The following is a 144,179-nucleotide window of genomic DNA, read 5'->3' as shown; positions in this document are numbered from 1 at the left end:
CATACAGTTTTACTCTCCACACTACCTTATTTCATAATACAAGGCTCACAATTATTTGAATTTTTAATGGATCGATCTGTGTTAATATTATCTTTAAACTGATATCGTCGAATCGTACAATATATGCAATAGATTTATTTAAAAACAATTTTTATCACACTATAACCTTTATATTGTTACGAGTATAGTATTTGTCAAATTTAAGTTCCACATCGTATATCTAAGTGCCTTATATTATCAATCATAGGAATTAGGAATTCTGAAATGTGACATAGTGATAAAATGATATAATTATTGATTTGGCCTTTCATGAATTGATAATCTATTGTAGTATGTACCTTGAATGGATTTAACCAATGTGCGAAGCTAGAGTCGGTTATATGAACATGACATTATGAATATAAAATTTGAAATATCGTCCCTATAAGGAAATTATGTTTGAGGAAAGTGTATAAAGGTTTTGGTTGACAATTACTTCTACTGCTTTTTTTCACCTCGTAACTATTGTATGTTTCTATATGGACTACTTTCATGTTTTTATATGTCAACCAAACAATTTCATTTATTTTCCACTTCTTATAAACAGCTCAAAATCATTACCATCAATTATAGTTACTTTTGTGTATAAATCTATATCAATCAAAATTTTACTTACTAAATTAAGTTGGATATGTATCAAGGACTTACAAAACCCAACATGTTTAAACCTACCATAACAACAATGCAATGTGGTTTCTAGATTGAATCTTAATCTGATTTCATAACCATTAGCCAACAAGCATGTAATAACTTATACGAAGTAATTTTAACATAAAATAGCACGTCTATTATACACTTAAGTGTCAATCACATTTTTTATACATGGACACACTACACACATGATAGCAATGTAAATGGATATAATTTTACACATGCGTGTCTATGTGTGTAACAAAAATTGCACAATCTCAAACAATTCAAGGTCGTTCTACTCCATGAATCCACATCACAATTAGGGCCTGTTCTTCTTGACTGAACTCAGCCTGAACTGAATATTTTATAAGAGAAGGAAATTAGGAGCTGAACGCAACTGAACTGAATTGAACTGAGCTGAACTGAATTTCGACATAAGAGAACATGGCCTTACTCTGTATTCAATATGCACATAACTACTAAGCACTTGTAAAAAGCTCCAATCTATATATGCTCACAAAAACAAGTTTAGAAAGAAGCAACTCAATAGAAAATAAATTTAAAGAAGATTTTGTTCTATTGGAATTGCAACTGGGATAAGAAAGAAATGGAGACAAAAGGGAGAAGAATATAATTGAACTATTAGTAAAAAAAAACAATAATAAAAATAGAAATCTAGAGAAAATAAAAAGTTGTGGCTGAAAATTGTCTATCAAATTTTATAATTTTATTTTTGTATGCCCACTCAACTCAAGTAGTACTAACCACCTATTCTCTTTCTTCTTCTTCAACCTTTGCTCTGAACAACCAACATTTTCTCTCTCCTCCCATGTGGAATGACCTGTGACTCTATTGCTTTCCATGTTTTTATACCCTAAAATCATGGAACTATAATTTCACCTTCCCCAAAATTATCTTGATTGAGAAATTTTTCAATCATTAAACCCACAAAAAAATTAAAAACACCCACATAATTTAATGCCCTTTTAAACTTACCATAAATACCAAAGATCTTCAAATTTGCTGATTGATTAATTGCTTCATACCCCATCTTCCTTTCCTTTTTTAGAGGATAAAAAATAGTGGATATTATTATGTTTATGCTTATCAATTGAGGAAAAATTGCTGAAATTCCCAAAAATATAAAGATAAAATAATGGATGGGTGTAGTATAGTTTGGTTTAGAAGGGATCTGAGGGTAGAAGATAATCCAGCACTAGCAGCAGGAGTTAGAGCAGGTGCAGTAATTTGTGTGTTCATCTGGGCACCTGAAGAAGAAGGTCATTATTATCCAGGAAGAGTTTCAAGGTGGTGGCTAAAACATAGTTTAGCTCAGCTTGATTCTTCATTAAGAAGTCTTGGTACTTGTCTTATTACCAAGAGATCTACTGATAGTGTTTTCTCTCTCCTTGAGATTCTTAAGTCTACTGGTGCATCACAGCTATTTTTCAATCATTTATATGGTAAACTTTTTGTAAAATAATTAAAATTATTCTTTTTGGAATTTTTGATGTTTTTTATTGTTATTGGTTGATTCTGACATGTGGGTTTTGTTGGGTTTTTTTTTTAATTGATTGATGTTGTTTTATGATTGTTTATGTTGGATTATCAATGTTTTTAGATTTGTTTATTGATTTTGGTACTTGGGTTTTGTCTACTTTACTGTAGTTTATGATGCTTGTAAGGGTTTTGATTTACTATATGTAGTTTGATTCACAGCTTTTTATTAATTTTATCTGAGTGAGTATGTAAAATTGGTAATGAAGTATTTTTTGCTGAAGTGGGGTTATGTATTTGAGTGATTGTGTTAACTATTTTTGTGGATTGTGATGATGCATCATTTACTCTTTATAATCTGGGTAAGACTGACTTTAGAGAAATTATTTTGTTGCTAAAGGAGGAAAACCTGTCTAGTTGTACCTCACACATACTAATCTTAGTAAGTACCTGAAGGTTGGAGGAAATGAAAGCCAAAAGTAGAAAGAAATCGCCCCGCTTAGGTTCAGGATGATGAATTTGTCCCTAGAGAATGTAGTGTGTCATATATGTGAATGATGTGTATGCCTTCTTGCTCAAGCTACTGCTGTCTCAATTGTGGTAGCTGAGTTTACAGTTGCCCTTTATGGTGGCTTTCAAAGCTATTTTGTGTCAAAAAATTTGTTTTAGTGTTTCTTATATTTTGATTGAAATATGTATCTTATGTAAAGATTACAACTTTATCAAGGCTAACTTGGGGGTGAGTAAACTTCCACATCACCTCTTCCAATCTACTCTTTTTCAGCAACTTACTCACTTCAGTATATTACTGAAGTTAGCAACTTCACATGATCATATTTGTTTGAGTTTGACTGTGACCTTGTGATGTGATGTTGTATTGTTGTTGCTCCTTTATTTTGTAGTCTGATTCTCTGACTGGCTCAACTAATAGTATTTTCCCTTTATAATTTTTGTCTGTGAAATTTCAGATCCTCTGTCACTTGTTAGAGATCACCGTGCAAAGGAAGTTTTAACAGCACACGGTATATCTGTGCGGTCCTTCAACGCAGATTTGCTGTATGAACCATGGGAAGTTGTCGACGAGAGGGGCCAGCCATTTAATACCTTTACTTCTTTCTGGGAAAGATGCCTTAGCATGCCTTTTGATCCTGAGGCTCCACTTCTTCCACCTAAAAGGATAGTCTCTGGTTAGTAGTCCTTAAAGAACATCCCACTTTTTGGAATAATCATTTTTGAAAGGTGATTTTTCGTAATATTTTCATGCCTGCCTTTCAGGAGATGTTTCAAAGTGTCCATCAGACACACTGGTGTTTGAAGATGATTCAGAGAGGGGAAGTAATGCCTTACTTGCTAGAGCATGGTCACCTGGCTGGAGCAATGCAGATAAGGCTCTAACTACTTTCGTCAATGGACCTTTAATTGAATACTCAAAGAATCGAAGAAAGGCTGATAGTGCTACAACCTCCTTTCTCTCTCCTCATTTGCATTTCGGAGAGGTCAGCGTACGAAAGGTCTTCCACCTTGTTCGCATCAAGCAAGTCTCATGGGCAAATGAAGGGAACACAGCAGGTGATGAAAGCTGCAATGTGTTTCTCAAATCTATTGGTTTGAGGGAATATTCAAGATATATGAGCTTTAACCATCCATATAGCCACGAGAGGCCTTTACTTGGGCACCTCAAGTTTTTCCCTTGGGTTGTGGACGAAGGCTATTTTAAGGCATGGAGACAAGGTAGAACAGGCTATCCTTTGGTTGATGCTGGCATGAGAGAACTATGGGCTACTGGTTGGCTACATGATAGAATAAGGGTTGTTGTCTCTAGCTTCTTTGTGAAGGTTCTGCAACTTCCATGGAGATGGGGCATGAAATACTTTTGGGATACCCTTTTGGATGCAGACCTTGAAAGCGATGCCCTTGGCTGGCAATATATTACGGGTACTCTCCCTGATGGACGTGAGGTTGACAGAATAGATAATCCTCAGGTATTTGTAATACCACCAATTTGATCGTATAGCTACATATACTATAGAGAAGAGAAAACATGTTACTTTCATTTCATCAAAATAAATACCTGAAAGATAAGTATTTTTCTGATGACTAAAGTAAGAGAAGTTATCATCCTTCTTATTGCCGACAAATTTCACCCAGCATGGAAGACAATAATGTGAAGGAAGGATGTGCTCTCTCCTTTTGTTCCCAATAATTTTACATGTGTTGTTTATGCTGAAATTTTGTAAGCATTATGAAAGTTTCTAGACTGAGAGCTTACAGAAAACAAACCAAGAAATGTTCTGTGCTTCTTCTCTGTATTGATCTCTCTGTTTTTTCTTGGTTTTTTTTGTAGTTTGAAGGCTACAAATTTGATCCTAATGGAGAATATGTAAGACGGTGGCTCCCTGAACTTGCAAGGCTGCCAACTGAATGGATTCATCACCCTTGGAATGCTCCAGAATCTGTACTACAAGCTGCAGGGGTAGAGCTGGGATCAAATTACCCTCTTCCCATTGTAGGAATAGATGCTGCAAAAGTAAGACTCGAAGAAGCACTTACAAGTATGTGGGAGCAAGAAGCAGCTTACAGGGCTGCTATTGAGAATGGGACAGAGGAAGGGCTTGGTGATTCTGCCGAATATGCTCCTATTGAATTTCCTCAAGATTTACGGATGGATATTGATCGAGACCCTGTTAGGAATAATAACCAAATTGACATTAACCGACGTCATGAGGACCAGATGGTCCCTAGCATCACCTCGACCTTGTTCAGGGTTGATGATTATGAAACTTCTTCAGATGTTCAGCAACATTCAGTGGGAGATGGGAGGGCAGAGGTTCCAAGAAATGTGAATGCAAATCAAGTGCAAGTGAGAGAGCCACCAAACCAAGGAGTTACTCCAGCTCCTAGAAGAAATAATGTCACTCCACAACGTCAGGTAAACATCACATTTGGACTGCAGAATATAGAAATAGAGCAGTCTACAGCTGAATCATCAAGTACTACTGGTGGTAGTCGAAGTAGTGGGGTGGTTCCTGTTTGGTCTCCCTCAAGCTCTACATTTGCAGATCAATATATTAATGATGATGCGACAATGGGACCTGGCTCCTCATTCCTGCAGAGGCACCCACAATCTCATGAACTGGTGAATTGGAGACGCCTTTCTCAAACTGGGTAAGGCCTTAACTTTGAATTCTAGGATATTGTCACAACCACTGTAAATGTTGGTGGTGTATCTTATTCTGGACTTTCTGGTGTTTTGAGCACTAATATGACCTTTCAGTAGAATCCTGTTTCTTAAAGTGAATCATTTGGAAATTAAGGCATAGCCAAAATTTTGAAATTAAGTAACATTATGCTACATTTGTATGAAAACAGCTCCCGAAATAAATTGTTATGGACAAATGGACTCAAGTCATACATGTATCTTATAGTATGAAAAATGTATCAGACCTTCCCCATCTATTCCAGACTATGATTATTGCCCTGTGAGAAATTAGACCCCATCTGCGTAGCATGTTTATATGCTGATATGTTGCCGATGATTTTTTAAATACCAATCTAGCAAAAGGGAATTTAACAATTTGGTGTGGAAGTAGGTGATCAATATTCATTCAAACCTGTTGGACAGATCTTAATAATCATGCTTTTGCCTTATCTGTATATAGGACAATGCCGGAAAACAAACATGGAAAACAGTAATGGAATATAGAGATTAGGAGAAGGTTGTTGAGGTTTTAGTTACTTTGAATTATTGCATGTGATTACTAATTTGCTGTATAAAAACTCTTCTGAAATACTCTGTTATTGACAGTTGAGATGATTTTGGGGAGAGCATCCGAAGATAAGAACATTGTATATCCTGATACCAAGGCAAGTCATATGGGAGCGAGGACTTGTTATATTTATGTACATCCCGTGTATTTGCTGAAAGCAGACATCATTGTCCTGATGCTGTGACATTCAAAAGCTCGATTGATATAAGTAGCTCTGCTTGTGCCATTTTGGCTAATTAATACCAGCAGCTCTGCTTGTGCCATTCTGGCTTGTACCATTATAGTGTGTAGTTTTGCTGTATAGTTGTAGTGTTCTCGCAGGGGAAAGAGAAGAGTTGTCGTAGGGATTTGTAGCCTCGAATAATCCCAGGCTTGTCCATTTTCTTTCTGTGAAATATACTCCTATTTGCTACTACTGTCAATAATAGCTCTTGGTTCTGCATCTTACTCATCTTGTGCAGCATCACTTCAGATGCTGGGTTTTCCAATTGCTCTCAAGGACATTAACAAAACATGTCAATGATTTAAGCTTTAACATCCTTGTATGCTTTTAAAACCTTTACACTCCGAATGATGATAATGTATGCTTTTAAAACCTTTACACTCCGATAAAACACGTACATTTGCAAGGAAGCAATGACATTGTCTATTACACTCCGATAAAACACGTACATTTGCAAGGAAGCAATGACATTGTCTATGGTGATGCAACTCTATATCAAGTGTCACCTAAGTAAATGAAAATTATATGGGACATACAAAATTACAAATATTGTATCGAACTCATTAAAATTACCGCTTTTTATTACTTTCTACGTAACAGGCCTTAGGTGTAGATGAAGTGAATTGGCTCTAGTAAAAAAAGAGGAAAACATTTGCAAGTTCTTAATGTGTCTTTAGCTTAAACCTTTAAAATTATCTACAAGATATAATTATAGTTCCTCATACACATAAACAGAAGTGTAAAGGAAAGTTTTGTTTCACACAGACTCAATCAATATAATCTCTTGCTAATTAAGGACATGCTCTATGTTTAACAAACTTGGAAATTTGAAATTAAGGACAAATTTTGGAGAAACCAGATTTCCTAAGTAGTTTATTTTTTCAGTTCTTCCTTGTAGATCTTCAACTTTTCAAAAAATGACTTATTTTTTTCAATAATCTCGTTAAATAAGATCTTAAATCATATGAATTAGGAATTTAGGATTATTGATTTTGACTAACATAAAAGAACATAAATAGCATGTTTTCCGAGTTATTTGAATTTATTTTATGCTTCTAACCCGTGCAACATATATAAAGATAAAGAGATTAGCACCAATTAGACCATAATCGTGCTTTGACTAACTTGAGATAGGGTTTGTACTTGCAGAAGTTTCAGGGAAGCATCATTGATTGGCTATTCAGAATAAATTCTGGATAACTTTAGGAGCACTTGTGAACCAATACCACTGCTTTCTCACTAAGCAATGTAATTCATCCTTACTATTTTTAGAATGTGGACATTGACCCAAGTGGTATGACAATGAAAATGATGCAACAATGCATGTAATATGTTACCTCTTATTTATGCAACTTCCAAGCTAACCAATAAGTATCTTACCATACCGCATACGCGGAGTTTTATTTTGACTTTTGACATTATTCATCTAATTTACTTTAAAATTTGACCATCATTTGTTATTTATACATAATGACAAACATAATTATGTTGAATTTTGCTAGATGCATGTCTATTATTTTTTCAATTGCGACAGATCGATCATATTTAGGGGTTGTTTGGTTGACAAAATAAAATGGGAAGTGAAATTTATGGGATTTTGTAATTTGGGTATTTGTTTGGTTGACACAAAAAAAGCAAAAATGGGAGAAATGAAATTCATGAGAATTTCCACTTCTCACAAAATGTAGGAAGTAAATTACCTAGCTCCTCCTTGGTCATTCAAAATACATGGGAATTCCAAATTCAAGTAAAAAAATCCGAGAAATAATTTTCCATGAAATACAACTTCCTATAGGAATTTATTTCCCTTGTCAACTAAACAAGACTTTAGTGTTAAAGTTACGCGTCAACAAACGTAATAACCATATAACATGTCAGATCAAAATAGAACAAATTAAAAAACACAGAGTGAATAAAATGATTGACATTGGATAGTTTGTTTAGCGTGGACGGTCGACAACTTGAGCCGCCTGAGAAAAGCTAACCTTAGTCTAACAAATTGTTAAGTTGTCTTCAAAGACTTTTATAATGTTTGATATGAGCACTCCAAAAGCAATCTTTTAAATATCTGCTGTTTTTAGGGTACCATGTTTGATAATGATTGCAAATCAAATCTGCAATTCTACATTTCGTCCATAAGTTTCATGGTCGGTTGGTCAATATGAATCTATAAATGTGATTATTTATGAAAAACTTGTAATCCGTAGTACGTACTTACTTTAGCTCTATGTCGACTATATGATGTTACTTGTTAGATTATTTGTACCATATCGAATTGTCAAAAAAAAAATATATCACTATTGAAGGAAATAGCGATGAAAACTATTTGGAACGAGTGACGTAATGTTGTCGTGAAATTAAGTATAACACTTTGAAATGTATGGCATTATACTCCCTCCGTTTTTTTTAATATTTGCTCCATTTTTTCATGTGCGGAGTTTTAAGAGAAATTAGAGATTGTAATAAAATATGGAGATAGTGGGGTTAGTAGAAGGTAAATTGGAGGAGAGAGAATCTAATGGTAATAAAATATATAAGTACTAGTTAAGAGAAATGAATTTAATATTGTAAAAGCATTCTAAATAAGGAAATAGAAAAGGTATTAAAAAACGGTCGGAAATAGATAGTAGAGCAAGAATTTAAAAACAGAGGGAGTAAATAATAACTATGTCGGTTACTATCATTAGGACTTGTTCACATTTAATTTACTGAACTGAATTGAACTGAACTGGTTGGAGCTGAACTGAAATGAATTGAGCTGAAATGAATATTTTATGAGGGAGGGAAATTAGGAGCTGAACTGAACTGAACTGAAATTAAATAAATATGAACAGACCCTTAATAAATTATACTCATCTATCATTGGCAAATGGCAATATGTTTATTATACACCTAAGTGTACCATGTATTAAAAGACAATATACCTATACTCATTTGCTCATTTGGGGTTCTTAATTGAGAAAAAGAATAGTCTTAAATACACTGCGTACCTTACAATCATCTGTATAATGAATTTTTTTTTTTTTTTTTTTGAAGACATCTTTATAATGAAAATTACTATCACTAGTGATAGAAAATATTGTTGTGACAATGGTATATGCAATAGAATATATGCTTCCAAATGCTTATTAATCTTGAAACGTATTCTTTAAGGTGACAAGAACAAAGGCTAATCATGTTTAGTACTAATGATTAATAACATGTCATTATGTCAATGATGAAGCATGAATACGTTGAGTTGAGATTTCAGACCTAAAGCTATTGCATAAATATGTTGAATTCAAAGTTAAGAACAATAATGAAGAACCATTTACATTTACATGTGTAAAATTAAGAGTTGAGAACAATGATAAATGCTCGACTTAATTAGCTATACAACTCTACAAAATGTTACACTACCTGCCTAAAAAAACAACTTTTGATTTCTCAGCTATTTTTTTTATAGCAAAAATAATTCATTAAGGGCTTGTTTGGCATCGTTTTCTGTTTTCTGTTTTCTGTTTTTTTGAAAACAAAAAACCAAAAACAGGAAACAAGAAAAAGGTGTTGTCACTTTTCTGTTGTCAGTTTTCAAAATTATCATGATTTAAATAAGTTAGACTAATTTTTGTTTAATTATATGACTTATATCATATGAGTTTGAAAACCAAAAAACCAAAAAACAGAAAACCACAACAATGCCAAACGAACTCTTAATTAAAAGTTTACAATAGATTTTCAACGTTAACAAATACATAAAATATTGAATCAAATAAATTTTACTTCAAAACAACTATGATCGTCGAGTAGGTCTTGCACTGTGGAGCATCTTTCGCTTATATCGCTAGAAAATATAGCCTTGTTGGAGAGACAATTTAACGATCCATTGTAGTCGTGAGAATGTTTTCCTTCTGATTCATCTGTGTGCATTCGAAAACTTGATAACTTTTTCACCTACGAAATCATTTCACGACAATTCATTAAATCTAATATCACGGATTCAAAACCAGAAATTTTCTCCCTTGAAAAGAGGAGATAAACCTTGTCTTCAAAGGAGGTCGAAAAAACCTTGTATTTCGAAGGAGATCGAAAACCGGAAACCCTTTATTTCGAGGGATAAAAGTTCCTCCCAAAAGGAAGAAGCATTATTATAAACCTAAAAACTTTAAAGAAACAAGGATTGAGGCGTTCCACCGGTTAAAACTGATGGAAGCCCCTTCAAAATTCAACAATGGAGGCTAAGGTTTTGGAGAGAGGAGAGAAATAAATAAACTTTGTATGAGGCACGAACAATCCCACTTTGATTTCTCAGCTATCTCGATTATCTATGTTATCAAACATTATTTTCAATCTAACAACACTCTTATTTTCAATTATAGACAATATTCAATTTTTTATTTTAATAAATTCTTTCCCCATAATATAACTTAAGTACTCCCTCTGTTTTTTTTTATGCATCAGTTTGACCGGCACATTTACCGAGACGTTACTTTGACCATAATATCTTTAATTGTGCATTAATAAAAATTGTAACAAAATTATATTATGAAACTAGACATTATGACAAATCTAATGATATAATATATAATAACATCTATTTATTTTTTAGAGGTGAAAAAATTAAGTCAACCACACTATGTGAATAGTGCAATTATTAAAGTGATGTATATAAAAAAAACGGAGGGAGTACTTAACTAATTAAATTAGTTGACATCCACACATGACTAGAGCTGTCAATTCGGGTAAACGAGTCAGGTTCGAGTCGGTTTAGTGTGAGTCGGGTCATCTCGGGTCAGGTCAATACGGGTTAATGTCATAGTATATGCGGGTCGAGTTCGGGTTGATTCATGCTTGAGTCGGGTCACGTCTTATCGGGTTTGGGTTGGGTTTAGGTCAGGTTAGTAAAAGGTCGGGTTACATTCGGGGCAGGTGAAAAATAGGTCGGGTTAAATTCGGGTCTTTACGGGTTTAAACGAGTTAGGGTCTTTCTCGGGTTTGAGTCGGGTTTGGTTCAAGTCAATTATTTACAGGTTATAATGAGGTCGAGTTATTTTCGGGGTCGAGTCGGGTTCGGTTCAAGTCAATAATTTGCGGATTATAATCAAGTCGGGTCATTCTAGGGTTCGAGTTGGGTTCGGTTCAAGTCAATAATTTACGGGTTATAATCAAGTCGGGTCGTTTTCAAGTCAATAATATCAAGCTTTTTTTTAGTTATTTCATATGGCACAATGCCCATCTTGAATTTTAATTTCATAGAAAACCATATGTCACATTTCTCAATTGTTTCGTCCCTGAAATTTGTCCCTAAAAGCATGTTGTGAAACTAATCTCTTAAAATTCAAAAGTGAAATATTGAAGGAATAGAGTTAGGATTCAATTTCCGTTCCAATACCAATATGAGATAACGCCCTATACATATTGATTCAATAACAAGTTAGATTGAATTTGGGTCGGGTCAATAACAAGTCGGGTTGATTCGGGTCGGGTTTGTAAAAGTCGGGTTGAAATTCGAGTCGCAGGTCGGGTTAAATTCGGTTCGGGTTAGGAACAGATTGGGTTGAATACGGGTCGGGTTAGGAACAGGTTGGGTTGAATTCGGGTTTTAACGGGTTAAAACGGGTCTGGGTCAATTTCGGTTCAGGTCGAGTTTGGTTCAGTTTAATAATTAACGGGTTACATTTGGGTCGGGTCGTCTCAAGGTCGGTTAATGTTCGGGTTCAAGTCTCAAATACTTGGGTCAACTCGAGTCTAGGGTTGGTTTCAGGTCGGGTTCGGGTAGAGATGGAAATGGATCGGGTTCGGGGCGGGTGGAGCATCACCCGCATCCATCACCCCCACCCGATCCATCCACCACCCGGTATAACATCCACCCGAATCCATCCATCCATCACCCACGGGTGAAACGGGTGGATCGGGTGAAAATCGGATGTATAATATGAGCATTTTAGATTAAAAATTAGTATATAACATTTAGTGCAATAAACTCATAATTCACAGACATCTAAATTCCAATACCTAAATTAGCAGCAAATTTACAACAACAATTAATTAAACAAGCAGCACCCTAAACTAAAGCAGCCAATTAACAAAAAAGCAGAAGAAATTCGTGAAAAAAAAAATCTGAAATTTGTGAAAATTATGATTCATATATATCAACCCTAAAAACAAGCAAAAAATTCGAATTAATTTCGAATTAACAATGTCGAAATTAGCAACAACAATTACAACAATTCAACAACATATATAATTTAATTTGAATGAACAAAACCCTAAAAACCCTTTAAAAATTCGTATATAATTGGAGACGTGGAGTCGCTGCTACCGTGGAATTGCTGCTAGAGTTGGAGACGTGGAGTTGCTGCTATCGCCGTGTTCCTTGTTGCAGAGGCGCCACCATGAGAGAGAGGCAAGAGAGAGAGAGGTAAGAGAGAGCTCTGGTGGTTTTTGTTTGTAAGGTTAGGGTTTAGAACATTAGCTTAGGAATAAAAATACTGACTTAGGATATTAGCAAAGAATGGAACGCTGCTTTCAGTTGGGCCTAGCCCATTATAAAGATTTTAGAAATTGAAAAAAAGGTTTTTTTTTTTTTTTTTTAATTTCGGGTGATGGGTCGGGTTAACGGATCGGGTGATGGGTGAAAATTTTCCACCCGCATCCGTTAGTCCATCACCCGCCTATCATCCGTTTAAACCGGGTGTTTCACCCATCCAATAAGACGGGTGGAGCGGATGAGCGGGTGATCCACTGGATATTTCCATCTTTAGGTTCAGGTCACCATTTTTTTCGGGTTCAGACGGGTTGGTTAATAGATCGGTTTAGGGTCGGTATTTTAGGTCGAGTCAGCTTTTGACAGCTCTACACATGACCACACAGTTAGGGGTGTACAAAAACTGGCCCGGACCTGAAAACCGACCTGAACCGGACCTGTAGATTCAGGTCCGGTCCTGGTCCTTGAAATTCAAGGATTCCGGGTTTCAGGTCCGGTCCGGGTAAAACCCGAAAATTTCAGGTCCGGACCTGAAACCGGTAAAACTACTTTTTTTTATTTAATAGGTCCATAAACGGGTCCAAACAGGTCCAATCAGGTCTAAACAGGTCCATAACAGGTCTATAACAGGTCTAAACAGGTCCAAACAGGTCTAAACAGGTCTAAACAGGTCAACACTTTCATATTATTTAAAAAAAAATCAAAAAAATAATAATCAAGTCTATTCAGGTCCAAACCCGGACATGACCTGATTTTTCAGGTCTGGACCGGAACCGGATCTGTTGATTCAGGTCCGGTCTCCGGTCCTTAAAAATCAAGGATTCAGGTCCCGGTCCATTCAGGTCCGGGTCATGTCCGGTCCGGTTTTGGACCGGTATACAGCCCTACACACAGTAATTCGCTACGAGTTATGGCGCGGCCTACAAAGTACAAAGTCCAAAACAAGTTTCCTTCGAAACGGGTAATCCCGGGGTAAGGATATATGCAAGTAATAAAAAAGAAAGCGATATGCGTAGAAGAGTCAAAAAACACAGTCATCTCAAATTTCATATTTGTGTTTGGGTATAATAAGATAGCAAACCAAAAAGTCAACACGGAATAAGTCGTACTACTTCCTTTCCTTCCTTCAATACTACTACGCACCTTCCCATTTTCCATTTCCTTTTCATTTTTTACATTTTCTGTTTTCTTCGTCTTCAATCCCTAAATCCTTCCAATTTTAAAATATAAATTCATTATTTATACTTAAATTCCTTGTTAAAATAATAAATAATAAAATATAAATTCCTTGTTTTCCTTCTCTTTCTCTCTCTTAAGGCGGTTATAAAAGTTGAGCACACGCTTGTAAACAACTCCTCTCCGTCGTCGTCATCATCGCCGCCGTCTCCGCCGCCGCTTCCACCTCCGTTCATTCTTTTGCTTGCTTTTATTTTTCCGGTAATATTTGTTTTCCTTTTTTATTTTACTAAAATCTTCTCAAATTTGATGAATAATTGGTTGACTTTGATTTTTGATTTTTTTTGTTTTTGTTAGGATCGTCAAATAATTTCAATGGACCGGCTTTGTTGTTTTAATTCTTCTGAGGTAATTCTTTTTTTTCTAGTTGTTAATTAAATTTTTTCATGTTAATAACGATTGATTAATTTGAATTTTACTGGTAAATTATTTTGATTTTTTGATTAATTTTGTGTTGATAGATTATTTAAAGTGAAATTTGTATGATAATTAGTGTTTTAGGGCTTAGGTTTAATTGGAATGCAGCAGAAGTGTTATTCTGGTAAAGCGATAGAGCTGATTTTTGAGTTTGAATAATGGTGTCACTTTTTTATTGGTCCTTATAATTTGGAAACCAGCTATTAAAATTGAAAAAAGTTCGAAGAAAAAAAAAAAAAAAAAAGTTGATTTTATCCTGATTTTCTGCTATTATTGGGCACCTTTTTACGTTGGAAAACTGAAAAATAGCTGGTTTACTTTCTTTTAATTTTGATATGGAAATCATGTTTGCTAGAAAGTTTGCCGATAAAAATACAATTACGACTCTGTATTTTTTTCGTCTCTTAATACTTGACAGTTGACACTGTGTCTCTTAATATGTCGATGCACAAAATTGACCATCATTCCTCGTTTTTGTCTTTTTCATCGTGCTATTTAGAATGATCCATATGCAAAGGAAATTTAATAATTCCTCTATAAATAATAAAAACATACCCAAGTGAGATTTTGTTTGGTTCGTTCTGAAGTAGATTCACAATAACAATTTTTTATAATATGTATTTAAATATGAATCGAGTGTTTGAAAAATGCGAAAAACTAAATAAACTATAAAAGGACGATTCAAAAGAAACAAAGGGATAAGTATAAAGTTGTTATATTGAAAAAAACTTTGAGCCTAAAACAATGTGATCATGTAGTCATGTATGAATTAGATTGGATAGTAAAAAAGTCAAGTGTTCCAAGTATTAAGAGACAAATAAAGTAAATTATTCCATAATTAAATATTTATTTTGACAGGAAAGGGATTTATGATTAATAATCAGCTACATGACATTTACTGTGATAATTGTTGCATATATTGCTTGTGTTCAGTGATAATGATACAGATATATTCTTGGCTTTGCCTTTTTTTAGATTAGTGGGCAACAGATTTCATGCACTTCAGGAAAAGGAAGAAGCACTCAAGGTCAAATTACATTCGGATACAGTCTCGTTAAGGGAAAAGCTGACCATCCTATGGAAGATTATCATGTTGCAAAGTTTGTAACAATGCAAGAGCATGAGCTTGGACTGTTTGCTATATTTGATGGCCATTTGGGAGATGCTGTACCTGCCTACCTTCAGAAAAATCTGTTTCGCAATATCTTCAAGGAGGTTTGTTGGTTGGTTTTTAATTTACTCCGTAATAAACTTGAATAAGTTATACTCCTTACATTCATAAATAATAGGCCTCATTTGACTTAAATTATCATTGGTGGTATATCTGTTAATATTTAGACTGAGATATGATGTGAAAATCATTACATTAGATTTATCTAAAGACAATTAAAAAGTTTGCTGTGATTGTCAAAGTTGATATGACTTCAAAAATTACATGTGGCCTATTTTGTTGAGGATGGAGGTAGTATTGTTTAATTCATCTAATTCCTTGCAAAGATGATCACATTTTTCTTGACAATTTTTCCTACTCATTGTTTCTTAGGAAGAGTTTTGGGTTGACCCTGGAAGATCAATTCCAAAGGCCTATGAGAAAACCGATGAAGATATTCTGTCTCAAACTACTGACATTGCCCGAGGCGGCTCCACAGCAGTTACTGCTATTCTTATTAACGGTAAAAGGTTATGGGTTGCTAATTTGGGAGATTCTCGGGCAGTTATCTCAAGAGGGGGTCAGGCTCTGCAAATGACTGTTGATCATGAGCCTAACACAGACAGAGCGACCATTGAGGGCAAGGGAGGATTTGTCTCAAATATGCCAGGTTACTAGTCCTTCCTTTTCTTTTTCCCCCATTTTCTTTGCCATCAATAATTATTTCCAATTGATAAGAGAGGTACTACCATAACTCCTTAAGGCTCTTAGCTTAAAAAAAAAACATGTACTCCCTGTTTGATCTTTTTCTCCCATTTTTGGAAGTTGGTTGAGATGAATAAGAATAAACATGTACAATAGAAGCTTGAAAGGTTTAAATAACAAAATTGTATTCTTGCAGAGTGTAAGAATGAAAGCATGATACTTAACAAGGCAGGTCATTAACACTAATTTTACGCTGTCATTGGGGACTCTTTAGCTTAGGAACTTAGCTTGATCATTTCCTTAAAATGGATTATTGGCTTGGTAAACTCTCCTGCTTCCAATATTCTGTTGTCTACTTAGTTCTCTGCTGTATTCATCCTGTTTAAGTTGATCCACAACAGTATTAAGTAATTGGGTTGTAAATAGCTAGTTTGTATTATCTTTGTATCATTCAAAATTCCATGATATATACTCACTGAAGTCCTAACTAGGTTTAGCCTCTAGTGACCCATTGATGTGCTATAAATTGTACATTTGTCACTTACAGAATGCGCTTTCCTCACCAGAATTGCCCATGCTGCTGTATGGTAATCTTATATACGTAGTATTTGTTTTATGTCAGTTCTTGGTAGAAACATTTCCTCATTATTTTTAAGTAGTTTAAATAGTGAAAAAGACCAGAGTGTATATGAGTTAATAAGGGATCTTTATGAGTAGCAGTTAACATCCTTCATAGATATTTGTATATCAATTACTTGGCTTAATGTATTTCCTTTCTGTTTGTATATTAGGAGATGTTCCTAGAGTAAATGGTCAGCTAGCAGTTTCTCGTGCTTTTGGGGACAAGAGCCTTAAGTCGCATCTCCGTTCAGACCCAGATGTACAAGATATAACTATTGATATCAATGCCGATCTCCTAATTCTTGCCAGTGATGGTCTATGGAAGGTGATTTCTAGATATTAGTACTGTTATTTGCTTTGTACTTCTTTTAGTAAAAAAATCCGTATCCAGGCCTCTTTGGAACTCGACTTATTTCAATTCGAGCCAAATTTGGTCCAATTGTGGGGAAAAGAGCTTTCCTTTTAATGATGTTTGCAGTCCTAGACAATCTAATGCTCAAGGTTGAGACCTTTGGATTAGCTGGAACATCTCCAATGGTGCATTTTTGTTTATTACTGTTATTCCGTTCTTGAGAAAATTGTTGTAACTGCTATTTCGTGCAGGTAATGTCTAATCAAGAGGCCGTAGACATTGCAAAAAAGATAAAAGATCCACAAAAGGCGGCAAAACAGTTAGCATCTGAAGCATTGAAGAGAGATAGCAAAGATGACATATCTTGTATTGTAGTAAGATTTCGGTGATAGAATCCTCTCTCACAAGGTCCTTTAGTAAGCTGAATTACAGGTGCTAGCTGCTATATTGCTCACAGCTTTGATTGATATCTGCAAAGATCGGGGGAACGCTTACTTGTTTGTAGACATTGATTTTTGGTGAAAAAAAAATACCCTTTCCCCTGAAGGAAAAAAGAAGTTTGAGATTGATGCATATAAATTTATTCTTTTGCCAGAATGTGTTATTCTGTCATGTATAATTTGATTTATTAATAACTGGAGGAATGTGGGTGTTAGGTACTGTTCTGTGTGGTTTTAAGAATATGGAGCAATTTCTTTCTTTCTTTCTTTGTTAAAGATGATTATTTAAGTGGATTAATGTTGTCATTGTCCAATTAGAAAGACATATTGCACTGTACAGATGTAATGGTGATTTGATTTCTATTAGTGATAATCTATGTTGACTATGTATATTGAACATCAACTTTCTTTGCCAATTACCTTGTCTCTATTCTATTGAGTGAGGATTGGGATAGGCTTCTTTTGCGTTACATCCAATAAATTGGGATTTTCTCCAATAACTAGACGTTCTGCTTATATAGGGATTATGAAATTATTTTTCGCGGTCAATCCAAAAACTAAATACAGGCAAGTAGATGGACTAATTTTTCTTTCCTGTGCAGACCGAGTTGAAGGCGGTAGATTGCCTGGTTCATCCACTAACCAACATAAAAATAGGGTGGGGTATCAATGTACTAGGATGGCCGGTGAAGTATCGCCCACAAATTTAGACATTGTGGTGAGTGGCCTTAAATGTCATAAGTTGAAATGTGGAAAAACAAGTATGGGGGAAGTTGGCAGCAGTAGCTTTTGACAATTTTTATTTTTAGTAATAGCTTTTGACAATTTGTTTTCATGGAGTTCTACAAATGATAGGACAAGTATTGGGTAATGCAGTGTGCAAGCAATCTTGTCTAAGTTTGTGTGTAGTTTGAAATTTTTTGGATGAAAGAGTGTGAGGTGCATAGACAAAAGAGTGTAATACACAAAACTTCATATGGGATGTAATTAGGTTGTTAAAGGGGCAAAGGGTTCATAGTTTCATTTAAAGAAAAACATTTTTGTTGAATTTGCTAAAATGATCTTTCAAAAAACTGAATTATTAATTCATAATGTGATAGGATTAAGTAGATTAATCTTATACTCTTCTTTACTCATGGATTGGAGAAAGAAGAACAAATCGATGTCACATGGATCAAGTGTGTGACAAATCCATGTGGTAGCTAATCTATATAATCACAAAGACACTACTACCCAAAAATTATCGAGAGCTTGTACACTTGATTGGCAGGCATCATCTTTGAGATCTATGCAAGTAAGCTTATGGGGATTTACTTTGTTCAAATTTAATCTATATAATTTTATCTTGGTAAGGTTTTGTCGTTTTGAGTGTAACAAACTAACGATCTCTATACTAATTGTTATCTCATTAGGCCATTAGGATGATTCTTGAGAAATTGGAACGTCATTTAATGTGATAAGAGTTACCCCCAATGTTATATAGTTGAATATGTTCAAGAGGAAGTCTAAAATCTAAATGCAAGCAATGTGTCTTTCAAATTTCAAAAACATGGAGTAGGCAAAGAGTATTTTAGTGGGCGACATACTTCTTTAGGTGGCTTCTATAACAGAGATATTTGCAGTTTTGCACCCTTTTATTGCAATGAACAAATTAGAGTAGTTTTATGCCCAATACCCATTTGATGTACCACACAAGTTATATGATGTATTGAGGTGAATTTTCTCTATTCATCCATCTCTACATAAACTACACTTTTTAATAAAGATACAGCTGAATTTTGCATCACAAATGCAGTGGTACGTGTATCTATGTTGAGTTGTTGACATGTTCTATATTCACAATATCACAGATTCACAGTATACCTCCACAGCTCTTATAACTAAGTATATATATATATATATATATATATATATATATATATATATATATATATATATATATATATATTATATATATATATATATATATATATATATATATATATATTATATATATATATATAATATATATATATATTATATATATATATATATATATATATATATATATATATATATATATATATATATATATATATATATTATATATATATATATATATATTTTAAAGGAAATTATGATGATTTAACTTTGATTAACATACTAAGTTTGATCGTAAATTTTTACTAATACAAGTATATGAGTATATCATAACAAACATCATTATGCAAAATATTATTGAACTTTTTAATTTTTTGAAAGAACTTGTAAAATTTTATTACTAATACATAAATAGCTATATCGATGTCCAAAGTTAATTTATTAACAACATAAAAATCAAATTGTTATAGAGAGCAAATATTAAGGAAATAATGAACCAACTGGTTAAGGGCTTTTTGCTCCTTATCCAAGGTCTCGGGTTCGAGCCTTGGGTATGGAAAAAATCCCAGCTAGGATGGATGCTACCTATCGAGGTACCCATGTAAACTCCCACGGGAGATTAGTCCACTCGCCAAAGGCAGTGAGAACTCCTCGTAGTAGTACCAAAAAATAAAAATCTATATCTTGGACCATCTTCCTTGAGGAAGTATAAATGGAGTGTTGTGAGACATGGTGAAATGTCTCACAGCTATTAAAATAACATAAAAGTATAAGGAAGAGAGAGAAAGGAGGAGAGAGATCGGAAGAGTGAAAAAGATGATTGGGGCCCCACTAAAACTTTTCAGACATGTATCACGTGCAAAAACGAACAAAAATTTATGGGAACCAGAACCAATACCATTGAGTTTATATTTTGTTCCACTAAAACTCCAGTGAGCTTTATGAAATACCACTGAGTTTATCTTTTGTACCACTGAGAGTGTATTTTGTATCCTGAAACTCCAGTGATATTATTTGATAACTCAATGAGACAACTTTAAATTGACACCTGAAATGCGTACATTACCCTTGGGAGACATGACTTTATTGTCTCACAACCTTCCGTTTAGAAGCCCTCATCTTCCTTTACTTCACCCCTTAAAGAACATAATTAATGAGCTGGGCCTCTGAAGGAAATGAGCCAGCCTGTGAATTCAACAAAAAAGGCTAAATGAATTCATAAGGTGGGCTTTATCCTTCATAAACCCTAAACTGTTTAGGGTTTAAGCTGGCAAATATTTGAAAGTAGTATATAATCCAATCCTCAAACATATTATTCTTCACTGCATTCAGCAGCTCAACACAATTTGGTAAGTTAATTTTTTTCTTCTCAACTTTCAATCAATCATAATTTCTCTATTACTAGTATTTGAATTTTTTTAGACTTTAAAATTAGAAGAAATGCCTTCCCTTTCGGCTGCAAGTTGTGAGATCTTCAGATCGATTTCTTGTAATGCTTTGTTCTGGAGGCATATATTTAATTTCTCCAATTTTTGAGGGTTTTATTTGTCCTAATTTGAATTTTCTTACTTCAAATTTGGACTCCCTCCTTTTGGTATATTGTATCAAATTCCTGATTTTATTAATTTGATTGATTGTGAATAGTTAGATTAAGGATGGTTTGATCGCATTGATGACTATTGAAAAATCAAGCTCAACAGACCGGAAAACAGGTTTATCCTGTGTGTGTCGATTTTACTTTACTGAGCGATCTTACCATTTTTTTTGTTTTATTTTTTCATTTTTTTTCAGTATTTTGGGATTGAGCACTGGTTTTTTTGGGAGTTCTGTTTAAATTTTGAGCTTTGGTATTTAATGTATTGAGTGAAAAAGTTCAATTTCTAAATTAAAATTATAAAGCGAACACCTGTGAACTTTAGATAGCACCAAATTCCTTGAAAAGACCAAATGAGAAATTATGGCCACTCTTTTGAGATAAGCTGATAAGACTTCGCTTGCTTAAGACTTGTTCTCATTGACTGAACTTAGCTGAGCTGAAATGAACCGAATTGAAATAAATATTTTATAAGAAAATGAAATTAGGAGCTGAATTGAGCTGAACTGAATTTCTACGTAAGAGAAAATATTAAGTGCTCATAATATTCGAATAATCGCATGTGAAGAGGGTCTTCTAATGTTTTTAATGGACGATGAATACCTAACCTAAAATCATTGAATGAAATCAACGTTAACACTAGTCTTGAACTCATGAGTCACGGCTCGTTAGTCGTGACTCGTGAGCTAAACCTCTATGGATGTTATTTTGTGGGGCTGCACCCAATGGACAAACATTATAAGGTTCATTCATTAAGCCCAAAATGACAATCATTTCTAACCCAACAACTTTAGGGATTTTTTGAAAATGGTTGAAATTTTTTATCACTATATAGGCCTATTAGGTTTTTGCAAATGAAAGGCAATGAGAATAGCTCTGCACATAAATTGGTATGGAATTCTATGTTCATTTTTATGGTAACGGTAGATGTAATTTATCCCATTGTGATTGACAAATTTTCTCAGCTATCACACATTAGAAGGGTGGTAATGACCGTACTGTGGTATTGGTCTATTGGATGATAATGAATTCAGAAAAACACATACTTGGGATATTACCAAAGACAGTATGAGATACTTTACTAATGAGGTTACAGTTAACTCTATTACCATTTTTACTGCTCGTAATTAGCTATATAGTGGGCAGATACAAGAAAACTTACTAATTATTTCATATGACCTAATGTCGATTAATGATCGGGACATCTCAAAATTTGGTCAATCGGATAATTAAGTCAGATAAAACAAATTAAGTTCAAATCATATCAAATAGAAAAAACAAAATCAAATCCAATTGAACAAGTCAAAATGAAGTGAACTAAATAGAACTTTAATCAACTACGGAGTATATTATATACTTCGTATATAGAGAGAGAGAGCACTTCATTCCTAGTCTATTCTTTCACTTTGTCAGTTTTCTGAGTCCCATTCTGCTATCCGGTCCCCAAATCCCAATCGCTGCTTTCGTATGAGCAAACATAAGCAGAGTAGTCGTATATAACAAGGTGGCAAGGTCCTAGTGGTATCCAGAACCTTTACTTCTTCTCAAATCTTCTAGACTTGGCCTTTTTAAATGGAAATTGAAAAAAGGGATTTTGTGCTAAGAAAATCTTTTACAAGTATCATACTTTGAAAATGACCATTTGCTCTTTTCAAGGATTTGCATTAATATATTCTTTTATGTGTTCTTTGAACCTGACTTTCACTTATTAGAATTTAATTTATCTTATTTAAATTTATTTTTATGATTTAATTTTTTTTAGAATTTATAATTTAAAGTTAAGTGACATAAGGTGAATAGAACAAACTCTTATTATAAGGATGAATTAAGAAGTAGTATTAATCATGATGCACAATTTTGTTAGCATGTTTCAAACAACTAATTAGTGGCTAGAACTAGAATGAATTAGCCAAAGACATAGGTAATACGTATTACTATAATTTGTGTCTTTTTTTTATAGACATATGTCATGCCATGTACTTAATCGTAGATAATTTTCTTAGAAAGTTGAAATTAGGTTGAATCTCTAATGTTACAACCATGTCATAAAGATGACACTTAGATGTGGCTTCTATTCAAATTCTATTTGCATATTATTAAAAACATTTTCAAGTCATTATTACGGCGTATTCAGAATCAAGTCTCAATGTTAATCTAATGTATTCGCGTTCTCATTCAAATGATGCAATTGTATGTAGGTTATTTGCCTTTTAGGTTATTACGAATTACTTTCTTCGTTTAAAAAAAAAGCAAACTAGACTAAGGGCATGTTCCGATTTACTGAAAACAACTGAATTGAACTGATTGAGGCTTAACTCAACTGACTAGAGTTGAAATGAATTATTTATGAGAGAAGGAAATTAGGAATTGAATTGAAATAAACTAATTGGAGCTGAGCTGAATTGAAATTAAGCTGAACAGAACATACCCTAAATATATGAGAGATTTTTAGACAAAATATTAAAATTTTTATAAAATAAAGAGATTGTTTAATTGCAATAGTTTGACAAAAAAAATTAATATTAGAACACTGTCTAATCTCTTTAATTGTATTTATGTTTCTCATGCTAAGAGAGCCGGCAAAACTGTTGCCCTTAGTGTCTAGATGGGAGACAAATGGTAGCTACAATTTAAATTGTATGAACTCGATCTTTCTCCCTAGTATTACAACTTTGGTTGACCTTAATCTTTAATACTACCTCTGTTACATATTATTTACAACGATTAGACATTTTCCCTTCCTACTTTATCGTTGCAAATATTATATAACGGAGGTAATATATTGCTGGCTCATAATAAAAATAAAATAAAAAACATATTATTCCATACATAATTACTCATAACACGTTAAAAGGTAAACGTTCTCATATTTCAATTCTCAAACCTTTATGTCATTTCAATAACAACAAAATAAAAATATAATCTTTTTGTTACTTGTTAACTTTCCTAACAAAAGCTACAAAAACATCATTTATTTTTCCTGACCATTCCCCTTACTTTGTTAAGTTAATTCCCACCTTATGTTCCTCTCTCAAACTAAACACATAACAAAATGACCCGGTGTTTTAGCTTCTCCTATCTAAGAGACCGGTGCTACCGCTACACCTTCAACAACTCGGGCCTACGGTCCACCACCACGGACCTCGGCGACGGCACCGTTATGCATTGTTGGGCCCCCAAAGCCCCCCAACAGTCCAAGCCCAACTTACTCCTCATCCATGGGTTCGGAGCTAATGCAATGTGGCAATGGGGTGACTTAGTAGGCCACATGACCCCCCACTTCAACGTCTACGTACCTGACCTCCTCTTCTTTGGAGAGTCATACACGAGTCGGCCAGAAAGAGCCGACTCGTTTCAAGCTCAATGCTTGATGAGGCTCATGGAGGCTCATTCTGTGAAGGGAAGGTTGAGCTTGGTGGGTTTAAGCTATGGCGGATTCGTGGCGTATAGCATGGCAGCTCAGTTTAAAGAGGTTGTTGAAAGAGTTGTGATATGTTGTGCTGCGGTTTGTATGGAGGAAAAAGATTTGATTGAAGGGAAGTTTAAGGTTAAGGATTTGGAAGCTGCTGCTGATATTTTGTTGCCTCAGACTCCGGAGAAGTTGAAGGAGCTTATGAGTTTTACTATGATTAAGCCTCCTAAGATTGTTCCTAATTGCTTTCTCAATGATTTTATTCATGTAAGTTTAATTTGGACCTACCCTTTTTATTTTATTTTTTATATGATCAATATTGCTCTGTTTTTTCTAGTATGATGATCAATGTTATTCTTAGTGTTTGGGTGATTTTGTTAAGGTTAGCTTGATGATTTGGTTTGGAATATAGTCGGAATTATTAATATTTAAGAGTAGAGTTCCTTAAAGATTAAGTACTTGGTTATATTCCTTAATGAGTATGCCAGAGCACTTATTGTGACTGATCTTTGTACATTTATGCACTCGGGTGTACCTAAAATTTTGATCTAATGCCTGGTGTGTCATGTGTGTATGTGTGTCTTATGGGCACTAGTGGAAGCGCAACAGGTGATCTTGGGTGTATATTATAAATTCATAAATGCAAGTTTTCTTGGAATAACAATGTTTTATTGATTCATATGGGATTGTGGTTGATTCATACTGTAAGCACATACATGAAGTCTTCATGAAGCTAGGTTGGAGGTTTGGTAATTGGTAGACACATGATATGACATAGTAGATCTAATAATAGTGTATTGTAAATTGTGAGGTCAAGATTTTTATTTGAACTAAAAATGCTGTTGAACTTACTTCACATGATTTACAAATTCAGTTGATCTAACTCTTTTATAATTGGAACATGTTAGAGTTACATTGAAACTAATCTTGTAGAAACTTTTTACATTTGGCAGTTATGTAATACTATATGCGAAATCTAATGGTTAAAGTTTCACACTGGAGAAGATAGTAGATTAACTTTTGCTAAGTATAGAATATACGGAGGTGGTAGTTAGTTTCTAATGTTGTTAGCTTGAATTTGAGTAATTACATTGGAGATATATTCTGGAAATTTCTGGTTATTTTGAACTTTATCTAAAGTGACAAGGGCACTTTCTTGGCAGGCCATGTGTACAGATCATTGTCAAGAGAAAAGGGAATTAATCCGGGCTATTCCAAAAGATCGAAAGATCTCCGAAATTCCTAAAATCACTCAGGTTTACTAACTACTCCTGTACTATTTATGTCCAGATTTAGTTGTCACGTTATTAGTTCAGGTTATGCTACCAATGTGATAATTTATTTCAGATAGAGTTACTTTTCTTTTCTTTTCATTGGATTAGTTCGTGTTGACATGAATATAAAATTATTAAACGCCTAATTTAAATATTAAATGGTTGAATTATTTTGGGGAACATGCAGCCTACATTGGTAATATGGGGAGATCAGGATCAGGTATTCCCAGTGGAATTTGCTTACAGGTTAAAAAGGTACGTATACATCAGTACCAAATTGTTTAGCTTAAATCATTTGCTCTGTATTTTAACAGAGGAATAATATATGATCTTCTTAGCTAAATATGGTTTCTCAATATACAGTCATCTGGGAGACAATGCTCAGCTAGTGGTTCTAAAGAAAGCCGGGCACGGTTTCAACGTCGAGAGACCTAAGGAGTTCTACAAGCACTTGAAGGCTTTCTTGATCGGTTCCCAAACTTCTCAACATAATCACTCCATTAGCAATGGCAAATGAACACAAAATTCAATAATTGATCGGCTATCGCCTACTGGAGTTCCCATTGATAAGTTGTTAGTATTTAACTGATAAATTACATTCTTAATTGTGATGCATTAACACAAACACTAGGCCATTGCCAAGATTATTAGTATCACCAATTCATTGTTGTTATAGACCATATATATAGCTGGAATATAGGATGTTCCGAGACAATCTATGAATCCTCTTGTAATAATTTTGTACATACTTCTATAATTACGCCTACATATAAAGTTTCTAACTTAAGTTGCTAATACTTTATTTTATTTGTGTCCAGCGCAAAGCAAGTAGCTTAATGTAAACATATACTGTACCAATGATACCTTATTTGAATTTTCTTATCATTATTAAGAATGTGTTTTATCTACCTAATTTTTACTAAATACTAATCTAAATTTAATTAAGGGTCTGTTCTGATTTACTGAACTGAATTGATTGGAGCTGAACTGAACTGAACATAAAAGAGTTGAAATAAATATTTTATGAGAGAAGAAAATTAAGAGCTGAATTGAACTAAACTGAACTGATTGGAGCTGAGCTGAAGTGAAATTAAGCTGAAGAGAACAAGCCCCAAGTAAACTAAACGGAAATTCATCTAAAATTATTAGACTTTGTTAAAAGCTAGTGGTTGTAAATTAAACTTGGTTGGCCATATGTTTGGTTTATCAGATTTTATGTGAAATTATTTAATCTAAACTTATTTTGTTTGAAACTCTAATTCTTTTATATGAATATTTTTTTTTAAAACTTATTTTTTATCTATATATCTAAACTTTTTTTTCAAGATAAAACAAATTAAATAAGATGAAATTAACAAACCCTTAATAAGTACCCTTATAAGAAATCACCGAAAATTTTCTACCTTGAAATTATCATTTAATCAAAACTGACACATTTCTTTTCATCTAAACTAGAGGGAGTAAAATATCGAGGAGATGAATTCATTGGAGTTTATGGGAAATGTTCATGATTCCAGTTTCCGATTCTATACTTTGTATTTAGTGCCAAGTCTTCGGGTCAACCACCTAATTATCAAAAGGTCTATTTCTCATCCTCGATTTAAGAAACCAAGTTCTTTGGGGGAATGATCTAGATCATCTGCAAGTAGCTAGGTGGTTTGTGTGGGCGTAAAGCGTAGTCAAGAGCCTAGTGTGGACTTTAAGTACTCCAATTTGCTTGAATAAAGTTCGCTCGCTAGTGTCTTCGAGGTTTAACCCTAAAAAAAAATTAAAACAATAAAACATTTGAAAAAAAAAATTGTGAACGTGCCCACTTTCATTTACTCTAAATTACTAGCATAGAAAAGGCGCGAAGTTGAGAAAATGTACACTATAATTCGTCTCTCATCTTCCTTACGCCTAATCCCCAATTTTGCAATTCCCCCAAAACCCTAGCCTGAAAATTCCCAATTAAACTACCAGCGAGCCATTGACTGATCTGGTATTGATTCTCTCCTTTTTTGCATTACATGTTGCTAACTTTATTTAATAATTATGTTTAATTATCTATTAATTTCTTAGTGTGTTGAAATTGGACAGTTATAATGTATTTAATTTCAAGTAAACAATTCTTCAAAATGTAATCACTTTCATAGATTATAAATCACATTTTTTTTAGGATATGATTTCTCGTAATTTAGATTATTTGTTGTTTCAGTGAGTTTGTTTCAGGAATGAATACTGGGGTTGAAGATCTTTCACAATTTGATTTGTCAGATGAGGTTTTTTACTTTCTTCTTTTATAATTAAAATCAACCCTTTAATTCTATTTGCCCTAAATTGATGAATAACAATTCAATTTCTCTGTTAATTTTTTTTTTTTTTTATTATGTATGTTCTGTATTTTTTGGGGGTTTTGTAGGAAAAGGATAGGCTTGTTGCTGAGGTGATTCGTTACATTCTTTTTAAAACTCACCAAAGCTCGGGTTGCCCGATTAAAAGGGAGGAACTTACTCAAATTGTTACCAAGAATTATCGGCAGCGAGCCCTTCCTGCTGCTGTTATTGATAAGGCCAAAGAGAAGCTTGCTGGCATATTTGGTTATGATTTGAAGGAGCTTCAACGTACTCGTCCTCTGGCCAAAAATCAAACTCGTTCTTCGCAAAATAGTGAGTGTCGAATTAGCTTTGTTTGAAGTTGTTTTTATTCGTGTTAGTATGTTTAGTGGATTTTTCAATTGCATGTCAGAATGGATGCTTTTGACAAGTTAACTAGAAATTTGATCAATTTTAGTTGTTTAGGAAAAGATAGGAGAACTTGGTGGTTAATAGATTTCTATCTATATGTTTGATTTCGTAGATTGCTCTTGATCTCTTGTAAATAGTAAATAACCCCTTCAGATTTAACAACAGAATCATCCTTGTTTTGGAAAGTGGAATTTTTTTGTTTCTATGGTGTGAATCTCTCTTTCGTAAGAGTTGTAGTTAAAACTGTGTTAGAGAAGTTTTAAAGTAGGTCCTTTAGATTTATCGACATTAAGTACATCCGTTATTATGGGATTAAGGCTTTGATGATTGAACTTCATCCGTTATTAGGATCACTTACCCTAACCTTTGAGGTCTCACTGTGAAACAAACAATCTTGTGCAAGACTTGCTTAAAGGTTTACATTAGCAGCATCATCCTCTTTCATTCTTTTTTTTTTTCCATATTTTGTGTGTGTGTGTGTGTGTGTGTGTGTGTGTGTGTGTGTGTTTTTTTTTTCCCTGGGTGCTTTTTACTGAATATCTACCTTATTTGTTGAAGGTGCTGCTGATATGAGATCGTATATTGTCATAAGTCAACTGCCTGCTAATGTATATCAGAAGCATGTTGAGGATAATTCTACAGCACATCTGACAGGATTCACGTTTGTAATTGTCAGTGTCGTACACCTTGCTGGAGGAAAAATCTCAGAAGGTTTGCCGTGTTTTTACTGCTTGCAAGCTCTTGTACTACTATGTTCTGTTTATGATGCAATATTGGGGCATTTTTATCCAATACCTTTACCCAAACTTCAGAACTTGCCACTATTAGAATCCTTAGAGATTTATCGCTCCCCAATTTATTTATTTTTTCCTTCTATACTGGCTGTTTATTTCATAAATTTTAAATTTTCAGAGAATCTGTGGCATCACATGAGACGAATGGGACTGCAAGAAGCTGATGAAAATCATCCAGCCCTTGGAAATGTCAAGCTCTCACTGGAGGCACTTGTACAACAGAGGTTGGCATTTGCTCGATTCTGGAAGAAGAAAAATGTGTAACTTTGTTTCTGCAGGGTGGAATGCCTTATAGCCCTCATTCATTGGTTTTTTTTTTTTTTTTTTTTTATTTTTTTTTTTTATAAATCTTCTTATTCTTATTTTTAGGTATCTTCAAAAGGATAAAGTTAGCGGTCCTGAAGGAACCACTATTATGTATGAGCTTGCTGAGAGAGCATTAGATGGTGAAGTTAGCCAGAAAATTAAAGACTATATATCACAGGTACACCCTAGTCAACTGGCAGCAAAGTGTTCCTTAATGTACTATAAATGTTGTGCTTTACTTTTTTTTTTTTTTTTTCCCCTGGTCCTTACTGGACATTCCCCAATGAAATCTATGTGATCCTCATCTTAGCTTTCTGATATTGTCTGATACCATATGAAGTATCTGGATAGGTCATCTGGATTTCTTGCATCTTGACTGTAGTATAATATGTAAATGTGTATTTTTTTTTTTTTTTTAACAGTTGTCTACTTGTCTTATTGCCATCATCTTGAATATCCAACATCTTGTACCCCAATTCATGTTAGATATCTCTTGGCACATTGTGCTCTCCAAACTGCCTGACAAATATTGTTCTCTTTGATGTTAGATTGTAAATAGGGATCTTGGGACCGTTGAAGTTGATGATTAGTGAACATACAAATTATGTTTAGGTATGCCTGATACTACCTTTTATTTTCGATTTTATGTGTTCTTTACTTTTGCAGCCCCTGTTTACACAATCATCTTCTTTACGCAGTCATTTCCCATTACATCTTCTCAGAATTAGTTTATTGGAGACTGATCGGCACTTTTGTGCATGCAGAATTGGACAGGCTCAGGCAGAAATGCTGCTAGAAAATGTGGATTATGTAATTTCAATGGTCAGGCGGAGGAAAATAGGATCTTTTTGTGATGAAGACTCCTGTATTTATAGAATTCCTGGGACTTTTGTCTTATGAATCGATTCTAGTATTGCATTTTAGATGAAATTCTAAACCATCTCCTTAACCATGTAACCTTTTCATGTCCACGTTTGTCTATGGATGTTTCAGCCTGCCTGTACATTTAATGAATGAGAGTTGTTAAGTTCATTTTCTCGCTCCAATTTTACCTTTTACTTCCGCATATTTTGCATCCTTCCAGAATGGCGGATAACCCATTCCAAGTTTTTGGAAAATTTGAGATGAGCAAGCCTCTTTACTTGTAATAAAATCTACATTTTGCAAGCTGTCTGAAGTAGTTTGAGATAAGCAGTTTGTTATGTGCCAGCTCCACTCCAGACAGTTGAAGTAGGTTAGCGTGATTGGGGTGGTTGCAAGCTTACAACTTGCAAGTAGGTAGGCAGAGGTGCTTTAAAAAAGTGCGAGGCTGAAGATGGAACAGCAATTCTTTGCACTCATAAAATCTCAATTAAGTACATAGATGACTTGCATTTAATAGAATGCAGCTGCAAGGTTTAAAATCTTAATAGCATCAAAGTTGAAGGATGACCATAGAATTGGTACGAAAGGCCTAACGGAGAGACGGAGAGTGCATGTCAGATTAACATCAAAATTAGCAGCAACTACTTGTGATAGTAGCAACTCAAAATCATCAGGTTAATAGAGAAAATTGGAGATACAACATAATACTTTTACAATACAGGAATTGACACTCTGTATTTGTGTTGAACTATTCACATATGGGGTATGCCACTTCTTATCCTTAATCTCCAATTATGTCATTACAATGGAACACGGATAAAGAAGACTTCCTACATCTTTCAATGAGAAGGCTCCCAAATAAGAACTCCCATCACCCTCAAGGTTACTCTGCTTTGCGAACCACTAGGGGAATCAAAATACAAATTTAAAAACAAAAAAGAAAACTGGGATGGACTGAACATCTTATTGGCTAGCACTTATTGTCGCACCTCTGCTGGTGCTCGCATCACCAATGGCAACTGCAGAAGCGAGTGACTTTGATGCCCATGCCCTTGCCCTTGCATTTATAGCACCTTCTTGAAAATTGGTTCCCTTGCAAGGATCCCTCATGAAATTGAACAATTGCTTTGTTCTATTTAGGAATCGCATAGGGTGCTCCCATAAAGGCCTTATCCTCACATGTTGCACGTGTCTTCTCCAAGTAGAACGAGCAATTTCAAGTAAACACGGGAATATGAGATACATCAACCTCAAAAGCACAAATGTGGTGGCTAAAGCCAGATATGTTTCTTGCCGAAGAAGGTTCTCAGGAGATCTTGCCCATGAGAAAGGGCAATTTTCTGGCTCAATGTTTTCATTACTTGCATGATTAGATAAATCTTCAATTTTCTCCAGCGGTAACCGGTCCCTAGGATCACTTTTAATTCCTGCAAAAAAGATGTACGGAGTACCATAATTATAAAGCATCCATTCATTTTATGTAGTCCTCAGATGTCCATATCTTCATAAATTAGTCCATTTATCAGTTGTGTGAAATTGATCAAGAAACAATGCCAACCAATATACAGAACAATGATGAATCCATTATGGGGTTTTCTCCCGTTTAACCTTCAGTGTTTCCTTATTGCTACTTTTTTTCTGTTGAAAACGTCCACATTAATCCTTTTTCTTTTTATTCTTTCACAGACATCACAGTCAAAATTATTACAATAGTGTTATCTTGGACTTAGAACAGATAATTGTCATCACCCTGACATCAGATTGGGCACAAATCATAAAACAGGGGATTTGCGGATAATTTGAGATATAGATTCCAACACAAACAGATCCAAAGCTTGTTATTTAAAAAAAAAAATAAGTATAATGCAACATGAGGACCCGAGTCAAGATAAGATATTAGGTAAAGTAATTTTAGCAGCATTGGAAAAAGAACCTTACCAGTGACATCACTATAGAAAGCGACAAGTGAACCGAGACTACGAGAACCACGATAACGAACACGCATGGTGGAGTTCAGAAGAAAAAGGGTAGGAAAGCCATGAACTCCATATTTTGACAGTATGCTGCACAAAAGTTGTCATTGCTAGATTGGTTACACAAGTTGCAAATAATCTTTTAATGTTAAAAACATGAAGCCTTGATTTGAGTCCAAACCTTGGTCTAATGGATGATTCTTCAATCGCAAAATGAGGAATAGATGGATACAAGGAAGAGAGAGTTGAAAAGCTTGGCCTGAAGTTCCTTGAGAATGGGCACCAAGAAGCATAAAACAAAACAGCTACATAGTCTTGATTGAGACTGTACACCAAATGCAGTGCCTTCTGCAATGAAACTTCATCTCCCTGAAAATACAAAAGAAAGAAAGTGGTTTTAGATATAGTGAAGGTAGCCAATAAGCAATTCACATATAGTAATGCTAAATAAACTCTATATCCGGTGATAAAAAATATTTCATCAGTTAAGGGCAAAACTAGTTGAACAGCCCTAATGCATGCAAGGGTCATGCTACAGCACCTGACCCTACTCAATACTCATATCCAATCACAAGCAATAGCCTGCTTAAAAGATGGTATGGAAAGGTATTATATGGCAATTGAAGAGCCTTCAGCAGATTGTATCAGCAAAACTGATTTAGATAGCATCAGCAACTTAATATGCAAATAAAAATTAACCCTATTAGTAAACCAAATGAGATAAACATCTGTAATGTCACAATCACCCAGCCTACCCTTAAGAATACTACCCATTGAGGCCTCCCAAGCCAGGCCAACAGAGAATTTACAGAATACTAAACAAGGAAAAAAGACATGATGTACATACAACAACCTTTTAAGGGAACACGTAATAAACAAGCAAAAGATACCAAAAATTATTATAGCAAAGGAGATATCTTTGTGCAAGCAATCACAGACCACAGTACAGCTGTAAACAACAGGATCTCACTCATGACCTACATCACCAGACAATCAAGCAAGAAAGAAACCAGGGCAGAGGTTAGGTGGCATTCCGTTCTGTATTAAGGAAATTAAAGGCACTACCCTGTATTCCGGAAACTTTATTTAGGAACATGAATTGTAAGTTCTCACAGACATGCAATAAAAAAAATTGATAGCAGAAGTGCACAGGAGAAATTGATGGAGCCTTCATTAATTTAGAGCTATGTCAGACATCCAAATTTCCCACTCAAATCAAAGCAGTGTAATTATACTGTAAAAAAGACCACAAATGGAAGATGAGTAATTACACCATCATAGTGCATGAGCACACAACAATACTACACCACTAGTCTGCTAAAAGAAACAGCCAACGCACCCTTGTGGAAAGTTTCCTAAATCAATTAGTCGATAATTTTCTCTATATGTTCTTATCAAAAGAAAACGCACTGTTTCTTAACAGTTGCATAAGCAGATAATCTATCAGATCATGATAAGATGACATATGCATTCAGTGACTTCAGTCCTTCATACTCCATGTATACGTCATTTCCAGCATCTTCCTTGTTCCATAATCACCCTTACACTCTAAACTAAAAGAGAGAGTGGGGGAAAAGGGGCAAAGAATACCCTTTCTATTCTTAAACATTTTCCATGTGTATAGAGCCATTACCTCAAAATGTAAAAACTCTAAATCCTCCAAATCCTTAATATGTTAGTCTCGCTAGAAGTCCTCACTTATTCCACTCTTTAGCGATTAAAAACATCAGCATACACAACCTTATGCTTTACACAGGAGATAGGCCTTTCATTTCCCTGCTTTTCAAGCAAAAGACATACAAGTCTAACTACGGACAACATGTTTGGAGCATCAAACCCTCAAACCAAAAACTTACCTACTAGGAGAAAATCCTATAACAATGGATGGGCCAAATTCAAAAACTTCACATATTCTCATATATATAATTTATGCATAAATCTTTCAGCTTGTAGCACATATGTGGTTGGTTATCCAACAAGCTAGAGTTACAAAATTTCAATTAGCTCTGCTTCAAGTCCAGAACTATAAGTCATTCATTTAATTTGGATCCGGGTCATTCAAATAACTAACATGAAACAGGACCAAAAAAATATGACCTTCATCACTTACCGACAAAACCCATATCATTAGTCAACCTTAAAATTTGCTAAAAACAGTGTGTTCAAAACCCAATGGCAAGAAAATAATCATACATAATCATCAATTTCAAATTTTGCAAGAAAAAGATATCCCCAAATTAAAAAGAATAATACTTTTATTATACCAATACAGATAAACAAGATTAAGGTTAAAATTAATGAAAGACGAAAATTAAAAAAATTAAAAAGTTACCTCAATAACAGCAATATTGTAGGAATGATGAAGATCGCAAATTGAATCAGGAAACCCTAAGATCGCATCAGTAATCGAGGCGGCAGGACAATAACCCAGCTCAGAAACCCTAGCTGAGTCGCCATAAACCACCCCGCCGAAAACCAAAACAACTAAAAAAACACCCCAAAACCTCTTCATCCTTTAATTGATCATTCAGCCCTTAATAAATCCCTAATTATAATTTTCCCCCAAAAATAAGAACCCTAATTTAGGAACCTATCTGTCTCAAAATTAATCAATACATGAAACCCAGAAATTAAAACCCAAAAAAAATAAGGGAAGAATGAAAGATGAGAGAATTAGGGTTCGAAAACCCAGAATAAAAAAAGAAAAATTTATTAAAAGAAAACAAAAGAATAAAAAAAAAAAAGGGGAAAAGATTGAAAGGAAGAATTAATGGAGGAAATGAAATGTTTGGGAAAAGAAGAATAAGGGAAAATGATTCCAACAAATCCAAAAAATCCTTTTAGGAAACGAAAGATTTGGGGTTCTAAGAATAAAAAATTTGGGGATTTTTGGGAAATTATAGTTGGGTTGGGTTGTTTGGTTCACAATGGTTCAAAACTCTGTCATCTTATTAATTTTCTCTCTCTTCAAGATGTTGGAGTTGAGTTGTATGACCTACTGAATACTGATGATAATGCTTTTCAGTAATTATCTAAAGTCTTCCTAGCTGATTTTTACGGCTGTTTAGTGACACTATTAATTACACAAGTGCAATTTCATAAAATAAATTTATAAATGCTCAAGAAAAATTGAGTGAGGATTTTGATTTTCATGTTGATTAATCTATTGTTAAACAAGTGCAACATTAATTCGGGAGGACAAACCTGTATGTTTGGCTTATATGTTTTGACTTTATACACTTGATTTAACATATTTTGTTATTTATACGTAAGCAAAAAAATGTATGGTCATACTTATATTCTAATCAAATACAAGTCCCCTATAAAATTATGGAGTAGCGTACTAGCGTGTCTTTAAAATATAGATGAATTCTAATCATTATCCCACAACAAAAAAAATCTCGTTTTTCATGGGCACATTTGCCAATACGTTAGGTTTTTTTTAAATATAGTTCATTTTGACCAATAAAGTGGTAACACATGGACCCTTAGTTCGATAACAGGCCGAAATAGAGGAAGGGGTGGTGATACCTACTGGTTTTGCATTTTGGGGGTGATATTTTTTAATTTCGTAAGAAAATAGGGTGGTTGATTAGAAAAGTGTGTATTTCCTAAGGAGATATAGTGATGCAATTAATTGTGATAACCATAAAAACAAAAGAGTGTTGGTTAAACTAAAATGGCAGTAATGCTCAATTCATCTATATTTCTATTAAGAGAAGATCACATGATTATTCTTAAGAAATACAGAGTAGTTTAAAGGCTTACATGCACACAAGTACACAACTACACAGGCGAACTATATCCATTACCTGAAACTAATGAGCTATACAAACTTTATCACTAAATCAAGCCATGCTTGACACATTATCAAGTACTTGCACTTCATTTCTCTAAACGTAAAAATTAATTAAGTACTTGCACTTCATATATTTTCTTGGTTCCATCAACGATACTTCTATATACTTTTACGGTAAAATCTTACTTTTTAATAGATAGTGTATCTTCATCAATATTTCAGTTAATCAAAAATACCTAAAACTACTAAGATTATGCACTCAATCAACATATCTTTCATAACAACCTAGTTAAAAAAAAAGAAAATTTGTTCAGAAAAATCTTTTAAAGTGACCTTTTTGTTTACAAAAACCTTTTAAAAAATCTTTGGCCAGGAGAAACTAGTTTTAAAATTTTTTTTGTTCAAGACAGCCAAGTCCCACTTTCCGACGTTGACTGCCCTAATTCCGGCGTTGGCCACGAGTTTTCCCACATGACTTCTAATTTCCTAATGACACCCCCTTTTTCCTAATCCACTCTCTCTTCCCTCCAATCAAACCCCCAATTAAACACTCTCTCTCCTACTCTCTCCTCTCCTTCTCTGTATTCTATTTCTTCTCTTTCTGTGCTTTGTGTTTTGACGCCATTGTTGGAGTGTAGTAATTCGAAGCAATAGAAAGCTTTTCCACCAATTTTCGACTAGAGGTAAGTGTTTAATTTGTCCATCTTTGAGTTTTTCGATACTTGAGTGGAAATTAGGGTTTTCCCCCCTTTTTTATGTTTTTCAATTATGCATCAATTATGGTTGCAGGAGGTGTTATGAGGTGTGAGTGTGGCATCGAATTTGACGCTGTATGCTTCGGTTTGTCCTTACACATGGCAGAGCAAAAGAAAAAACTTTGAATGCTTTGTTTAAAGAAACAAATTAAAGAATTGATTTTTAAGAGCAAACTTACAGTTTTGGTTGGTGAAAATTCAATGTCGCGGCTTCAATTCCTCATTGATGATGTTGCAACCATGGCAGAGAAGAATTATGGCCTCGATGCTTGTTCACAAAGAGAATACAGAAAAGGAGAAAAAGAGAGTAGGAGAGAGAGTGTTTAATTGGGGGTTTAATTGGAGGGAAGAGAGAATGTGGGAAAATACGCGGTCAACGCGGAAATAGATCAGTCAACGTCGGAAAGTGGGACTTGGTTGTCTTGAACAAAAAAAGGTCACTTTAAAAGGTTTTTCTGAACAAATTTTCCTAAAAGGGGGGGGGGGGAGTCAATAATTCCAATTATAATCTATATATTGTGAAATAAATGTCTTTAATATCTTTATATATCTCTTAGCCTCACCTATTAGATTAATTGAAAACAAAACCGAAATTTAGACTTGTTATTCTAAATTGTTCAAATAAGTGATAATTAAATCTACCAGTCGAGAAGACCTAGCAATGTGCTCTCCTATCACTGCAAGGACTAAACTAGCAATGTATTTTGCTCCACTTCGTCTCCAAATTCTCTTCTACTTTTGGCTTTATTTATTTTAAAGTGAGAGAATCACCGTAAAAGTAGGAAAATAAACATTTAGAGACAGAGGAAAAAATAATTATGAATTGGAAAAAATTACGTGTATGAAGAACATGCATCAAAGATCAAACTAAATGAAACACAAGCTTTGTTGCTAAAATTGCTTTCGAGGTATGTAGAATTTTAAACAATCAAACCAGAGAATGGAGAATGGAGAATGGAATGATCTTTGTTAAAGTATAATTATATGGCATTGAAATTTGAAAGTCCTCACAACGCATTCATTATAAGCAACGACCGTTTTTAAATTATTTATTTTTCGATATCTCTTCTGTCATACCAAAACCCTATATGCCATATCAATGCACAAATTCATAAAATCTTTATTCAACTTCTATGTTTTCTTCCACATTAAAATATAGTGAAACAAAATTCCAAGATATTTATTTACTTCTTTTTTTTTTTTTTTTTTTTAACACAAGATATTTAGTTTTTCAATATACTTGTATTATATGGAGTATGATTTAGGGTCAAATGAGAAGGTCCTTAAAATGAGAAGGATTTTATGTGCATAATTTTTGTATTGAATGTGCATTTTTTTCGAACTAAGGGCCTGTTCATATTTACTGAATTGAGCTGAACTGAACTGAACTGAACTGATTGAAGCTGAATTGAACTGAACTGAACTGATTGGAATTGAATTGAACTGAACTGAACTGAATTGAGCTGAAATGAATATTTTATGTGAGAGGGAAATTAAGAGCTGAACTGAACTGAACTGAATTGAACTGATTGGAACTGAACTGAACTGATTGGAACTGAACTGAACTGAAATTAAGTAAATGTGAACAGGCCCTAAATGTGCAAAAAAAAAAATTGACAGGAATTTAATGTGCATAAATTTTTAACAAAATGTGCACATTGTCTGATTTTCCAGAAAATCCAAATTTTTTGTTAGTTCGAAAATCAATTTTGCACATTTGGTGAAAAAATTATGCACATTTAGTAAAAAAAAACTTTTGCACATTTCTTCCTTCTCATTCTTCTCATTTTAAGATCCTTCTCATTGGATCCCAACCCTATGGAGTATATCCTTATCTTTTATTTAAGATTAATAATGCACATGGACAACATATAAAATTATGGTTAGATATATAGCTGTTAAAAACTGACCCGACCCGAGAACTCAACCTGTACCGGCAATGATCTGAACCCAACCTGTACCCGGACAATGGGGTGACACTAGTGAACCCGACCTAAACCTGACCATATGTTAACCGACAACCGATTTGATCCAATACTTTTTTACCTGAACCTGAACCTACTCCTGACCTGACAGTAATCGTCAACCGATTTAATCCGACCCAACAACAATCTAAACCCGAACTAGTACCCGACCCAATTAGAACCTGTACCCGAGTCATGGAAGGTTTAATAAAATTTATATGCCTTTTATTCAACTTATATACTGGTACAAATATGTAAAACCCACAATCCGATTCAGCTTGTATACCTTTTGTTCTATATTACTCATATATAGGTTTAATAAAATCTTGATAAAGCTGATCAAATTATGGAAGGTGTAATTATATAGGTTCAACTTGAGCACATCAATATTTATTGGAATTGAACTTGAACCAAAACTCAACTCACACTAACTCGAACCCGAATGTACCATCTATTAACCCACTCAAACCTGACTCACACACAACCCGAACCTGAAATTGAATATGCTCTCTTTGGCCCGAATTGAACCTGACATATATCTGAAAAGGTGAACGATCCAGAATAAACTCAACTGAAATTGACCCGACCTGAACTTGAACCTGATATGAGGCTAGATTGACCCGACATAACAAGATCCTAATTTAACCCGAGACATGATTCGACCCAACCCAAATCTGACTTGAATATCTGAATCGACAACTCAACTATAATACATGAAATCGGAGCGATTTAGGAGGTGTCAAGAGCTGGTGTTGGAATTTCACGAAACAGTATCCCGGAATCATATAATATTGTGTGGACCCATATATGACCATTAATATCCGACGACGTAATAAAGGCCCCGTGAAAGCTTATAGCCAATGCAAGAGGCATGTACGAAAACGGGTAAATTGACCATTTAAAGGTAAATTGGATGGTTTCACCCACCCAATTAAACTCTCGGAAGGTATTAGGGACCATGGTAAACATCTTGTCAATTTTTATTTCCGGCGAAAAAAAGTTAAAAAATTACAAAATTAAAGGCTATATATAATCCACAGTTTTTGAGGAATTTTTGAGGTTTCGGAGCCCGGTAGCGAAAAGTGTTGAGACCCTTAAGCTGTCAAAAACTGACCCAACCTTAAATGACAATGATTTGAACCCAGCCTGTACTCGAACAATGGGGTGGATTATAGCCTTCAATTTTGCCACTTTTCGCAACCGGGCCCCAAAACCTCGAAATTTCCTTAAAAAGAGTGGATTAACCTTCAATTTTGTAATTTTTTGACCTATTTTCACCCGGAATTAAAAATTGCCGAAATTTTACCATGGTGCCTAATCTCTCCAAGAGTCCAATTAGGTCACTGGAACCATTTAACATGCCCTTAAACGGCCATTTTACCCGTTCACAATTTGAAGTGATTTGGTAAACTCAAGCCTCCCACGGACGTTTATGACAACATATAATAATCATATGTGGTTTCAAACGGAATTATATGACCCCGAGATGTATACCTTAGGGTCTCAAGAATTTAGGCCTCCGGGCCTCGAAACCTCAAAATTTTCTCAAAAAGCGTGGATTAGCCTTCAATTTTGTAATTTTTTGACATTTTTTTTACCCGGAACTAAAAATTGCCAAGATGTTTACCATGGTCCCTAATACCCTCCGGGACTACAATTGGGTCAGTGGAACCATCCAATATGCCCTTAAACAGTTATTTTACCTGTTCACAACTTGTAGTGATTTCGTAAACTCAAGCTACCACGGACGTTTATGACAACATATAATGATCATATATGGTTTCAAACGGCATTATATGACCCCGAGATGTATCCCTTAAGGTTTCAAGGCTTTTTGCCACCGTGCCCCGAAACCTCAAAATTTACTCAAAAAGCGTGGATGATAGCCTTCAATTTTGTAATTTTTGACCTTTTTCGCCCAAAAATAAAAATTACAAAGATGTTTACTATCCCTAATATCCACTGGGAATCCAATTGGGTCAGTGGAACCATCCAATATGCTCTTAAACGGTCATTTTACTCGTTTACAACTTGCAGTGATTTCGTCAACTCGAGCCTACCACAGATGTTTATCACAACATATAGTGATCATATATGGTTTCAAACGCCATTATATATCCTCAAGATGTATCCCTTAGGGTCTCATGACTTTTCGCCACCGGCCCCTAAACCTCAAAATTTCCTTAAAAACCGCGGATTATAGCCTTCAATTTTGTAATTTTTTGACCTTTTTGCGCCCGAAAATAAAAATTTCCGAGATGTTTACCATGGTCCCTAATATTCTCCGGTAGTCAAATTGGGTCGGTTGAACCGTCCAATATGCCCTTAAACATTCATTTTACCCGTTCACAACTTGTAGTGATTTTGTAAACTCAAGCCTACCACGGACGTTTATGACAATATATAATGATCATATGTGGTTTCAAAAGAAATTATATGACCCCGAGATATATCCCCTAGGGTCTCAACACTTTTCGCCACCGGGTAAGGTAACTTGGAAATTTCCTCAAAAAACGTGGATTATAGCCTTCAATTTTGTAATTTTTTGACTTTTTTTTCGCCCGGAAATAAAAATTGCCGAAATATTTACCATTGTCCTTGATATTCTCCGGGAGTCAAATTGAGTCGGTGGAACCATCCAATGTGCCCTTAAATGGTCATTTTACTCGTTCACAACTTGCGGTGATTTCGTAAACTCAAGCCTACCGCGGATGTTTATCACAAAATATAATGATCATATATGGTTTCAAACGGCATTATATGTCTCCAAGATGTATCCCTTATGGTCTCAAGACTTTTCGCCATATGCCCCTAAACCTCAAAATTTCCTTAAAACCGCAGATTATAGACTTCAATTTTGTAATTTTTTAACCTTTTTTCGCATAGAAACAAAAATTACGAAGATGTTTACCATAGTCCCTATTACCCACCGAGAGTTTAATTGGGTCGGTGGAACAATCCAATATGCCCTTAAACGGTCATTTTACTCGTTTACAACTTGAAGTAATTTCGTCAACCCAAGCCTACCACGGACGTTTATGACAACATATAGTGATCATATGTGGTATTAAACGACATTATATGATCACGAGATGTACCCGGGCCCCGAAACCTCAAAATTTCATCAAAAAGCGTGGATTATAGACTTCAATTTTGTAATTTTTTTGACCTTATTTTTCGCCCAGAAATAAAAATTCTCGAGATAATTACCATGGTCCCTAATACCCTCCGAGAGTCCAATTGGGTCGGTTGAAACATCCAATATGCCCTTAAACGGAAATTTACCTGTTCACAACTTGTAGTGATTTCGTAAATTGAAGCCTATCACGTACGTTTACGACAACATAAAACAATCATATATGGTTTCAAACGGCATTAAATGACACTGAGATATATTCCTTAAGGTCTCAACTCTTTTCGCCACTGAACCCGAAAACCTCAAAATTTCCTAAAAAACCGTGGATTATAGCCTTTGATTTTTAATTTTTTGAGCATTTTTTTGCCCGAAAATAAAAATTGCCGAGATGTTTACCATGGTCCCTAACGGGAGTCCAATTAGGTAAGTGGAAACATCCAATATGCCCTAAAACGGTCATTTTACCCGTTCACAACTTGTAGTGATTTCGTAAACTCAAACCTACCACGGACGTTTATGACAACATATAATGAGCATATATGGTTTCAAACGGCATTATATGACACCGAGATATATCCCCTAGGATCTCAACACTTTCGCCACCGGGCCCCGTAACCTCAAAATTTCTACAAAAAGCGTGGATAATAGCCTTCAATTTAGTAATTTTTTGACCTTTTTTTCGCCCGGAAATAAAAATTGCCGAGATGGTTTACCATGGTTCCCTGATATCCTCCGGGAGTCAAATTGGGTCGGTGGAACCAACCAATATTCCCTTAAACGATCATTTTACTCGTTCACAATTTGTGGTGATTTCGTAAGCTCAAGCCTACCACGGATGTTTATCACAAAATATAATGATCATATATGGTTTCAAATGGCATTATATGTCCTCAAAATTTCCTTAAAAAGCGCGGATTATAGATCTCAATTTTTTAATTTTTTGACCTTTTTTCGCCCGCTAATAAAAATTACGAAGATGTTTACCATAGTCCCGAATACCCACCGGAGTCTAATTGGGTCGGTAGAACCGTCCAATATACCCTTAAACGGTCATTTTACTCATTTACAACTTGCAGTGATTTCGTCAACTCAAGCCTACCACTGAAGTTTATCACAACATATAATGATTATATATGGTTTCAAATGGCATTATATGTCCTCGAGATGTATCCCTTAAGGTCTCAAAGCTTTTCACTACCGGGACCCAAAACCTCAATTTTTCCTCAAAAACCGTGGATTATAGCCTTCAATTTTGTAATTTTTTGACCTTTTTTGCCATGCAATAAAAATTTCCGAGATATTTACCATAGTCCCTATTACCCACCGGGAGTCCAATTGGGTCGGTGGAACCATCCAATATGCCCTTAAACGGTCATTTTACCCGTTCACAACTTGAAGTGATTTCGTAAACTCAAACCTACCACGGACGTTTATGAAAAACATATAATGATCATATATGGTTTCAGACGGAATTAAATGACCCCGAGATGTATCCCTTAGAGTCTCAAGGCTTTTCGCCACCGGGCCCCGAAACCTCAAAATTCTTCAAAAAGCGTGGATTATAGCCTTCAATTTTGTAATTATTTGACCTTTTTTAACCCGGAAATAAAAATTGACGAGATGTTTGCCATGGCCCCCTTATCTCCTCCGGGAGTCAAATTGTGTTGGTGGAACCATCCAATATGCTCTTAAACGGTCATTTTACCCGTTCCTAACTTGAAGTGATTTCGTAAATTCAAGCCTACTACGGACGTTTATGAAAACATATAATGATCGTATGTGGTTTCAAAAGAAATTATATGACCCCGAGATTATCCTCTAGGGTCTCAACACTTTTCGCCACCGGGTCATGTAACTTCAAAATTTCCTCAAAAAGCGTGGATTATAGCCTTCAATTTTGTAATTTTTTGACCTTTTTTCGCCCGGAAATAAAAATTGACGAGATGTTTACCATGACCCTAAATATCCTCCATGAGTCAAATTGTGTCGGTGGAACCATCCAATATGCCCTTAAACATTCATTTTACCCGTTCACAGATTTCATAAACTCAAGCCTACCACGGACGTTTATAAAAACATATAATGATCATATGTCGTTTCAAACGGAATTATATGACCCCGAGATGTATCCCTTAGGGTCTCAAGGCTTTTCGCCACCGGGCCCAAAAAACTCAAAATTTCTTAAAAAGCGTGGATTATAGCCTTCAATTTTGTAATTTTTTGACCTTTTTTCGCCTGGAAATAAAAATTGACAAGATGTTTGCCATGACCCCTAATATCCTCCGAGAGTCAAATTGTGTCAGTGGAACCAACCAATATGTCCTTAAATGGTCATTTTACCCATTCACAACTTACTGTGATTTCGTAAACTCAAACTTACCACGGACGTTTATCACAACATATAATGATCATATATGGTTTCAAACGGCATTATATGACCCCGAGATGTATCACTTTGGGTTTCAAGGTTTTGCACCACCGGGCCCCGAACCTCAAATTTTCCTCAAAAAGCGTGGATTATAGCCTTCAATTTTGTAATTTTTTGACATTTTTTTCGCCCGAAAATAAAAATTTCTGAGATGTTTACCATGGAACCTAATACCCTCCGGGAGTTCAATTGGGTCGGTGGAAGCATCCAATATGCCCTTAAACGGTCATTTTACCCGTTCACAACTTGTAGTGATTTCGTAAACTAAAGCCTATCATGTACGTTTATGACAACATATAATTATCATATATGGTTTCAAATAGCATTTTATGACACCGAGATATATTTTTTAGGGTCTCAACACTTTTCGCCACCGGATCCCAAAACCTCAAAATTTTATAAAAAAGCGTTGATTATATAGCCTTCGATTTTGTAACTTTTTGACTTTTTTTTCGCCCGGAAATAAAATTTGGGTCGGTGGAACCATCCAATATTCCCTTAAACGATCATTTTACCCGGTTTATGACAATATATAATGATCACATATGGTTTCAAACGACATTATATGACCCCGCGATCTATCCCCTTGGGTCTCAACACTTTTTGCCACTAGTCCTGAACTCTCAAAATTTCCTCAAAAAGTGTGGATTATAGCTAGAGCTGTCAAAAACTAACCCAACCCGAGAACCCGACCTTAACGGACAAAGATCTGAACCCAACCCGTACTTGAAAAATGGGGTGAAACTAGTGACCTATAATCAGACTTGAACCTTACCTGATCTTAACCAAAAACCCATTTGATCCAACACTTTATTACCTAAACCCGAATCTGCCCCCGACCCGATAGTAATCGTCAACCGATTTAATCCGGGCCGAAAATAATCCGAACCTGAACTAGTACCCGACCCAATTAAAACCTGAACTAGTAATCGTCATGGAAGGTTTAATAAAATTTTATATAGCTTTTAATCAGCTTATATACTGGTATAATTCTGTAAACTCTCAATCCGATTTAATAAAATCTTTTGTTCAGCTTATATAACTTTTGTTCTCTATTATTCGTACATAGGTTTAATAAAATCTTGATGATGCTTGATCAAATTATGGAAGGCGTAATTATATATTTCAACTTGGCCACATCGATATTTATTAGAATTGAACTTGAACCAGAACCCAACTCAAACACTAACCTGAACATGAATGTACCATCTTGTTAACCCATCCAAACCCGACTCAACACAACCCGAAACTGAAATTAAACCCGATCTGATTTTAACTCGAATTGAACCCGACCTATATCCGAAAAGGTGAACGGCCCGTTATAACTTGAACTAAAATTGACCTGACCAGAACCTAATCCTGATCTGAAGCTAGATTGACCCGACATAACCTGATCCTGATTTAACCCGAAACCTAATTTGACCCGACCCAAACCCGACTTGAATACTCGAATTGACAGCTCTAGTTAGATATTATAGAATTGAATGGTTTATAGCATTGGTCCGTACTATTTTAAAGTTGCAAGTAATTTTGTTATAGGAGAAACAAATTCGCTTAAACAATTGACATTAGAGAGATCAATCACATACACATTAAAATGAATGATAGGAAATGACTAAGGCTAAAAAAATATTTTACATGTTGAGATTGTTTCATTAATTTATAACGAGACATTAAAAGATAGGGTACATTTTATTTGTCTAGTTACCACTAATATGACATTAAAATCAAGGTCTTACTGATTTGTCTCAACTAGTGATTCAAGTATATCAAAGTTTTATGATTTCTACTAATACTTAAGTGCACGATCAAAACTAGGCACAAGTTCATAGAAGGAAGTAGACAAGTAGTATACAATCTCACACCGTTTTTGCCACATAATGTACTTTTTAATTGAAGCAAAAATTTCGACTTAGAAAAATCAGAAATGGAAAACAAACCAATTTTGAAGTTTTTGTCACATAATATTCAAGGTATGAATGTAAAATGGTCAATTAAAATAAATATTGGATTGCTGATTAAATTCATTAATACTTAATGTACTAATCATGTCATAGATTACCCAAGTAATCACTGATTGATGATTATTTATATTCTAGTTCTTCTAAAAAAAGGTTGGTAGCATCAAGATATATTAGGTGGCCCATCAATTTTATTAAAAAATAATTGAGCATAATTAATAAGTTGTGAACTTATTATTTGTTCTCTGCTTTGTCCTTTCAATATTCGTTTTCACCTATAGCAACCCCACCCAAAAAAAATACTAAGTAATAGTAATAAAAATATATAAAAAAAAAAAAAAAAAAAAAAAAAAAACGAGGGCGAATATGAATATATTATCATCTCTAGAGAGTACACTCTCCATTTAAAGTTGAAAACCCTATATAATAACGAATCATACTACCTAATCCAAACAAACTTGAAACCCAGCTTATATAGTTATATAGTTATATGCATAAAAATGATTTGTCAAAAGATGTTTTCCAGACTGTTTTAGTAATCTTGACTCCAATAAAGTCCATCCAACTTAACCCAGTCTATGACTCGATACAACCAGAACCTGCAATGACTCGTAAACAGCATAACCTGACCTGAACCAAAAGACAATCTCATCTGCTTGTTTGCCATCACTACTCGCAAAATATGTAAAGCTTAAATCCATGTCAAGGATCAACCAATTATTTCCCTCAAACACAATAAAATCCAGCAGGGAAGAGGAGCAGAGAGACATTGTATCAAGAAATCAACAACTGTTGAAAATCCACAGAGAATTAGCAGTTATAAAAATTACAAGTTACCATTCCACCTCAGGAGACATTTTTACTACACAATATTTGGAGACGTACAACGTACAAGTATGTTATAAAAAAAAAAACCAAAGAATACAGTCAAACAAAACCACCATTCTACCTGAGAAGGCATTTAAACTACACATCATTCAGAGAAGTACGAGCAAGCCATCATGTAGCAAATAATACTATGCTGAACAAAAATAACTCATAATTACGAGTAAAGATCAAATAGAGAAGATCTGTAATACTCACCTATTAGCTTCATTCATTTTCTGAGAAACAACAGTAAAAGTCAACCATTAAGGAAAATATATTGCTACTACTAAGTGTTAAACAAGATAAGCCTAAAGCCCTTCAAAACATATGGGAGTTTCCATATCAGCAGATGCACAAATCTCTATAGATTGTTGCATTCTTAGAAACTCAACTAATGTAGCATAGCTAAGTATGATTAGCCTAATAAACTAAACGCAGCACTATACACATTGTTGCATTCATTATTTTCTCGATAGAAATCACACCTACAATTTCTACTCCGAGTAGAGCCGAGAACATGAATGAATGCATCATGGAACTAAATCAATTTACAACAAAACTACAAAATACAAATAGCATCAGCATCAGATGTGAACTTTACCATTTAAATTGCGCCGGACAACAAATGTAGGAACAACTCATCTACAGAAATTGCCCTGACATTCTAGCCTTGCAGGTTGGACATAGATAACCAATTGAACCAGCTTGCATTTCACAACCCAATGAATCTTGATGAAATTCATTTCCACACCAAACACATAATGTGCTAACAACATGTCCAGTCATCATATTTGGCATGGCGGTCGGTTTTTGATGCCAACCAAATCCTTGATTCATCTGTGCATTGAATGACATTACCTTTTGGTGATCCAATTGAGCATTCGACTCTTGCGTAGTCATGAAACTGAATTCCATTGGTTCCACATTGGTAGGTCTCAGCCCTTCGAAGCTTGAAATATTATCAAATTTCTCATTAGCAGCATACAGATTATTCCCACCCTAAAATAAGACAACACAACAATTCTCACTCCATCAGCATACATGATGACCAAGACTCTGAATCAGACATCATAACTAAAAGATATACAAGTTAAATGAGTATATCATAGAGGTATCTACATGGTTCCAAAACATGGTACTTGAGCACCAAAAACTGACCAACAAAAGAACGGACTTGAGCAAAATTAAGCAATCTTTGACCAAATATCTATACAATTTATTAAAAAGCATTTCTAAGAGTTTAGGTGCCACGTGGCATTCTCCTCTTAGTCAAAGGCTTTAAATGCATGGCTACCCTTCAATTTTTAAAAAATATTGTATTGCAAGGAGTTGAACACGCGATCAATCGAACCAAAAGGTAAGAACTTAACCACCATTCCAATATGACATCAATGTTTAATGATTAAAAATGAAAGATAATAAAGTCTTACAAAGGTATTTCCTTAAATGAGTTAGACTAGTAGATTTTATCACATACACTTATATAGTAATAACAACTCAACAAGCAAATAATATAGACATTTACTTGCCTCAATTCATAGTAGAAATCACACTAATATAAGATTTTTTCACAAACTTTAACAGTTTTTGTAAGAATTACAATTTGGGCGTCGTCCAGGACACACTGATTTATTTATTTATTTATGATTTTTATTAAAAGAAAAAGGGGACCAAGTACAAGTTTACTCAGTAGCAACTGAAACGCCCTCTCGTCCGAAAGAAAGGAAAAAAAAAAACTCCTTTTGCGACTTTGCCCACACCTCTTTTTTGGCCATACCTAAATTATACTCCCTCCATTTTAAAATATTTGCTCTATTTCTCTATGCGCGGAGTTTTAGGAGAAATTGGAAAAAGTAATAAAATATGAAGGTAGTGGGGTAGTTGGGAGAATAAAAAAAATGTAAAAAACAAAAATAGTGGAGAGAATGGAGGTGACAGGTAAGAGAATATGAAATTAATAAAATATGACTTATGTTGGGTCCACTAGGTGAAAGAAATGAATTAAATATTGTAAAAGCTTTCCAAATAAGGAAATGAAGCAAGTATTTAAAAACGGCCGAAAGTGAAAAGTGGAGCAAGTATTTAAAAACCTCCGTTTTTTTAGTACACCCGTATTCTTTTTTTAGGAAGTTTATTTTTAGTTGACACGTTTCCTTTTTGGATAAGTTTTATACCTTGCATTTCTTAGTGTAGCCCGTGGCTTTATTATTTTCTCTCATTCTCTTTCATGTCTTTAATATGTGTGCCTAAATTAAATGTGTCAACTAAATGAAAACAAAAAATATTTTCTAAAATATAACAAGTTAAACTTTGAACTTTCATATATAACACTTAAAGAAACATTGATATGTGACACCGTTATCAAAGAATTCAATTTCATGATAATAACTCCAAATCAAAATTTATATAATGAAGGTAAGTTCACATGTGTGATGTTCCACATATTTAAAATCAATATCTGAAAATGACCCCAACTCAAATGTGGCTATGGTCCAAGTGCACAAGGACATCCCATTAAACTTCCCTAGTCTTGTCCCTAGAAGCCTGGCTATTAACTCATCCCTTATATTCAATTAAAGATGGGATATTCCCAGAAAATATATAGGAGTATCTTTCAGCCAAAGACACCAGAATACAGCCATAAAAGGCAAACTGAAAAGCATATTTTCTTTATTACTCCTTGGCATACTCTGCCGGACAAATTCAGTGCTTCTACCCCACCCAAAAGATATTGATAATCCTCTTTCCGGTTTCAGTGCACATGTCGGAAGCGAGGTTTTTAAAAGGCCACGCTACAATGTATAATTTGAGTCAACCTTGAGCAACTAAGGTCCAAAAGTTAAAATTTTCAGCAGCACCTACCTAATGAGATTAGCAACAGAAAAATTTGACATTCATACTCCCTCTGTTCCAAATTAGTTGGCATATTTCTTTTATGACATTTGCTAACGCATACATTCAAATCACAAATATCTCTAATTATCAATAAATAAAAATAATAAAATGTTTATAATAAGAAAATTCACATTGAGAAAAGAAGAGCAAGATCTCACATGACTACGCTTTTAATTATTATAAATCACCAAAAAAAAAAAAAAAAAAAAAAAAGGAAGGAAAAGGAAAAAAAAAAGTAGATTTTATGAACAGTATCAAAAATAAGGTTAAAAGATAAAACTTAATAGAAGATGATCCCGTACCATCATCAGATCACACCTGAACTTAACACATTGGTGAGGTTGAAAGATTCCAAGACTGAAATGACGTAAAAACATAATAATAGAAAGATTTCTTCCATGTTCCATTCATGAGGAGGTTTACACAGATAAGGATCCCATAAAATTCTTTTGCTAGAGTGAAATGCCGAAAAAGTGGACTATGGAAACTGCAGAGGTGATAAATTAAACCAAAGAAGCTCAGAAAGCTATCCCATGATTCCCATCAAACATCTTCCTAAAATATAACTAATACATTTGATAAAAGTTGGGCAAAGAAAAAATTTGAGTAACAAATCTACCAAACTCCAACAACAGGAATGGAGGTGATGGAGCACAAGACAATCTGCTTGAAGTGCCCAGCCCCCTACCACTCCTCCCCAAAGCGCCAAAAGGCTTGACTTTATTGCCCAAAATTCCAAAGCCAAGTTTGCACAGACTAACTGAACAATGTCCTAAACCCATATCTGTTAATTGTCAAAAATGGTCAAAACTCACCAAAAGAGTCATTTCTTCAACCCCAAAACTAGAACATAATAAATTTCTCAGCAAAATCCTAATCTCCTTTGACAAACCAACAAGTAATTTTTAAGGTCAAAAGTGAGCATACATACAATAAACACAATTTGAGAGCAACATCGTAAAACTAATTTTATTTTATATTATTTCATTTTTGAAAAAAACACTACTGCATTCCACCAATTCAAGCTTAAAGCAGCATGATAATTACTATAATGTGCACATTAAAACCTGGTAGCAAGTCCAAGTAAGGTCAGATTCTTTACATAAAGAAAAGGTACTTTCTCCGCTACTCTTACGTTCTTATCCTCCACCAACCTGCTCAAGAAACTCTCCACTAGACTAATTCTACTTGGACTTTTTAGCCATAGGAACACAAATATGTACATTAAAATAAACATTTCTAGTTCGTACTTCCAACTCCAAAAAAAATGAAATATAATTTTATAATTTGATTTTTACCTTGTCTGACAGGAAATCAAATGCTTGATAGGAGCCAGATGACTGTCCCTGGGATGGTGAAGAATCCATTAAACCACTGGGTAAAATGTTTCCTTCTGTTGCTCTCCATAAAAAATCATTTGCAACACCCTGACTAGGTCTTCCACCACCATTTCCAAAACCAACCATTAAGTCTCGATCCCGAGAGTGTCCAAGTTCATCTAATTTAGAAAATTCCTGCATGGTCCCCATATATCCCTTGTTCAAACTAAAACCTGTGTCACATGTTTGCTGAATGCAAGCTTTATCCAAGCTATACCTGGTATCACATGTTTGAGGAACACTAGCTAGACTAAGAGAGTTTCCATAAGCCACCCTCTCTTGTTTGGACTCATCGCTAGTACTATAAGCTCCAGTTTCATTGCATTGCATGCCATAACTTTGCTGGTTCATACAGGGCTTGTTCAAGTTATATCCAGAATCACATTGCTGCTGAAGACCAGCTAGATTAAGAGTGTTTCCATGAGATATCCCCTCTCTCCTAGCTTCATTACTTTTTCTGTATACTCCAGATTCATTATGCTGCATACCATATCTTTGCTCATTCAGATGGACCTTGTTCAAATTAAACCCTGCATCTGAAGGTTGCTGAAGACCAACCAAATTAAGCAAATTATTATCAGAAGCCCTCTCCTGCTGAACAATTCCCCTGGCACCACTGTATATCCCCTCCCTCTCAACTTCATTATTATTTCTGTATACACCAGTTTCATTATGCTGAGCACTATACCTTTGCTCGTTCATACAGACCTTGTTCAAGTTATATCCTACATCTGAAGGTTGCTGAAGAGCTACTAGATTAAGTGAATTATTGTCAGAAGCCCTCTCTTGCTGAGAAACACCCCTAGCACCTCCATAAACCCTCGTTTGATTATCTTCAATGGTACATGTCTGCTGCCCCCACAGTGAAAAGGGGGATGTCCCTTCAGGAACAGTCTCATTCTGCACAGAACTAAGAAATCTTGCATTCATTTCAGGGATACTGTCAAAATCAAAAATCATCTTATTAGTCCTTGCGGCGTCCACCTTATCAAGTTCGGGAAGCTGCGTTGTAGTTGTAGTGGAAGGAACATCTGTCACATTATTCATGGCAACTTCACGCATGTGCTCGTTAATGGAAAGGTCCGACAGAAGACCTTTTGGAACTTGATTATGCTTATCCTCGACAAAGTTACTGAAGGCCCCTAGTAGATTAGAGACATCACTATGTCCTTGATCACTGCTAGTTATAACATTAGCACCTAAATGTCTATCATTACTTCCAGGAGTTATGATTAGGTTGCTTGAATTCAAAACTGGGTCATTTTTAGGCTCCTCACTTTTTTTATTTGACAGCTCTCTTGGGCTATTCTCAAGGCTACAAGTTTGCTCAACCTGAAAAACTCCTGTCTCTTTAGGTTCTATCATATTTTTAAGGGGAACTGTGTGAGCCTCATTTACGACATAACCACAACCATTATCATTTAATAGAAGAGCTGCACAGCTTTCAGGTCTTTCCTGAGATATACACCTCTCAGCATCAACTGCTTCTTCATTGTCTTCCAAGCTGCACATGTCGACCTCTGTCTCACTTACCATGCCAAAAAAATCTTTCCCAACATAGTTCTGCATCATAGTTGTAGATTGATCCCCTGATGGAGGACAAGAACTGTTCTCATTGGAGGGAGATTCCATAAGCTCAATCTTATTGGTGGATAAACCACATGTTTCCTCTTCCTTGCAAAGGACTTCTGTATATTCGTCCAAGCTTCCGATCTGCCGGACTTCATCAGCAGCCTCAATGCCCAGATCAAGATGGCCACTGTTGTTGGAATTCTCCATCAGCCTGTCATCATCCCCAACTTCCAAACTCTCACTAAAACAACTATGCTCGACAGTTTTAACTTCCAATGACCTATCTTCTAAATTCTGATCACCTAATGAGTTTTCTTTATTTTCAGTACGCAGATTATTTTCAGAAGCCATTTGCAAGAGGTTGACAGTGACATCATTTCCAAGATCTACCTGCTTGCTATCTGAAATGAAACAAGATTCATCATTTCCCACCAGTGCAAGTGAAGATTTTATTTCAGAATCTACACATTCATTTGCAGTTATTCCACCAAGGGTCTCGCATAAATCATCATTCTCATTATTATACACCTCCTCTGAAACAGAACAATTATCAGGCTTCATAGCAGAAAACTCAACTGCCTCCTCTACCTCCCTGCCAGTATTATCAGTAGTATGGGTGATTCCATCATGTTTACCAGAAGAATCTTCAGCTGATATTTTATCAATTTGAGCAGCTTCCTTATTCAGCTCAGCAGGAAGAGACATATTATTCTGGTCAGATTTATCATTTCCCAAAAGTGTTTCAGCCTTGCTACCAGCTTCAGGTTTACTATCAGATGAATTTGTATTAAGGTCGCTACTGGCTAGAACATTAGAAACTGAAGCAACAGGAACAACATTCATTTCTACATCTCCTACTGTCTCAGAGACAGTTACTGGGACTTCAGCAACAGCTACAGAAGATTTTTTTTGCTTGGTTGTCACTAGCATACCTGGTGACCCACCAATACTCTTCACATAGTTTTTCACATGTATGCCGACATGCCCAAAATAGCTGCTCCTCTCATGGAACACCTTGTTACAAAATTGACACTCATACTTCCCATCTTTCATCACAACATCATCTTCAACGGGTTCACCAGATTTTCGACGCTTCCTCTTGTGACATGATAAGAGGTGGCTCAATAGCTCATCCTTTTCATTAAAACCAGTGGAACATTTGTGGCACTTCAAAGCAGATGCTGCTTGCACCTCTCCTGGGTGAACTGTTGTCAACAAGGACAGTTGCTTTTCATTATTAGTAGTTTGCGAAGAAGAGAGCAGCTTCTGCTGATTTTCGTAAGCGTTAGATTGAGGAGTGACACATAATGACGAGCACTCAGTCTTAGTCCCCAGATCTGTACACTGTAAAGATTACATCAATTCAGGCACAATGGAAAATACAAAAGAAATGGATGTGTCAAAGTACAGCAAAAATGACTGACATTTTCAGAAGTAAATTTGTTGTCAGCCACTGAAGCTTCTGCGTACTGAACAGCAGTTAGCTGCTTTAAATCTTCAGGGCTAGTCAGGGAGAGCAAATAAGACGAGATTTCCTTGCAGGACACAAAATACCGTCCTTTAGGACTGCATAGCATCCAGCAGACAAACTGTGTGAGTAAAGATGATGTAACAACAAAACTACATGAAAAAACAAAAACAAATACAGTGAACTAATTTTATGAGACAAGTAGTTTTTCACAATTATTGTCCACGATTTTCAAAATAACATCAAAGATACCAAGCCAGTACTCTTACCATCAAAAGTTATAAACATGTGTTACAAAGTCAAGCATCACGCTTATGAAAAAAAAAAAATCTTTTCCAATCCCTCCCACCCCCCAAAATCCTAAATGGTAGGCTATAATAATAAGAGAGGAGATACAGATAGGAGAATTGGAGAACATAGCAATGTAATTTATTCCTGCAAGATCTATTTCTTCAGTGGCGGCAGGAATACTTGCTACATTCTTCTCTATCTAACTAAACTCTCTAGTACCCTTCATTTATACATTACAGTAACCATTGCAAACAAGATGAGAACTTAATAAGAAAATTTTTGTAGTCTAGAATTGGTCTTATCGGCTTTGTTCTTGGGTTAAAATCCAACGGGGCTTACAAGGAAAATAAGCAAAAGACTGCAAAAGTGAGAGAACAAATCAAGAATAAACCAATATGTCCTATTAGTACCTCATACACAGATACACTAGAATTCACTGAGCTGGCAAGAAGTCAGATAATTAACCTGACAATTATGCAGAGACATAGAGTAAATCCATGTATAAAAAAAACAAGGAGCACTAAGGTGATAGAGGTCCTGCTGCAACACATTGAAGAAAGGTGCACTTAATAGAATAAGATTGAAAGATCTGGTGTAAGTGTGACTTTGAATGCGCATCGCCCAGCTCAAAAAATGTGTTGTACCCCTTTTGCCTAGCGCCTAGGTGCACCTTAGGCACATTTTTCACACACTGAAGGAAACATGTATTAAAATTTATGAAGGTCAAAAATTGTACATGGAAGAAAAGATTCCTTTACATAACCAATTAGAACAGCTATTTCTCCTTAAAGATTGCAGCTTAGCATGTTGATGAGCACAATTGACTTTTTGCAAAACCCAAAAAACAAGTTCAATCAGGAAATCCTTGGGCTCAATTTCCCTAAATAACAATTTCAATTTAACAAATACGCCCATGACAAACCAAACACAAGTCCAAGTTTGACTACTTGTGTCTCCTTAATATAATTATTAAAATCATCAATCTCCTTGTTTCGACTTATGCAATTACATGGTTTAATAACCCATAAGATAGCCATATCAATTATCAAGGATACATGCATGATGCGACTTAAGAAGAATTTCAAAAAAAAAAAAAAAAAAAAAAAAAAAAAAAAAAAAAGAAGAAGAAGAAGAAGAGATATTGGTTACGTATATGACACTCCATGGCCCTTACATTAAAGAGTTTGAACTACTAAATAATTCAAAACAAGGTCGATTGTAGACTTTGGTGGCTTTCCAATAACATATTACACAACTCGATACGACTTATAGATATTAAAAAAATGAATAAATAAAAATTATAAGCATTCGAAAGTAAGTGTTGCAGATTAATCAAGAAAAGTGGCAAACCAATATAAAAAAAGGCGTGGATTCAAAAGAAGAAAAAAAAAGTGGCGAATCATCCAAATTAAACAAGGCATCTATACATTGTGCATAGCTGATGAATTTTGGGCAGATAAATTAAGAAGCTGCAAAGATTATACTCCCTCCGATTTTTAAGTGACACTTTCCTAGAGCGGCTGTTTGTTTTTTTCAAGTGTCTAAACCATTTTATCAATTATAAACCACAAGATATAAACCAACCACCTAATCAATACATTCAAAGATCATACCACAATTCGAAATCTTTACATGTATCCAACTACTATAAATTCTTTTCAACAATGCACAACTAGTAGCATTTTTCTTCCTAATAGCATCTTAATCTATACCATTATGAACCTACTTGGTAATACTCCTTAATGAATTCTAATTCACAATCTATAATCCAAAAATGTCATAGTTTATAGAATTTAGCATTAATCTATAAAGAGCTACTTTTTTACCTCTTTATGAATTAAATCCATGATGAAAGTCCTAAAAGGCATAAATCCTCGTCATCCAAGTCACCAAAGCCTTCTACCCAAAGTTAACATAGAAACTCCAATCTTATCAAAAGTCCAATTTGCTTCTCCAATCTCGAAATAACCTAGGTATTGCGACTTTGTAACCTAGTATTGGATGAGCTCTACTTTGTAACCTAAGATTGGATGAGCTCTACAACAAGTAAAGTCCCTGATAGCTTCAACACATTCCTATCAAAGACCCATACTAATCTTCTAAGGAAATTTAGTGCTATCTATCTTTACCACACTAAAAAAAAGCTGGTTTTCCAAGTTTAAACAATCCTTTCTTCATTGCAATTTGATTCACATCTCTATAATTGTACAATTAACTCTAATCCCATCAATTATAACTTATTCAATCAAAAACTAACAAAACATGTATCGATTGAACAATTACCATCCACTAATGGCTCATTACACTTGATTGAATCAATTGTAGTTCACTGCCCTAACATTGCACAGTTGATCAAAACTCTTGATCAATTCGAGCTTTCTCTATTCACGAAAACCATTGCATATCATTCCATAATTTGCAATGCATCCACATGATCCATTATTCAGTTCTACTTCAAAGTTCTTATCCTTCCTTAATTTGTTTTGATCAATAGAAACAACTAAAACTCAATTCAACAAAGAATAAGAACCTCTATACCTAACAATCAACAATTCAACCACCAACATTACAACAAAATCATACGAGTATAAAATCAATCGAAAGACATCATAAGAAATAAAGGAAAACCTTATATATCGGCGACAAAACACCCAAGCGCGACCGAGCTTCTTCTTCATAGCAATCAAAACCTTCCAACCATTAGGCAAAAAATCACCAAACTCATTAGCATCAACAATCTTCCTCTTCTTCCTCCTACTCCCCCAAACTCCATTCAAATCCCTAATAAACCCTAACAATTCCTCAGGACTTTCCTTCCCTTCCGTCCGCCGCCTTATCTCCTCCCCATACGGATCCTCCTTCTTCGCCAACTCCGCCAAATTCACCACTTCTCCATTTCTATTCACCAACTCCTTCTCTCTCTCCTCCTCTAACGCCGCCTTCTCCTCCTCATCCTTCACTTCTTCCTCTACCAATGCGACCGTCGTCACTGGCGTCGCAACAACACTCGTCAACTCACTCTTCGCCTTCCTTCCTCGCTTCCTCTTCCTCTCTCCTCCACCTCCTCCGCCGCCGACGCCGACGCCTTCCTCGCCAGCGAGAAAGGCGTCGCTATACTCAACATTAACAGGAACAAGCGCGGAGAAGTCGTCGCCGTCACCATTACCGACGTCGTGAATTCCGCCATTGAAGAGCGACTTGAAGAGAGAGATGATACGAGAGTTGTCGGCGTCGAGAGGAGTGAGAGAAGGGCGAGGTTTGGGAGGTGTAGCGAGATTGTTACCGACGTTGCGCGGGGCAAGGCGGAGACGGGAGTAGGTTTGTTTGCGACTGCCGGCGGATTCGTTGAAGACGGAGCGGTCGATTTTGGGGATGACGACGTCGTCGCAACGGCGGAGGTCGAAGGCGTGGGCGGAGCAAAGGGAGAGTGCGGTGAGTTCGGACTGAGAGAGGAGACGGAGATCGATGGTTGGGATTGATTCGAGGGAGAGGCGATCGGACGGTGGTGGTGGTCCGACGGTGGATGCCATGGTGGGGTGAAAAATGGTGGGGGGAGAGAGAATGGTGGAGGGTTTGTGTTGGTGGGTTTGTGAGAGAAGGGAAGTACGGTGTCGTAGGGAGAGAGGGGGGTGGGGTGGTTGAGTTTTGGGCTAGTGGATTTTGGGCTGGGTTTGTATTGGGCTTGGGAGATTTGGGCTGGGTTGGGGTTTTTGGGCCTTAATGGGTCAAAGGTTAAAGGGATTGTTTTTGGTTTGTTTGGCATGGTAGATTAATTGTTTGAAGGGTGAAACTTGAAAGATAGAAGTACTTCCTATTTGGAGTTTTTTTTTTTTTTTTTAAGGAACTTTCTATTTGGAGTTAAAGCAATTCATTCTAAGAAAGAAATGCTCCCTCCGTTCTTAATAGTTCTAACTTGCTTGTGTTTGTATTCTTGTATTTTATGTTACATGGAAAAAGTGAGGGAGTATTGCAAAAAGTCAATAAAGTAGAAGAGAATGGCTGAATGGATAATAATAGTGTTGAGTATAAGAAAAAGGTGGATAATTTAAAAGAAAATATGTAAGGAGGTGTTTCAGATCATACCAAATTAAATTGTACGAGTAAATAACAAGTTAAACTAAATCGAATCATATAACTTGATTCAAATTACATTTACTCTCTTTTAAAACTACTCTATACTTTGTTTGTTGTACATTTCAAACCAATAGAAATAAGAACATATTAGATAAACTAATAAAGAAATAACAAGACAGTGGTGGTGAGGATATTAAGGTAAGAGTCACTTTGTTTGAACTTATTAATATATTATCTTATTATCTCCGATAAAATTAGTTTTGACACATGCATATATAAAAGTTATGTATCAAGATAACGAAAACAATTTCAATTTCAAGTAATTTAAGTTTGGATAATGTAATTAAGCAAAATTCGTTAAACCAAACAGAGACTAAGTTTTTTTTTTTTTTTTTTTTTTTTGACACAAAGAGCCTAAGTTATTGATTACTTTGAATTATGGTTTGAGCTATATAGTGATTATATTGTGTTTGTGGTTATAGTAAACTTATTTCATACTCCCACTACTCATACTATTACAAAGCTTGTATTCCATTTTGGATAAACCCAAATTAAAAGCTTATTTCTATTTAAAAATTGTATTTTTTTAACAATATTACCCTCTTTTATTAATGATGGCTTTTGATGACATCAATTCTCAACACTTTCTCTCCCTATCTTCAATAATTCCCATCTACTTTTTCTTTCTGTATATCTCTCTAACCCCACATGCAAATTTATACTCCCAATCATTATATTTAAAGAATCTACAACCTATTTAACTTCCGTAGAACCAAATAGGCTTTGTAATAATCGAATGAGACGGAGGGCGTTTTATCCCCCCCCCCCCCCGGTCCCATAATAACTGAAACATTGAACTTTTTTATCACTATTCACATATTAGTTTTGACTATATAGCTTTTTATTAGCATAATGATAACAACATATATTTTATCATAAGATATGTTGTTAGATAGATATTGATATTAAGTTTCATAATATAACCATTTTTTTTTTGGTAGTTTCCATTAATATTTTACTCGTATAAAAATAAGATTAAAAAAGTACATCAACATGTATGAAAAGTTTAAATGTGTCAATTATTCTGGGATAAAATGAGTATGTTGATAAGTGATTGAATCAAGGAGAGTGCTTGTTCTAGACGGTTGTCTAAGGTAAGGGTTATTAAGAATTTTTACCTTTTAGGCTATCCATTATTCCATACACAATGAATATGCTTTTTGTAAAAAACTTTGAATGATCAATTAGTGATGATCACTTGAATTTATAATACGGAGTATAAGTTTCTTCTATATTTGTTCTATTTTATTTTCACATTATTTCATTTGATATTTTTTGTATTTAATATCTTTATTTTCAGTGAATTATGATTGGATTTCCACAAATCCAGTAAAGACAATGTATAAAGTAGGAATGTGATAAGTATTTCTGTTAACTAGGCCATATTCCACATCCCTTTTACACCAACAAGGGCTTTTGTCTTTGAGAAATTATAAACCTCGTTACTTTTATTAGCATGCATGGCCACTTCTGACGAAACAAATACCAAATCGGATCGACAATTCGACATTATAATTGACAATTTGACATGCCACTCACTATGCTACCTTTGTAAGTTCGTAGACTTGTAGGCTTATGACTACAAATGCAAGAAAGTCTTGAATGAGAACGGATACCTAATTAATTACCTATATATATGTAATACGGAGTATCATTTATTCATTTTAGCGTGACACATTATTATATACATTCATATACACTAGTAAAATTAAAATCTATGTTACACTATAATTGTGAGATCGTGATACAATACCTTATATAATCTTAAAATGGGATTCTACTAATCCACCCTAATAAATTATAAATCGTTTAAGCTCAAGGTTGAGTTTATAGTGTTAAATTGTGACTCGAAATCTAGTAGGGATGACTTTGAATGCTTATATCTCTCAAACTACAACTGATTTTGAGGTGATTCAAGTTGGAGGTGATAGCTTGGTTCAAGAGCTTTCCAACGATAGGTCATATGCCCAATTCCGATAAGAAACGAGAAAGTTATGACCGTTTTACGAAAACCTGACGAAGTTGGAAATTTGCAACGAGGCTGCGAGCTATAGCTCTATGCGAGTGAGCTATATAGCTCGGCCACTATGACGACTTGCTGCAGGCATGAGCTAGCTGCCGAGCTATAGCTCGGTAGTTAGGTTATTCTAGGATAATTGATGGAATATTTCCTAAAGTTATATCTTTTCTATGACGGCTATTTGAGTATACTTGGGGAACAATCTTAGGGTTTTATTAGGGTTTCCTTGTGTTATAAAAGGACCCTTTAATTGATCAATTAGATCATACCTTTTGAGCCATTAGATTTAGGACTCCTTGTATTATTCTCTTGTTTCTTTCTCCATTATAGTGAAGAAGCTCTCGAATCCCTCACCCGGCTACCCGTGGATGTAGGTCTATTTTGACCGAACCACGTAAATCCTTGTGTTCTTTGTTTGTCTTCTTTATTGTTTTTCTCTTCCTTAATTTCATTGACTTGTTCCGCATTAATCAAACACAATTACACCCTTATTTCCTAACATATAGAATGGTCCATAACCTCCTATCCCAATCCCCACAATTCACATGCCCTTCATAAATTTTCATTATAGTGACTTTTAACCAATGATATTTGGTTGAGACGTGAGAGTATACTTGTTGTTTGTTTGTCCTTTATTTTAAGGCTTTTGCCTTACACGTTCTTCACCTGGCCTCATTTTCAACACTGGCCATATTCATCATAATGAGTCATGAACACATAAGAAATGCATATGTAGTATCTTCATCATATGACAATTCTATTAGGCCCAACCGCCCAAAGGAGCTGGTAATTTACCAATCTTTATATGCCTTAATTTTTTTTTTACTCCGTATTTTATTTTATTTTTGAGGAATTATATGCATTAATTAATCTAATTACATTTTCAAAACTTAGGAGCATATATATTATAATACGGAGTATAACTTAATTATAACACTTATAAGAGATGTATTAACTCTATCCTACTTGAATGTATGTATCAACGTATGAGAGAGATGTTAGTTTTCAATACAAAACCCTACATGATTAAAGTTGTGATGTTACTTAAAGTAATATTAACAAGCCAAAGATACGGACAACTTGGTTACCAATTATCACACGCAAGACGCATGCTTTATTTGAAAAATTTTTAGATTTACGATGATGAAAATTCTAATCTAACATTCTAACATGTAGGGTGCACTGGTGGACTGGTGGTTGGTCTTTATTCGTAAGCTAGCTCATAATAATTACAGAATTTACAGTAACTCATTATCTACAAATTAAAATTGAGTGGGTTTAAATAATATTAAATTTGGCAAAAATGACATAATGTACTACACTTGTAATAATAATTAGGCGGCCATATCAAGGTTAGTAGAGTGAGGATAATGTGCTATTAGAACTACTTCGATCCGTATGATGTTGAATTTCTTTGGTAAACATTATATTGAGACATACAGTACGAAACAAGCATGATGATGCATGAATATATGTGTTTTCTATAGATCTTATTTTTCGTGGAGTTACAACGACATTATTAGTTTAATATTATTTCATATTTAAAATAGATTTGGGAAGATATGTCTTACCAAACACGTACAAGTCAAAAGTTGTTGAAATTTAAAGAGTAAAACTATGTATACAAATAAAGAAAATAAATTCAGAACGTTTTGCGTGAGACCGGACTCACGTGAGTCCGGGCTCATTAATTAAAAAGGCGCGGGCCTGACCAACCCGACCAAAGCCCGCGCGCCATTTTATAAATTGTCTTAATTTTGTCGTTTTCATCATTTTAATCATTTTCATAAAATTTCGAGCGTCGTCATTCACTGAAATTCAACCACTTCATTTTCCCAAAATTTCATAAAATTCAAATCTGCAAAATTCATATAATTCAAATCTGCAAATTCCAGAAAAACATGGAGAAATCAAACAATAGGATGATGATTGAAGGAGATTCTGATTCACCTATAGAATCAATTTGCAGCTCAATTACTGCTGAAAAAGGTACAATCTAATTCATAATTTTCATTGCATGTAATTTCAAATTTCATATAATATTGATTTCGATTTATAATTCGCATGATTTCAGATTGTATTATACCGATTTTGAAATATGAATTTCGACTTATAATTCGCATGCAAGCCAAATTGAATTTCAGATCGTATTAAATTTCAATTTAATATCAGATCGTATTTAAATTGGAGTTAATTTCTACTTATTATTAGCAATTAATGCCAATCGAATTTCAGATCGTAGTTAATTTCAACTTATAATTTGAAATCAGGCCTAATTTATTTTCAGATACTCAGTTTACTATAGTATTCGATCGAATTCAATTTCAACTTATGATTTGCATGCAAAACTATTTTTGATAATTGCAGATTGAAATTCAAATATACTAACACTAATGATGAATGCAGCAGATAATGTTATTCTAGAAGAAAATATAAATGAAGAAAGAGATGATGCAGAAAGAGATGAAGATACTGCAAGTATAATAGGTATACAGATAATTAAATGTTCTGTAAAAGTATACACTGTAATTTAGCAATCTCCTTGTTTGAGGGATCTAAACTTGAGGCTAGCTTCAAATCCCAAAATGCCAAATCTCTTCTATGAAGCTCAATTTCTGCCATTGTTCTTCTAAACAAGGCTTTAACATTAGATGGGTTAAAGTCTAATATAATTATCTATTTTCCTGACTAATATAACTTTATTCCTGAATATTATAATCTAATTTCTGATTCGAACATTATTTTGATATTTTGACTATTTTTTGTTACTGAAATTAAATTAATATTATTCCTGATTGAAACAAGTTTATTCCTGAAGCATACAATTTAATTTCTGATATATTCAAATTAATTCCTGAATAAAATTTAAAATACTTGACGTACATATTTTATTTCCTGACCAAAGAAATCTTAAAGCTGACAAACGTAATCTTATTTCTAATTGAAACAATTTTATTCCTGAAATATATAATCTAATTCCTGATATCATAATATTTTAATACCTGACATACAAAATTTAATTCCTGACAAAACAAAACTAATAAGTGACATAAATAATCTAATTCCTGAAAAAATAATCAACAACATATTATAATCAGATACAAATATTATTATTTCTGACTTATATTATCTATTTCCTGATTAAATGTAAACATAATCCTGACTGAGATCTTTTATTTCCTGACTAGTATTTAGTAATTCCTGATTTAAATAATGTAATTCCTGACGACATGATAATACTTAAGTATCATAAATTTAAAGAACATTTATTTACTGTATATAATATTTTATTTCCTGACAAAAATAAATTATGATATGTTTCATATATACTTTTCTTGCAGATTATTACAAATATGAGAAGGATGAAAACATAAGTAAATGTCTAGCAGGTTATACTGTATCAGACTACAATGAGGGATTTGTTTTATACAAAGCTCATTCAAGGACTGTTGGTTTCAGTGTCAGAAAATCAACAAAGAGAAGAGATAATAATGATCAATTGTATGAGTTTTATTTTAGGTGTTCTAAAGAAGGGCATACAAAGGGTAAAATGAAGATGGCAGCTGAACAAAATTCGGTGGAAATACCCATATTGGGTAAAACTGATGAAAAAAAGAGAAAAGATAGGGAGGTAAATGAGACAAGAACTGGTTGCAAAGCTCATATTCGTTTCAAGAAAACCAAAGAAGGAAATTTCGAAGCTGTTACACATGAGTTGGAACATAATCATGAATTGGTTATAGCAGTTCAACGTAATCATCTAAGATCAGAAAGGCAAATATCAGCACCAATGGGTGAACTAATTGAAAGCATGGTTGAAAGTGGTATCAAACCAATGGATGCTTACAATTATATCACCAATGAAGCTGGAGGAGAAGAATGTGTAGGTCATACTAAGAGAGATCACCTAGACTATGTATCAAGGGTGAAAATGAGTATGGTTGAAGGTGACGAGTTATAATGTATCTAAATATTATTATTTTTAAACTGACTATCCATATCTATTTTCTGACAAAAACTATCTAATTCCTGACTAACATAATGTAATTCCTGGGTATAAATTTTAAAACATTTAATTACTCTATATAAATACTGATATTACAATTCCTGAGCATAATTATCTATTTTCTGACTAATATTATCTTAAACCTGACTGAGTTATAATAGATGTGAATATTATTATTTGTAAACTGACTATCCATATCTATTTGCTGACAAGAACTATCAAATTCCTGACTAATGTTATAAATCTTAAAACATTTAATTACTCTATTTAAATATTGATATTATTATTCCTGACTATTATTATCTATATTCTGACTAGTATTATCTTAAAACTGACTAAGTTATAATACATATGAATATTTTTATCCTAAAACTGACAATCCATATCTATTTTCTGTTAATAATTATCTAATTCCTGACTAATATATGCTAATTACTGACTAATGTTATAAATCGTAAAAATTTAACTCTATTTAAATATTGAAATTATTATTCCTGAATATTATTATCTATTTTCTGACAAATATTATCTAAAACCTGACGAGTTATAATGTATCTAAATATTATTATTTTTAAACTGACTATCCATATCTATTTTCTGACAAAAACTATCTAATTCCTGACTAACATAATGTAATTCCTGGGTATAATAAATTGTCAAATATTTAATTACTGCAAATTATATTGGTATAACAACTCCTGACTATTATAATCTATTTCCTGACTAATTTTATCTTAAACCTGGCTGTGTTAATTTTATTTCTGAATAATATATCATAATACCTGATCTATAAAATCTAATTCCTGATATGCTAATTCCTGAGTAAGATAAATTTGAATACAGACAACAACAACTTAATTTCTGATGAAAAACATCTAAATACTGAAAAACATATACTATTAGCAAAATAAAATAATACAATTAAAGATAATATAATAAAATTCTTATTTCTGATATAAATAATATAATTCCTGACTATATAATAGTCAATCCTCAAAATAATCAAAATTACAACTAATGTAATTACATCAAAAATAACAAAATCCTACACAAGAATATTCAAAGTAAAATCAACAATTTACATTTCATCGAACACCTGGCGTGCATCTGAATATACAAAACAATATTTTTCCGAATTTAAAAGAATTTATTTCGAATATCACACCTCACAGATCGACTTCTTTTAGAACGTTTAGGACCACGCTTCTTAGAATGCTGTGAATCATCCCTACAAAACAAGAACAAGAATAAAAAAAAAATTACTGACAATTGTTTTCATAAAAAACGAATAAGCAAATAATAACTAAAAAATTTATTAACCTTTCTGGCATTTCAACTATCTTCGGAGGCTGTTTTGATGATCGTTTAGTTCGTTTCATATAAACTTTTAAAGGAGAATCATCAGTAGGAGGAAGGCCAGCCATTAATGTAGGTGAGGAAGACGGAAATTAGGGTTTATGTAAAAAAAATGAAAATTAAGTACATGCAAATATAAGCTAGAAAATGAAGAAGTGATGCGAAATTTTAGGGAAAATGTAGTTAAGTTGAGAGTAATGGAGTGTAATGGAGTGTAACTGCAGAAAACGTGGGGAAGAAGAAGGAGGAGAAAGGCGGAACGTTGGAAGACGTTTTTTTTTTTAAAAAAAAAAATCAAAAAATGATTGATAATTAATAGTCGGGCCGCGCGCGGGCCGAACTATTAAAAGACGGGCCGCGCGCGGGCCTGTAAGTAGAACGGACTCACATGAGTCCGTTCTACACAATATTTTTCGAAATAAATTACTCCGTACTTCATACTTCGTAGTGAATTATGAGTACGTGTGTTATCTGTTTTAATGTCTACTCGAATTTGGATTTCAATTTAAATAATACAAGTAAAATTATTATAATGATTATAATTCCTCAAAACTAGTTTCTATTTATTGTTGTCCGCTTTCAAAACCATAATAATCGATCATTGTAGACATTATTTAAGCTCATTATTACTCCTTATATAACTTAAATATACCATAGACATGACAAATTGGTAATTGAATTTCAAGTAATATGACCGCAATTACAAAACATTTAAGTTTCAAACTAAATAAATAACTCTACCTAGAGTCCTAGATACAATTGGAAAAGGCCACAAATTATTAACTACACACACCACAAATTCTGAGATTTTAAATATTTTAAGCTGATCTTTGAAAATGATAGACGTGTAATAATAGTAAGATCCAAATTGCACATGCAAAGTTGTAAACAACTTGGATCAAAATTTTTTAAAAAAAGTTGAAAACAACTTGGACCTCTTCTTCAAAATAGCTCATAGTATTACCATCCACATCATAAAAATTATAAATATCAATTTGTACACTATCTTTACATTATCGACGACTTTACCTTTAATTCAAAATGATATTGCTTAACTTTTTTTGTCTTAACATATCCCTAAAATAAAGATTATCGTCTTATTATTAGTTAGCATGATTCTAACAATCACTCGATATTGTTATTTGTAAAATGAAAATTAAAAATGAGACCAGACCGTTTTTAAAGAACGATTAGAGTACACAAGAGTCGGACCAATTAGGTGAGAATAGTTTTGTCCTACTTGGGCGGACCACATGACTAGTGATAAGCATATTTGATTTTTACTACTCGTACCTCAATTGATATGAGAGTGTCGTTATCAATTGTGCCAATCCAACTAAATCAAATGCCAAGAATCTGTATTAGAAGATTCCCTTACCGTGGAAATTTATGGTAGGAACGTATACGGATGCCCATGTGACGGCTTTCAATTTTCCGTCACTAGTACATCTTTCACGTACGGCAGTTTAATTTCTCTATGTTTTAAAATAATTATTAAGATATTGTTCTTTTTTTTCATCTATGATTTTTTTTTTTTTTTTTTTTTTTTTTTTTTTTTTTTTGTTGGCAACGACATCTATGAAATTGGTTTAGTCATTAATCAATACTCCGTATCTTGTTATCGTTAGTATAGTCCATAGAGGAATAGAGAATATTGGTGCATGATTACTGATTACTCTTCAAGATCTCATCAATCTCTTTTTTAGAACAGAAACTAGATTATCCCAGTGCGATGCACATTTGGTTTTTATCTTTGTTGTAATTTATGTTTTGTAATTTATCCATACTAATGTATCGTACATAAAGATTAGAAATAAATAAACAATATATTGTATATGAAAATTAGAATTAGATATAAAAAATAATTTAAATTTAAAGAAAGTAAAAAAAAATTAAAACCACGATCAAAGATCAAATAAATTAGGTTTGTGAAACCATAATTTAAGAGAGAAACTTGGTTAATTGAATTATATAGAGACACTTATGCATTGAAGTCAAAAATAAAAAATAAAAAAAATTAGTAATTGATGACATCACACAATTTTTTATGTGAGTATGACACGTCGGATAGTTTGAGAGTTAATGATGTCAGCAATGTTTTGTTTTAGTAATTATTAATAGACTATTAAAAATAAATATATTTTTTTTTAAAAAAAAATGCATCTTTTACAAACATATCTAATACTCGTAAATTAACACTTTTTTTTTTTTGTTGAAGGAAGTAAATTAACATTATTGATATTATACTAATAAAAAAGTTACTTGAATCAACAATAATTAAGTTAAAGTGTTAAACTACTCCAATGACACACCACATACAGTGCACGGTACATCCCACCCCATGATTGTATGTAAATAATACATATAGACTTGCTTTCTGATTAAGAGTAATGTTTTTTTTGTTCAATTCTTCTTTCCTTCTTCACCAACCCTTGAACCCTTGTTCAAATGCAACCAACCAAATGATTTATGGCAATATGACACAAGGAGGGTTGGTCTGATTAAGAGTAATGTTGCAACAGTGTAGTCATACATAATATGATTCAGCAACAATATTTAATAATATTATAAGAAGTACTGATACAATTGAGTTAAGGGTTCACATAATTATGTTTTACTCTGTATATCACACAACAAAATTGTCTTTACGTGCAACAATAACAATACAAGGACTCATTAAGGCATCAAATTTGGCCATTGTTATTACTTTTATAGAAATGAGGGTTGTTTTTATTTGCATTCTTATATATAGCAAATTGTATTTATGTGCAACAATAACAAGTAGAACTCAGTAAGGCATCAAAGTTTGCCGTTGCTATTATTTTTAAAGAAATGAGGACTACCAATCATATTTCCAAAATATAGTTGAATCAATCAATTATTAGTATTTTCTAGAAGTGTATGTTATAATAATCAAATCTGATTATGATGGAAACCAGAATTCCCAAGAACATCAATCTGTTGAGCTTCTTTGTAAGATTCTTGTGTTCACTCTTAGACACCTATATATGTACAAAATAACAAAATACTTAGCCTTAGTTTGGTGTACATAATTTGTGTGCAAGACCATCTAATGAGTCCAATTCTTAAATGTTACACAAGTACACAACAATTAGTTACTTATGATTGCAACATTTTTCTACTTCATTCAATCGTATTACCCCATCAACTTTTATATATTTTATTTATCAACTACACGTTACCCTGATAGGTACCCACTTATATTCACTACCTCGATATCTCTAATTTTGCTATATAGAGATACGGTGTGTTTGAGAGTAGTACATAGACCGGTGGCCGAAATAATGGTTGGGAGGTCGCTGGCCGGATAAGGTGGTGGAGGTGGAAAAGGGAGGGAAGATGCGGGGGGGGGGGGGGGGGGGGGGAGCTAGTATAGTTGTATTTAGTGATCTAATTTTGTTTTTGGGTGAGTTGTGATTAACGTGGACAAGATTGACACCTGACAATTCATTTTGTCAGTTATGACTAGACATCATGTGCTAATGGGCCCTAATAGCCCAAATGAATTGAGAAAGGAAAAAACACCTATTCCTGTTTTGTGGATAAAACGATTTGTACGTTGAACCACCTGATTTTGGAATGGATAATTATTAAAATTAGGATGACTTAATTATGATTAAAATATAATTAATCAAATTGTAGGTAGACCTAACTTTAAGGTTTATGTCATTTCCATTGTCAACTATTCTTTGATTTTTAATTATACAAATGTCATGGTTGATGCATGTCATACAATATGCAAGTTTGAGGAAGAAATTCAGATCAATGGTTGATACATGAATTATAATTATACTATCTCCGTTTCATATTAATTGCAACGATTTGATATAAAGTAGAGAGGATAAATATGTAATCGTTGCAAGTAATATGAAACAGAGGTATTATTATAAATATGAATATCCTTTAAGATAGAGGTAGGTATATTGTCCGTAGTCATTTGATGTACTCTATTATTTAAATTTATTTTCAAAGAAGTTCTAAAAGCCTCTAATTATCATTAATTTAAGTCATACAACAAGCATGTACAACTGATAGTTTACAACAATGAAAACAGATTTAACAAAATCAATTAAGAACTGAGCTAAGAACTCAAATATATAGATATAACAATTCTGCATTCTTGATTGGTTGTCTCATACAACTCCATACATGGCTCCGTTGTCGTTTCATAATTTTGGGATTCTTGTGATAACTTTGTAACCTGAATATGAACCATCAACACCAATTGTAAGATTCGTAACCCCGCATAACTTGAGACTATACCAATTACCCAAGAACACCTTGTACTCTGTATTTCGAAAGAGGTTAAAAAAAATCATATCTTTCATGTCTTTCGAAGGAGATTGAAAGAAAATACTTCCTTTTGGGAAATGAAAAATGGTTCCTCTCAAAATGAGGTAATAAAAAATAAATAAATAAAATAAATAAAAATTGGGGATTTTCACTACACCACTTCAAAATTAACAATGGAGATTAGAGTTTAGGAGAGAATGTACTATATTATTCTATGCTCTTGTTATTATGGTATATTAGTAAACCCATTATACATGAACAATAAATATAAAGTAATTAAGGGTTTATCAATTAAAAGTACTAAAAAAAAAAAAAGAAAATGGGTGCATAAGGGGTTTACTTATCAAAAATTATCTTAGCTTATACCTTATAAGAACTATTTCAAGTTTCTAGTTAAATTTGAATGAATTACATATCCCTTATCAGAACTTATTTTACTCGAAATTATGGTAAACAATATATAGATGACCTAAGTTATAACAACTCAAAATATACACTAGGGAATAGCCGAATAGGAATACATAAATAAAAAAAGAAAATGAGTATTTCTTCTCCAAGTTCCGGCCTTTAAGACTGTCCCATCAAGAGAAAATTGATGAGATTAATATGTGAATAAGATGTGGTGCTTTATTAAGAATTAAGATCATGTTTAAAGTGGAAAACAAAATTCTAATTGTTAGAGAGAAAATTTCATGTTATTCAAGTATCAATTTCGCATGCAAAATTTCTACGAAGAGTTTGGTACACCAGGAAAATTGTGTATTTAAAGTTTGCAAGAAACATCTCTTGTACAAGGCTTTCAATAATATATTATGAGCTCAACTTATTATAATTGAAATTATAAAGGTTCTAACTTGTTGATTTAAATATGCAGGAACAAAAAGAAGAATTGCTTAGAGGAGGTTAAATTATACATCAACTTGAGCCTATAAATCTAGTATTTCAGTAAGTGAAATAATTATACTTTTTTCTTATGTATAAGTCATTATGAAAATGTTATTTTTTTTTTCAGAGATAAATCAGTTCTTAAATATATGAAACATTATATAAAATAAATTATTTATTAATTAACAAATTACATGAAACTACATGAATAGTTGATGAATTTATCTAAATATCTTTTTTAAAAAAAGAGATAAATTTAACCAAGGAAAAGAAACATTAGCACACTAATTACAAAATTTGTTAAAAAGAGGTATATCACTAGCTAATCAAAAGTGATAGAGGGTAAGATTTTTGTATATCATCATCAGATTTTTGCATTTCAAATAATGTGTAGATGTCAACTAATTTCGTTAGTTAAAGTATAAAAAATGATAAATTTTATCAAATTTTATCTACACAATCATCTCCTACAATTAACATATAATATGACTAATTGGATAATAATTATAATAAAACAAAATAGCCATTGATTTCACCTGAATTGAACCAGAGTAGTTATTAGAAAAAGTAGACCCAAAATTAATGTGTATTTATTCATCCTTTTGTCAAATAACAATGAACAAATGTCAATAAACTAATTCCAACCTAATAATTGCCAATTTTTGCCATGCATACTCATCTCACATATGTTCTTCCTTCTAAACATTTTTTTCACAAAAAATCATATTTAATAGACCACACTACAAAAATCATGACATAGCATAAAATAATAAAATAAAATAAATGATGCGCGTAAGAGTCGTGTTAAATATACATTCTCTAATACTACTTTCTAGAACTTCTACACAACACAACTAGACCTGGTTATTGGGCGGGTCGGGTCAGGGTCGGTGCGGGTCGGTTGCGGGTTAGGGTCAAAGAGGGTCACATTTTATAGGGTCAATATAGGGTCGGGCCAATGCGGGTCGCGGGTCGATAATGGGCGGGCCTACAAAATATCAATTAAAATAAATATTGGACAAAGCCATTATTAAATACATATGAATACAAATTAATCTATATAATTATTTTTACATTATGTATTTTCTTTATCAACTAAATTGGAAAAACATGTTGGCCCTATATTGACCCTACCCAATAAGGACCCTGTCCATTAATAGCCCTGTCCATTAAAAGCCCTATAAACTTGACCCTGACCCTGTTATCATTGGGCTACCCTGTCCAATAACCACCTCTAAACACAACCAACATCATTCCAGCCCAACCAGGCCCAATTTACCCATCACAAAATACCCACATTCTGGGGCCCACTTTCTCTCTCCTACTATATTTACACTTGGGCATTCCGTAGTACTGCTTCTAATACTATACCTTCCTCAGTCGTAACGAAAATCTTCTCTCTTTTTCTCTCCTCTCTTTCATCGCCGCTCTTTCCTCGAGTTCTTCACTTTCACAGGTATAACCAAAAAAAAAAAAAAAAAATAAGAAATTAAAAAAATTATAAAAAAAAAAAACCAGTTCATCATATAATCTTGAATTTTGTTTAGATTAGTGATTTTTTTGGTTGATGTCTTTTTCTCCGACAATTAAGCTATCTTGATGGAAAACTGTATTCATGGTGGGAGATATTAATTGTGTAGTGTTTTCTTTAGTTGTCTAAAAAGCTCATAATTTTGTATTCCTTCTTTATTTTCTTGTCGGGTGCTTTTTATAGTGCTTTTTACATTCACATATTGTTGTTCTAGTTTTCTTTGTCCAAAATATAATCAATGTTACTCGGACTCGGCTTGAAGTGATGGATACCGAACACGGGTACGTTAAGTACGAGTGTTCGAGTATCCGACACGGGAACTTGGTAGAGTTACATAGGGTGAATTTTTATTGAATATGATGTCTGAAATGTGTTATTTGGTTTATTGAAACAGTGAGGAACTTATAGAAGATAAGACTGGTGCGCATAAAAACACTCTGGCCAAGATATTAGTGATCTCTCCTCAGTGGAGGGTGTGCTGCGCGCAAATCTTTGATGAAATTTGCTTTTCATTTGTTTGCAAATCATTGGTTTGGCGCTTACCCATTGATTATGGCTAATATCCAACCTAACTAATCTTTTTTGTTTTCTTTAATTTTTAAAGCAGTTGAGATGTAAATCTTTAATTTTTGGTTTACTGATTGAGGTACAACCAAGTCAAATTCTCCGTACAATCCAACAAACTTTTTTTTTTTTTTTTTTTTGTTTTTGAAAGTTCTATTTTTCCCAATTTTTTTTGGAAATCTTTTTTCTGAATTTAGATACCCAGAAAGAATGGCATTATTCAATTGTTTTTCCAAGTTAGTTGGAAGGAAGAAGAAGGTGAAGGTAATAATTCATTTGATTTGGTAATTGAAATGTTTTTTTGGGGTTTGTGAATTTGAATTTTGAAGATAAAGTGATGTATTTTGTGCAGGATGCAATTGTTTCTTCATCAGAATGTAAGAATGGTAATGAGAACATAACCTTACAAGTGAAGGTGGAGCACCCAGTGAAACCTTGTGAGCAGAAATCGACTTCGTTTAGTGTTCCGGTGCCATTTGATGTCACTGAGATTTCGAGATGTCAGGTGAAGGTGATGAACCCTGAGGAGGGGGAGGAGGCTGTGGAGGTGGCATATGAAGGTGAAGATGAGCATGAACATGATGAAAAGTCACCAATGAGTAGGGAGAACTCTGATTCAAACCTTGAAGGCCGCGACATTGATTCGAGTAACCCGAGTTTTCAGATTGGAAGTCCTTGTGCTGAGCAGGGTACTAATGAAGAGGAGATTGAGATAGGCCAAGGTGGGCATGTCAGTGATCCTGGGATGGCAAGGGAAGAGCGATGGGCTTCACCGAAGCTTACACGTTCTTGCTCGAATCTTGACTCGAGGGAAGTGCTTAAGAGGATAGCTGATCAATTGCCTTTGCCACTCTCTAAAACACAGTCATTTGAGCAGTTACAGGAACTTGCAAATAGAGTAAGGGGTGATCTTTTGATGAGATCTCCTTGCAGTCAGTCATCAGCACGTACTCACTGCAGTGCTGATAAGGTGATGCTGAAGAAGCACTCGTCGAGCCAGATCCTTCCCTCCAGGAGCAAGAGAATGTGGTGGAAGCTCTTCCTTTGGAGCCACAGGAATTTGCAGAAACCAGCAATTGCTTCTAAAACAAGAATGCCGTCCCTTCTTGCTACTGTCAATCAGCAAGGTGGATACTCATCAGACACACTCGAACCATATCGAGCAAAGCAGCTCTGCAAGGTGGATTCAGCAGGCTCATTCTCTGAATTATGCAGTTACAAGAGTAGCCACGAAGAAGAAAATGGATTAAAGGGTGGATTTTCAGGGCTATGGCCTCAGAATCAGTGGATTGCTTTCTCAGGGGAGTCATCATCTTCGTTGAAGAGGGTAGATGACTGGGTGAAAGACCTCGAGTTTCAGCCAACAACCCCGGTCGTTGAAGAAGAGAATGGTGATGAGCAAATTGTCTTCCCATCTTCTCCTAAGGCCGATGAGTCAATGGCCAAATATCCAATTCATTCCTTCCGACATACCAAAATTAATTTATCAGAGGAACTCCAGCATGCCAACAGTGTGATTCAGTCTCTGAATTCGTCTTCAACTGTTGCCCATGTATCAGGGATGGGGTTGAAAGTTATCCCCATCATATCGCACTTCTCAAGTCTTCGTTCAATCAATCTATCAAACAACTCAATTGGTATGAACTTGAATCAAAATCTTGTTTGAGATAAGAAGCATTTCTGATTTTCAGCAGTACAATTCAGGCATGAATGATAAAATACCCTGAGCCTCTGACAACATTTTTATTAATACTTCTGGTTTATCTTGCAGCTCAAATTACTCAAGGATCACTTCCAAAGGGCCTTCATGTCCTCGATTTATCCAGGAACAGGATCACTACCATTGAAGGACTAAGAGAGTTAACTCGACTGAGGGTACTCGATCTGAGCTACAATAGGATCTCCCGTATTGGTCATGGTAATATTGATCTTTTGCTTCAAATTTTGGGATGGTAATTATCTGCACATAGTTTGAAAATATATTCACATTGTCTATTATATAAACCACAGGACTCTCAAGTTGCATATTGCTCAAGGAATTGTATTTAGCGGGCAATAAAATCAGTGAGGTCGAGGGGCTGCATAGGCTACTGAAGCTTACAGTTCTGGACCTTAGCTTCAACAAAATTACCACAACCAAGGCTCTAGGACAGCTTGTTGCCAACTACAATTCATTAGTGGCACTCAGTATTTTGGGGAACCCGATTCACAGCAACCTAAGCAGTGACCAGCTTAGGAGAGCTGTTTGCGGACTTCTCCCTAAGCTAGCATACCTAAACAAGCAACCCATTAATCCGCAGAAGGCTCGAGAGGTATCAATGGATATTATTGCCAAATCTTCATCTCGAAACAATGGTTGGAATGCTCGTAGGAAGTCCGTGAAAAAGAGTAGTCAGAGTGGTTTGATGTCATCTAGCACTGGCAGGAGCAGTACGAGTGTTGGGCAGAGAAGCAGGAACAAGTCGAAAAGGCAAGCGAACCAGCAGTCGAGGTTGAAGACGAGTACTGTAGTCAGTTAATTGAAGATGATCTTACAGACCAATGTTTTATGATACAATGCGTCATTGCAACTCTTCAGCAAGGAAGCAGGCAATAAAATGTATAAACTTGAGTTCAAGTATATTCCTTGCTGTTGGTTTTGTATCATTGTTTGTCTTCATTTCTTCAAAATAAATTAATAATAGACCCTGGCATTTTTCTGAATGACTGCACTGTATAACATGTCTAATGAATGGGAAATGTTTTAATCTACGAAAACCACATTGCATGGAAAACTATTTAACCACTGACTTATTTGGCAGCATGTAAAGCAAGCTTATATGTGAAATATGAAAACCTGCACATAATAATTTATCGGGGCAACTAGACATGATGATGAGGCAACCACAACCAAATATTTTGTTAAAGACTTTGTGCCTAAGCCTAACCATGTTCTTCAATGGCACCATGGGGCGGCTAGTCATGATGACGAGCCAATCACAACTAAATAATTTGTTAAGGACGTTGTGCCTAAGCCTAATCATGTTTTACAATAGCACCATGGCGGCTAGTCATGATGATGAGGTAACCACAACCAAATATTTTGTGAGCCAAGATAAACTATGTTCTTCAATGGCGCCATGGGGAATCAAATCCTATCAATTTTGGCCAACAATCAAATCAATTGTGACGGGGTTCGAATTCAACTAGCCAAACCACCATCTGGTGTGCCTGCTAAAAAAACCCAAATATTATCTACTACAGTAGAGCATAATTTTTTTTTTTTTTTTTTTTTTTTTGAGGCAGCAGTAGAGCATAATTAGGCTAATCTGACTATAAATCTGTGTCTATTACTGTAATAAATAAAGGGGGCTTGAGTAGAATCTGTGTTTGATGTACTATTGTTGAGTGAACTTTCATCAGTTTTAACATGGCTTTTATTATGCCAATTGTCATAGGGCTGAAGGATTAGTACCAAGTTTTTGTAAGTAATGGTTAACTATAATCATGCAAATATGCAATGTACGTAGCTATACCAACTTAAGGAATTCCTCTTGGTTATATCTAATTAGTTACCTGTAAAAAAAAAGGGTACATGGGAGATTTACAATACCATGTTTGTCTAAGTTGTCATTCATGTCACAGAAATTCAGACTCCAATAGTACTATAGGGAAATAAAAGCTTTAAGGATTATGAGGGCTGTAGCAGGATAAACCTCAATACACTTATTTCAGAAGCTGCAATAGAAGAGCCTATAATCAATTCAAGCTAATGAGGAAAATTTCAATAGCATGTTTGTCTTAGACTCTTAGTTGCTCGTTCATGTCACAGATATTCAGACTCCAGTAGCTCAGTAGGCAAATATAAGCTGAAAAGGTTCTGAGTGCTGTAGCAGGATAAACTTCAATAGAAGAGTAAATCAATTTCATGGTTTCAACCAAACAAGCTGTAAAAACAATCAGGGCAGTCTATCCCCTGCTAACAAACTTCCTGATCATATTAAGTTCATGAATCTTTTACTCTTCATGACTGAACAAACTTTTCCTGCACTTTAAAGAATGGTGAAGGACAAATGCAGAAAGAATGTGGTGGAATGAACACATTCAAATTGTTTGAAGGCACAAATAACTGCTCATTACATCTTATACACAAGAGCAAAGTACTTGAAATAGAGTAGATAAGACTTCTAAGTTTCAAGGATATCCCTAATGCCCAAGCCACCTTAGCAACTCAAGCTAATTTGTAACTTTCAACAACTCTCCTTAATGGTAAGCCAAAAAGTTTAACTGTATTGGTCCTGCATCACTCAACTTATCAACCAGTGTTTTTTGGGCGACAGGGTCCTAGAGCCTAAGCAGAAAGCACAAGGGTTAAGCACCTAATTGAAGTAAGGCCAGTTCTTAAAAATCAAATATATAGTTCATAAAAAGATGGTGTAGACTTGCACACAGTAGGATTCTGGTGAACTTACACCTTAGTGCGCCTCATCAAAAATGCATTGCCATGCATTTCTAATTTCTGCACCATGAGCTTCAGAAAGGAATTGTGGAACACATCTTAGGCTTCAAGTACAAGCTGCTTTACTCAGTGAGTCACTTCGAAAAGTGATATGATGACTAGCACAGGGTAGCTCAAATTTCTGCACAACAATAGTCACACATGATAATCTGCTGTCCTATAGGAAGGTCAAGGACTCTGAGACTCTGAGAGAACCATTAAAATATCCCCTGCATAGATTAAGATGACTAACACAGATTACTCATCTAAAGCCAGACTAATTTCCATCAAACATTTGCTAGAAAAACAACCATGGTAGTTGACATTAAAAAAGAGCCAACTGATAAAAATGTCATAACTTCCATAAAAGTATCAAACTAGATCATTGTGCATTCGTGTTTCCTTGCAAAGAGCAAAACTTCTTACAGTATAATGGAACCACGCAAACAAAGTTTTACAGTAGCCTTCAATTCCTCAAGATATGAGAACTAATTTCTTCCAAGAACTCGTCTTTGAGGATTAAGTTGAAACAATACAGAGATACCAACACTCAGACTAACCTCATCAAATCTATTTTTATGTTAGAAAACTACAGGCCAAAGCTCATTTGTTTGTAACTAAATTTTCATCAGACGTTTCTAAGACAGTGGTAATGACTAATGAAGCATACAAATGCATGAAAAAAGAATATTTATAACCAAAATCATCTAAAAGCATCAAATTACCCCATCTTTCTTGCTTGATCAAGCATGATTTCGTCACCATCATTCACTGATACTGTCGCGACACAATTCATCAGGATGCTGCATTTGAGCAAACCTATATAACCTCTCATTAAAAACAACCTGAGGATCTTTCTGAATCAAATTCCCATTCTCATCATACCCATCCTTCAAGAAAACAACCCAATTCATCTCAGTACCAGCTAAATAAAAAGTCCTAGGCTGCTTCTTAAGCATCTGATAAGTATGCTTAGTAAGACTAAACTCCTCCTTAAACTCCACTATATGATGAATTGAAGCCTTCTTCTCCAAAGTCAAGCTCAAAAACTCATGAATAACCCCAACCCTATACTTCTCAGCCTCCAAACTCGAAAGCTCATGCTTCCACCCATCAGAATACGGCGAAACCAAAGGCAAAGTATTCAACAAATTCAACCTCCTCACATCATCATCCTCCAAGTCCAATTCTTTCCCATGTTTCACAGGAAACTTAAATGCATTCTTCACCTTCTCCTCATCAATCATAAACTCCCTCTCCAACGCGCTCACAGCCAATGCCGGATCCCACCTCACTAGCTCGAGCATTCGACTCCCATCATCCCCAATTATGACACGGAAATCATCGGAAAATTTCAACACCCAATCCCTAAAATCCTCAGGAACACCAAATATCAACCTACAATGATAAATCTTACTTAACGCCATTTTCTTATCTTTCGACATCATTAGAATCTTCTTAACAACTTTTACCCTCTCCAATTCCATGCTCTCCATTATTTTAACCTCCTCCTGCAGCAAATTCTCCATAAACTCAGTAAGACCTAACCACATTTTGTTATTTTCATGACGGTAAATTTCGAATATAAGTGGGTGATTATCGACGAACCTGTTAACCTTTCTTCCCCGGGGAAAACCCAGTTCCCGGTAAAGTTTTCCGGCGTCATCTAACCGGAGAATATGCTCGGGTTGTTTGGCGAGAAATTGCTTCGATCGGGTGAGAAATCGGAAGAAATTATCGCGATTGACGAGATTTTCGAAGTGGGTGATTAAGGAAGAAGGGTGTTGAACAAGGGTATTTCTGGGACTGGGTTTTTGGCGTTTTTTCTTGAATTTTTTTGGGGTTTTTGTGATTAAAAAGGAGGTGGAAAATAGGGAGGTTCGGAGGAGAGAGAAAATGGGGGTTTTGGAGAGAGAGTAGGGTTTAAGAGAGTGTTTGGTTATGGTGGTGAAGAGGTAGTGGGAAGCCATTGAAGGGGTTTTGGAGAAGATGATTCAGGAATTTTGGGGTTTAAGGAGGGAATTAGAAAGAAGAAAGAGAAGAGAGAATAAAATTTGGGAAAGAAAAAAAAAAAAAATTCCGACCTGCCGGAATCGAACCAGCGACCTAAAGATTATCTGCAACTACTACAGTCTTCCGCTCTGCCAACTGAGCTAAGGTCGGATGTTGATTAGACTCTATTTGAAAATTGTTATGAACGTGATTTTCTTTTTTTTTTTTTTTTTTTTGGTAAACGTGTTTAAACGTTGGGGATATTTTGTTTTGTTTTGTTTTTTTTTTTTTAATTAAAATGGACATTCACTTTTTTAAAAAACATTTTATTTTTCTACCCTTTAACAATGCTAGTGCCGTCTCAAACATTTTTGGGGCCCGGAGCAAAAACTTAAATAGGGGCCCCAACCCCAAAATTATTTTACATGACAACATATGTTTTTTATATATTGGTAAAAAGTATTGTCAAAGTAATATAAGTATATGAATATTGAATATCATAAATGTCAAGCAATATATTACAATTATCACTTAACTGACTTTTGGACGTAGTAAAAGATTATTAGCATGGTTATAGAAATAATTAGTGATAATAAATAAACCAAATATTTCCCATATATATATATTTAGTTTTTAAAAATTCAATTTATTTTGAAAAAAAAATGTATGGGGGGCCCACAAATTGGGGGGCCCTGAGCCGTCACTCAAGGTGCTCCCCCTAATAGACGGCCCTGAACAATGCATGTTTTGTTTAAGAAAAAAAACATTACATGTTACATCACATACATAATGAATTAATGATGCACTATAATTTTTTTAAAAGTTTTGACTCACTAGCTAACTCATTTATTAAGTACAAGCTTTAAAAAGATGAAATAATCTTCAATTAATAAAGTGAAGGGTTTTGATACATTGTTAAATACAATGGAACACATTCACTTAGATGAGTGTTGTATTCATCTAAACCAAAGGAAATTATATATCAAAAACATATGGCGATGAATAAGAAGTACTCCGTAGCTCATTACATACTCTCGTAAATTGAAATCTCTTCTCTTATTGACGCGGGACATTCATACGTGATATAGAGACATTTCATGTGTCTAGAGATTGTAAACTTTCAAATAAAGAACCCGGTTTGTCGTTATACATATTTAATTAAAAAACTAGGCACCTATGTTAACGTAGGATTTAAGCTTAGAGACTAAAATCAAACACTATTGAGGGTATGTTATGTTCACTTTATTTTTACTTATTTCAGATTCTGTAAGTTCAAATAAGCTAAGTTCAACAAAAGTAAGTACTAATAAAGTTTTATAAGGGTTACCTTAATATAAATTACAACTAAAGTAAGTTTTAAAAAAGGGGTAATAAATTCATATAAAAAAAATCAGGTGAATTAAACACAACCTTAATTCACCTAATTTTACTATTTTGAACTTATGTTATTTTATATGAATTTAGGGTCTGTTCTCTTCAAATTATTTTCAGTTATTAATTTCCTTCTTTCATAAAATTTTCAGTTCAGTCAATCAGAACAGATCCTTAAAGTATTTTTAAATGTATTTCAAACTTGGGTAACCTTTATTAATCAAGAACTTATCTAGCCGAAAACCAACGAAGGTGAACATAAAACAAACTAAGTAAGAAGCTAATACTCCTCCGTCCCCTTTTGATAGTCCCTTATGGGCAAATTTTAGTCCCAAAATGTTCACCCCATTTGCTTTTTCCAACAACCATAAATTTTTTTACCAAACTTCCCTCCAATTTGCAACAATACTTGTGCAAATTTATATTTCTCATGTAAATTTTGTTTTCCCATGTACTTTTATTACTTTCTTTTGCTATTTTTTTTGCATACCCAATGTCAATTTACTTTTTCAATGTACTTTAACTATTCTTATTTGTGTTTATTAATTCCCGTGAAAAATGCCCATAAGGGACTATCAAAAGGGGACGGAGGTAGTATAAACTGTGTTTGATCTGTAGATGACTTCCCTACTGATGATCCTATCTTCCACTTTTAGTAAGGCTTATTTTTAGAATGGTGGGTACATGATAAAGTGATAACTGCATATTTAGGAGAAACTGTTGTCTTTTGTTAAGAATGGGAATGCTCCAAGCCTCCAATGGTTGCCAATTTTGTATGCCCCACATTTTTAAACTCCCACTAGAGCCACTACTGATTTCTGGTACTAGCAAGTAGCAACTGAAAATGTTGATTTTCAACGGTTTACCAATTAGGACCAAAATGTTTAAATGGGTCGTATTTATAACCCATTAATGTGCTGGACCACCCTTATACTTTGGGCTTCAACTTTGCTGAAATTCATTTACAATACTAAGATCATTTATGAGATCATTACTACTTAAATACTTTGACTCTTTGGGACAATAGGTCATGAATAAACCTTAAGTACAGTTTACAATCTCCAATTAAACTTTAACAATGTTTACACATTAGTTCAAGCTGAAACTCTCTAAGATGTACGTAAGAAATGAATGGATGAAGTAGAGGTAGACTCAACGAAGGATCCATTTTCCATTCCCTTTAATAAACATCATCCTATTGAATAAACACGATTCCTATAAAATCAAAGCAAAAATGCTCTGCCTTTTCCCTAAATTTCTTTCTTTCCCCACCCCTTCCTCCTCTTTCCTTATTGGAGTGCTTCGTAATTTGTTATTTGTAATATATTCTTCGAGATATAATTGTTTACTCTTTAACTATTCAATACATACATTGTTTTGGCGTTTACGGGGAATTTGCTTGTGATCTACTAATATTTTTGATAGATACGTACATTTTAGTTATTAATGCACATGCTTGATCCACATTTATTGTTTTCTGGCAACAAATCACAACTTCAGACAATGACTTCTGCTTGTATTATATCAGGTCCTACAAAAACAAAAAATTTCTTTTCTAAAAATAAAGACAATGTAACTTTTTGAAATTACTCCATAAAAGAGGGACACTTATAAATAGACATGATTGTACAACCCACCTATTTCTAGAGATAAGTCTTGCTTTAAGTTCTTGATAGAAAGATACAGCTAACAGATTTGAAATACTTATGATTTCCTACTAAAGTTTTTACATGTAAGAATATTCCTATCAGACAGTTGGAGACATTGAAATGAAATATGTATACATCAGAGTTGTGTGTACTAACCAATAAATTCAATGGAGATGCATATTTCATTTTCAGGATGTACACTAATACAGTAAATACACATGCTATGAAGGTCTTATTCACTATTACTAGTATGGCGCTACGCATGTGCAAATGCATCTCGGAGATAGCTATGTCTACCCATATTTCAAACTTCATATACACAATGAAAAGATATTTCAAACTACTCGTAGGGTAGATGAGAAGCTCAAGTTGCTTCACAGACAAACTCATTTGGTAGGCTGTAATAAATTGACAAGAATCCGCATTCTCAATAAATGTCACATCATCATGGATAATGGCTTCATGTTATATGGGGGATCATTTATATCCATCTTTTAAACAGGCCAAAAACGCCAAACAAATGTACAATGTACTTTGAGTAAATCTCTTTTTAATCTAGCAATACAAAAAAAGCATGTCTATCAGTTGCTGAACACCAGTAAAACCATAGTGAGGTTTAATGACTCTTGAAAATATACCATTCAATAAGTACCCAAGTTTTGTGTTACAAGACTTGCATTACTAATGAATGCCTTTTTCAATCGAGCTTTCTACAATGAATATAGATGGATTTAGTAAGGTGGGTGGTAGTAGGAAAAAAAAAAGACTGAAAAATGCCACCCCAGCATCGTATATACTGCAGCAGACGCTCTTTGCTTATTCTGCTAGACATCGTATAACTTAAAACCGAGACAAAAGAGTCCTGAACACACTGATTCATTCTATACTTGGCAATCACTCTTCCTGTGCCTCAATCGCGTAATTACAGGGGCCCTATAGTTGCCTTACGGCTTCATAGGAATTTTGTCGTTGGCTTCAACTAAAAAAGAAAATATATCGTATAATGAACTTCTCTTCTTGTTCCAAAAATCTGTTGGCTTTGATTTTTTCTATTGACTTGTGTCGTGGTATAAATAAATCAATATTTAATCACAGGTAGCTACCCATAAGGCTTGTAGTCGTAGATCACTGTGCGTGCCTCTTGAAGAAAGACTTCTGGCAGACGAGGAGTTTCTCGTCATTGTTGCTCTCGATTTCAATAACACGAGCTTCCCATTTCAGTCGTGCTATAAGGGGTCTCATAGACTCAATTAAATTAGCTTTGTCTCGGAAAATCACCCATCCCTGAGCCAATACTCTCTATGTTAGCTGCTTTGCTAAGATGTGATATAATAAAAATAACTGAAACTCTCTTTCACTTTGAAATGAAAACTGATGAATAAAACAAAATTTGATACCTCAGGCCGAAGAATTCGATCAATCTCAACAAATATATCAAGAGTATTACATCTGCGTTGGGAACCCTTTTCTAGAGTGAGAAGACCATCAGCATGCACCAAGTCGTAAGTTCGAGGGTATGTTGGAAATGCTTCACACCTACACAAGTAGGAATCATTCTTCAGCAAATGGTTAAACTATGTCCTAGGCCAAAGCAGAGTGAAATATAAAACCTAAGGTTATCAAGTATCAACAACATGGTGCAAGTGCAAATCTGCATTTTTCTTGATAAGTAATGCATCATGTATCGTAATACAAACAATCATCACATTTTCCCGAACTCCTTAACAGCTTAAGTTAAATGATGTATTAATGTAGGTTTTGTATTTTAACTGACCTACTTAGATTTTGTCTTTCAAACCTATCCTGTAACAGAATACGAGGCCGTTTTCTGCACATTATATGCACTGGATGACCAGAATCCTAATGCACCAGCCACGCAGTAAAAAGCTGATACTGATTAATTGATTATATTATTCCAATTCTTACTTTGCTGCCCATTTTAATATTAACTTATAATTTGTTACACATAGAAGCTCCCTGGCCAATACCTGTTGTACATTTCATGTATAACCAGGCACTGTAATATCTTTAAAGTGCTATAAATTCAGCTTGAAAAAACTATGCAGTTCAATTAACGACGGTATCAGATGTTCATGTCCCTTTCTAGAGTGAGGAATACAGTATTCACTGATAATATGCAGCATTAGCAATTATATATTGCAGTAGAAAATGTAGTGAAATCTCAAGAGCATAAATTGACACAAGGGTTCACAAGGGAGGAAAAAAGAGAGTAATTTTTCATACTTACCAGTCATGTAATACACCAACAAAACCCCGGTCCAGAATCAAGGGCAGGTAGTTGGGACCGCTCGTAGGTACAACATTCATGACCCACGCAGATTTACCAGTGTCAAGTAAAGCAGCATTAAAACCACCAAAGCGTGCATTCATGTCTAGCACATTTCTGAGCATATTGTAAGGAGGAGAAGGATCCTCATCACCGGGTCTTTTTGGATGGTCTGAGAAAATTAAAGGGGAGAGAAGGGTCCAATAATCACGGATTGCAGATTTCCAATTTGAACTATCTTCAGCCAAGTCCTCTGGATGCAGTCCTGGGGAGTCAGTAGTGTGTCAGCTAGTAATACAAAGTTTCAAGATGAAAGCTGCAAATAACCATCACATAAAATTGAAATACTAATCAAACAACGCAACTCAAGATATCTTACCATGAGGTTGAAGCTCCTTTTCGTTCATTTTGGCCCGAGATGGCCAAGTTAACTTTTCTTCAATGGGAAGCCAGCGACTGCTATGAGCTCCTCCTATGCAAGTTTGGAGTGGACGGTAGTATGGAGACTGAATATCTTGACCCTTGCTACATACACTCGGGCTTGAACCAGGTTTCCTGAAATATAAACAATTTCAATGGCATGTCACTCACTACTACCCTGAAAACTGCAAAAGAATACTCGTCTATAAGCAGGTAAATAACTGACCTAGAAAAATAGCAACTTCTTTTGGCAGTCTTCTTCCACACAACAGTTTCGTCCTGTTGGGACAACAATTCCCAATAAAGCTTCTCTGTAAAATCATGAACAAGATCCCATCTCTTCTGATTCACTTTATTACGCGCATTGGTAAGAGGTGAAGTCCAGACAAAATATCCACCAGGTCTTAAGACTCTATCAGCCTCAAGTAAGAATAAGCCGTCTGCATGATTTGGAATATATTATATATCAACAAACTTTGACATCAAGCTAGCAAAATAAAAACATTTTGCCACAATTTGCATCTAAGCTGCCTTGCAGGTACCAGCAAGGCAAAAAATAAAAATAAAAATGGATTGCTTATACCTCTAATGAAACGAGTATCATAGAAAATAATAAGACATTGCAGATTGACCTTCAGGAGAGTCTGATACTATGGACCTATTTTCTGAAGGCTCTTTTGGCAGTGCAGGTTCTTACACATACATACCTTTTTTTATAGAGGATGGTAATAGCCCTTGCATCCCAGACACCAGGTTCCCGAGAAGAAATTAGGTTTTTGTAACAAATATGAAGTAGGATAGAACCAAACAAATATAGGAAAGTCAATTCTTGAGAAGGAGAATTCAGGTACAAAGCACACATCAATATCTTCAGCAAAATATTGACAATTGGGCATGTAATTGTCATTTGCACACTACAGGTAAAGTTATTGATTGTCATGTTTCTTTGGCAATTTCTTACTGATGATGTACATTCTGCTACAAATATGTCAACACTCCTTTCCTCTATCAATCTTCTTTTAAGAAGCTTAATACTCCTAGACATTGTAAAGGAGGCATGACAATGATCCAATTGGGTGGGAGAAGTCTAGAGGTTTCATCCAGAAAAATGTCAAATGGAAACATCTAATTTTCATATTTTATACTAACATATAAGAAAGAACTGTTACCTTTCAAATCCCAGTCAATGCCACAACGCGCACAATGCACCATGTCATAAGAAAGAGATGGAAATGGCAACTGTTTTGTACTGAAGGAGCCAATCATCGCTGGAAGACCTCTCTCAAGTGTGAGTTGTACTTGACTACCTGAAGCCTCATAGGGCGCAATACACATGGTCAGTAACTCTTTTGAGAACAGATGCGCTCCAAAGGTACCATATCCACATCCTATATCTAGGATATTTCTCACCTGCACCAGAAAAAGATGCTTTATGGCTCATGAACACTTGAATTGTATAAAAATTTGGGATATTACAGGCCTATCTCAAGGATGACAAAGTACTACTACTTTTGATGGGGTCCAGGAAAAGGATTACGTAAAAAATCATGTCTTATTAAGCTAAAGAACATAGAAATTCTGAAACAGTTAGCTTCAACTTTGTCAATGTTTATTGTTAAAAGATTTTTTAAACAAGAGCAATGAGGTTATCCACAATACTAGTTAAAAAGCACATTAAAAAACACCTCACCATTCATATGGGACCCTTAGATTCTAAGAAGTGAAAGATTTTGAATTAGATATGATGCAGTACACATTAATCCATTTCCAATGGAGTAAAAAGATTCACTAATTTATTTCAGCTTAGGATTATGATTCACTAAATTACAATGAATTATTAGTACTTTGTGCATCTTTTTTATGGTGAAGGGGCAAATGCCCAATGGAAACAACCTCCCTAATTGAGTCGGTTAAGCTGTATACATCAAACCCCCACAACCTTCCCAAGGAGAGAGCCCTATCAAGAGGCCAGGCAATGTTAAATGCAAGACCAGGGGATATATAGGTATGATTACATCACGAAGAAGATTACTAATTGCAAGGACAGCGAATTATAAAAGTCTGATTACATTAACAAAGAAGATTACATACCCCGGCTTGTTTAAAATTGGAAGAACTTCTTAGCCCAATCATTTCAGCAATTTGATGTGAGTAGTCCTCAATGTTATCTGATGTGAGTGAGTCAGAGCGGAAAGAAATTTGTTCTTCCTCTAACATCATCATCCTGTAATAAAAGCCAGGGGGATTAACAACAATGATGCAGAAACCACAAATTGAACTCTCCGTCTCAGACAAGTGAAAGGGGTGGTTTCAGTTCACCTCTTGGTCAAACTTCCAGAAGAAAGTACTTCTTGAGCGGAAATCTTAACATTTGCAACCCAAATGACATCTCTTCCAGTAGGCCATCTCAGAGGAATCTTGTAATTCACAGGAGGTAAAACCAAGCAATTTTGCTTCAAGCTGTGCTCACAAAGACGATCAAATTCATCGCCATCAGCATAACCTAAAGCCGAGCTTTCTGAAACATTGTAGCAAGGCACAAAATTTTCATCTTTCTTAGAACAGAAATCCAATTCTCTCAATTTTGCTGGCCCTTGAGATAGATCACTTATGGCTGTAAGATCGGAGACGAGCTGCTCTTGCATCCTCCTATAACTATGGTAAATGTGACCTCTTGACGATGCAGTAATTGATATTGTCCACCAAAATGACCCAGTTAAAGCAAGAATCACTATAAGAACTAAACTGGTTCTAAGAAGAAGCAAAGTTAGCTTATGCCGACTTCTTGGACTTCCACCACTAAACAATTCTGTTGTAAAACCATTTTCATTAACACCCAACTTTGATGGGGCATTATCTGAAGAATTTAATCGAAAGGGTAACTTTACTGAAGAATAGCTTTGGTCAGACAATGAACGACCAGCTCGAGTATCATCCTTTTCTGTTTTTTCTTTCATTTGAGAGTCCTGGGAGTCCCAAATACCATGATTGCTACCAACAGAAAGACGCCGTTGCTCACCAGATATGCCTCTTTGGAGAGGCCTTGACATTTTATACTACCGCGAATCCTACAAACGCAACCTTTTGGATTTCAATATAACTGCTGAATAAAATCTACAAGTATCTTTGTATAATCAAGTCCACTACATCGCCATTGCATCACCGTAAATTATAACAACCTATTACAAGATGCATCCCTGAGGGTGGCAGCAAAGTATGGCAACAATATTGAAATATCAGATCCAACTAAACATCATCATTCATTTGAAGCATATAAAAAGACATACATATAGATTTTAAACACCCAAAGTCAAAAAAATTCTTCTTTTTCGACGACAATACAAGGTGGAATCCAGATTTGGATGCTTATTACAAATGAAACAGTATAATTGTAAATGATTTATATAACTTCAAATTATAAGCTTAAACAATAAGCTTCACCGACACAGTCTATTTTAGTTCAGTCACTCACACTCCTTTAATCACTGCTACAACTTTTAGCAAAACTAAGATCAAACCAAAAATTAAACTGATTGAAAATTTGAAATGAACCCAGCAAAATTAAATTAATTTACTGATACATAACTAAAAACCCATTATGATTAACCCACTAATCAACTACAACAATAGTTTAATGTGAAATTAATTCCTTTTGTATAAAACATACATATTAAAAAATCAAGAACAAAAAACCCCAGATAATTTCAAACTGAAAAAATACAGAATCAAACAAGATCAACTGAATATTATTCCTACAATACTAAAGTCTAAACATAAAAAGACAGATTATGTAATTTAAACAAAAGAAAAATACCTGAGATTTTGAAGTTTGAACTTTGAACCACTGAGATTGAGCAAAAAAAAAAAAAAACCCCCAGAAAAGTTTCACAACATTAAAAAATAAAAAGATTCAAAATTTGGGAATTTTTCTTCTTCAATCTCTCTCTTTCTCCCTCTCTACAATCTTATAAACCCAGAAAACCAAGAAAAACAGGAAAATCAAAGATTTTGTTTAAATGAAGTCGTTATAATATACTTGTTGTAGTACTGATTGAAACATTATACTAAAACAAAACAAATGCAAGTTTTTATTACTCACTTTCCTATCACCTCTGCAATTACTAATGTAGTGTAATAGCAGTAGATGCTGTGTATTTAATGCTCAATTTTCAAATAAATTATTTCACCTCTTTTTCTCTCTCCTCTTTCTTTCTTTCTTTCTCTCTGTTTTATTATATACTTGTGTGAATCCAGAAATTTTTATACGCGCTATCCAAACAACCAAGATAATACTAGAGAGAGAAAAAAAAAAGGTGGAAGGGAGGTCGATCTGCAAAAATTATGCAAAACAATGTAATTTTTTTTCAGTAAAATTAAAAATTAAAAAATACCCAAGTAAAAATTAACAGGAATTAACAAAACCCAGATGTTAAATCTTACAAATGATGTTAAAGTTTTAAGCTTTTTCAAGTTAAAAAACTAAAAATGGCAAAAAGTTTATGAGTTTCTCTCTCTAATTAATTACTGCTACTATATTTAATGACTCGGGATTAGCTTAAGCTGTGTTTTAGGCTATTGTTTTCTGCTTTCTCTCACTTAAATTTTTAATTTTTTTTTCTGGGGATGAATTAAATGAGTATTTTTTGGGTAAAAAATGAGAAAAATATTTGTAGATCTGCTGAAAAAAAGGAGGCATAAACTTACCCAGAATCTATTTGCCGCTCAATTTTATAAAATCTTTAGTACTGTAGTAACTTTACTCTGTTGTAGTAATAGTAACAGTAATTGCCTTTTTACAGGTTTTTTTACTGGTGAGTGTTGGAGTGAAGAACAATTTTCTTTCTGTGTTTTTTTAACTTTAATTAATATGCTGAGAATTCATTTTGTTTTTTTTACATAAGTTTGGATTTATATTTCAGATAATGGTGGTGTTGGTTTAAAACGTCCAAAACAAAAACTATCCAAGCCTAGGTCACGTGAGTTTTGGTCCTTTGGAGTGATGATTTATCCGATTACAAAGTTTTATTACTAGCACTATTTTGAAACAATGGTTACATCACTTTTTTTTCATTACTAGACATTCAATTTTTGCTCTCCCAAATGAGCGAAAAATAGTCCTGATTTTAGATTCGTACATAAGTATTACTGTGCTAGAACAAGTTGTGCAATAAAATACGGAGTAATGCTTAAAAAAATTTTAACAAGTGCGACTAGTAGTTCGTCCCACGTTGAAAAAGAAAAGAAATGGCTTTTAGTTAATAACTCAACTAAGCTACTTCTCCTATTGTCAATTGATTTTAGGATGAAACCTCACTGTGGGCTATGATTAATGTGCTTCCGTCTTCTCTCCCTTGTGTTATCCGGTTATCCCCTTTTGTTATTAAAGTTGGACTAGCCACATCTTACCATTATGAGTATTATCGTTCGTAATTGCCAAATAAATGTCTCTAATACGAGTATATATAAATTTCACACTTAGATCAGTTAGATGAGTCTAATAATAATTAATAAGACCTCACTTGATGACTAGTTGATCGAATTAGGCTAGCTAGATTAAAAAATTAATAATTCATATTATACTTCTAAAATTAAGATTGAGATACCATATTTTAGGCCAATAAAGCACTTTATTATATTCTATCTCTCCTATATTGCATAATCACTTGTTAGTAGAGAATTTATAAGTACTATAGTTCTCTCGATTATGATCTAGCGTAATTGTTTGTTTAATGTTCCTTTATTATACTCTATATCAAAATACGTATCAATTATTCCTCTAGTATTATAAATAACTAGAAAAATCTTCATGCATATAAGCACTAAAAAAATTCTTTGTAGCAGGGTGAGATTTAATTAACTTTGGTAGATGTGCAATTGATCTAGTTTTATGTTTAATTAAGTTTTATGTCTATTAATTCATAACCATATCTTTTATTGAAAATTATGTACAGTGCTACAGTAATATATTTATATATGGCCAAAATACCAGCATAAGAAAAAAAAAAAAAAAAAAGGTCAAATGATGAAGTGAGAGTTTTATCATATTACCTCCACGGCTTTACCTTAATGGTCTTTTAATGCACGTCTACGCAGGTATAAGTGAATTCAAGATTTTAACCGCAATTTAGAGACTACATATTGGCAATTTGGCATTTCCATAGTGATGAGACAGACCATAAATTTAGTGCGTGCTCTACTCAAACGGAATAAGAAAGAAAGAAAAAAAAAAATCAAAATCATTGCTATCTTCGTTTCAAATTATTTACGAGTCGTTGCCAGTAATCTAAAACGAAGGTAGTATATAGAGTGTAAAATATAACACTCCTAAATAAACATCATTATCTAAAAGGATATTCATTATTCATCGTTCATAAACATCTAATTTAGTGTATGTATGTATATATGTGTGTATGTAAGTATGTATGTATGCATGTATGTATATGATGTATATGCTTTGGCGAGAATCTATACATGTAAAGTTTTATGGTATAATCATACCGAAATACATTTTGGTATTTTGTTTTGTACTCCGTAATATACAAAGTACTTCATATCTTTTACCTCTATGATATGTGCCTTATAATTTTGTTTTTTGGCAAGTTGACTTGAAATTTAAAGATATACTTTGTATACCTTATATATTTATAGCACATAGCTTGTAATAATAATAAAAAACTAAAACAATTTTTAGAAATTGATACAATTCAATACGAAGTATAAAAAAGGAAAAACCGTAGTATGTGTATGTGATACTGTGATATACCTTAACTTACTTATAAATGTATATAATACTCCATACACATACTTTAAGTCATCTAACTTATACTCTGTGGATTAATAACACACCTTACCTTACACTCCGTATTAGTCACATACGTGACCTTAAAGAGTTAAGATGAGCTTGTTTCAAAGATCTTATTTTTATTTTACAAGTACGTACGTAGCTGTGGTTTCATTTTCTAGATGTTTGGTTCATGCATTTATTTGTATTGTGGACTATGGTCTTCACCCATACTTCGTTAGGCTATCTCCAGTTGTATGGATGAATTCATCCCTATTTTTTTGAGATTTGCTTTGTTGAGGCTATACAATTTCTAGCTTGAGGAAGTCCTACTTTATATCTCATTGTGAGACGACATTAATTAGTAGGGCTAAATTATACGAGTATATATTTAATAATTTATGCTTATTAGCTATTACTCCAATAAATATAATAGTAATAAAAGCTTGTTGATGAGAGACAAAGGACGAGATAGATAGAGAGAAAGGAAAAAGACAATGAACCTTAAACACTGGTTAATAGTCACATACGTGAAGAGTGAGAAAGAAAAGAGCTTGAGATTACAATAATCTGTTGACACCATTGTAAAAGTTTGGAGAACCATTATTAGTGTTAGCAAGAATGTCACAATATCCACTACATTTTAGATTTTTAACCACTTATCGGTTTTAACTTCCAAATATTTACCAATGTCATGTAAGCTAAGGACATAGGTAAATATTTCGTTCAAGCCTTAAAAACTTTCAGTTGTGAACAACTAATTAAAAACCTCACATATTTTTGAGCTAATATTCCAATAGAAAAGCATTAATCCAATAAGTAAAGATAAAATTACTTAAAAGTTGATCAAATGACGTTGAGTAAAATTTGAGTTAATAAGAGTGTATAAAAAGTAGGATACCTTTTTACATTATCATTATGACATTTACATCTCAATTTTTTTAGAGAAACATGCATGTAATATAATAAAATTATAAAAGTGAAAACTCTTAATTTCATGGTTGGATACATGAATAGTTGAACTGTAAGGTGGTTCATTTTTAACTTTTGTATTTTTCTAGAGACCATATATACTCCATATTAATTTTATTAAAAGAGACAAAAAGGGAATATATTAAGGTTGTCTACTTGTCTTTATTTAGTACGTTAGTCTAAAGTCGTTGGATAAAATGAGTATGTTGTAGAGGTGATCATTTGCGGGCTTGGGCGGGTAGCGGGCTAGGCTTATGCTTATTTTTTTGTCCAACGGGCTTCATGTATCAAGCCCGAGCCCTTTTATGCGGGCTTGATACTTTGTCCATGCCCGCTTACTAAACGGGCCGGGCTTGTCCGCGGGCTAACGAGCCTTAAATTTTTTTATTTATTTTATAACACTAATTAATCTATATATTATTTACATGTGTTAAAATAATTTTGGTAGAGTTCGTTGTCTTAAATTATTTTATCCACAAATAATGATAATATAAATTAAAAACACACAAAGTATGTCATAATATAAAATTAAAATAAATAATTGTAACAAATGAAAGCTTATAGTTCATTATAGTCTCTTTGTATTTATTATTTTATTTTCTTAAATACACAAAGTATTATTTTTATTATTAAATATAACACTAACTAAATAAAATTATTAAAATATTATTATTATTATTATAAACGGGCCGGACGGACTAGCCCACGACACATATTTTCTTGTCTATACCCGCCCATTTATATTAACGGGCCGAGCCTAGCCCGCCCAAAAATCCAATTTTTTAAAAAAAGGTTGTCCAAGCCCGCCTTTTTTGCGGGCCGGGTTGGGCGGGCTTAGCGGGCCGTCCCGCCCATGAACAGCTCTAGTACTATGTTGTACGACTTACTTTTTGCAAAGCATGAATTCATTAAGATCACAATTCACAAACTCAACATTGATGAACTTCAAATCAATACAAGTTACATTGAATTAATAGTGTAAATATAATTGATGATTTCCTTCTCTCATGAAAAAAAAATTAAATAAATAAAAATAAAATTGATGATTTCCAAATAACACGTAGTCCCATGACAAAAAGAAAGGAGGGTTACTCCTCCTATTGCTATGTAGTTTTATGATGTAACTATCCTGGATTTGTAAAGTGAAAATTATAAGGCCATGTTTAATTCACCTTATTTTTACTTGCTTATTTTGAATCAGTTAAATAAAGTTCTAATATACTTTTTTGTTTTATGTGCGAATTTTAAACCTGAAAATCTTCAAAGTGTTTTCTATGCGACTATTTACATTAACTCAATATTTTCCTTACCAAACCATTATATAACTTGAATTATTCATTGTCATTTTCCTTACCATACCACTATGTAAAATTTGATCATAAATCTAACCGTTGTGCAAGCACATTAACTACAATGATAATTTATTACTCTTATTTTCATCATTGTAGTTTATAGATAATTGTTTTTTTTTTTTTTTAATGTAGTTTACATTAGTACGATTATAGTCTTAGAATTCTTAAGAAATTCCAAAGAATTAAGAAAAAGGTATATAGTGGCGTAATAAATTGGCAAATGATTAAAGGGACAATAAGGAAATCGAGGACATCATGTGACAAAAAGAGTCAAAAACTGAAGTTATGCAAGAATTGTGGTGGTTTTATTGACGGGTCCCATTACGCCGCGTTACTTGATGTCGGTGTTTCATTCGACTGGCTCAAATGCTCCACTTACCTTATTTGGTAGCCTACTTTCTAGTGGAAATTATTGTCTTTATACTTACTAATTAACAAATATTTTTGTTGCTTAAGATTAGTGGCGGTGATAAATAATCTTAAAATGTTAATACAAAAGTTTGAAATACTAACTTAATTATATGAGTACTTAATATATACTGGTTATGTATAAATGGACGTTATACGACTTACATATGGATAATTTAAAGTATTAATCAAAAATTCAAGATTGATACATCTATTTACAAAGAAAAAGAAAAATGATAAATGTAATCTTAGTTTAAGCGCATCATATAATAAGATAAAAGAAAGAAAATATAAAATATAATTAAGTTTCATTTACACCAATAACAATATGTGTATTTGTCGTAATTCTCAAATTTATATAAAGTATATCCTTGTCAATTTATGATATTTTTACAATAATTAGAATGCTTTTGTTAAAGAATATTGGTCTAAGCGTACGGATTAATAATACAAGGAATTCAATTTTAAGAAATTTATTTGATGCTTATATGTAACTCTATTTTATAAGCAGTTTTAAGGATTGCATATATCAATACTCATTAGAAAAAAATCAAAATAGGATTTTGTTTACCATTGATGGATTCGAAAGAGTAATGACTAATGAGTGCAATTCTCTATCCCAATCATCAATTATCACATTATCAACATTGTAAGAAATCAATGCGTTGAAGTCTCCACTTGTTGGAGGCAACAACTACACCCACGAAAAAGCTATTGGCGTTAATATGTTGTTTGTTGATTGTTAAATACGGGTTTGAGCTGCACATGTTAGTTTGTCACTAATGGAGAGATAGTCCATTTTACATAAAAGTAAAGGAGATTGCATTCCAAAATCATATGCATGGCAGCATGGTAACAGGTTTAACCCCTTAATCTTCTAAAGTGCTTAATTGTACCTCTTTTCTCAATATGATATACTAACATCTGTTATTTGGAAAGTTTATACTCTGTGATATACTTTGTAAATACATATACTCGGGTTTAATTATAGTATATCATACCTCTTGTTTAAATTATCAGAATAATACGTATACGTTATCTCAAACGAACCTACACGATAAAAATGTAAAATGTGGGACTTCATGTATAGCAAATTCTATATATAATTTGTATTTATATGTATACGAAAGAAAGTGTTAGGTTTATATTTCGTATTCTTTGTGCACATTAATATTTTTTGGTCGCTTTTACTTGACATCACCCACAATTTAACATGAATTAGATAAACAATGTCAACATCGGTCATTTATGTTTTGATGTTTGTAATGACTATGGTCTTTCGCCAACTTTTGTATACAACATAGTCAACATTTAATAGGATTCTTCATTCGAGAGAAGAGGATTCTATTGTTATTATGTCCTTGTATTTGTAATCAATTTCAATTTCAATAAAGCTCAAGAAAGTATTGAATTGCACTTCTATATATCAAAGTACATACTTAGCATTTAATTACAAACAAGTCCAATAAAAAGAAAACATAATATAGTTTTTATTTCAATATGATTGTAGTAATTTACACTAGTGAATTAAAAGTCAAAATTAGTGTATTGACCATAATATTATTAAGAAAAAACTTCACACAATTATACAAGAAAAAGAAGTACGTACTCGTATTTATTTTAATTCCCATTTGTTTTGTAATTTTGTTGTTTGTAGTTTTCTACATACGTTATACGTAACATATCGTCGGTGAGCGTTATATAGTGAGACAAGTGAGTATTGGCTATATATGGAATTCAAAGGACATCACGCCATCACGGGTTCTGATTTTCAGGCAACTAAACTGATAACATTGGTACCCTCAAAATATTACTATTTACTAAATCATTCTCAATAATTAAACTACTATTTATATCAACTATTTTAATAATTAAAACGACATGTCTTACTTTAGCTTAATCTACAAACTATAGTTTATTTTTGGATCAGGATTTGATCATTACATTTCATTCTTCTTATTAATTAATCACCTAACATGCAAGGGTGCATTATACATGGATAATGGATTGTGTTTCTAATTTATCCTTAGCTTGTATGTACTTGTTTATACTCTTTTATTTATAAGATTAAAGCGAAAATAATTTTTTTTTCTTGATTAAAAAATCTTTTATATTCTGTTTGGATTTAAGGATTTCATTTGAAATCCTGAAATTGAGCCAAATAAGTTGTTTGGGTGACTCAAGAATTTGGATTTGTATTTAGCCCAAATCCAAACCCTTACAATTATACAACAAATAATAAAGGAGAAAATGTAAGAGTGGTTTATCATACTATTACAAGTATTAAATGAGTCGCACATTGTGTGACTTTTATGTTAGTAGTGAAATACAACAAATCAAATTAATTATGTAAATTATACATATTCTATCAACAAGATATAAATTCTCAATTTGACCTATTATTTCTTATCTAGACGACACTAGTATAAAATGGTGTAAATACAACTCATAATAAGATTTACTCAGTCAGTTAATCATCTGATCAATTTTTAAACATACACATTTTTAAATACACCTGAATATATAATAGAGCTTACTGATAGAGAATATCTATAGAATATTCTCATCTTAGGTTTAGGATATATTTTGTATAAGATTATCTTTATATCTGTACATATCTTATAGTTACCTAATATGATTAGGTTTCTCATTGTAACCCTATAAATATTGATCAAAGGAAATCACTCTGATCAAGGAGTTTATATTATCTGACATGGTATCACAGCTTAGGTGAGATCTTGGGATCATATATAAAAATTCTCACCTTGCCGGTGGGTTGGAAAATTAAACCCACCGGCGGGATATACACAAACTTTTTATGCTTCCGCAAACACACACATATAGATTTTTTTTTTCCTTTTCTCGAAGTTTTTTTTAGAATCTTTATGTAACCTTGCGCCTCCCACCGACAGTAGCAACCGCGAAAGCCGCCTCCATCATTAGTGGCAATCGCATACACTACCGCCTCCCACTACTGGCAGTAACCACATCTGCCAACCTTCTCCATGTGCCGCACTCTATTTCCACCTCCTCATGACCAACAATGATTCTTACATTGTCCCATTGGTTTTTCTACACATAATCACATAGATTTTGTTTTGGTGGTCGTAAATCAGAATAAGGTCAACTACTTTTGCACATCTCTTTTGCTATCAAGTTGGCTCCTCTTATTGTTGCAGCACTTGGAATCTTTGTGGAGTATTGATTCTTGCTACCTGGGTTTCTCTTTTGAGATTAATTTCAAGCGGTGGAATTTAATCTTTTCTTGCGCTATTTTATTTGTTTTTATTCAACTGTGATTTCACGTAGTAGTGTAGTGTCTTCTCCCCGATGATGGTTTGATCCCTTAGCTTCTTCTTCTCTGGATCTGCAACTTAGCCCAAGTCTGTGTGCGGCTCTTCTCCTTCTCCTCCGGCCTAGCAGTGCTTATCTCTACTCTATGTAGGTCGTGGCTGTTGCTTCTCATCGTCATCACCGGCACATGTCTACTACTTCTCTTTTGATCATGGGTTACCATACTATCCTTACCGCTCGATGCGTGATTCAGATCCAGTCTGAGCATCCGATTTTCTCCCGCTCTGACTGCGGGGGTGTGATAGAGAATATCTATAGAATATTCTCATCTTAGGTTTAGGATATATTTTGTATAAGATTATCTTTATATCTGTACATATCTTATAGTTACCTAATATGATTAGGTTTCTCATTGTAACCCTATAAATATTGATCAAAGGAAATCACTCTGATCAAGGAGTTTATATTATCTGACACTTACGACATCAAAGAATGGTCCCGATCCCTGGTCCCTTTGTAGAGCACAACACATGATGACATAAGTTATAGCTAAGAATCCATTATCATAAATATGAGGACAATGGGAAGCAAGAACCTACCAAAATTCCACTGAAGGATTCCTCGTGCCTAAAATTGGATTACATGACAAACTACTGAACAAGAAATTGAAGGAGATAATAGTCCGTAATGTTATGTAATGTGTTCAAGTGTAAAAAGACAAGAGTCACTGAAACTAATCATAATTTCATGCTCTTTGACTTTGACTACAACGTTATTTTTATGAGTTGTACTAAATTATCATTACATGGTATTCAATTGTTAGATGATGTGGCCACTAATTTAGGCCTCCATACGACCATACACATACTGCCGACGTACAATTTGTCACCCTACCATTAATCGCTTCATAAGTGTGCAATAGACCACTTTTTACCTAGACTATTAAGATAAGATATATTCATAATTATATCACAATTAGATTGGTGTAATTCGATCTTATATAAGCTCTACATGAAAAATTAATTTTAATTTTTTTTTTAATTAGTAAATTTTGTTAAGAATGATTTGTGGTTGTACAAATAAAATTAGGGGGCATTTGATATGAATATTAGAAATGAAGTGGAAAGGAAATAAATAAGAAAGAGAAAAGGAAATAAATAAGAAAGAGAAAAGGAAATATATAACTCTAACATTTTCATTTTTTTAGTTTGGTTTAATTATGAAAAAGAATCACTTAACCTACCTCTTTTTCTTTTTGTTTAAGGAGGGTAAGGATATTTGTTACCTCAAGTTTTAGAGAGGTAATAAGTTAGTGGAAACCATTACTACCTAAATCTTCAAACTAAATACTTGATAACGATAATGATTTAATTGAAACAATTCCTACCCTAAAAAACACTCTTATCAAACATACTTTTAGATAAATTGAAATTTTAATATGCAGAAAGTTATAAAGAACAACGATGTAGACGGAATCATCATACATGCTTTGGATAGTATCCATATTTTTTTTTACCATTTACTTCTATTTGTTAATAATGTTGCGCAAAAAAAAAAAAAAAAAAAAAAAAATGAAAACATGCAAGAGGAGAACAATCACTTTCATTCGGTTGACAAAATTGAAAGAAAGGAGATAAAATACCACAAGGGAATAGATCGACCGACTTTTAGTTTTTCTTTCAAATTCCTATGTTTAGATAATTTTTATGATGATCAAGAAATTTTGCTTATAATAATAAGTTAAACAACACCACTTAAAGTCTTTTTTTTTTTTTTTTTATAAAGAATTTAAATTTCAATGTCTCAATGATTATAAATACAAATTCCAATTTACACTTTACTCTATTGCTATCCCATAATATAAGTGGATAACTCGATGTAATTACAAGTTTAAAAGAGATTTTATATTATAACCAGTAAAATAACCCTTCTAACTAAAAATTACTTCGTATAAGATTATCTTTTATCTTTCTCAATTTAGGGCCTGTTCTCTTACGTTGAAATTCAGTTCAATTCAGTTCAGTTCAGTTTAGCTGATGAGTTCAGTCAATGAGAACAGGCCCTTAATCCATGTGAGACAACTCAGATATATTATCGTCAATAGATGTATCGATATATTATAGCTAATCAGTAATCACATCACCCAAAAAATTCCACATTTCCTTATTTTTTTTTTCTTTTGCAATGAGACATTGGTCCAAATTCCACACTTCCACTACCAAGTCCAGGATGGCATATACTAATCACCCTCTATTATGAATATCTAAGGGACAGTGGGAGACAAATCTTGTGGTTATAAAAACATTAGAATATTATTAGGTATATGGTAGGGAACCCAATAAATAATTACACTATTTCAGTTTCAAATACTATTCTAATGTTATGATCAGGTATAAACACTAAAGAATTTTTGTGTGCTAATTATAGTATAATGCAAGTTGGTTTGTTTCCAATAGAAAGGGAATCTTGTCATTTTAATCCATTGTTTTGACTTATTGAAGTAAAAAATTAAAATAAAGCAACTATTACTAATTTTAGTAATTTATAAATCTGGTAGTGTATCACTACTAGATAGTATGATTGGATGGAAATTTCAGTGTGAAAGAGTCAACACTAATTTGGTTCAGATTAGCTGGTTTAGTTTTGGGTGCATGGTATTAATGGTTTATTAATAGAGTTATTTTAAGTTAAAGTATATGTGAAAGTAATTAGCTAGCCAATTGATTTTAGTAATAGTGCCTTATTGGCTATCTCAATAGTTGCACTTTGTCTTCTTGGAGCATCTTTGGCTTTACTAGCTTGAGTCTAGAAAGACTCCTTTGTATCACAACCTTTTTTGTGGCTAAATATGTGCACCCATATATAAAATTACAATGTTATATTACCATGACATATTTTTATCGATAGCACTATTATACAAAGTAATCAATTAAATAAAGTACTATACTTTTCGAAAAAAAAAAAAAAAAACTAAAAATTACTGTATTATATACTAATAAAAATTGAGGGGTACAAGATGAATTGTTAGTTATAGGTTTCAAGTCCGTGTGATATACTAATTAAAATATAAAAAAGAATGAAAAGATATTAGTATTGCGTTTAAGATTGAAATTTTAAAATATATATATATAAAAAAAAAGCCGAATTGTAATGGTATACAAAATCTTTTAAAAACCAAAATATCGATGTAGAGCATTTTGGTTTATAACTATGACATAAAATGCTTAACCGCTTTATGCATATCTGCAGTATTTGTATAAATGAATGACATATGTATGGGTCTTGTTTCCAAGCAAATATATTGAGTTTGTTACAATGACACTTTCTTTGTAGTATATAATTTCTCTCCACATTGTTCCACCTCATATAACCTAGCCTATCTGTTTTAATCATGGTGTGCTCTTATAAGTTTACGCCTTTCTAAATAAAATCGCAACTAAAAGAGAATGGACAAAGTATTCTTTATGTTAGATTTCGGGAAAACTCCTCAAATTGGAGTGTGTACCATTGATCACTTTATATAATGTTACAAGGCGATTCCTAATCACGTTAGGAATCTAATAAGATAATTATACAAAATATATACAAATATATCCGACAAATATTATCTAGAAAATAATATCTATCACACCCCCACAGTCGAAACGGTAGGAGGACGAACGCAGAGACTGGATCTGAAGTCTAAAAATAGCTCCCTTGATAAGCCCCTAGTGAAGATGTCCGCAAACTGAAATCGTGAAGGCACATGTAGAACCCGAACTTCACCCAATGCTACCTTTTCCCGAACAAAGTGGATGTCCAATTCCACATGCTTGGTGCGTTGGTGATGAACCGGGTTACTAGAGAGATAGATTGCACTGACATTATCACAATAAACGATGGTAGCCTGTCGAAGGGGACAATGAAGCTCCAATAATAAATTACGAAGCCAACAAGCTTCAGAAACCACATTTGCAACGCCTCGATACTCCGCCTCTGCACTTGATTTAGACAAAGTAGGCTGACGCTTTGCTGACCATGAAACGAGGTTGTCCCCAAGAAAACAACAATAACCCGATGTGGAACGACGGGTGTCTGGACAACCTCCCCAGTCAGCGTCAGTATAAGTAATCAAGCGAGTAGGAGCAGAAGGATATAAATGTAAACCGTGATCAATAGTACCCTGAATATAACGCAGAATGCGTTTTAACGCATCAAAATGCGGCTCCCTGGGATCATGCATGAATAAACACACCTGTTGTACCTCATAAGCAATATCTGGACGAGTAAAAGTAAGATACTGAAGTGCGCCTGCAAGACTGCGATACAAAGTAGGATCCCGGAACGGAGAACCCGAATTCGCACTAAGTTTAGACTTAGTGTCGACTGGATTGGCGGCAGGTTTACAGGAACTCATACCTGCACGCTCTAATATTTCCTGTGCATACTTCTGCTGAGACAATAACATATAGTTGGGTGTGCGAGTAACTGCAATCCTCAAAAAGTAACTCAATGGCCCTAGGTCAGACATATGAAATTCCATCTGTAAACTAGAAATAATTTCCGTGCGCAACCTGTCAGAAGAAGTGACTAGAATAATATCATCAACATAAAGCAGTAAATATGCCAAGTCATTCCCTTGCCGAAAAGTGAAAAGAGAAGTGTCACTCTTAGCAATGACGAACCCCAACTTGATCAAAAAATTCGCAAAACGTTGATACCAAGCCCGGGGGGCTTGTTTCAAACCATACAGAGCCTTGCGAAGACGACATACATAGTCAGGTTTACTCCGATCATAGAAACCAGGAGGTTGATGCATATAAACTGTTTCCTGTAAGTCACCATGCAGAAAAGCATTTTTAACATCTAACTGATGAATGGACCACTTTTTAGCCATGGCTAAACTGAGTACTGTACGAATAGTTGCCGGTTTAACAACCGGACTAAATGTCTCATCACAATCAACGCCAACTTCCTGCGACCTGCCATCACATACAAGACGAGCTTTGTGCCTTTCAAGGTCACCATTAGACTTGTATTTATGCTTAAAAAGCCACATGCAATTAACCACATTCACCCCCATAGGTCTAGGTACCAAATCCCAAGTTCCCGTTTTAATTAAAGCACTATATTCATCAAACATTGCGGCATTCCAATTATGGTCTTGCAAAGCTTGTTTGTGATTTTTGGGTAATGGGGATTTATGCTCAATGGTCAAATGGGCATATTTTGGATTTGGTTTAGAAATGCCATGACGAGATCTCGTCTGCATTTGAGGTGAGGAAAGAAGGTTGGGTCGAAATAGCATGGCTGATTGGCGATTTGAGGTGGAAGGAGGTGGGCTAGGAGTGTTTTGATGAGATTGGGCCGAAAAAGGGGAAAGAAGCCCAGCAGAAGGGGAGGGACCGCAAATTATAATATGCACCCTTGTGCACACAGAACTACGTGCACCAACCAATGAATTGATGCCACGTAGTTAGTAGTTACCAACTGTAGGTTTCTTCTTTCAAATTCTCAATGTTCTTCCTTTTTCTCCTATTTCACGTGTTCTAATTTCTCTCTCCTCTATTTTCTCTCTCCTCCATTTTTCTCTCTCCTCCATTTTTCTCTCTTCTTTTTCATTGAATGCGTGCACTTATCTCCATTATATTATTGATTCCTCTATTTTTTTTTATTTAATTTGTTCATCATTGCTATCATCGCGATGGATTTAATTTATGTACATCTGGTTCTCGACACTGCAGGTTGATTTCGTTATTTATTTGATAATTATTGCTAATTAGGTTTTTTTTGTTGTTGATTCTAGTTATTGATTTTTCATTTTGCTATTGATTCTAATACTATTCTGAGCGGATAATTTTTAGGTTTAATTAGTTTTAATTTCATGTAATTCAATTGATTAATTGATAAATTGATCAAACGATTGATTAAATTTTAATGAAGCGGTTGCTGAAATTTGCAATTAGATTTTAATTTCTCATTGTTTATTTTATTTTATTTTATTTTTTTATTAATTGTGATGAATTTGATCAATTGTTGATTAAACTATTGAACACTTTGTTAGAATTCGTTTAATATGATTCTGAACATTCAGTTCATATGATTACTTACTGCAGAATTTATGTTATCAATTTGGAAGATATTCATATATTTTAGTTGTTATTTGTTAATTATTGATTAATTTGAGATTTGATGTTAATTAAGTTGTTGAAAGTGTGTTGAACTTGATTTTTGATTTTAATTGCTTTTTTTTTTTTTATGATTTCAAGTTTCATTTATAATTTAATTGTTAAATTGATTCTTTAATTATGAATTTATGAATATAATTTGTTTATATCATGTATTTGAACATTTTGTTCATATAATTCGAGTAACGGACTTTCCATTGTATTTATTATCAAAATTGTTATTAGCAGAATCATTTTATGAACAATGTTTCTATTTTATGAACATTTAGGATACTTTAATGAGCCTTTTCGTTTTACATAATTCTTTGAGTTTGTATATATGCTTTTTAGATTATAATTGTAAACGTAATTAATTATGAACATTTTTTTCCTGTATTTGAACTTTGCTGTTTGATTTTTGAACACCAGTAATGGTTATTATGAATTGTGTTTGTTTATTGCAGTTAAAACGCATGGAGTTATTTATAAGGAAAGTTTGAAGGCTGAGCAGCATTTTGACAGTGTCATCAGGTGTAGAAGTTTTTGAAGTGTGTTTAGTGATTTGTGGTTGGTGTTCAAAAGTTTTTGTAGGGTGTTCAGTGGTTTATGATTGAGGTTCAAAAGTTTTTGTAAGGGGTTCAGAGGTTTTTGTGGGGTGTTCAGTGGTATGTGGTTGGGGTTCAAAAGTTTTTGTAGGGGGTTTAGAGGTTTTTGTAGGGTGTTCAGTAGTTCGTGGTTAGGGTTTAGAATTTTTTATAGGGCGTTCAGTGGTTTGTGGTTGGGGTTCAGAAATTTTTTAAGAGGGTTCAAAGATTTTGGTAGGGTGTTCAATGCTTTGTGGTTGGCGTTCAAAGGTTTATGAAGGTGGTTAAAATGTTTTTAAAGGGTGTTCAGTGGTTTATAAATGGTGTTCAGAAGTTTTTGTAGGGGGGTTAGTGGTTTTTGTAGGGTGTTTAATGGTTCGTGGTTGGGGTTCAGAATTTTTTGTAGAGTGTTCAGTGGTTTGTAAATGAGGTTCAAAAGTTTTTGTAGGGGGTTTAGTGGTTTTTGTAGGGTGTTTTAATGGTTCGTGGTTGGTGTTCAGAATTTTTTGTAGATTGTTCAGTGGTTTATGGTTGGGGTTCAGAAGTTTTTTAAGAGAGTTCAAAGATTTTGGTAGGGTGTTCAGTGGTTTGTGGTTGGCGTTCAAAGGTTTTTGAAGGTGTTTAAAATATTTTTAAAGGGTGTTGAGTGGTTTGTAAATGGGGTTCAGAAGTTTTTGTAAGGGGTTTAGAGGTATTTGTAGGGTGTTTAGTGGTTCGTGGTTGGGGTTCAGAATTTTTTGTAGGGTGTTCAGTGGTTTTATGGTTGGGGTTCAGAATTTTTTGGTAGAGGGTTCAAAGATTTTGGTAGGGTGTGCAGTGGTTTGTGGTTGGCGTTTTGAGGCTTTTGAAGGTGGTTAAAATGTTTTTAAAGGGTGTTCAGTGGTTTGTAATTGGGGTTCAGAGTTTTGTAAGGTTGGTTCAGTGTTTTCTGGTGGCTTATCATGAAATTCTAGGGGCTTATCAGAAGTTTATGGGGGCTTTTGTATTGCTTCTGGTGTCTTATCAGAAGTTTCTAGGGGATGTTCAGAAGTTTCTTAAAGGTGTTCATTAGTTTGTCTATAATTAAATGTTAAACAACAAAAGAAGGAAATACACAACATCCAAAAATAATTATTATTTCACACCAAAAAACTTGATAAAATTTATTCAGAAATTATTACTTCATATATATATAGACATAAAGACAACGTATATGAACATAAAAAATGAGTTATGTTAACAAAAATGTGAAGGTAATGGATATGGAACGATTAACATCAGATTTGCTAATTTTATTACACAATCCACCAAAATTGGTCAAAAAGCTCAAAAAAAATAAGCAAATATCCATTTTTTATTTTACAAAATACAAGAAACTTTATATTAAAGTGGATAGAGAAAGTAGAGTTCAATTGTTGAAATTTTTTGAGCTTCTAGTCATTTAGAGGTAAAAAAAAGGGAGAATCAAAATTGTCAATGAGGGAAACAAATTTCCAAATATAAAAAAAAATAAGAAAAAAAAAAGAGAAAAAAAAAAAGAGGAAAGATGAAAATTTAGATTTTCAATGAAAAAAGATAATATCAAATTCAATGGTAAAAACAAAAAAACTGACTGGGCTTCTTTCTATTGGGGGTGGGCTTCTTTATGTTGGGCGGATTCTTCTGGGCTGGGCGCATATTGGGCCTGGTGCACCTATTTCTAGGTGCACCATGGTGCATAGAATACCAATTGGGGGAGGGACGGCCTTGGGCCGCTGGTGATCCAGCACCTGCTGGACGTGGGCTGCCACGGTCTGGCTGGGCCGTTGGATTTCCAGCGCCCGCTGGGCCTGGGCCACCAGCGTCTGGTTGGGCCGCTAGAAATCCAGCGCCCAACGGCTGTGGGTTTGTGGTTGGTGGACTTTGAGGTGTGGGGTGAGCTTGAGGATTGGGCCTGGGCTGCTGCTGAAGCATGAAATGGGTTAGGAGAGGAGACCGATCATCAAACCCCAAAAAATCATAGTCCTTAAGCTGAAATTTCTCCAAGTTTTTAAAGGGAAAGGAAGACTCATCGAAAGTGACATGTCGAGATATGATGATTTTCCGAGTTGTAAGATCTAGACATTTATAACCCCGATGGTTGGAAGGGTACCCTAAGAAAACACAAGGAGTGGACCTAGGAGCAAGTTTATGTGGAGCAGTTGCGGAAAGATTAGGAAAACAAAGACAACCAAAAACCCGCAAATGGTCATATGATGGGTTTTTACGAAACAAAGCTTGAGCCGGGGTCATGTGTTTTAGAGATTTAGTTGGCAAAATATTAAGAAGATAAATGGCCGTCTCTAGAGCATGTGACCAATAAGAAGGGGGCAAGCAAGCATGGAATAATAGAGTTCGTTTGACATTATTGATGGTTCTAATCATCCGTTCGGCTTTCCCATTTTGAGATGAAGTGTGTGGGCAAGAAAATCTAAAAACCAATCCATTGTCAAGGCAAAATTTTTTGAAGGGGTCATTGTCAAATTCGCGACCATGGTCACTTTGAAAGCATTTAACAGGACGTTCAAATTGTGTTTGCACATATTGTCGAAAATGTAAGAATGATTGGAAGGCTTGAGATTTATAAGCAAGAGGGATAGCCCAAACATAATGTGTGAAATCATCAAGTAGAACCAAATAATATTTATGACCATTAATACTCCGAATTGGAGAGGTCCACAAATCAGCATGAATAATGTCAAAAGCAGAAACAGTATTATTATTTGAATCATAAAACGGAAGTCTAACATGTTTTCCTATTTGACAAGAATTTCAAAATGAGGGGTCGTGCTCCTTATTACAAGAAATAAAATTATTGCTCCTAAGAAACTGTAAAGATGAAGGCCCGGGATGTCCTAGACGATCATGCCACGGGTTGACTGCAGTGAGAGATGTGGCTAGACATGTGCTTGGAATATGGGTTGTGACTGAATAGAGGTCCCCGACACTATTGCATCTCGTTATTACCCTCCCCGTACGAAGATCCTTCACAGAAAAACCATTAGGGTCAAATTCAATAGACACCGAATTATCAGAAGTAAATTTACGCACAGAAATTAAATTTTTGATAATTTGTGGTGCAAGTAGAACATTATTAAGCCTAAGGTTATTATTTGGAAGGGAAGTATGACCATAACCAGTAATTGGAATGCGATGCCCATTGCCGACTAAAATATGATTATTAGTGCTTAAATTAAAAAGGGGAAGAAGAGTATCTGGATTGTTTGTCATGTGAGACGTTGCACCCGAATCCATGTACCATCCATTTTCCGGAGTTGATAGACTCATTGATGAATACGCACTGCCTAGCTCGGTTGGATTCATCGGTGGGCCATAAGAGGTAGGCCCCATAGAGTAGGCCTGCTGAGGTGGCCTACTAAGAATTGGCCTTGGCTGAAATTGTCCTGTTGTTGGAAACGGGGCAGGAGGCACGGCCCAAGATTGTTGTTGCTGCCAAGCCTGCTGAGAAGTGGGCCACTGCTGCTGTTGGGCCCATTGGGGCTGCCCAATAGGATTGGGTTGAGAATATTGCCATTGTTGAGGTTGTTGTTGCGTGTTCTGTTGCTGTTGCGGGTTGGGTGAAGCTCCACGACCCCCTTCCTAACCACGGCCTTTACCACGGCCCTTGGCGCCGCCGCGACCCTTCCCGGAGGTTCCGCCGCCCTTGCCGACGGTGGATTGCTGCGGCTGCTGCTGCACAAGATCGGCCTGTTGTCCCGGTTGCTGTTGGGCAACGAAAGAAGAAGCTGGTGGAGCAGAGTCGGAATTCCGACGAGTTTCCTCCAATAAAAGCCGAGACCTGGCTGTGTTGAACGACGGTAGAGGTTCGGATTGTGCTATCATCGTGGCCACTGTATCGAAATCATTTTTGTTCAATCCCGCAACCAAACGAAGAACCAATTTTTTATCAGAAACAGGTTGATCGACGTTGGCTAATTGATCAGCGATGCTTTTCAATTGTTGACAGTTTGCAGTAACATTGGCGAAGTTATCAAGATGAAGAGTATTAAATTGATTCTCGAGGTATACCGCCCTTGTACTCTTGTTATCTTGAAAAATATCCTTAATACGATCCCAAATTTGTTGAGCAGTAGCTTTCCTAGACAACACAGTGTTGAGAAGATCAACGGAAATCGTTCCATAAATCCAGTGTTTAACTATCGCATCCAAACGAGTCCAAAAGGCATCGGAGATGTCAGTGGGTTTGGGAGTTTTTGGATCAATGTGGTCAAGAACGTTGTATGCACAAGCATGGTTCTCAAATAATTCAACCCAAGTGAAATAATGGACGTTAGTGTAGTCTAGTGTAATCGGGATCGCAGTTTTGATATTATTGACCGCGAGGGCCGGGTGAAATTCATTCACTGGTGTTTTTGGCGGTGGAGGAGGGGGGGGGGGGTTTCGCCATCTTGAGACATAGTTTCAAGCTATTATCAAGGATCAGTGAAGAAGAATGGGCGGCAGTAAGGTGTAGCGGAAGCAAGAAGGGAAAAAAAAAAAGAATAAAACCTAGGATCGTAACCTAAAGCTGTGATACCATGTTAGATTTCAGGAAAACTCCTCAAATTGAAGTGTGTACCATTGATCACTTTATATAATGTTACAAGGCGATTCCTAATCACGTTAGAAATCTAATAAGATAATTATACAAAATATATACAAATATATCCGACAAATATTATCTAGAAAATAATATCTATCACTTTATTTTATCTATTAGGATCTATGTTACGATTTTCCGACTTTACCAATCTAATAATGTTGGCTTTCACAACCCTCATTCTATTGCAAGTTACAAACTTACAACTATATCTTTAAGACTCTAAAATTGAATCGATCGAAGCAGAGTAAATACAATCGTGTATACATGTCCAAGTTATAACTTGTAGCCATAACTAGAAAGCAGTGTTATTATATGAAGCGTGTGTGTCTGACAAGACTTTACAACTAGTTTAGCGTAACAAAGAAGAGAAAACAGACAAATATAAGAAAGAAATAGCATGCCATGCTACGTTTGTCATTCTCCCTTTGGACTTTAGAATTAATTATACGAGGATTAATTAATTATGTGTACTTAAAAGTTAATTTTGTTCTAATTAATTATTATGAATGTCTTATTGATATCTTCGACCAATTATAATTCGAATCTGAATGAAAAGCCTTTTCAACATGATTACGCTACTTTAGTTTCACTTTTGCAACTTGGCAAGTTACTACAATTATTTAAAGAAATTATTGGTGCCCCTTATTATCAACTGTTTTCAATAAATTTGCTCACCATTAAGATGTTAGTGCATTATTTCATTTATATCTTTATTATTGTCATATTAATAATATAAGTTAATTTAGGTGTATATCTTCGTACAATAATAATATCAAGTTTACAAAGTTAGGGCATGTTCTCATTAACTGAACTCAGCTGAACTGAACTGAATTGAACTCAGCTAAATTGAACTGAACTGAACTCAGCTGAACTGAACTGAAATGAATATTTTATAAGAGAAGGAAATTAGGAGCTGAACTGAACTGAACTGAATTGAGCTGAACTGAACTGAATTTCAACGTAAGAGAACAGGCCCTTATATGTGGCTAATTAACCACATGGTGTGACCACTTCACAATAAGGCAATTAATTAAGCATAAGGGGGTTACGGTGATGAGCAAATGAGGTTACCTTAACGTAAATAAGAATATTTATGTTGTACTCCATATAATATTCTGAAATGAATTTTCCCATTTTACTTGATTATACTATGGATTAGTTCACTGACAAATACTCTTCCACTAGCACTTGACTTTCAGTATCCCATGCTTGATGGATAGAATAATATTGAGTTCATTTTGAAAAGTTATTGACCTTTTGTGATTTTATATTTAGAATAAGTGACTAAATAAAGCTTGAGTGTTAATTTACTAACTCTAATTAACATTTGATTGTCAGCTTGATGGAAAAGGGAGCCGAGGGGTGGGTAGGTGGTGCACCGTAGTGGTGAGCATTTGAGCAATATTGAATTCAAAGCTAAACTAGTTTGATCGATTCCCTATAACTAGATAAAAATGAAATCGATGCCTACAAAGATGAACTAGATTTAGCTTTTGAATTAAATACAAGATTCAATCCAAAAATCGGACACCCTAGCCAACTGAATTGGAAACCAAAACTTGAATTAATTCCATCGAGTTCCTAATCGGATTTGTCAAAAATGGTATCTGACTTGGATTCGATGCTCATAATTAGTTCCATACCAAATTATATACTTTGCTCACTTTAAAATTTATTGGTATGGTTTGGTTTTTAAAAATTTTATTGGGAATCCCTTTCTGATAAGGCCTTGAGCAAGACTCATTTCATTACCATTCAAACTTTATATAGTTCTTACAAGTGTCATACATTAGGAATTCTCCTCGTAAGGAGGGCTTTCTAATGTTTAATTTTTCTTACCTTTATAATATAAAAAATAAAAATAAAAAATCCATTTGACTAATTGGCTAGCTTCCATTATGAAAACAAACTTTCTTTTCAATATCCTATACATGCCTATATATATTTTAACTAAAATCCATATATAGTAGTACGTATATACAACCAAATAATAACTGAAATAATAATGTGAATAATAACATATGATTAATATGAATGAATAATGAGCATGTGGAATTGCCTCAGCACAGAAGAACAAACCAAAGCACAAAATAATGTTAGTAATAAATCATGAAGAACCCTGCATGTGAGGGAAAATAGCATGATATACATTACAAATTACAACGATAGATTCATGTGATCACATCTTTCAATTAATTATAAAGTGAAATTTAATTGTAACAACTCATGAAAGATAGAGACGAATTTCCATCATTGACAAGTTTCGTTCATTGGGCCCCACCCATGACCCGACCCTTTTTTAAACATTACCTTATTAGTGAGCAGTCTAACCAATTTCTACTTCCATTATCCCTTCTATGATTGTGATGTTTTTGGAAGCATGTTTTGCACCTTAATTAAGTATTATTGCCTTCGTCTCTTAAAGTTTGCAACACAGTATACCCGGCGAGAATTAATTCCATATTGAAAAAGGGCTGGATGAGATTAGAACACGTGACCTCTGTGTCACGTTGGTTCCAATACCATGTTAGAGGATTATCTCAACCAAAAGCTTAAGTCGATGGTTGAGACCCAAGAATATGTTATACTTCGTATACTCTATCATTAATACGTAAACTTTGTTTTAATCTATGGTGTAAGAAAAAAGGAACGAGAACAAATACAGTGTAGGACTAGTATTAACCTTCAATAGTTTGGTGTGTTAATCCAAAAAAAAAAAAAAAAAGAAAACGTTATTTCATTGAATAATGATTATACAGTATCTTATGCAATGAATAAAAACGGAGTTATATGAGAGTCACCCCACAAAAGTTGACTAAACTGTGCCTAGGTTTTCTTTCATTAGCTTGTACTGAGGTCAAATGGTTATCTCTTGGAAAATCAATATTGTCCTGCTTATATGATCCAAACAACATTATTTGTGGGTTCGACAGATAGTAAGAGCCAGATGGTGAAACCATTGTCCAAACTCCAAACCAATTATTGTATAAAATACAAACGAAATAACCCTTTATATTTCACATTTTATGATATATAACCCGATAATAAAAAGACGCATTCTGCTTAAATTTTGCCGAGTGTATGCCTAGTGGTAACGCGATTTTGTGTGACATAAACAATAAAACAAATGGGGATTACTAATAATAGAGAACATTTAAAAATATTGATTTACAAAAGGTAGAAAAAAAAACATTAAAGAATGCTCTCGTTGAGAGTCGAACTCAAGACCTCCCGCTTACTAAACGGGTGCTCTAACCAACTGAGCTACGAGAGCTTGTTTGTAAAGAATCAATCTTAAATTATATAATTCAATTTCCAATGTAGAAAAACGAAGCGGCTAGAATTGGGTCACAAAGCCCGACCCAGCCCGAACTAAAACAACCTGAAGTCAAATCAAACAGATGACGTTACATATAGTGAATTGGGAACATGATAAAAGGATAACTGTGTTTTTCAATGAATTTGGGTTAAATAGTCGGTCCAGCTTGCTGATATTTTTCATGTTATTAATTTTTTTTAACAAAATACTACTCTTTCTATGCATGATTCAGGAGCCCATGGTTAATAGTCGGATTGATTGTGTATTTTCATTAATAATGTAATTTGCATTAACAATGTTACAGTTAAATTCGAATAAGTCTCGTTGAGTATGTAATTTGAATTAGTAATGTAACAGTCAAATTTGGACGAAGGTGCTTTTCATATACTTACATTTTGATGATTTGCTTATTTTAACATTGTTGGTGAAGGTTCATGATTCACCCGTCAGTAATTTTTCGTAGGGTGAAACCATTGTGTCGTGGATGATACGTAGTACGAGAATATTAATGGGAGTTTGTGTAGAGGGACTTAAACTTTGGGTTGTTTGGGTTGGTCGGATAAGGAACAGAAGAAGCATTTATTTTGGGCTTTTCTTCCAGTTCAATTGCTTATTAGACATTTTCACAGTTTACAACTTAATTAAAGTCCCAACACAATTTCACCACCGCCAACAAACAATTCACCAATCGTAAGTGCAGGGCACTTATTGAAAGAGAAGGTTGGCAAGTTACGGTTGATCACTGCTATCGCGAAGCTAATCGTGTAGCTGATTGGTTGGCCAATTTTGGAGTTAGCTTGATGGAGAAGCTTGTGATTTTATTAGCGGATTTAGGGGGTGTTGCTTGGCCGAGAAAAGTTCTTAGCTATGGTGAAGAGCTGCCTGCTGCTGAGCCTTAGTCGTTTGTGTTGATGTTTTAGTTTTTTGTTTGTAGTTTTCGTTGGTTTATGTGCTTTATTTTGTTTCGTGTTTCTTCTTAGGGGCTTTGCCCCTCTCCTTCAGCAAAAAAAAAAAAAAAAAAAAAAAAAAAAAAATATTGTAAAAAAAAAACAATTAACCAATCAAACGCCCAATTTTCCACCAAAATAGAATCCTTTACTAAATTGATCAACAATAAACGCCCAATTTCACACAAACACCAACCAACGTCTTGGGGTAAACCCAGATTTTATTGTTTTTGGAGGCCAGAAGATTATAGCAAGTGGGCTAAGAAAGGGTGAACGGGGCAGAGGGGAGGGGGGGGGGGGGGGGAGATGGGGCAACCGAATCGTGCATTTATGTTATACTTTAGGCTTGGTGTGTTGCTACGATTGCTGTGCTAGCTATTGCTTTAGTTTCAGAAGTTCTAATTACGGCAGTCCTTCTGTTCATCTCCCTTTTTTTCCACTCACTGTTTTATGTACCATGGAAAATATAGAATTAAGTTTGTTTCTTCAGTTGGTTAGGCATACCAACAATGAACACTGCAGGCTGGGAGAGTCTTGTCTTACAGCAATACTGTATATTAATGCCATGCCTCAACTTTTGTATTTTCGCTCCTCACTCAAATCAGGTTCTTAATAACACATTCAAAATATCAAACTCAGAGCTGAGCAAATACCTCCTTTCATATAATAAATTTAGCTTGACTGGAAACATAACTACTCTGATGGTTACCTTTAAAATGAAAGCATAAATATATGATCAGCGTCACCTGTAAGTTAATGGATGGATAGACCTTACAAAAAAGAATCGCTTAATCAGTCAAAAAAATACGTACTACAGCTTGTACCAATACCGCTATCTGCCAAGTGATGAATCCTCACTCTAGCGTAAGTAGCTTCCCTCAGCAAAACTAAAAATATTGGACCAAAATTATGTTGATGATGATGCATCAGATAGATACCAAACAACTTGGTAAGTTCTAACCAGTAGTTTTCTTGCTTCGGAAAGTCTCCTTGAGTGACGCGAATTTCTTCTTGCATTGATTCATAGTTTTCCCAGGGACAGCAGTTGCAACCCGCTCCCAACGCTGAGGTGTTTCCTTGGGAAATGTTTTCAAGGCTTGAACAAGTGCTCTCTCTTGAACAGAAGACCACACATCTGGGTCAGATGATCCCGAAGAAGCAGCTGGGCCATCTGTCGATGATGGTGCATTTGGAGTATCTGTAGGAGTTGTTGAACTACTAGCATCAGCCCCAGGAGCAGACCCACTATCAGTCCCATTCACAATTGGAACACCTTGGACTTCTTCTCTAGTACTAAGTGGTGATGAAATAGTTGCTGCTGGTTTCCTTTTCTCAAGGAACGAATCAAATGCCTTGGAAGAGTCTGGCTTCTGGAGAAGAACTGATTTTGTAGCCTTCAGAATCTCATCCACTGATCTTCCAGTACCAATATACTCAGAAATAACTTCCCATCTCCTTGATGTCCCTTTAGGGAATTTTTGCATACCTTTTCTCAAGAGATCTATTTCTTCCTTAGCCCAAGGCTTCTCCTTTTCTTTTTCTTTCTCTTTCTCTTTCTCTTTCTTTTCATGGCTATTTGATGAAGTCATGCTTCCATTAGCTTCCACTGCAGCATTTTGTTTTGGTTTTGGATTTGGACTAGAACTGGGACTCTTCTCATCGTCAACTTGACCACTAAGTGAGTTTTTAATAAATCTAACCTGTTCCTCTTTTTCCTTCCCCTCTATCTTATCACACAGGCCCCTGAGACGCAACATGTCAAGTGACATACAGAGAGTTTCTACATCATCCCCAGAAATGTCAAATACACGATCAGATGCAACTTCAGCAGCAAGTGACCGAAGACGGGTCCGTTCTTTGCGCAAGAGTTTCTTTTCCTTTTCTTTTGCTTTTTTATTAAGCAAAGCAGCTTCAGCAGCTTTTTTATCTTCCTCCTCTTTCTTACGCCTCTCCTCTTCAGCAATTCGTGCAGCTTCTTCCTCTTCTAACTTCTTGGCTAAGAACTTGGCTTCCTTCTTCCGTTTTTTCTCAGCTTTCTCAAATTCTTTCCTCTTGGCTATCCTGGGATCCCTTTTATAGGCATTGTCAACAAGAGAGCGTACCCGAGTATATTCTTCTTTCCTGGCTTTCTCACTTAGCTTTGCATTTTGTCTTTCCATCCATCTTTTATGATCCCGAGATTCTGCTTGCTCAAGGTCAAATTCATCTGCATGTGGAAATTCTCTCCAGCTTTTAAAGGAATACCAAAAATTGTAGAATTTATCAACCTCGTCAAATGAAGAATTTTCATCTCCCAATGAAGGGGCAGGCTGGTGAACAGACCACCGGCTATTCCTCATAAAAGCTGGACCAAAAACTTTAAAGAAATTTTCAGGTGCACAATCTGTGGGGATTTCATCATCAAACTCATCAGTTGAGTCGTACATTCTTCTTTTTTGAGGATCTATTAACAACTCATAAGCTTCTTGAATGGCCTTAAAATGGTTTTCAATTTCATCCTTCTTTGCTAGCTTTGAAGCTTCAGTTTCTTCTTGCAGAAGGAGTGCAGCTTGTTTGTCAGGATGATATTTCAAAGCAACATCCCGATAACTCTTTCTTATCTGCTCCTCAGTTGCAAGGTATCTCAAATGTGCCAACCCCAACAACGCATAATGGTCTTGTTGTTGTTTACCATCACCTCCAGATTTCTTCTTACTCTTACCACTGTATGACTCAAAAGAAGGAGTAAAAGTTTGCTCTTTATCGTTTGATGCACTCTGATCATCATCCTTGTCTGAAACTTCTTCACAATGGCCAGAAAGTCTAAGAGCAACAGCGTGAAAAGAATGGCCAGCGGGTTCATATTTTGACACCTTTAACGGGAGACAATTTGAAGAAACAAAGAGTGGCTTCCCATCTTCAAGCTCTTGTGAGTAGGATATAAGTCGAACATTACTCACTTGCTGGGCCATCATTTCTTAATAATGGCCCCAATATCAACAAAGAACAACGGAATCAACCAAGGAAAAGGAGGTCCAAAGACTACTCAGCTAGCAAAACCACCAAACTTGAAACTGCAATTATTCATGAAGAGAGATTTTAAATTTCTGATAGCCAAAAATTTCTAGGAAAAGACTCCAAATAATGTTTTAGCTAAAGATTACAAAGTATACAAGAAAGTCGCATTGATTAACTCAGGGTTCCAAAGAGCAAGGGCACTTTCCAGTTAGCACAATCTGGAAAAATTCATTTATCTTTCCTAGCCAAGGTACAAATCTTAGCTGCACACAAATGCATAAGACTCAATCTCCTCCTTGATACAATAATCAGATAATATCACTAAAATCAATCAAGTATAAAATAGGAACAGAAAGGCAGATAAAAAGAAATACTATGTTACTATCAGCCAACCAAAAAAAAAAGTCCAGAAGAAAGGGTAGCAGTAACACAAAGTAACAGGTTACAAAGCATAGGGGGTAACAGGAAGAAAACTGTGGCAAAGATGGCAACATTGAATAATGAAGAGGGGTTTCAGAGAGCACAAAGTCAGAAAAAAATATATTCCAATTTTCTATCTCAAGCTATGTTACACTGACACGGGTACGTGTCTAAGTGTCCGACTCGGCTATTTTGTTAAAAAAATCTATGATTTTGAACTAAAATGAAGTGTCCACGTGTCATACCCATGTCCGAGTGTCGAGGGTCCGACACGGGTACTTGAGATAAAATGAAGAGTCCGAGTAACACAGATCTCAAGATGTTACAAGTAAGATTCCAAAGCACTAATTGATGCACAATCTTCAATCACAGAGCATCATACAATTTCAATACTTGTAAAAATCCATATTAACTACACAATGTTAGTATTGTAAGTGATTTTTTTTTTCTAAACACATTATTCATTTTTCTTTTGACCACCGAGTTCAGCACTGAACATAATTATTTTCAATGGAAGAAAAATAGGAATTATCAACCAGAAAAAAAAAATATTGTTATGCTGTATGTTTTTTAAGGTAGTTTCACAGAATACTTGAAGAGCCGCTTTATGAATCATGCAAAAAACAAGGCAGGGACAAGACTTGGATTATCCATTGAACATAATATTTGAGTACAATGCTTTTTCTCAATGAGATAACCTTATACCGCACAAATCGACGCTAATGCAGTAAAAGTCTAATTGAAGTTATTGGAATTACAGAATCAGAAAAAATGTTAGAAACAATCAAACTACTTTCTTATGTAAAATCCCTTTTGGAGTTTAAAGATATGAACACAAGCACACAACCATCAGTGCTGCAAATGCACTTGGATTCCCATTTAAAACATTAAGTTTATAGTTAACACATAAGGAACTCCTTGAAAGCCAACTAAACCATGAATATATATTGGGATCCAATGAGAAGATTCTTAAAATGAGGATTGATATGCAACATTTTCACTGAATATGCAAACGAACATATTTTGATTCTGAAGCCGGTAAATACGAGAAAACCTTGGGCTCTCGGGAAGGTAAAACGCTATGATACACAGTGGGAAGCTAAAACCCAGTGATACAACTAAGCATCTAATACAACAACAACTAAGCATCTAATACACAACTAAGCCTTATTTCCAAAATGATTTGTTATCAAACATTATATACTACTAGTTTCTAGTATATTATTAGTAATATTTAGTAAATAATAATAGGAAAAAAAAAACATGCATATAGAGTAACCTTTTTGCCACGTAAGTGTACATAAATAATCCCATGTTTTATGATTTTAAATACAAGCTCACCAAGATTCGTGGAAGAATGATTTATATCAGGGGATAATAGATAATGCCCAACTAACCAGGTTACTTGAAAGGAAAAAAAAATGCAATATCAACAAATGCGCGTCAATGATTTGTCCTCCAAAGATTCTCACTCTACTTTCATCTGGAATCATGAAAGTGGGATAAGAAGGTAATTAGGTGGATCTGGATCAGATTATTGGCTATCACATTTCCTGATACTTATTTAGTTAATTTTCTCAATTACTCATTCATTCCTCATGGCAGTACTGTCGTAGAATCACACATTATGATCATCAGAGAGACAGAGAGAATGACTATGAATATCATTGTGGCAACTTGTTAGTAATTTTATCCCTTCATTGTGGTGCAGTACAACCTAAAAGACATTGGCTTGCTGACAATTCATTGCCATCTTTACTTCTTACCTTTCCCAAGCTCTCCTTACAGTTTAAAGGTGAAAATGACAAGAAGGACGTTTACGCCTAAGAGCCAAAACCAAAACACTATACATGTGAGACCACAATAAAATTCTAGTTGAAATGTTTCTTGCTTCAAATTTTAAAAAGTAAGCTGCCCTGTTATTTAGAATGTGTTTCATAGTTTGGTACATTTATGACAAATTCTTATAGCAATTAGCAAAACACATGTTTCTCTACATAACATTAGAAAAGTCACCCGCAGACACTCATTTTAAAGGTTGATATCGTTTAACCTGGTACAAGGTTCACTTAAAGAACAAAATCCTTAATTATCACAATATGTAATTTACCACACCAAGTATTTTTAACATCTTCAATTTTTCAGAAATGTCGATAATCAACCTGATTACAATCACCAGCAACAATTACCACCGTGCAAAACAAAACACAATATCCACACATCAAATCTAATGCTGTCACCCAACAAATCTCACTTCGAAGATTTAACCGCCATACATTATATAGAAACAGAACAAACACAACCAATTACAAAAATCAAATCGGATATCGAATAACCGCCCCACGCCGAAGCCAAAAATCAAGTAACTCTTTATGCAACTTACAAATCTTAACAAAACACAGCGCAATAAAACATCTAGTATATAAATATATATTTATCTCGAAGAACTACAATTCTTCCCATATTTTCGCGTATGTCGGCAACTATGGTAAGAATATGCAAATCAAAATCAATTTACAAACAAATTGACTGGATGAGTTCATGAAAAACCCTAATCCGCCCAAAAAACACCAGATTTTAGCCCAATTAAACAACAAACTACCAAAATATCTCCGAAATCAACCTTAAAGTAATCAAAACATAAAAATTGAACTTAAATCATTAACAAAAACCAAAAAATAAATCGTTCATAGCATAAAAGATAATAACAAAAACAAACGAACAAAAAAATTGAGAAAAAAATACCTTGATTGAAAGCAGAGAGATCGCAGCAGAAGTGGAGAGAGAAGGAAGAGAAAGCAGGCAAAGAAGGAAGCGTAAAAGCTAAGAAGTTGAAGCTTTGGTGAAGAAGAAGTATGAAGCTGCGATTGGTTGCGAGAGTTTGTGAGAGGAGAAAGAGGCGTTTTCTCCTTACTGGTTTGTGAGGTCTGCTAGGGTTTTGTTTAAGTAGCAGTGTTCCTTTGCTCATGTGTTTAGAGGTTTACTAACGAGTTGCCTTGAACTTCTTCTATCACAACTTTGCGTAGGCGTGTCAAATTTTTGTGCTTCGCCGTTATTTTTTAGTTGCAACGTTTACTCTTTGTTTTTAGGTTTAACCGTTTAAGGCTACATCATGTGACTGCCTGACCGGTTATAAAATAAAGTAAATCTTGTAACACTGATTTAGTAACTCCTGTAACACTAATAACCCCATCCACAACCACATATAAGAATTTCTGTATATCTTATGCTTAAAAAAAAAAAAAAAACATTTCATATATACAAGTATTACAAAATATATGCAAGGCGTTAATAAAACGTGTTTGTATTAATATTTTTTATTTATTTATTAATTTTTTTTATTTTTTATTATGAGGGGAAATATGGTTATGATTGTGCATCATTGATAATCTAAAAAGAGTTTGTCTTGTGTTCATTGAGTATCAAATTTCTATACATTGTAATTTGGATTTGGCATAAAGAGCTCGACCCAAATATGAATTGGATTTAGGATCTGTTCACATTTACTAAATTGAACTAAACTGAATTGATTGAAGTTTTATTGAACTGAACTGAATAGAGCTGAAATGAATATTTTATGAAAGAAGGAAATTAGGAGCTGAACTGAACTGATTGGAGTTGAACTGATCGAAGTGAACTGAATTGAACAAAACTGAAATTAGGCTGAAATAAACAGGCCCTTATTATAAGATAATCAAAGATAATCGAAAATCATTTAACTTGAAACTAGCCCAACCTTGCACCGAACAATCGATAAGTCTCACGAAATAAAATGAGGTTGGTAAGATTTGAAGAGAGTTTGATAATTTAGGGCCTGTTCTCATTGATTGAACTCAGCTGAACTGAACTAAATTGAACTGAACTCAGCTGAACTGAACTGAACTCAGCTGAATTGAACTGAATTCAGCTGAATTGAACTGAAATGAATATTTTATAAGAGAAGGAAATTAAGAGCTGAGCTGAACTGAGCTGAATTGAATTCCAACGTAAGAGAACAGGGCCTTAGTCTCTTAAAATGAGGCATGAAGAGAAAGGAGAAAGGGTGGCTGCTAGAGTTTCACATAGAAAGTTACTACTCTATTTGATTTATTTATTTGTACTATTAGCTTTTAGTTGAGATCTAGAATCCTTAACATCTTCCCATATAGCGTGGAGCGGTGGGAGTTCTAAAATCCAAGGATATTGCAAATCATCCATTTGGACAAACAATTGAGCAAGTGACCCTGGCAACAACCATTGCCTAATATAACCCCCGCTCCTTTCCCGAACTACCAAAACAAGTAACCAAACATGACCAATTTTTTTGAATTAAAACAGAGAAGTGTTTGTGTTTCACATTTGTTTGCAAAAAGGTCCCAAAACACAAATATTTAAAACTGCAGGCTTTTAAAGCAAATAAAGAAGAGAGACAGCAACATGCCAACACTAGTCCCTGAATTTATGTTTTTCTCTAGATTATACTTCGTATTTTTCTGCAACAGTAATAATTTTTCGTGTCATTATATACAGCAAAAAAAAAAAATGAAGCTAAAAAAACTAAAATACATGTAGAAGTGAGACAAAATTGCACCAAAGGTTCGTGTTAATACAGAGAAATTCCTACATACTAACATAGTATATATTGGAGGATGAATATATGCAACCAAAGACAAGTTCAGCTGTGCCAAAGCTTCATCGATGAGAGAGCAATGTATCTGCTCTCTCTCTCCTATGCGCATGGCTAGACAGTTTAGTATCGTTGATTTTTTCTATACCTTTCTCTTTCATCTTGATGTTCATGGCATCAACCAACAATTTCGTCCTGGGCTCTAACACCATTCCCTTCGATGTCATTTCTTCGACATTATACAAGGCATCTTCTATTCTTCCTTGGTCATACCTCCCATGGATCATAACTGTGTAAGATCGCTGATCAGGTCCCATGCCGTCTCTCAACATTTCAGCCCAAGTTGATTGAACATTTTCTTCACAATTCCAATTCATATACAACTTCAGCAGCAAATTATACAAGTCTCCTGTCATCTCGCATCCATTTGATTTCATTTTTTTAAGCAAAGTTTGAACTTCCTCTGGTCTTTTTGCAGATGTCAACAAGTGACAATAAGTCCTAGAATTTGGGGAACAATTTCCACCCTTCTGCTCCATTTCATCCAATAATTGCAATACTGCCTCCGCCCTCTGAATCTTACACAAGTGCTTAATAAGGCAGTTGTAAGTCACCACATCAGGCTCACAGTCTTTCTCATTCATCTCCCTCAATATTTTGATAGCTTCAGGAATTCTCTTCTTAAAACACAGCCCGTCAATGATACTGTTGCAAATTACCACATCTGGAGTGCAACCCTTCTCCCACATAGCACGTAACAACTTCACTGCCGTACTAATTTTCCCTGACTTGCATAGTGCATTTATAAAAATCCCATATGTAATTTTGTCAGGTTTACATCTAGAGCGGATAATCTCATTCCAAAATCTCTTTGTTTCACGTAGACTGCCTAGCACACACCAACCATTAAGGATAATATTCCAAGTCTTAGTATCATATTGAAATTCACATTTCTTTGAATGGAACAAAAATTCAGCAGCCTCAACATGTTTGTACCGACACAAAGACATCAAAAGTGTTTGGAAAGCAATTAAATCATTCGGAAGGCCATAATGCCTCCTCTTATCGAAAAATTCAATTGCATCATCAATCCTATGAGCAGCAGCATACCTATGAACCATAATCCCATACGATCTCTCATTCATGGTTCCTCTCTTCGACATTTCGTCAAACACTTGACTGAGTTCCTGAAACCGCTTGGCCTTCCCCAATATCCCAAGGAGTTCATTGTAAACCCTAGATCCTGGCAAATACCCACTTGGATTATTAGACACCCATTTGAAGAACAAAAATGCCAATTTCCAATCTGAATGAAATCGTCTAAGCACATCAAGCACCAAATCCTCACTTAAAGTCAGTCCACAATCATCAAGAGCTTGAACAAGCTCTTCATTTGAATTATATGAGAGTTCTTTAAGCAAATTTTGAATCTTGAGAGCAGTCATATCAAAGTTCATTGGTAGCTCTTCAGAATTCTTATGAAGTTCATGAAGATCTACTCTTTGATTGCATAAAACTGAGTCTTCTTCAAGGTGAAAAGCACGAAACTTAGCCAGGTTGGAGGGAAAACATGGAGGGCAAATGTGAAGAGAATTGAGGAACTGATAATTGGGTACTGCCCCTAGCTTACATTTGAGATCTTGTTGAATAACTCTGCAAATTGTAAGTAAATAACCAAGTTGACGATGCATGGTAGTCTCCTTTGAATCCCAACAAGGCTAACTGAAGTTCCAAAACAGCAGTGCTAATATCGTCTTATTCACTCAAAGTAAAAAAAGTTTCCCCAAGATGATCTGAAAGCAGGGTGAGACAGATTCATTATTACCTTCATCAGCCCAAAACTTTTCCAGTAGTGAGAGATAAGCAGTGAAGACAAACATACTTGTCTGATTCCTCTAGAGACAGTACATATATCTGGCAGAATTAAAGCAAATTTTATACGTTAAAGAAGTACTTACTAGCACTTAATCAACCTACTTAACCCATGACATTCTCCGTTTGAAAACAGATAAAAGCAAAATTACAGAACTAATTAAATTTGCTGCCATTTTCAATCTAATCTTCAAGAATGCAAATATTTTAGAAAAAATAATAGTAAGAGTGCTTCATAGAGCTTCATTTATGATTAGGAGCTCTTCCATGTTTATTACAATATGCCTAAGAACCAAAACCAAACCACTATCCTTGTGAGACCAAAATAAAATTCTAACAGACATGTTTCCAACTTCAAATTTTAGAAAGTAAGCTGCCTTGTTAGTTCAGAAGTACTTTCACAATTTGCCACATTCAAGACAAATTCTTACAGGAAAACACATTTTTACGATATACAACATAGAGAAAGATAACCCGCAGACACTCAGCTTATACAGTAGCTCGAAATTGTGTAGCCTGTTACAAGAGTAACGAGACTACAAATATCTATGTTTACAAGATTTGCTAAAGGGACAAAACCTTCATTTTCCCAATCCGCAATTTACCACACTAAGTCTTGGTACTCGTGTATACTTCGTATCATATATCAGAGGAGTCTAAACATCTTCAATTACCCATGTCAATGATAAACCTGATCTACAATTACCCACGCACAAAATTTCTAGCACATCATACCTAATGTCGCCAACTTGCCTAAACCACAACTCTTGTTTCAAAAATATTGATACAGAACATATTCAACCAACTATGAGAGTGAGGGAAGCTCAAGTTGTTAGAGTTCCCCTCCCCGTTTCAGGTAATCTTGAATCGATTCTCATCACTCGTCTTTGTGGCTCTTTTAACACCAAAAAAACATATTCAACCAACTACAGAAATTTAAACTAATGTGGAGCAACCACCACATGCCGAAGCCCAAAATCGAGCAATCTTCTAATACAATTTCCAAATTTTAACAAAACATAAAGCGCAACATATTACAGATATCACATTCACCTTGAAGAACTAGCATTTATCCAATGTTTCATCCACTATACACCTCAAATGCACCTAATATCGCTCAAGGTCATCAGATAAAGTGAAAGGATGCACAACAATATCAAATTACAAGCAAATTAGCTATGAAGAGTAAATGAAAAACCCTAATTCGCAGAAAATCAGTAGATATTAAGGTTTTAGCCCAAATTAACCCAGTTATTGAACAAATATTATCTGAAAACAAGCTTATTAAACTCATGAGATTAAAAATGGCATCAAAAAATTATGCAAATTAAATGAAATTAACGAAAAATTAACGTGTACTGTATATTGTTTAGAGAATCAGTTTTTGTCGGACTTTCTAAAGCACACAAATTAACCAAAAAATTGACAAAAAAAATACCTTGATAAAGCAGAGAGAACGCAGCCTGAGATGAGAGAGACGGAAATGAGTGTAGGTGAAGAGCGAGGCGTATTCCGCGTATAGTGAGTCTCACCAAGTATTTTCGACTTAACTTTGCTAGCCAAGAGGTGGCAAATATTGATTCAACCGACCTGATTTAATACAAAAAAAATTGAAAAAACCCCAATTTTGATTTCGACTCAAATAGACACAGTAATTAGTGTAACTTGTTTTTAAAATAGACCTGACTTAACTCGGACTTGTCATAACCAACCCAATTACTTGGTTTGATTCCTCACCCAACTAGGTTAACGTGGATTATGTGATATGACAGTAATCCATGATCTAAGGGCCTGTTCTTATTGACTAAAATGAGCTGAACTGAACTAAATTGAACTGAATAATTTATGAGAGAAGTAAATTAGGAGCTGAACTAAACTGAACTGAATAAATTAGAGCTGAACTGAAAATAATCGTATGAGAACAAGCCTTATGAGTCTCGACCTAAATTGTAATCCCCCGTATTTTTAAATATGTTATAAATGAAATTTAATTTATTTATAATATTTATTTGTATTTTTCCGTAATTTATTTTCAAAAGATTCAAATTATTAATTTGGGTCGAAGATTATTTTGGTACCAATTATTTTATGAACCTTCATTCTACAATTTATGTTAATACAACTAAAGCCTAGTCCATTTCATTCATTTGACCCATTAACCTTATGAGACCCAATATTCTACTTACCCTATAGTATTCTCTCCTATAAATACCCCATTAATCCCCAAAATTTGTCCACACAAGAAGCCAAAGAGGTAAACTTACTCTCCCTTTTCTTTTCCCTTCTTTTCTTTTTCCTCATTTCCTTATTTCTTTTCTTGATGTTGTACGTGGGAGTACAAACCACAAGTGCAGCCACCTCCTAGCCGCCACGTCATCACGCCGGCGCTCACCTGCCGAAGTCCGACGACCTCCTTCCGCCGGCGATGCTGCCGCCGCTGCTAGTTATGCGTGACTTTCTCTTCACCTTTTTCCTTCCTTGATTAAAAGCACTTAGTATATATATGTATATATGATTTTGTAAATTGTTTTGACTACTACTTTTTCTAAGCATGATTAATTAGTATAGTTACAAGTAAATTTTTTGATGAAGTTTTATATTTCTAGACTTAATAAAGGTAATAATTTTCAGATTTTCATAATTTTATAATCAAAGGATTTTAATTTATTAAAGACTTGATTTTTAGGGTTCTTTTATAAATTAATTTGGGGGTTTTGAATACCCATTGATTTAGATTATTAACCAAGTATAAAGATATGATTTTTGATGAGTTTTAAGGAGTTTAAAACAAAGTATTATTGTTGGAATTTTATTTAAAGTAGTAGAATTGTGATTTTATTGAAAGAGTTTAATTTACCATTAAAGAAGAGTTTAATTAGGGGTTTTAAAATAATTTTCAGATTTTTATTAGACTTTAAACTTGCTGTAATTTCAGGTATAAGAGTGTATTTTAAGGTTTTTATGAAGAAAATTTAAAGAACTATATATAAGCTTTTAATTTTAACTAAAGGGAAGGTTTTAAAGTGTTGTTTGATTTGGATTTTAAAAGTTTTAAAGTAAGTTAGTATTGCTGTAAATTTGATTTTGGTTTAGGAGAGGAGTTTATTGAAGGTGATTTCTAGATAGTAAAGTGGCATACCAACTCGTTTATTCAAGGTACGTACGAGTTACGAAACCTTGCCTTTAGATGCATGTTTAGGGATGTATCGAGAACTTAGTATCATGTATAGAGAAGACTGGGCTAAATTGTTTGGTTATACATTGTGATTTCCTTATATTGTGTATGAGGCATGTTTGAGATATAAGTATATGACTACGGTTGTGGTGATATATAAGTGATTGTCTTATCAATTGGATATGTTATGATTAATTAAAGGTTATGGATTCTTGGTTGTCTATAAGTGGAATTAATTTTGATAATGGTTCCATGAGGTTAATTTTTAATACTCTCTCAAGAATTAATTATGATTTGAGTAGAGGAAGTTCATTAAAGTCTTTAAGACGAGGTTCAGGATTGAAGTGCCCTATGCACTTAAGGTGTTTATACACCGAGGTAGTTAAAGGATTCAATACTAAATATTGTTTGCCACTAATAAATCAAGAATTGAATTGGAACTTTGGATTGCTTGGAATGATGTGATATTTGATTGATTGTGTTGTTTGCATATGAGTCATCACCAAGTCTAAACCTGTAAATCACGTAAAGTGCAAGATGGATGAGCAATAAAACTCTGGATTGGTGCACATCTGGAGTAATGACAATCAGGGGTTGGGGTACATGGGGTATTAGCCGTGTACTTTTCTCGAGGCCGTATGATCTACGAGTCTCTTATTTCAAATATTTTTTTTCTTAAAACTAGGAGTTAGGTGAGATCTCATACTAACTACGATCACGGAGTTGCGCCCGTGGTCGTTGGATGTTTATTGATGTTTCCGAAAGGAGGCATGGGGTTTTTCTTTATTGATGTTCCAAATGGAGCATAGGTTGGACAACCTTGTCTATTGCTTAATCCAATGAATAAAGTGAAATGAGTTAGCTACTATTAACTAGTGAAGTCTTAATAAATTTGATAGTTGAGTCGTGTGTTGAGTCTATAATTTAATGATGTATGATGATTGATTATTAGTAGCATGCATGTTAGGGATTTCTTATTTTATTTCGCAGCTTGTATGTACTCAGCTTTGCTGATTGCATGCTTTTGTGTGTGTCTTTCTTTGGTCATGGCCTTCGCCTTTCAATGACCCTGTGACGATCCAATTTTTACACTTGTAATATTGGGGAGCAGATTAACCACAGGTTCTTACACATGCAGCATCCGCATCAGGGTTGTGGGATTTTGAGTGGAGAGTTGGTTGTTGTTCACCGTTTATTTCTTTCCATGAGTTCGGATTTATTTTAACTTGATTTTAATTTACACTACGTCTTCTAGTTTAAACTTACTTAAACTCTATTTTCGTTGGGTTTGGAATAAGGGCCAGGATGATTCCAACTTGTAATACTTAATTTGGTTTTATTCGTGGTTTTGAAACTTATTTATTTATAACTTATTTAGTTTTCCGCTGCTAATGTCTGACATAGTCTTAACGTTTGAACACGTGGCGGTAGCACGCCAGTAATTCTCTTAGATTTGTTCAGGTTATTCACAGATTTTAAGAGAGAATTATTGGGGTGTTACATAAATGGATCCACTCATCCACCATGACTTGTTCTTGAAATAGAGATCTCCTCACTTGACAGACTGACATGACCTTTATTTCACTTAAAAACATTTTTACCCAAATATGACACAACACAAACCCAAAGTAAGTGATCCTTTTGCAACCTCTTCACCTTTTGTCTTAATCATCACAATGCTCTTTTATATGTTTTACATGATTATTTTGAAAGACTATGAGCATCACTTGATGTCTTAAACGAGTTAAATTCATTATTGCGAAGTAAGTTTACACATAATATGATTATTTCAGACAAAATTAGTTTGGTGCATATACAATTTCAAGTAAGTTATGTATTATATAATCAAGACACGCTCACAAGTATTTGTTATAGACAAAATACATTCAAGTATGTTATATAACTCTACATCTATTTAGATAATTAAATTTATTGAAATTTAGATAATTTGATTTTAGATAAGTTAAGTTTAAAATTTTAAATAAATAAAAACAATAAGTTGAAGAGGCGCACCAATATTAAATTTAACCTTTTGGCATTTCGACAAAAAATTCTATTAACGAAAAACAGAATTACTTTGCAAAGTGGTATGATGAGTTTGTAATCTATACTAATCTATTAAAAGACGTTCCTAAAAACGTCTATACGCCACGTAGACCCCTTCATTTCGCCACATCACTTACTCAACTCCTTATTATGCTACGTCATCCATTCAACTCCTCAATATGCCACGTCATCCACACAACCAACAATAATACTCCATGTTGTCTCAACTATATTGAAAAAAAAATATATGGATGCAAGGGTTCGATCACTTGATCTCTTAGAAGAAAGGTTATTGTTTAACCATCTAGGCTATTGTCAATTATGCTTTAACCTTTCACAATAAATAATATTGTACTACAAAGTAATGAAGACACATAATGCATATAAACTATTCAATGCTCTTTGAAATTAGCAGTTGTATATAACTATAAAAGTAGTAACCCGGGGCAACGCCCGGGCTATTCACTAGTTATGAAATAAATCATGGTGTTATGGGGTTGGAATTTAATATCTAATACAAAGTACGGAATCTTATTTTCTCTTCAACTTGAACTTGGATAGGTTGGTAAAAGAATTGTTCCAATTGGATAAGAGATAATAGGTTTGAGTATTTAAAATGCATAATTTTATGTATGTTATTAAGAGAGCTTTTCCCTATTAAAATCCTAACGTGAATTGAGTTTAGATTAATCAAAATCTTATAAACTCCAAATTTAATCAGTAGAGACTAAAGGCCACTTTTTTCTTTGATTTGAGATGTAGAGAGCGATGGATTAATAATGATCCTCTTAACCAATGCAAGTTGAACTAATTTAAAAGCCAACATATATATATGTAGCATAATCAAATGTGACAATACATGGATAGCCCTTTAAAAGTTGGAAACCATGCTTCTTTAAAAGTCCTTTTCTACGTACCCAAGTCAAAGCAAAAGGGTGTCCTTTTAGATTGAAAGGGAGCTACACTTAGCTCTCATGAAAAAGAAAGAATGTTTAAAAGAAAAGCAAACGCTCCAAATATCCAACTCAACGTAATATAAATCCCTTAAATCACAATAATTATTACAAAGTACTTCCATACTTTATAATTTATATGCTCTCCAAACAAATATTTCATTTCACCAACAAATCTTATTCTTATATAAAAGTTTATTTATTAGAAATCAACTTATATTATTACAGATTAACTTTTAATTCACCAAACTTTTGTATCTAGTTTTCTATAAATACTATTGTACTTCATATTAATCAATCGAATTTCACTATCTATAATCAACTACAGTAAGACATTTATCTAGATTTCGATGGATTTTTTTTAAAATTTGAAAAAAAAAAACACCCGCACCCAAATAGTTTTACGAGGGCAGGGTGCATGTAGGGTATAGTTTATAGTTAGAGGGAGTCCATATAACTTAACTGAGCTGTGAGACAGCTCTGAAAGTCTCCTAAAAAAATTCGTAATTGTAATTATAATTTATAATTGAGAAATCTTTACAATTGTGTTTGTACTCCATGAACTGGTAGCACCTCTCCACGTGGGGTCAGTATCAACTCCTTCACCACTATGAGCTGGATTTCCTTCCCCACTACCTTTTTCTCTCTCCTTTAATATCCACTTTAATATCCACATCAACTTAAAACATTTTATTCCCCTTTTTCCTTAGCCTTTTTTTTAATTAAGTTAAATTAAATTCATAACTATCTAACTACCATGGCTTGCATTTTATCCATATTACATTTTACACTAATCTAACTATACAAATCCTTAAACGCCATGCTAAGTTTTTTTTTTTTTTTTTCACTCGATTCACCTTTTGGGCTAATCTGGATTCGGGATCGGTTTTGGACAGTTAAGTTCCAATCCCTCCCAATTATTGTTGCGGGGGACCGGCACGCAGTCCTCCTTACCAAGTGTAGTCCTAATCACCACTACACCAACATCCAATTGATATGCTAAGGGCCTGTTCTCTTTAGCTTAATTTCAGTTCAGTTCAACTCCAATCAATTCAGTTCAGTTCCTTTTCTCATAAATAATTCAATTCAGCTCAATTCACTTCAGATCGTTTTTGTTTAGTATTCACTTCAGATCGTTTCAGTTCAGTTCAACTCCAATCAGTTTAGTTCAGTTCAACTCGGTTCAGTAAATCAGAACATGCCCTAAGTTGTTGATTATCGAACATTTATACAACTAATAAGGAGCATACGTGCCATATACACTACACCCATACTAGCTAGGTCGGTCTAATGGCCTGTTCTCTTACATTGAAATTCAGTTCAGTTAAGTTAAGTTCAGTTCAGCTCCTAATTTCCTTCTCTTATAAAATATTTATTTCATTTCAGTTCAGTTCAGCTCAGCTGAGTTTAGTCAATGAGAACAGGCCCTAAGTGTCCAACTACGGTCTAACTTGTACTATATTGTGATCTGAGTACAAAATAATATATACGGAGTAACAATAACACAAAAATTAACTTTTCACCAAAAAAAAAAAAATAACACAATTAACAGGGTATACAGTTGTATACGTGCCATCATACAAGGCAAAGCTAAAAGCTAACTTGATTGTATCTAGTGGTAGTTCGCACTCGTAGCTTATTTGGCGAAAGATTTGTTTATACTATAACGTATTGGTTGATTAGAATTCTTCCCAAGTCACAATAATTATATTGTACTGTTAACACCCTAAAGCCAGGAAGTCTAGTACACTTATTATTCATGGCCTCCATTAAGATTATTAGCTTAGCTAGCAGAAGAATAAGCTTGGCTGTGTTAATAAATAATTAATTAAGAAATGAATTAGAATTAGTTTATGGATATTATTTATTAATGGATTGTACAAAGGAATTTATTATAAAACATTTTTGGTACCTTAAACTACCTCATTCTGCCGTTCAATGATAATGTAGTACATGTTTTATTTGGTTATGGTGGGATTTAACAAATGCAAAATCCCAAATGTTAATCTGTTATGTTGTCATTTCTTTTCATAAGCTCATACGTACTTGGGACTTCTTTTAGTTTTTATATGATCTATATAATTAGAATTTTCTAGAAGCATGTAATCATGTGAAACTAGTATGAATTTGAAGCTTTGTCATAAAAAACTTGGTTGATTTGGTTAATGGGTCAAGATATATATATTGGTGTAGATATAAGCAAGAAGACATTATTGTTGAGTTATTAATGCACTCGGAAGTATGCGCTTTGGTTTTATTGTAAAAGTAACTTAAAGGAGGAGAGTAAGGTAAAATAATTGGATGATTCTAAGAATCGACAAATATCATAAGTAGTATAGGTTGAAAAGTGTCATATTGTAATAATTTAAGAGAGATATTGAGAAATAATAATACATAGGAGTTACAATGCAAAAATATGAAGTACTCCACATATTTTATAATGTTGTTAATTACTCCGTATATTTTGTAATGTTGTTAATTAATTAAACAATTACGATGATCAGGAGAGATCCAAAGAACTTGTTTTGGAGTTGGTAATAGACAGATAGTTTTATACGTCCAACCCTTTATTAAACATCCTCTTTCAATATGAATTTTATAGTACTACTCATCGCCATCTCTAATGTATTAGTGAACATTTATGATGAAATATACATATTCGTAGAAGTTGTGTTAATTATCAGGGACATTGACATGACACTTTCTTTACAAAAATGTCTTTTAATTCATTATCCTTATCGCCTAATAAACATGTCCTAAACGTTAATCATTGTCCACATGATATGTATGAATAAAGTTAATCAAAGCCTTGAAAACCATGCAACTCAGTCATCAGCTAGGTTACATATTATTAAAACTTATGAAAATGTAATATTGTGATCGAAACTACACATTAAGATGAATTTAACTAAATTTCACATGAATATGTTAATTTTTTTTTTCAAATAATTAAATCGATAACTACTTCCCTCCTCAAAATGAGATTAAATTTCACATGAATATGTTAATTTTTTTTTCAAATAATTAAATCGATAACTACTTCCCTCCTCAAAATGAGATAAATTTATATATATATATATATATATATATATATATATATATATATATATACATACACACACATAAATGGAGAGAGGGAGTATTATATGTTTGTTGGACGAAATCACAAGGTATAATAGTGAATTTATATTCAATCTATGCAATCCTTAATAACGGTACACAGCCAAAAGAAAGAAGATTAAAAAAAGTAGAAGAAAATGATTTGATGAATCCCATAGTCGTAACTAGTCATGTGGATGATAATCAATTAATCATCCTTTTGTGTAAATAAACTCGCACGTCACATGGACCCCGTTGAAAGGGTTACATGCGGGAGAACTAGTAATTTGGTCTCTTCCGCATTACAATTTGTGGGTAACTTACATTGCCAACATTCTTAGTTGGTGTCTTGTCTTACTTGAATTATTTGTATTATTAGTGGTCATGGTATTATATGTGATTCTTAGAGATGAGTGATTCAAATAAAAGTTTACAATAATTATTACAAATTTAAATTTACGACATAAACCTTAATATGAATAATAAAATAAACTTTTCATACAAATTTGATCATAAACAATGTGAATTGTAAAAGTTTTAATTAATTAGTGATAAAAATTCCGATAAAAATAAAATTTCTGGAAAAATTTGAGAGAAAAATGAAAAACTTCAAGCTAGGGAGGTGTATTAATGATTATTACAACATTTAGGATTTAGGAGTATATAAATTACAAGCAGCGATTTTGGCTCAAGCAAAATGGCAACTTATTTCCATGTGTTTCACTCTGATGAAGCACTAGAATCTTATTGTTATGTTATCATGGTGGATTGTGATAACCATGACTCTATATTCAGTTTCTACAATATAGTTTCTACAAAAGATTTTGACAATGTGTTCTGCTTCGGATTCCAAGAAATAGAACCATCAAGATTTTAGCTTTCCTCTGTACAGGAAAAGAAGCCCAATAGTATGAGACTGAAAAGGCTGGTAAACATCTTGTGTGATATTTTGAGCAAAATACCTTGTTTGGTAGCAACAATTTTTTTTTTTTGATAGTTATCCAATCTCATTTTAGATTTTTAATTTATAATTACATCTTAACTGCATCATCTTAAGCCGTGTTCATCAGCAAAATTTGAAAGAAACGCCAATGTGTTCATCTTATGTGAAAATTTAAAATAGAAAAAATTTAATAGAAATATGTCTGTTTATAACAAGTTTGGTTTGTAAGCATGTCTGACATCTTTGAAAAATTATGATTTTAAGTTATGATAATTAGATTATTCTTAGTTATTTATTTATTTTTTTAAGCTGCTTTTAGTTCTTCCTTTATTAAGTTAAGGCAAATTCTCGAGGAATATGAATTTGTTGATATAAAAATTCGTGCAGAGAATGAAATTTTGCATTATTTAAGTTTAAGGCACATTTTGGCAATGACTTTAAATTAAAATATTGGGAGTATTATTGAAATATTTCTTAAGTTTGAAAGTAGGAATCAGCTCGATCACAACAAAGACACTTTTCAATGTGTTAGTGAAATACCAATTGAATTTCTATGTGTTTGAGTAGTTCTTATTAAGAAGAGTTCGAATCAAACATTGATATTTAAAGGCTGGTGTGATTCTGAGTGAGTTATTTCTCCTTTTATTTTTTACTAGTTGGTTCAAGATAAAAGAGTTTGAGCTTTCATAATATATGTAGTTTTGGATAGATTATTAATATTCCATATGTTACAATCTTAGCCTTCTAAGGGCACTAGGATTGTTGTGTTTAATGGTGATTTTTAATTAAAGAGATTGCGAGATTTTGAAACCTAATTTTCATGATATCAACTTATCATGGATAAATTCGATCTTAGATTGTATACATTATTGATCTCGACTTTAACATCGACAAGAAATTATATTGTTCGCTTATTGTCATTACGATTACAGATGGAAATTTAAGATATGAGATCAAATATAATCAGTATTGGAAATATATATTTGTGCGACACATAATTTCCATATTGATATTAGGAATATTATTGGTATAGGACTAGTTACATGTTTAGGATATTTAAGGTGTTACATTGTTTCCTAATAGTAATAACTTGAAAGTAGCTAGGATCTCTTGTATAATTACTTGATGATTTAGCCAATAACAAGAGAAGTTATGCTATTAAAACTTTACCATGATTAAACTTAGCTTCTCACACATGTAGTCACTGACCAGTGAATTAATTCCACTCAAAGTTCATTCACCAATTTTATATCTTGCACATATACAAGATAATGCTATACGAATAATGAATATTACTTAATTACATAAACATTGTTTAATTAGACACATATAGGAAATTGCTTGGTTGTCGAAATATGATTCATTATTAATCTCAACATCATAAGTTATATTTTGAAGATATAATCTGTTAGTGATCATGAGCCTACACGTAAATCATAGTTGAGTTAGTATGTAGTAATTCGGTTTAGGTTCAGGTAAGGTAGAAATTTCAGGTCTTTTTCTTAATAGCTTACTAGATTAGTCTCGTGCGATGCATGATATTAGAAATTTCTTTAAAATATAGAGTATATATTGTATGTATTCATATTGCTTAATTACCCCATATAAGAAATATAGAGTATGCATTGGATTATAGACAATGTATCACTATAAATAATCATAATCAATTTGGATTGAAACAATTCACTTCGGACCATCCTCTTTTAGGTACGAAACAGATCAATTTAGGTGGAGTCAGTTTTGCAAGGCTAATCGAACCTCGGCTAGAGATCGATTGAACTTGAGTTGGTGGCACAGAACACACAGCTTTGCAGTGATATAGGCTGGCAAATAGAGATTGATAAGAGAGGAATAAGAAAATTGATTGAGGAGGGGGGTAGGACTACTAGCACCATTTGTAATAAAGTAGAATGAATAATAATAAGTAATGATGGAATTGACAAAAAAGACCTAGTCAATTACATAGTCAAGCAGCTGTCATTTTTCTTTCTGGATATACAAAATCCCTCCTTCAAACCCTTTCCTCTTTTTCTCTCTTACTTGACAGCAAATTAGAGTTTGCAACTGTCCCTAATTTCTTTCTCTCTCCTCTCTTCTTTCCCTCTTAACCTAACCACCCTTCTCCCCCTTTCCTCTTTCTCTCTCTACACCCCACCCTTCTCTCTTTCTCTCTCTATGATCTTTCAGTCATAGAGTTTGAGCTTAGAAACAAGGGGCCTAGCCTCAAGTCGTAACTTCAATACCGCCTTCGAAAGCTATAAGATCATCATGATGATGACCATCAAAGGATTCAATTCCTGTCGTTTTCAATTGAGTTTATGAGTAACTTATAAATTCAATTCATCATATGCAAATTTAAAGGAGGAGTCGTTATTATTATTTTTTTTGTTATAATATATATAGTTGGATCAACCATATACTATATATATATTTTTGTTACATACCTAAGTTGATTGTTGTTACTATGGCTCATTACCATGGGCATCATCAATACCGATCACCCTTCGGCGACACCACGTACACAAAAGTCTTCGTCGGAGGCTTAGCATGGGAGACTCCTACCGAAAAAATGCGCGCTTATTTCGAGCAATTCGGAGAGATCCTTGAAGCCGTCATAATTACTGATAAGAACACTGGCAAGTCCAAAGGCTATGGCTTTGTAAGTTTTTCGTATTTGTTACAATTTCTTGTTTTTATTTTCTAACAAAAACGTTGATCACAATAATTAATGATCAACTGATTAATTATTTTTCACAATAACAACAAAGCCTTAGTCCCAAAATGATTAATTATTTTTCGCATTATGAAAAATTTAAAACATACAGGTAACATTCCGAGAGCCAGCAGCTGCTGCAAGGGCGTGTTTAGATGCCAATCCAATGATTGATGGACGACGAGCTAATTGCAACATTGCTTCATTTGGTCGCCCTAGGCCTTCACCACCAAGAGGTTTTAATTTAATTTCTTTCTTAACCACCATCATCAACTTTTCTAATTATTATGACTTTTGTAAAAAGGATATAAATGTAATTTTGTATATATAGCGCATACTCCATGGTTCCTAGTACAATTGAGCCGTTATCTCATGTTTTTGTACAAGAAGCATATGCGGCATCTTTTTGTATACATTATGAGCGTCTTAATCAATTGGTTTACGCTTATTAATATCTATATGAAAAACATATATCCTTAGGAAATTTTGAAACATACTACAACATAAATACATATTTGGTTGCTTAATGTGTGACAATTTTGATATGATGAATGTATTGTATGTAGGTAGAAGTAATCAAGGAGGAGTAGCAGTACAAGGACAGGCATCATCGTCGTCGTATAGTGGAATGCCAACGCCACAACAGACATTGCCAACACCATATTTTTATCCTTATGGGTGAGGACACTTTCCATTTACTAGTGGTACTTACTACTCCATCCAATAATCTTCTATTCTTCCCTTTGTTTTCGTTCTCCCCACTTATCGATCCAGGGATCGATCCCCCTCCATAGGTTTTATGATCTTATTAATAACCTTAGTTAGCTTGCCCCTATATTGCTAATAAGAAAGTTTAAATCAACCAAAAATCATAGGCTTGAATTAAAATATTTACATTAAAAAGAAAATGAGATAAATGTGTACAAGAAGCAAATAGGGGGTTTTGCAATAAAAGAAAATGGTCCAACAACAGTTAACAAATATAGGAAGATAGGAAGATAGTAGCAGCATACATAAATGATGCATTTGATGCCAACTTAATTTCTCTTATGTTTGATATATAGTTGGCATTGGCATATGATCAATAATGATACATGATCACATATAATGTACCTTATTATTTATATAATAATGATGAATACAACATAAAGTTAGGGATATGATACATGGGATCAATCAAGCGACATAAAATTATCGATATAGAGAATAATAAATTTATCGGGACTACAGAATGCGCCATTTAGGCGTGTCATGTCACAAAATAAGTATACGGGTGTATGTCGCGTATGTGTCAGTGTGTGAAATAATCTTAGGAGTTGGAGGAGAGTAAGGTTGAATATGGTGAAGAGTACAGCTGGTATGTATAATGACACCCTGTAAAACTTTATACTACATGCCATCCTCTTCTTCATACATTATTTGATTTGATTTTATTATTGTGTTGCCAGCATGTCATCACGTACCTTAGTTTCTACCTTGATAAGTATTAATACTAGAAGAAACGGCTAATTAATGGAAGATCTGTATATGTTGGTCTCTTTCAATTTTATGAGGCATTTTTATTGGAGTAAAATAAGGGAAAGTCTTCTCTATTTGAGAAGGTCAGCTCAAAATTAGGCCAAAAATTTAAAAAAAGTCAACTCAGCACTTGCAAAGACTTTTTTAGCCAGTAGTATTTCTAATATATTTTAGAGATTGTTCAACTTTTAAGTATGTCATATAATAATTAATTAAGCTTTAACATCTCTGACAAGTCTTTTGAATTTTAGATTATTCTATGTGATCATTTCTAGCTCTATGAGTGAGGCTTTCCAAAATTTAAGGTAATTCAAATGTATGGTGTAGATCTAATTTGAAATGAGAGAACCTATTTGATAGATTAATAAGGTCAAAATAAGCAGGCGAAAGATAGATCTTGATTGAGGTTACACGATGTTTGTAGGAACAGAAAACAATAAGAAAATTATTACTTTACACCGTATTATCTAAGAAATGATATATCATTCACACGGAGCATTTAACTAGCCTTTTATTTCCTCTTCACTCTTCGATCGATCATATACTAACAACACGACCACCTTCATTTATTCACAACCTCTTTATCTAACTCCTATTACCCAGTTTACCCCATTAATAATTTATTCCCTAGGCCATTATCGACACACAACGTTAACCTAGGAGTACATACGTACATACATTGAACTATTGAAGTGACAGAAAAAAAAAAACAAACAAAGTAACGTGGGGTTATTGTGCATGATATGATCAAGGATTCACCTTCAAAAAAAACCTTTGTAAAATTTATTTCGAGGGTAGATGTGAATTGTACTATGATTGATGCATCTGGAAAAATAAGTACAATGTTTCATTTCTTGAGCCAAAAATGAAGATTTTTACTGGTACTCTACGATTTCATATGTATAAATATGGTCATGTATATATCACTATATATTCTCTTATATAATGTCCTAAATAATGTGACTATTTACCACATTTTTTTATCTAGTGCGTGCAACCAAGTATGGCCGACCTACACTTGTTGTCTACCCCATCCAAGGGTGTACATTACTTCTGCATTTGAAGCATCAATTATAGTGACTTCTCAATGCATATATTAGTATAGTGGTCCTATTTTTATCTACTACAGGAACTCTCTTATTCTCACCTCATTTTTTGATCTTATTGTATATACTTATTTGATTTGCTTTTAGTACTTCCTATACACTCCCAAATTTACCATATAGCGATCGATGATATTGTGGTCATATTGCTTATTGTGTGACAATGAGTGACCGGTTATTTGAGGTTGTCAAAATACTGGTACCTGATTATATTATTAGTATTGGTTTATTAGATGGTTGTGTGTCTATATTTGTATTCTAATTCTGTATGTTAAAAGTGTCATATGTCACATTAGATGAGTTGGGTTACATATCGAATGAGCTATAAGAATAATGTTTGACTTATTAGATGACACAGTGTCCTAAGACATATAATCATGTGAAGTTGATACTTATTCTCCAGAAAAATATGATGATAATCAATGTATTTCATACAGTAATACTACAATAAATTCCATAATATGTGCACTTGAAATACAGTGTGTCAAAACTTAATGATGGGTTAGTCAAACCTTTTTCTGGTGTCTATTTGAGTAAATGCTAGTGGGGACCACTATAATATATGTGTATTTTATAATTTAACATATACAAGTAATTACTCAGGAGGGTAAGATTACTAGTTTTGGGTAGTTTCTTCTGAAGGAGAAGAAATTAATGAAAGTAATTATTTTTGGGTAGTTAATGTGTGCATTCACCTACATAATAATGTCAAACTAAATGCTCTTTTTTTTTTTTTTTTTTTTTTTTTATCATGCAGGTACCCTTATACAGCCTATAGTTACCAAGTAAGCCTTTCTTTAATTTTGTCCTCCTTTATTTACCGTACCACTTTTTAATTAAGAACAAAGGAAATAAACTTTTCATAATTGTCGCATTAGGACCAATGAATAAAATTACATATTTACCCTAGTCAATAAGTTCGGATTAGAAAATTAACGTGTGGAAAGAATGAAGCTCATCTTAATCAATATACATAATTATAGTTTAGTTATGCTTTTATGTAATTGTTGATTTAGAATCTTAGCACCTCTATCTAAAATGTTTGTACAAATATATCTATCAACTTTTACGCCGTATTGTAACAGAAATGAGAAAAATGATAGTTTGTCGAATAATAGTCTAGTTAATTAACAAGTCTTATATATATAACATGAAAAATTACCTATATGTAATTAGAAAAAATAATTGAAGAGACAAACAGTGGTTGAATTGAAAAACAATAATATTGATATGAGGTGATTGGAAACATGCAGGGTGTATACAACCCACAACAAGTGCAGCAACAATCACAGCAGTACTATGCACAATTCTATGGTGCTGCTGCTGGTGGGTCCCCTTCTAATTCATCCTTAGGCCCTCAATTTTATTATGGTGGTTATTCTTTGCCTACTACTCCCACTCCTAGAACTGCTGCCTTCTCTTCCTCAACTCCGGCGGCACATCGCATTGCTGCCGCTCCCTCTTATCTTTACTACCCTATGCCACAGCTCGAAGGCGCTGCTGCTGCTGCTCCCTATAGTCCTTATGCTGCTCCTGCTTTTACTTCTGCTCCTTCTACTACTACTCTTCCTCCTTCAGGCTCACAACTTCCTTCGTCGAATAACACAACCCTACAAGTCCCTGCGTCCTCTACAGGTATTTTTCTAGTCTCGATATCCCTTTTAATACAAAGTATGAATACATATAGTAATTGAAATGATTCAACTATTATGAAGAGAAACAAACTAATTAGAAAATATCTGTTACAAGAAGTGATAAAAGTTTACAACTAGAACGTATATACATTAAGTTTCTACTTTACTCTTTACATCAAATCATTATGTGTATGTTACATTATACGTGACATATATAACTGTTAAATAATGAATGCTTTTGTAAGTAATTCTATCTGGAAAGTGATCGAGATTGAGCTTGAGAGATAATTATTGTCAAGTGGCCATAGTAACCACTAACCAGGCCAATAGCCATCATCTCATATGTTATACCTTTGCATGGTGGACCTTTTATAATGTGCAAGGTCTTATTAATCTTTGACTGTAATCATTCTTGTGCATGTTACACTATATAAGGATTAAGGAAGCCAGTTAAAACGTAAAAACATGTATCAGCGGACATAGATAACCATAGTGTCAAAATTAAAGTCGTGCCAAAATCAATTTTTAGAGTGGCAGGATTAATTTCAGTGATTTGCTCTAGAAAAGATGTATCGATGGATCGATATTAATGTACGTGCGTATCTAGAATATCTTTTACTACAGTATATTGTAGAGAAGGAGGTATGTATGTGTTGTTTTACAAAGAACAAAAGTTTCTCTATCTTCCATTAGTCCTTCTCATCTCCAACAAGGTATGACTAACTTTAGAGGGGGGACCCTAAGAACCCAATTGATAGTGACAGAGAAAGATCCCACTTTTGGGATATTGGACGCCATGAATTGATACCAACAATAGCTGTTTTTCGCTTTTTATTTAATTTAAAACACCCAATAATCTTTTCTTTTTATTATTGCTTCCTCGGTTTTTCTAAGATGAATCTATTTAATTTTAAACTATCTATATAGACATTGTTTACCTTTGGTAGAATTTTTTAACTTAAAACAATCATATGAAATCTTATTAGATTCATTTAATTTAGGAAAAATTAGAAATAATAATCCCAACTTTATCTAATTTATGTAGAATAATCCTAACTTTCGTTAGTACTGGAATAATCGAAACTTTAGGGGTCTTCTTTTTCTTCAATCCCAAACCGGTCAACAAAAGTCAATAACCTGTTGTAATAGGTTATGTGCCACGTGTCAAACTACAATTAGTCACAAAAAAAATTTTAAATTTTTTTTTAAAAAAACCCTCAATTCCCTACCTGACAACCGTAACCCCCACCACCACCACAACCTGCCACTGCCGGCCGCGCCAACTCCTCCCTTCCCCTGCCCAAACTGTGCGCCGCTTTCCCCCCTAACGCCCTGTGCCGGAGTCACGACCCACATCCACCCACAATTCCCTCATTTTCCGGTCTAAACTCCCTTTGAAACCCTCCCCCCACCGTCGAAAACCCCCAATAACCTATTTCTCACCGTCAAAAACCCTTGCGGCTTGGGTTTTCGATGGTGGGGAAAGGAAATTTGGGGGTTTTCGGGTGGGGCTAGAGGTTTAGAGAGGTTTTCGAGTGGGGCTGGTTGTTTTGAGGGATTTTTCGAGGATGGGTTGCTGGTTTTTGGGGTTTTCGGGAGTGGGGCTAGTGGTGGCAAGGGAGCTTCGGGGAGGGGATGATGGTTTGGTCTGAGCGGCGACCCTAGTGGCTAGGCTGGCGGTTTGCCGGATTTTTAGGGTGGTTGGGGTTTGAGCCGGTTTGGCTGGGTGGTTTTTTCTTTTTTAATTTTGGTTTTTTTTTGTTTTTTCTTTTATATTTTTTAACCAATTAATTTTTGACACGTGTCATTTTAACAAACAAAAAAAAACCCATTTAACCGGTAACCGGTATTTGGGATTGAAGAAAAAGAAGACCCCCCAAAGTTCGGATTATTCCAAAATAATCTAAAGTTGGGATTATTCTACATAAATTAGAAAAAATTGGGATTAGTATTTCTAATTTTTCCTTTAATTTATATGCATTAATAAATATATACCTATAGCATGTTAAACGACCAATTCAACCAATAGGTTAAGCTAATGGTTGAGATACCGGTCCAGGGATATGTTTTATGACTTTTATCCTCTATCAATAAGCATGAAAAATTAATATTTTGTTTAAAAATTAAAAAAAAAAAGTATTTTTTTGACAACAAATGAGATAGAAAATAATACTGTACATGTGTGATTCCAATTTCACTAGTAACAATGACAACTTTTTAAGGCCTTAATTTTCTCTCTCTTTTGTAATGCTTGTCTGCAAAAATTGCAGTATATGTACGTTAGTGTACATAAATAGGCCCAGTGGGCCAAATGGCCCACTTCATCTAAGATAGATAGATTGATGCTGCTTTACTGGTTGGCACATTTCTCTGCAAACCGTGGGTGAAAAAACTAGATTCACCTAGGGTAATGTCTATTTCTTCCGTCAGTTTTCCAGGTTACCCTTTTAAAGTCTTTCAGATTTTGCTTTTACTTCTTCTTTGCCTACCCTTGGCCCACTTTGTTTCGGGCGGCCCACTAAAATAGACGGAATTTAATCCCATAACTTACGTATGCTACTAGTCTACTACTTCGATATCACATATAAATCAAGATTTTAATCAATTAAGTCAGTTATGAGTATATTATATACTCATAGTAACCTTATATCAAGACTAGTGGAGATTTTAGTTATTGGAAATTTTCCTTTTAACTTTTGTAGTTAACAATAATGTCATGGACAAATATAATTGAATAAATTATCCATTGGTCATATAAAAAATATATGTGTAGATTTTAACATTTTTTAATAAATTATTAGAGGAGCCATTTGTAACAAAACTTGAC

General features: G+C 34.1%; 12 protein-coding genes, 3 non-coding genes and 1 pseudogene across 21 annotated transcripts in view; 7 read left to right on the top strand and 9 right to left on the bottom strand.

Moving 5' to 3' along the window:
- The first annotated feature begins 1,443 nt into the window (after nt 1-1,443).
- LOC145615529 (cryptochrome-1-like) lies at nt 1,444-6,383 on the top strand. Of its 2 annotated transcripts, XM_081670602.1 has the most exons (6): nt 1,444-2,135; nt 3,138-3,356; nt 3,445-4,151; nt 4,514-5,334; nt 5,829-5,885; nt 5,975-6,383. In XM_081670602.1, the coding sequence occupies exons 1-5, from the start codon at nt 1,829-1,831 to the stop codon at nt 5,860-5,862; spliced, it is 2,088 nt and encodes a 695-aa protein (XP_081526728.1). In that variant the 5' UTR covers nt 1,444-1,828; the 3' UTR covers nt 5,863-5,885; nt 5,975-6,383. The 2 variants fall into 2 exon arrangements, with proteins under 2 accessions (XP_081526728.1, XP_081526729.1); XM_081670603.1 differs by lacking the exon at nt 5,829-5,885.
- Nucleotides 6,384-13,758: 7,375 nt separating this feature from the next.
- On the top strand, nt 13,759-17,936 carry LOC145613522 (putative protein phosphatase 2C 10). Its single transcript, XM_081668638.1, has 6 exons — nt 13,759-14,062; nt 14,159-14,209; nt 15,254-15,493; nt 15,822-16,098; nt 16,925-17,079; nt 17,358-17,936. The coding sequence occupies exons 2-6, from the start codon at nt 14,177-14,179 to the stop codon at nt 17,493-17,495; spliced, it is 843 nt and encodes a 280-aa protein (XP_081524764.1). The 5' UTR covers nt 13,759-14,062; nt 14,159-14,176; the 3' UTR covers nt 17,496-17,936.
- A 3,132-nt stretch (nt 17,937-21,068) lies between these two features.
- LOC145615876 (small nucleolar RNA Z107/R87) lies at nt 21,069-21,158 on the top strand. Its single transcript, XR_014107451.1, has one exon. It is a non-coding gene; the product is annotated as a small nucleolar RNA Z107/R87 (small nucleolar RNA).
- Nucleotides 21,159-24,052: 2,894 nt separating this feature from the next.
- Nucleotides 24,053-26,373, top strand: LOC145614656 (uncharacterized). The gene is made up of 4 exons (XM_081669723.1): nt 24,053-24,679; nt 25,576-25,668; nt 25,874-25,941; nt 26,050-26,373. Exons 1-4 carry the CDS (start codon nt 24,053-24,055, stop codon nt 26,201-26,203), a joined length of 942 nt encoding a protein of 313 aa, XP_081525849.1. The 3' UTR covers nt 26,204-26,373.
- Nucleotides 26,374-27,519: 1,146 nt separating this feature from the next.
- Nucleotides 27,520-30,544, top strand: LOC145614657 (uncharacterized). 2 transcript variants are annotated; one of them, XM_081669724.1, is made up of 8 exons: nt 27,520-27,667; nt 27,884-27,947; nt 28,088-28,334; nt 28,971-29,123; nt 29,325-29,430; nt 29,576-29,690; nt 30,061-30,124; nt 30,277-30,544. In XM_081669724.1, the coding sequence occupies exons 2-7, from the start codon at nt 27,900-27,902 to the stop codon at nt 30,100-30,102; spliced, it is 711 nt and encodes a 236-aa protein (XP_081525850.1). In that variant the 5' UTR covers nt 27,520-27,667; nt 27,884-27,899; the 3' UTR covers nt 30,103-30,124; nt 30,277-30,544. The 2 variants fall into 2 exon arrangements, with proteins under 2 accessions (XP_081525850.1, XP_081525851.1); XM_081669725.1 differs by having other exon boundaries at nt 30,211-30,544.
- Nucleotides 30,545-31,034: 490 nt separating this feature from the next.
- LOC145614654 (5'-adenylylsulfate reductase-like 4) lies at nt 31,035-35,335 on the bottom strand. Its single transcript, XM_081669722.1, has 4 exons — nt 34,682-35,335; nt 32,531-32,718; nt 32,315-32,439; nt 31,035-31,803 (listed from the first exon to the last, which is right to left on the bottom strand). Exons 1-4 carry the CDS (start codon nt 34,859-34,861, stop codon nt 31,340-31,342), a joined length of 957 nt encoding a protein of 318 aa, XP_081525848.1. The 5' UTR covers nt 34,862-35,335; the 3' UTR covers nt 31,035-31,339.
- A 12,176-nt stretch (nt 35,336-47,511) lies between these two features.
- LOC145614649 (uncharacterized) lies at nt 47,512-58,457 on the bottom strand. The gene is made up of 4 exons (XM_081669715.1): nt 57,493-58,457; nt 54,530-54,671; nt 51,453-54,449; nt 47,512-48,258 (listed from the first exon to the last, which is right to left on the bottom strand). The coding sequence occupies exons 1-4, from the start codon at nt 58,392-58,394 to the stop codon at nt 47,902-47,904; spliced, it is 4,398 nt and encodes a 1,465-aa protein (XP_081525841.1). The 5' UTR covers nt 58,395-58,457; the 3' UTR covers nt 47,512-47,901.
- Nucleotides 58,458-72,932: 14,475 nt separating this feature from the next.
- On the top strand, nt 72,933-76,377 carry LOC145614652 (uncharacterized). Its single transcript, XM_081669720.1, has 5 exons — nt 72,933-73,035; nt 73,505-73,938; nt 74,027-75,311; nt 75,446-75,592; nt 75,685-76,377. Exons 2-5 carry the CDS (start codon nt 73,885-73,887, stop codon nt 76,191-76,193), a joined length of 1,995 nt encoding a protein of 664 aa, XP_081525846.1. The 5' UTR covers nt 72,933-73,035; nt 73,505-73,884; the 3' UTR covers nt 76,194-76,377.
- Nucleotides 76,378-78,681: 2,304 nt separating this feature from the next.
- LOC145614653 (protein WHAT'S THIS FACTOR 1 homolog, chloroplastic-like) lies at nt 78,682-80,264 on the bottom strand. Its single transcript, XM_081669721.1, has one exon. It carries the CDS (start codon nt 80,119-80,121, stop codon nt 78,916-78,918), a length of 1,206 nt encoding a protein of 401 aa, XP_081525847.1. The 5' UTR covers nt 80,122-80,264; the 3' UTR covers nt 78,682-78,915.
- TRNAY-GUA (transfer RNA tyrosine (anticodon GUA)) lies at nt 80,230-80,314 on the bottom strand. The gene is given in 2 exon segments: nt 80,230-80,265; nt 80,278-80,314. It is a non-coding gene; the product is annotated as a tRNA-Tyr (tRNA).
- A 3,326-nt stretch (nt 80,315-83,640) lies between these two features.
- LOC145614650 (putative pectin methyltransferase QUA2) lies at nt 83,641-90,126 on the bottom strand. Of its 4 annotated transcripts, none has more exons than XM_081669716.1 (9): nt 89,685-90,126; nt 88,190-89,067; nt 87,962-88,094; nt 87,040-87,280; nt 86,097-86,310; nt 85,830-86,005; nt 85,412-85,715; nt 84,561-84,699; nt 83,641-84,447 (listed from the first exon to the last, which is right to left on the bottom strand). In XM_081669716.1, exons 2-9 carry the CDS (start codon nt 88,918-88,920, stop codon nt 84,289-84,291), a joined length of 2,097 nt encoding a protein of 698 aa, XP_081525842.1. In that variant the 5' UTR covers nt 88,921-89,067; nt 89,685-90,126; the 3' UTR covers nt 83,641-84,288. The 4 variants fall into 4 exon arrangements, with proteins under 4 accessions (XP_081525842.1, XP_081525844.1, XP_081525845.1 ...); XM_081669718.1 differs by having other exon boundaries at nt 88,190-88,951; XM_081669719.1 differs by having other exon boundaries at nt 88,190-88,938.
- Nucleotides 90,127-109,004: 18,878 nt separating this feature from the next.
- On the bottom strand, nt 109,005-110,297 carry LOC145613634 (uncharacterized). The gene is made up of 2 exons (XM_081668727.1): nt 110,272-110,297; nt 109,005-109,812 (listed from the first exon to the last, which is right to left on the bottom strand). The coding sequence occupies exons 1-2, from the start codon at nt 110,295-110,297 to the stop codon at nt 109,005-109,007; spliced, it is 834 nt and encodes a 277-aa protein (XP_081524853.1).
- Nucleotides 110,298-113,207: 2,910 nt separating this feature from the next.
- TRNAT-AGU (transfer RNA threonine (anticodon AGU)) lies at nt 113,208-113,281 on the bottom strand. Its single transcript has one exon. It is a non-coding gene; the product is annotated as a tRNA-Thr (tRNA).
- A 1,697-nt stretch (nt 113,282-114,978) lies between these two features.
- LOC145614127 (uncharacterized) lies at nt 114,979-120,643 on the bottom strand. Its single transcript, XM_081669128.1, has 2 exons — nt 120,436-120,643; nt 114,979-117,326 (listed from the first exon to the last, which is right to left on the bottom strand). Exon 2 carries the CDS (start codon nt 117,225-117,227, stop codon nt 115,230-115,232), a length of 1,998 nt encoding a protein of 665 aa, XP_081525254.1. The 5' UTR covers nt 117,228-117,326; nt 120,436-120,643; the 3' UTR covers nt 114,979-115,229.
- A 1,473-nt stretch (nt 120,644-122,116) lies between these two features.
- On the bottom strand, nt 122,117-125,726 carry LOC145614678 (putative pentatricopeptide repeat-containing protein At3g15200 pseudogene; annotated as a pseudogene). The gene is made up of 2 exons (XR_014107137.1): nt 125,607-125,726; nt 122,117-124,210 (listed from the first exon to the last, which is right to left on the bottom strand). The product of XR_014107137.1 is annotated as a putative pentatricopeptide repeat-containing protein At3g15200 pseudogene (transcript).
- Nucleotides 125,727-136,429: 10,703 nt separating this feature from the next.
- LOC145615238 (uncharacterized) overlaps nt 136,430-144,179 on the top strand; it is an 8,842-nt gene continuing 1,092 nt past the window's right edge. Inside the window, exons 1-5 of the mRNA XM_081670304.1 lie at nt 136,430-137,043; nt 137,210-137,333; nt 137,664-137,775; nt 140,476-140,503; nt 140,972-141,353. Of these exons, the coding sequence (XP_081526430.1) occupies nt 136,849-137,043; nt 137,210-137,333; nt 137,664-137,775; nt 140,476-140,503; nt 140,972-141,353 (841 nt within the window). The 5' untranslated portion in view covers nt 136,430-136,848. The remainder of the gene's footprint in view (nt 137,044-137,209; nt 137,334-137,663; nt 137,776-140,475; nt 140,504-140,971; nt 141,354-144,179) is intronic.

The sequence above is a fragment of the Chenopodium album genome, chromosome 25 (assembly GCF_948465745.1).
Source record: "Chenopodium album chromosome 25, dcCheAlbu1.1, whole genome shotgun sequence".
NCBI classification, from domain to species: Eukaryota; Viridiplantae; Streptophyta; class Magnoliopsida; order Caryophyllales; family Amaranthaceae; genus Chenopodium; species Chenopodium album.
Note: the sequence above shows the minus strand (reverse complement) of the source record. Positions and strands in the feature narration are given on the sequence as shown.

Coding starts and splice junctions, on each gene's coding strand:
- LOC145615529 (XM_081670602.1), top strand. CDS start 1,829: ATGGATGGGTGTAGTATAGTTTGGTTTAGAAGGGATCTGAGGGTAGAA. Junction 2,136..3,137: donor ATTTTTCAATCATTTATATG/GTAAACTTTTTG, acceptor GTGAAATTTCAG/ATCCTCTGTCACTTGTTAGA. Junction 3,357..3,444: donor ACCTAAAAGGATAGTCTCTG/GTTAGTAGTCCT, acceptor CCTGCCTTTCAG/GAGATGTTTCAAAGTGTCCA.
- LOC145614653 (XM_081669721.1), bottom strand. CDS start 80,121: ATGGCTTCCCACTACCTCTTCACCACCATAACCAAACACTCTCTTAAA.
- LOC145614657 (XM_081669724.1), top strand. CDS start 27,900: ATGAATACTGGGGTTGAAGATCTTTCACAATTTGATTTGTCAGATGAG. Junction 28,335..28,970: donor AACTCGTTCTTCGCAAAATA/GTGAGTGTCGAA, acceptor TATTTGTTGAAG/GTGCTGCTGATATGAGATCG. Junction 29,431..29,575: donor GAGGCACTTGTACAACAGAG/GTTGGCATTTGC, acceptor TCTTATTTTTAG/GTATCTTCAAAAGGATAAAG.
- LOC145614654 (XM_081669722.1), bottom strand. CDS start 34,861: ATGAAGAGGTTTTGGGGTGTTTTTTTAGTTGTTTTGGTTTTCGGCGGG. Junction 32,440..32,530: donor GAATCATCCATTAGACCAAG/GTTTGGACTCAA, acceptor ACTTTTGTGCAG/CATACTGTCAAAATATGGAG. Junction 31,804..32,314: donor TTTCTATAGTGATGTCACTG/GTAAGGTTCTTT, acceptor TCTTTTTTGCAG/GAATTAAAAGTGATCCTAGG.
- LOC145614127 (XM_081669128.1), bottom strand. CDS start 117,227: ATGATGGCCCAGCAAGTGAGTAATGTTCGACTTATATCCTACTCACAA.
- LOC145614649 (XM_081669715.1), bottom strand. CDS start 58,394: ATGGCATCCACCGTCGGACCACCACCACCGTCCGATCGCCTCTCCCTC. Junction 54,672..57,492: donor TTTTGTCGCCGATATATAAG/GTTTTCCTTTAT, acceptor GATGCTATGCAG/TCCTAAAGGACGGTATTTTG. Junction 54,450..54,529: donor ACAAATTTACTTCTGAAAAT/GTCAGTCATTTT, acceptor TAATCTTTACAG/TGTACAGATCTGGGGACTAA.
- LOC145614650 (XM_081669716.1), bottom strand. CDS start 88,920: ATGTCAAGGCCTCTCCAAAGAGGCATATCTGGTGAGCAACGGCGTCTT. Junction 86,006..86,096: donor AGAAGTTGCTATTTTTCTAG/GTCAGTTATTTA, acceptor TTTATATTTCAG/GAAACCTGGTTCAAGCCCGA. Junction 84,700..85,411: donor GTTGGTGTATTACATGACTG/GTAAGTATGAAA, acceptor CTACTTGTGTAG/GTGTGAAGCATTTCCAACAT.
- LOC145613634 (XM_081668727.1), bottom strand. CDS start 110,297: ATGGCTACAAGTTATAACTTGGACAT. Junction 109,813..110,271: donor ACAAGTTATAACTTGGACAT/GTATACACGATT, acceptor CTATGTCTCAAG/ATGGCGAAACCCCCCCCCCC.
- LOC145613522 (XM_081668638.1), top strand. CDS start 14,177: ATGGACCGGCTTTGTTGTTTTAATTCTTCTGAG. Junction 15,494..15,821: donor TTCGCAATATCTTCAAGGAG/GTTTGTTGGTTG, acceptor ATTGTTTCTTAG/GAAGAGTTTTGGGTTGACCC. Junction 17,080..17,357: donor CCAGTGATGGTCTATGGAAG/GTGATTTCTAGA, acceptor TATTTCGTGCAG/GTAATGTCTAATCAAGAGGC.
- LOC145614652 (XM_081669720.1), top strand. CDS start 73,885: ATGGCATTATTCAATTGTTTTTCCAAGTTAGTTGGAAGGAAGAAGAAG. Junction 73,939..74,026: donor GAAGGAAGAAGAAGGTGAAG/GTAATAATTCAT, acceptor TATTTTGTGCAG/GATGCAATTGTTTCTTCATC. Junction 75,312..75,445: donor TCTATCAAACAACTCAATTG/GTATGAACTTGA, acceptor TTTATCTTGCAG/CTCAAATTACTCAAGGATCA.
- LOC145614656 (XM_081669723.1), top strand. CDS start 24,053: ATGACCCGGTGTTTTAGCTTCTCCTATCTAAGAGACCGGTGCTACCGC. Junction 24,680..25,575: donor TTCTCAATGATTTTATTCAT/GTAAGTTTAATT, acceptor CTTTCTTGGCAG/GCCATGTGTACAGATCATTG. Junction 25,942..26,049: donor TTTGCTTACAGGTTAAAAAG/GTACGTATACAT, acceptor CTCAATATACAG/TCATCTGGGAGACAATGCTC.